The sequence below is a fragment of the Mytilus edulis genome, chromosome 8 (assembly GCF_963676685.1).
Source record: "Mytilus edulis chromosome 8, xbMytEdul2.2, whole genome shotgun sequence".
Classification (NCBI taxonomy): Eukaryota; Metazoa; Mollusca; class Bivalvia; order Mytilida; family Mytilidae; genus Mytilus; species Mytilus edulis.
The window spans coordinates 38,743,249-38,850,746 of record NC_092351.1 but is presented as its reverse complement, the minus strand read 5'-3'; the positions used below and the strand labels follow the sequence as shown (position 1 = coordinate 38,850,746).

The following is a 107,498-nucleotide window of genomic DNA, read 5'->3' as shown; positions in this document are numbered from 1 at the left end:
CTTTCGAAGACAAAATAGGACGACAAATATCATTGTGGAAACGACAATAAAACATTTCTGTTGACATCTGCGAAACAGATATTCCATGACGGTTAACCAACTCGTGACTGCGACGTAGCAAAAACAATGTGATAGTTATTGCTTTAGTTAGCGTTACAAACAACATACAAGTGACACGCGTTAATGCAATTATTCAAATGCAGTTACTGATTTGCTAAACCACGATGATTTAACGCTGAATTGTGATTGCCATACTTTAGTTGACCATGTTGACAGACTTTCAAAATACTAACACTATACATTTATTGTAAGAAAGAGGGAAAATATTCGTACTTACTTTAAAAACAGACTGAAAAGTGAGCTCGTCGATACAACAGCAGGTTAAAATGTTTTTTGATGAAATATTTGTATTTAATTAAGTTTATAATGTTTGCTTTGTCGCAGTTGCGAGTTGGTTACCGTCATGGGATATCTGTCGAGTTGTTTACCATCATGGGATATCTGTCGAGTTGGTTACCGTCATGGAATATCTGTCGAGTTGGTTACCGTCATGGGATATCTGTCGAGTTGGTTACCGTCATGGGATATCTGTCGAGTTGGTTACCGTCATGGGATATCTGTCGAGTTGGTTACCGTCATGGGATATCTGTCGAGTTGGTTACCGTCATGGGATATCTGTCGAGTTGGTTACCGTCATGGGATATCTGTCGAGTTGGTTACCGTCATGGGATATCTGTCTAGTTGGTTACCGCCATGGGATATCTGTCGAGTTGGTTACCGTCATGGGATATTTGTCGAGTTGGTTACCGTCATGGGATATCTTTCGAGTTGGTCACCGTCATGGGTTATATGTCATGGAATATCTGTCGAGTTGGTTACCGTCATGGGATATTTGTCGAGTTGGTTACCGTCATGGAATATCTGTCGAGTTGGTTACCGTCATGGGATATTTGTCGAGTTGGTTACCGTCATGGAATATCTGTCGAGTTGGTTACCGTCATGGGATATTTGTCGAGTTGGTTACCGTCATGGAATATCTGTCGAGTTGGTTACCGTCATGGGATATCTGTCGAGTTGGTTACCGTCATGGGATATCTGTCGAGTTGGTTATCGTCATGAAATATCTGTCGAGTTGGTTACCGTCATGGAATATCTGTCGAGTTGGTTACCGTCATGGGATATTTGTCGAGTTGGTTACCGTCATGGAATATCTGTCGAGTTGGTTACCGCCATGGGATATCTGTCGAGTTGGTTATCGTCATGGGATATCTGTCGAGTTGGTTACCGTCATGGGATATCTGTCGAGTTGGTTATCGTCATGGGATATCTTTCGAGTTGGTTACCGTCATGTGATATCTGTAATGGAATATCTGTCCAGTTTGTTACCGTCATGGGATATCTGTCGAGTTGGTTATCGTCATGGAATATCTTTCGAGTTGGTTACCGTCATGTGATATCTGTAATGGAATATCTGTCGAGTTTGTTACCGTCATGGGATATCTGTCGAGTTGGTTATCGTCATGAAATATCTGTCGAGTTGGTTACCGTCATGGGATATCTGTCGAGTTGGTTATCGTCATGGGATATCTGTCGAGTTGGTTACCGTCATGGGATATCTGTCGAGTTGGTTACCGTCATGGGATATCTGTCGAGTTGGTTATCGTCATGGGATATCTGTCGAGTTGGTTACCGTCATGGGATATCTGTCGAGTTGGTTACCATCATGGAATATCTGTCGAGTTGGTTACCGTCATGTGATATCTGTAATGGAATATCTGTCGAGTTTGTTACCGTCATGGGATATCTGTCGAGTTGGTTACCGTCATGGGATATCTGTCGAGTTGGTTATCGTCACGGGATATCTGTCGAGTTGGTTACCGTCATGGGATATCTGTCGAGTTGGTTACCGTCATGGGATATCTGTCGAGTTGGTTACCGTCATGGGATATCTGTCGAATTGGTTACCGTCAGTGGATATCTGTCGAGTTGGTTACCGTCATGTGATATCTGTAATGGAATATCTGTCGAGTTGGTTATCGTCATGGGATATCTGGCGAGTTGGTTACCGTCATGGGATATCTGTCGAGTTGGTTACCGTCATGGGATATCTGTCGAATTGGTTACCGTCAGTGGATATCTGTCGAGTTGGTTACCGTCATGTGATATCTGTAATGGAATATCTGTCGAGTTGGTTACCGTCATGGGATATCTGTCGAGTTGGTTATCGTCATGGGATATCTGGCGAGTTGGTTACCGTCATGGGATATCTGTCGAGTTGGTTACCGTCATGGGATATCTGTCGAGTTGGTTATCGTCACGGGATATCTGTCGAGTTGGTTACCGTCATGGGATATCTGTCGAGTTGGTTACCGTCATGGGATATCTGTCGAGTTGGTTACCGTCATGGGATATCTGTCGAATTGGTTACCGTCAGTGGATATCTGTCGAATTGGTTACCGTCATGTGATATCTGTAATGGAATATCTGTCGAGTTGGTTATCGTCATGGGATATCTGGCGAGTTGGTTACCGTCATGGGATATCTGTCGAGTTGGTTACCGTCATGGGATATCTGTCGAATTGGTTACCGTCAGTGGATATCTGTCGAGTTGGTTACCGTCATGTGATATCTGTAATGGAATATCTGTCGAGTTGGTTACCGTCATGGGATATCTGTCGAGTTGGTTATCGTCATGGGATATCTGGCGAGTTGGTTACCGTCATGGGATATCTGTCGAGTTGGTTACCGTCATGGGATATCTGTCGAATTGGTTACCGTCAGTGGATATCTGTCGAGTTGGTTACCGTCATGGGATATCTGTCGAGTTGGTTACCGTCATGGGATATCTGTCGAGTTGGTTATCGTCATGGAATATCTTTCGAGTTGGTTACCGTCATGTGATATCTGTAATGGAATATCTGTCGAGTTTGTTACCGTCATGGGATATCTGTCGAGTTGGTTATCGTCATGGGATATCTGTCGAGTTGGTTATCGTCATGGGATATCTGTCGAGTTGGTTACCGTCATGGGATATCTGTCGAGTTGGTTACCGTCATGGGATATCTGTCGAGTTGGTTATCGTCATGGGATATCTGTCGAGTTGGTTACCGTCATGGGATATCTGTCGAGTTGGTTACCATCATGGAATATCTGTCGAGTTGGTTACCGTCATGTGATATCTGTAATGGAATATCTGTCGAGTTTGTTACCGTCATGGGATATCTGTCGAGTTGGTTACCGTCATGGGATATCTGTCGAGTTGGTTATCGTCACGGGATATCTGTCGAGTTGGTTACCGTCATGGGATATTTGTCGAGTTGGTTACCGTCATGGGATATCTGTCGAGTTGGTTACCGTCATGGGATATCTGTCGAATTGGTTACCGTCAGTGGATATCTGTCGAGTTGGTTACCGTCATGTGATATCTGTAATGGAATATCTGTCGAGTTGGTTATCGTCATGGGATATCTGGCGAGTTGGTTACCGTCATGGGATATCTGTCGAGTTGGTTACCGTCATGGGATATCTGTCGAATTGGTTACCGTCAGTGGATATCTGTCGAGTTGGTTACCGTCATGTGATATCTGTAATGGAATATCTGTCGAGTTGGTTACCGTCATGGGATATCTGTCGAGTTGGTTATCGTCATGGGATATCTGGCGAGTTGGTTACCGTCATGGGATATCTGTCGAGTTGGTTACCGTCATGGGATATCTGTCGAGTTGGTTATCGTCACGGGATATCTGTCGAGTTGGTTACCGTCATGGGATATCTGTCGAGTTGGTTACCGTCATGGGATATCTGTCGAGTTGGTTACCGTCATGGAATATCTGTCGAGTTGGTTACCGTCATGGAATATCTGTCGAGTTGGTTACCGTCATGGGATATCTGTCGAGTTGGTTACCGTCATGGGATATCTGTCGAATTGGTTACCGTCAGTGGATATCTGTCGAGTTGGTTACCGTCATGTGATATCTGTAATGGAATATCTGTCGAGTTGGTTATCGTCATGGGATATCTGGTGAGTTGGTTACCGTCATGGGATATCTGTCGAGTTGGTTACCGTCATGGGATATCTGTCGAATTGGTTACCGTCAGTGGATATCTGTCGAATTGGTTACCGTCATGTGATATCTGTAATGGAATATCTGTCGAGTTGGTTACCGTCATGGGATATCTGTCGAGTTGGTTATCGTCATGGGATATCTGGCGAGTTGGTTACCGTCATGGGATATCTGTCGAGTTGGTTACCGTCATGGGATATCTGTCGAATTGGTTACCGTCAGTGGATATCTGTCGAGTTGGTTACCGTCATGGGATATCTGTCGAGTTGGTTACCGTCATGGGATATCTGTCGAGTTGGTTACCGTCATGGAATATCTGTCGAGTTGGTTACTGTCATAGGATATCTGTCGAGTTGGTTACCGTCATGGGATATCTGTCTAGTTGGTTACCGTCATGGGTTATTTGTTTCACAGAAGAAAAAAACTGACAGAAACAAAAATTTAGTATTACCTTTTACATCAGGTGGGCAACTTAGAGCTACATATTCCCGCATTGTGCAACACGACAAGTGCCACTAGTGTAAAAGATCAGATTATTGCTTTGGAGCACCGTACTTTATTGCAGTTTTTGGGGATTGTTATTTGTATTTTCAACGGTTATCTTTTGACCATGCTGTAATTATTAACTTAGACTTTTATATTGCTATCTGGGTATATCCTCTTCATTATACCAATCTAGTCACACGAACTCCTTGCGATTTAGAATTTTTTTTTATCTCGTCTGGCAGTGCAACTGTATGCTTTTTATACGACCGCAAAATTTGAAAAAATTTTCGTCGTATATTGCTATCACGTTGGCGTCGTCGTCTGCGTCGTCGTCGTCGTCGTCCGAATACTTTTAGTTTTCGCACTCTAACTTTAGTAAAAGTGAATGGAAATCTATGAAATTTTAACACAAGGTTTATGACCACAAAAGGAAGGTTGGTATTGATTTTGGGAGTTTTGGTCCCAATATTTTAGGAATTAGGGGCCAAAAAGGGCCCAAATAAGCATTTTCTTGGTTTTCGCACTATAACTTTAGTTTAAGTTAATAGAAATCTATGAAATTTTGACACAAGGTTTATGACCACAAAAGAACGGTTGGGATTGATTTTGGGAGTTTCGGTTTCAATAGTTTAGGAATTAGGGGCCAAAAAAGGGCCCAAATAAGCATTATTCTTGGTTTTCGCACAATAACTTTAGTTTAAGTCAATAGAAATCAATGAAATTTAAACACAATGTTAATGACTACAAAAGGAAGGTTGGTATTGATTTTGGGAGTTTAGGTCCCAACAGTTTAGGAATTAGGGGCCAAAAAGGGACCCAAATAAGCATTTTTCTTGGTTTTCGCACCATAACGTTAGTATAAGTAAATAGAAATCTATGAAATTTAAACACAAGGTTTATGACCATATAAGGAAGGTTGGTATCGATTTTGGGAGTTTTGGTCCCAACAGAATAAGGGGCCCAAAGGGTCCAAAATTAAACTTTGTTTGATTTCATCAAAATTGAATAATTGGGGTTCTTTGATATGCCGAATCTAACTGTCATGACTGTGTATGTAGATTCTTAACTTTTGGTCCCGTTTTCAAATTGGTCTACCTTAAGGTCCAAAGGGTCCAAAATTAAACTTAGTTTGATTTTGACAAAAAATGAATCAGTTAGGTTCTTTGATATGCTGAATCTAAAAATGTACTTAGATTCTTGATTATTGGCCCAGTTTTCAAGTTGGTCCAAATCGGGGTCCAAAATTAAAATTTGTTTGATTTCATCAAAAATTGAATAAATGGGGTTCTTTGATATACCAAATCTAACTGTGTATGTAGATTCTTCGTTTTTGGTCCTGTTTTCAAATTGGTCTACACTAAAGTCCAAAGGGTCCAAAATTAAACTTAGTCTGATTTTAACAAAAATTGAAATCTTGGGGTTCTTTGATATGCTGAATCCAAAAATGTACTTAGATTTTTGATTATGGGCCCAGTTTTCAAGTTGGTCCAAATCAGGATCTAAAATTATTATATTAAGTATTGTGCAATAGCAAGTCTTTTCAATTGCACAGTATTGCGCAATGGCAAGAAATATCTAATTGCACAATATTGTGAAATAGCAAATTTTTTTTTAATTAGAGTTATCTTTCTTTGTCCAGAATAGTAAGCAAGAAATATCTAATTGCAAAATATTGTGCAATAGCAAGATTTTTTTTAATTGGAGTTATCTTTCTTTGTCCAGAATCAACTTAAATCTTTGTTATATACAATATACAATATATATTCACTTTTTACTACCAACTGATAAATTAAAATAATCTTTACCATTCAGTGATAACAAGCAGTTTTTTTACATCTTAATATTTTATGATGTATTTAAATGAGTAGTTATTGTTGCAAACTCCATTAGAAATTTTATTGAGATTAGTTTTGGAATAAGGGAAAGGGGGATGTGATTAAAAAAATTGGGTTCAATTTTTCTCATTTGAAATTTCATAAATAAAAAAGAAAATTTCTTCAAACATTTTTTTGAGAGGATTAATATTCAACAGCATAGTGAATTGCTCTAAGAGAAAACAAAAATTTTAAGTTCATTAGAACACATTCATTCTGTGTCAGAAACCTATGCTGTGTCAACTATTTAATCACAATCTAAATTTAGAGCTGAATCCAGCTTGAATGTTGTGTCCATACTTGCCCCAACCGTTCAGGGTTCAACCTCTGCGGTCGTATAAAGCTACGCCCTGCGGAGCATCTGGTTAGTTTAATGTTTAGGGGCCAGCTGAAGCACACCTCCGGCTGCGGGATTTATTCGCTGTATTAAAGACCCATTGGTAGCGGTTGTCTTCTGTCGTTTTCTGCTCTTTTGTCGGGTTTTTGACTCTTTGGCACATTCTCTATTTCCATTTTCAATTTAATATATAGTATTATCTGAATGAAGATAGATCGGGTACACATTTGTACGTTTGTCAAAAACATACTTGAAAACTAGTATACTTTTTTGTGAAATTATAATTCTGTCTAGAGAAAGAAAATTTAGGAAATTCAACAGCAGGAACGAAAAAAATGCCCATCAAATTCCAAAATAGATTTTATATTTCTGAAACACAAAATGTATTAAACTTTTATATTTCTCGTGGATGCCAGGCCTTAAAACTTTCCCAACTTGACAGGTTAGTCTGTTTTCACGTAGATTTTGGGGTGTAAATACGGCAATTTTTGTTCATTTGTTATGATGAACCTTAATTTCTGCTTCAATGCGTGTAAAGAAATCGATCAGTTAACAAATGTGAACACGCTGAAATGTCTTGTTTGCTTTACTGACCATTGATTTTATGTTAAAAGTCTTAAAGATAAAAGTTTAACTAAAAATATCACAAAAACTCAGGTCAGATTAATGCTGTCAGACAGACATATACACTGTACAATTTGCCGATGATAATTGAAAAACAGACCCCAAAAATTTAAACATTGACCAATGAATCATGAAAATAAGGTCATGGTCAGATGATACATGCCAGACACACATATACACCTTAAAACCATTCCATGCACCAAATATAGTTGACCAATTGCTTATTGTAATTGATAAACAGACTAAAACACAAAAACGTAACATTGATCAATGAATTACGAAAATAAGGTCGGGTCAGATGATACCTGCCAGGCTGAAATATACCCATTACAGTCATTACATATACCAAATAAAGTTGATCTGTTGTTTAACGTATTTGAAACACAGACCAGACACTAAAACTCAACATTAACCAATGAACAATGAAAATGAGGTCACGGTAAAAACAAACCTGCCAGTTTGACATGTACTCATTACAGTAATTCCATACATGTGTTGCTCAATGCGGGAATAGGTAGCTCTAAGTTGCCCTACTGATGAAAAAAGTAAATACTAGTACACATTCATTTTTGTTTCTTTCAGGTTTTTTCTTTCTGTGAAACAGATATCCCATGACGGTAACCAACTCGACAGATATCCCATGACGGTAACCAACTCGACAGATATCCCATGACGGTAACCAACTCGACAGATATCCCATGACGGTAACCAACTCGACAGATATCCCATGACGGTAACCAACTCGACAGATATCCCATGATGGTAAACAACTCGACAGATATCCCATGACGGTAACCAACTCGCAACTGCGACAAAGCAAACATTATAAACTTAATTAAATACAAATATTTCATTAAAACATTTTAACCTGCTGTTGTATCGACGAGCTCATTTTTCAGTCTGTTTCTAAAGTAAATACGAATATTTTTCCTCTTTCTTTCAATAAATGTATAGTGTTAGTATTTTGAAAGTCTCTGGACATGGTCAACTTAAGTATGGTAATCACAATTCAGCGTTAAGGTAAATCATCGTGGTTTAGCAAATCAGTAACTGCATTTGAATGATTGCATTAACGCGTGTCACTTGTATGTTACGCTAACTAAAGCAATAACTATAACATTAATTTTTTTTTTGCTACGTCGCAGTCACGAGTTGGTTAACCGTCAAGGAATATCTGTTTCACAGATGTTTTCCTGTTAAGTCTGTTTGTGTGATATATATTTGACGTGACTCTGTACTTATGTATCCTGTCATACTTTGAACCACACAATTATTTTATTTATCATTATTACTTTTACTGTTAGACTGTTTTTTGTTATATCTTCTTTACTTGACTCTGTATTTATGTATGCCGTCGTACTTTGAACGACAAAATTAATGTATGCCTTTTTGTGCTTCTTCGTTACATTTGTTGTTTTTATAGTGATTAAGATGATAACACAATGTTGACTGCTGTACCCCTATTTTTGACATTTTTACCTATTGTGTCTGTTTGTTTTGTTCACGCATAGTTGACAATGTAATGGAATTTGATGCGACTGTCATACACGTGAGAGATTTAGCTAGCTATAAAACCAGTTCAATCTACCATTTTATACATAAGAAAATGCCTGAACCAAGTCAGGAATATGACAGTTGTTATCCATTCGTTTGATGTGTTTGAACTTTTGAATTTGCCATTTGATTTGGGACTTTCGTTTTTGAATTTTCCTCGGAGTTCAGTATTTTTGTGTTTTTACTTTTTTCCATACACCACACATACTAGTAGTTAACATACTGCTTATAGTATTTGAGAAATGGACCTAATCACGGAACTAAGCTAGTTTACTGATCCATTAAATGAGGTTGATGTCAAATTAAACCTGTCTGACAGACGTGTAGACGTTGCAAGGAACAAATATGATTATACCATTCCTCATTTTAAGTGAGAAATTATCATGACCAAAAAAACATCCATTTTCCAAGTAGTCGCTGAACCATGAAAATGAGGTCAAGGACATTGGATATATGACAGACGGAAAGTTCGTAAATAAGGTACCTGCATACAAGTTATGAAGCATCCAGGTATTCTGGCTTCTGTAATATGAAGCTTTAAACAAATAGTTTGCGACGCCTGATAGTAAATATCGATGTCTCGCATACAGCAACGTACATCGCAGGCGAGACAAAAATCATTATCGTCGAGTTGTAAAATTGACGATTTTTGTGTGAACGAAAATTTATCAGTCAACAATGAATAATTTTAATATTTTGTACGCAACAACAAAATATCCAGTGAAATTTAAATGCAAAATTAACACAATTAAAACTTATAGAATTTTATTTTTGTGCAATTTAACAACTAGAATACAAAAGTGTCGTTTAACAATGTACAAAACACACACACACTTGCCACACCATCGCATGATGAAAGACAATATATGACTAGAATAAAAAACATGTTGCAAATTATGCTAAATTGGAAACAGAATTGTCTTCATTGCATTTATTATTCATTTACCTTTAAATGTTTCTTTTAAATAATACAATCGCTCCCTGTCGTTACGTACGTCATGACAATTTGTTCATCAGTTCAATAAATAAAGTATGTATTTCCACTTCAATAAATAAGAAATTTTTCAAGAAAATGTTTTCACAAAGTCGAATGCTGTATTAAAACAGAACTCTGTCAAAAATATAAAAATAAAAGCAACGATGTATGTCCATCAAAGATGTCCCTCGTTACCAAGTCCCCCTTTTTGTCATTTACAGTTAATTCACATTACACTATCGATTATTTTCTTCAAAGGGCCTAAGTTTACATGCTTTCTTAACTCCACCAGACTGTGTCCACATGCATTTTTTAACATCTTCGAACAGTTCCATTTTAGCCCAAGAATGACGACCTGTTTCCATGAATGAATTTTCCAGTTTCCATGACTGGTTGACCTTGGCCTTTGAAGCCAAAGTTGGTTTTGCCACTCTCTTCAGTAAATCGTCCATTTCAGTTTCAGTCATGTTGCTGGACGTTGATCTAGCTGTCGTCACAGCCGCAACAGCCTGGCCCACTTGTTCAAACCATGGTGAATCGAGAGAAGGCATAATTTCCGTTAAAATCAGATTCAATTTAGAACACAAATGGTTTTCTTCTGAGTTTTATCTTTTTTTCTCTTCGAAATGAAAACACTACAGACGGACTGTTCTGTTATGACACAACTGTTTTGAATCGCAATCTAATCTAGAATATATCTATATATTTAACTGACAGAACGTAACATAAAGTGATTAATTCGACACAAATCCGTTATGCATGTATGATAGCATTAATAACATAATATACGTCTTTTGAAATTATAATTTCAATAGAAGTCACATGCGGGTGAACCGTGTATTGATATTTTTGAACCCTTCTTTCAAATCTAGCCGTCTGTTAATAGTATTATAAACTAACAATCAGCTTTTAAATAGAATGAAACAATAAATGAACTAAGTGTCGATTAATCCAGTTTAAATAATCGAGGGGCTCTTTGGGTTATTTTTTAAGGTAAAATGTCTCCCAGATAGATTTCTGATAAAAGGGGTAGACCTTTCTTACAAATTGTCTCTTTAATCATAGTGTTTTCTATAGGATTTAATTCTAATATCAAAGCACCTTTTAACAATAAGTTTACTCTAATGAGATGCAAGTTTACAAAAGACATCTGTATATCCCATTTAAAAAGTATAGTGAGATAAATAGCTAAATGATCAATCACTATCTCTATCGTACTGAACATGTATGAAATATTTCCCACTGGACATACATGCAGCAAACGAAAATCAATAAATTTATTAATTTGCACGAAAATACTGTTGAACAGGATGTACTGATTATTTTTCCGAAATTGAATTTTCTCATTTTTTTCTAAAATGAAATTTAAATAATTTACAAATTCAAAGTATTAACAAAAACTCGTAATCTTTGGAAATATTTGCATTATACCTTCTTTTACATAGCTATTCGGTGCTTATGAACCTCTATAAGAGCTGTGGGTCAGCGCCCAGCCTTTAAAATTTTGGAAAATGTCCCACAAAGGGTAGTTACGGTTTATAGAACAATACCTGACATATTTTTATTCATTACGAAACACTTGCACGCTATAAGTACTTTTATATACTTTGATATACATGCAAAACGTGGTTGATCAAAGGGTACCTGATACCATTATCATGAATTGCGTCATTGAAAAGAATTATCGGAGTATTTTTAAAGTTTATTTGTCGAATGAGTGTGTTTTAACCTTTTATAGACGTTTTAGGCCGTGTTTACACCAAACGCCATGTACAGTAAACTTGTTTACAATAAGTTTAACGTACTGGACATTGGTTTCACATTAAATTTGTTCACATCTATAAACCTTGTTTAATTACCTGTACATAAGATTTGTTCACACTTGTAAACTCTATGTCATTTAAATGTTCATTACGTAGAACCGAATGCAAAGTTTTCGGACAACTTTTCTAGCAGTAAGGGAACGACCATTTGACTTCAAATGGGGGTGGGGGTATCGATGGAAATATTCCGAACCCCAATGGGATAAAAAAAAGGTCCTACAGATGATACAAATATATTCTAAATCAAGAGTTTCCCCATACATTATAGTGTTAAATGTTGAAAAAAAATTGATTACCAGCATCGAAAAAAACCCGGAATAAAACGTTTGCGCGGAAAAATTTCTGGCTAAGATAAATTAACAAAATACCCCCCCCCCCTTTTTTTTTAAAGTTAAGTGGTTGCTTCTTTATGAAAGCCATTTTGATGATTTGCAGTAGTTTAAAAATAATAAAGATGTCTCGATTAAGCATTAGAAAACGTAGGCTGCAGCAGCGTGCTTACAGGCGAAGAATATATGTATTTTTATTCTCATTAGCCAATTATGCATTACATCGGTACAGAGATGGAAGGAGACGAAGGAATGATTATATTAGGGATCACTATGTTCCTATCTTTTTTGTTTGTTTCAAATGGTATATTTCTTCTCCAAGGAGTATTTGGCAAAGGGAGGGGTAATGTTTTTTTTTTAGTTTTAAGGGTAATTTAACGGATCCGAGATACATGTACTAGACAAACAATACATTTACCTCACACTTTTTAAGTAATGCATTTATGAGTGAATGGTTGTTTGAGTTAAGACCAGTGGCAAACATTTTTGTGCAAGTCAAGTCGATTCGGATAGACCTTAATTTTCAAATGAATTGTGTGTTCGGCAATGATGCTGCTTTGAGTCTTGATAAGGGCTTAATAAAGCTACGTTAAGTTTAAAAAAAACCCAAATAAATATATCAAGTTTAGACAAATATTTCTGTAAAGATCTTTATTAATAATTGTTATAAATATCAATTTTATTCAAACAATGTTTCTTTTTTAAATATACACGGTGAAACTAATGTTTTAAATGCCTAGTTTTGTGTACACTTAATCTACACAAGGCCTACATCGAGTATCGACTGCATGTAGACAAAACATGTTTTACACTACATGTACACATTGTATTTTATCAATGGGAACGTAATCTTGTTTAGTTTACGTGTGAGTTACACTTACACTACACCGAGTTTAGGTCAATGTGAACACGGCCTTATTCAAATGACAATATACAGTCCGAAATGAACCGGTTTGTAAATTAAGTAAAGATTTAATCATTTAATTTTAAAAGTCAAATATGAAATATTTTTTCAGCTCATAATCATTCAAAAGGTTCTTAAACTTAATTTAACGATTAACAAAACTATTTCGTTGATTTTATTAACAATGTGCCAATAAAATTGGCAAGGAATCATTAAAAGTCCAAAGGACGACACCGATCACGTCACAAATAGACGCAGTATGTTCAAACCTCGATATGAATTGTTCTCCGTTGATTGTTTGTGCTACACATATTATATGAATGATCCGTTTGCTTTTCTGTTGTATGAAGTTCGATATGGTTTCTGTTCCAAATATATAAATATATACCAAACTTTGAAATGCAATAAACTTATGGCAGCGGAATCTTAGCGTTTTTTGTCCTATTCTTATTTGTACGGACGACGCATAACCAAAGTATATCCGATTTCCATTATAGCTTCAATGACATCATTTCTGAAACTGACATTATTACTTCTCCTAATTTTCATATTACTATATATCAGAAGGATGCTTGATTTCTTGATTTACAACATCAATACTATTCAACGAGAAAACCTCATTTTGTTTGTGTGTCGCTTCTCTCCCTTCCACGATGAATTAATCATCATGCCTGTGTGTTCTATAGGTAACATGCATAGTCGCATTTGTCATCCATTCTTATGATAATACAGACTTTTAGTCATATATAAGACTTCCGGTTTGTAACATGCACAAGTACAACCAATCGTATGATAGATAACAAAAATGAAATATAAATAAGCCAATCAGAGCGTTTTCCATATCATGGTGTTTAGATTGCAAGAACCACAACTATTAGACCTCCTTAGAGAGGATAATTATTTGTTTGCGTTCTGGGGCGTAGCTCCATATACGCTGTCACGCCATGGCGTGCACATCGCGGGGTCTAAAAAAATCATTTACGCAGAAAAATAAAAAAAAAAATACAACGAGTAAAAAATGTAAAATTTAACTGAAACAAGAAACGTAGACAACGATACACTATAACTATTTTGATAACGTCACAATAATATTTCCGTATGTAAAATCAACCCTGACCGAAATAGTTTTTAATTTATTTGCGAGAATTTTTTTCTGGTACTCAACGTAAAAAAGCAGCGTAAACATGAGCAGTTCAAAGCGTGACAAGCCAAAAGGGCAAACTTTAGACAATTTTTTCACCAAAATGCCTACTAACAGTACCAGCGGTGATAGGCATGCAGAAACAGAACCAGCAACAAATCATGACAATATAGACTCTGAAACGTCAAAAGTTTACGACGAATCGGTATCATAAGCGCCACATCAGTGTCAATGTCAAAGCCAGTACAAAAAAATCTGGGACCATCTTATCCAGACATCATCAGTGTCAATGTCAAAGCCAGTACAAAAAAATCTTGGACCATCTTATCCAGACATTTCTTTGTTGAAAGATTAGAAATCCTTAGGAAAAAATGTGAAGTTTTGACTGACAAATGGAAAGATGACCACACCTACAAATTTCCGACAAGGTATATTCATTAAAAAAAATATATAATGCACGTCGTTGAACTAACAGGGCTGCAGGGGTTGTAAACCCACGTTTTTCTTTGGATGAGGGTTGTAAATTTCGTACATAATTTTGGCAAAAAAATGACCAATTGACGTTTGTTCCATTTTTTTATCTCTCAACTTTGGATCCAACCCTAAACAATTTAACGAATTACAATAACCTTTATATGAGTTTGACTGTCCTTTTGGTATATTTCGCCCCTCTTTTATATGTAAATTACGATAATGGTAAATACTAATCTGAATTCCCTCTTTAAATTATTGTTTTGAAAGGCTACTTCATATTCTTCTGTTTTGACACCTTCCTGTCGAAATAAGGCGTCAATGCATTAAAAATAAAATGAAATAGCCTTTCAAGACTTCATCCGATTCCACAGTACTTGTCCGTTAATACTGAAATGTTGCGTTCCGAGCGAAATGATGATAATGAGTGTTTGGAACGAGCTATACCAAATCGCTCTAGATATAGCAGAGGCTTTTGATATAGTTGAAAATGTTCCTAGGCGGTGTTGAAGCGACCTCGAGAGCTAGCCATCCAGCCGAAACACCTAGGGATTACTGGCGAATTTCTCTCTACTTCTTCCGTGTGTAGTCTGACAAATAAATAATGACCAAATTGTCACAATTCATCAGACATATACCTGAGAGATACCTGGTTGTCTTTAGAAGACTTCAAGAGAGTGGTTGAATGCTGAAGAGCACGCTGTCGAATCCTAACTACTCTGAGCCTAACTAGTGATAAAGTGCAGACAACACTGTGTCAAACGCTTGATATAGTTAACCTCGCATTGTTACAATACTGTGTGTTCTCCTAACAATGCCCGTTGAGGAATGACAGATAATCGGCTTTGGGTGTTATGCACATCCACCGTGATTTTGAGGTCAATTTAGACAAGACCATGGACGTTTTTGTTGCAGCTATTAATACGAAGGGCAGATTTTTGAAAATTATTCAGGATGTTTTTCAATAAAAAATGATCAAATATAGTCCTAATAATTTGCTATTCAAACCAATTTTAGGCCCTCAGAACGCACCATTCTGCGTCTAGCCAAAAAACAAATCGGGGGGGGGGGGGGGGGGGGCAATCCCCCCTATTTGACGTGCACTTCAAAAGGACCCAGCTACGCCCCATGCGTTTACCTACATGTAAACTACGATTATACTACTTTGATATATAGAAACTCTCTGTATTCTGTCTACTGTTTTCTTTGAAATGTTTACTATTGAAGGGTTCATACCAGTTGCATATATTAAAATAAGTAAAACATGGAAAAAAGAATGTGTCAGTACACGGATGACACATCGGGCCGCACTATATTTACTAAGTTTCGAGTTGATTGGACTTCAACTTCATCAAAAACTTATGTCTACCTCGACCAAAAACTTTAACCTGAAGCGGGACAGACGGACGGATTGACGGACGAACGAACGAACGCACGCATGCACAGACTAGAAAATATAATGCCCATAAATGGGGCATAAAAATTAATTGTTTAAAGTGAAAGTAGTGATTTAGCAAAAATGAAAGTAGGGTAGAGATTAAAGGGAGGCAGGACCTTTTTGGGGACGTCGGGATCGGATGTTTTTAAGCTCGGTGTTTGGGGATTGATCCTTACTGGGGCCGGGAATATATTTTTCGATTTCAGAACTTCGGGAAATGAATTTCTTTAAATTCTGAATCTCTGGATTTCATGGTTTCAAGCCCGGGATTTCGGGATCAGGACCCCTAGCTCCGACAACCCCTCAAATTAGTCGTAGTCAGTCTTTGTCATTTATACAAGATTCATATCCTACCATTGGCATGTTAATACAGGCTCTAAAAAGAAAAAGCACTGATGGATTGTCATAGAAGCATATTTTATTAGACTAATAATGGTCTATATAAGCAGTTACATTTATTCATGTTTGAAGCGGTGCAAATTTTTTATTTAATTTGACTTTTACCAATAGAGCTGTATATGCCCGCGATTTCGCGGGCGTGTTCTAGTATGTGTTAAGTGGGAAGAACGTATGACATTTCAATGGAAACGAACAGTTCATCTTCGTACCGGCTTGTTCTTTTAACTTCACGTTCCACTATATATATATAAATGATGTTCTCTCACTAAACAATAATTCAAAGTTTGGTGACTACGTGAAACGCTCCTATCTCATCACACTTGAAATAAAGGTTACAATAGTTAAATCTGCTTCATCTCTTGAATTACATCTAGAAAATGACAAATAAATTATGAGTTAGTTAATATCCGTTATGACCCAGAATATCTTTGTCACAGACGATGACGTATCTAAACTATAAAATGTTAAAAGCATAAAAGACTGAAAACGAATTTTAACAGAGAAGAATAATTATGGTCAAATATGCCTGAAAAACGTTTCAATTTAAGGTAGTTCAGGGGTATACCGCCATCTTGAATTGTAGAATCACAATACATAATCGGTCTAGTTCTTTGCCCAAATCTGCAAATTTGGAGACAGATTTGCAATTTATTGGTTGCACTGTTATTTATATAAAACTTAGTGATTCATTGCATTATCGGAATGTTTTAACAAATACCAAATATTTGCGTTTTTTTTTAGAATCAATTTTTCAAATAAGCCATTTAAGGGGAGATAACTCTTTTAGTACAAAATTTATACTGGACAAACTTGTAGCAAGAAAATGAGTTCGGTGACACCATTTTTCTTTCTATTTTCTTAAAATATATTATAAAACCTATCTTCTCATATTTTATTTCAAAATTCTGTCTTTTAGATTTCTTTTTATGCACAAAAATGTGTTTTTTCATGAACAATCTAAGCAAATTTTGACAATTTTGAACGACTCGTACCTTGACAAATAGCGCGGTGACCCATACTTTTTATTATGTTTTTGAAAAAAGCATAGTAAAATCTTCATTTTGGCAAAGTATGACAAATTTCTGTCATTTTTTTTTCTATACCCCTGAACTGCCTTAAGTTTTATTTTTCAAATTGTAATGTATTTAAGGAGGTATTAATAGACAGTTGGGTTAGTTTTTCTGTTTATATGTGTTCGATGAATTTGACCGATTATAAAGACAATTCTTATTACTTGTAGGAGTTTGTTTGATTATACTTAATAAACAGGTCCATTCTTTGAGAATTGGGTTTGACAGGAATACATTATATCGGTAAAGTCGAATTCACATCAAATATATGGAAAACCAGAGTACCATTTTATAAATATTGAAACTCCAAGCATCGATTGTTTTCGACCAAGTTTCCCTTTTGAACTTTGCCAAATAAAATGTTTTACTTTACATTGACAGTTGGCAGTGTTACATGATATTTTTTTTTTTTTTTTTTTTTTTTTTTTTTTTTTTTTATGTTTTTGCTTTATATCTATATATTCTGTTATATAATTTTAGTTTCACTTATTCTTACTCGTCAAGATGAAACAAAAACATAAAAACTCTGCAACATCTTTCGTCACGGTTTCCAAGACGTTACTATGACTAAATAACTCTCATATCTATAAATCCTTGAACTGGATTGGTCAGTTAGAATTTTTCTCTTGGTTTACACTTCGTTAAACCATGCTTTCGAAACTACTTTCGTAATCTATTCATGCGCGATACACATGCTTATAGGGATCCCGGGATTTTCAACAAATCGAGAAATAAAAAAAAAACAAAAAACAAATGCATCACAGTTGTTTTTATTTTAATGCATACATAATAAAAAAAAAAAAAGAAATAAAATAAATGCACTAAAGATTCGAAAATGTATAATATTAAAATTTAAAAATAAAATTCCGCGAAATTTCATGAATTATTTGGCGAATTTATGTCATGGCAAAACATAGGTTGGTCCCCTCTGTAAAATATTCGGACTTTTATTCAGTTTGTGAGTTAATCGCCCCGGTTAACACACCAATAACCTCTAGAAAAATGTGTGTAATCCTATAATGAATCACGCCATTCTGTTAATAGTATTGATAGGTAGTTGTTATTTTAATCCAGTGGCAAATAGTTCATGCATATTCAGGACGATAAAATACTCTTAACAGGTAATGTCTGCAAAGAAGGTTGACTTGGCTGAAGAGTAAGATTTCTCGACTACAACTGGAAAAAGAGGGTATGTATAATAGAGGCAGATTTCCTCCTTACAACAGTACACCAACCGGACTTTCCAAAAGTGCTGTTGGGGAGGGAAAATGGTTCGTGTATGGACTGAGAGGGCCAAGTCATCACTGCTGTCTTTATAATTTGTTTTTTGCATAATTCTATAACCCAATCAACCCTTGGGGTCACGTCTGCGTGTAGTTTATATTGGTATATTTTTAAAATTAAATAGCTTCGATGCATTCCTTATTTGAGTTAGAGCTGTCACGTCTTGTGAGACTATTTTTGATAATTTTCTGCGTGCATCTCTTCACTGAGCATCGTCGTATGAAGTCTTCCAGGAATAAAAATTAAAATTAGAGTTCGTATCAAAATCGAAATGATAAACTCGATCGTATGTCATATTTTGATATTACCGACTTTTCATATTAAGATCATTAAATCTTTAATAAATAGGAAAAGTGTAACAGACAAACGGACGTCGGACGGCAATTGACAACAAAAAAAATTAGTACCAGCTGTACTAGAAATGAACAGGGAGGAGCAGATACCCGACAATGTCTATGTACATGACGCGTACTTTTAATGACGGAAAATTTAAATTTCAAAATAACTACGTGGTGATGTACCTTATCAATTTTTAAGTGTATTTATTTGTCCTATTTATTAACCCCGGCTACTAACTTAACATATTGAACGATGACATCTCGTGCTTCTATTTTTCTATCAAGGACAGTTCCACCTGCAGGAAGGGCTCTATTGGAACCAGAATTTTCTATAAGAGAATGGACGGGGGATGGATTCATTACGAGGGAGGCGTTACTGCAGGGTGTGGTTGGTGCAAACGCTTTAATTGTTCATCCACCAGATCGTGTAGATAAGTTAGTCCTAGATGCCGCTGGTAAGAAAATAAATCAACTCTTAAGTTTTAATGCATGAACGGTAACACAAAGGCGGATTCAGTGGGGGCACAGCGGAGCCGGTCCCCCCTTTTTATTTTTTGTTGATTTAATATAAAGGGAATCACTGAAGCATGACCGGAGGGCCCCACTTATGCAGTCAGTGGACCCCTCACTTCTGAAAATTTCTTGATCCGCTACTGTAACGTGGTAGGGAATATTAAAATATTGGTATACCAAAGGGTACCATCTTATCAGATCTAACAATGGATAAGAACACTTTTACAAAGTGTGTCCCATATTTCGGACAGGCTGTGCACAACTTTCAAACAGTTTTATGTAAAATTTATATATAAAAAAGAAGATGCTGTATGCTTACTATAGATATAAGAAGATGTGGTATAATATGGTGCCAATGGGACAACTTTCCACCCAAGTGTCACAATTTATAAAAGTAAACCATTATAGGTCAAAGTACGGATTAGCTGCGGAACCGTAGCTCTTAGGTTCCGCAGCTAAGTACGGATATACTTACCAATGAGAAAACTCTTTGCAAGTGACCAAATGACACAGACATAAACAACTATGTGTCACCGTACATCCTTCGACAATGAAGAGTCCCCATACCGCACAGCAAGTTATACAATGCTCCGAAATGACAAATGTAAAACAATTATACAAACGAGAAAGCTTACCGTCTTATTTATGATCATTTATGAACAAAGAGTTGAACGAAAAACAAATACTAAGTATATGTAACAGCTAGTTGTGTATAGCAACAAACGACACCAAACTAGTACTATTGTCTCCTGACTTGAGACAGACACATACATACAAAATAATGCGGTGTTAAACATGTTGGCGGGATGTTTCTGACTGTGTGTGTCTCGCCATATTACAAGTCGTGGTTTACAAAAACACTGGGTCGATGCCACTGCATGGTAAGTACCGATTAAGACAATATTCAAAGATCTTACTTCAATGAGATATCGATACTAGTAACTTATAAAAATGAGTTTATTTTTAAGGAGCAATAAGTTTACTTGAATCGTATCTAAGTTTACAGGCTTAATATTGGTCACTGAACAAAAAAGATGAGAAATTATGTTTAATAGTTTGTGGAACATCACTGTTTTACTTGCTTTTGGAATATACCGTTGTATTGTATTTTTTTCTATTTGATATGATTCCGCTATACGTTTTGACATTACTGGTTTCCATGTGCTACAATTTAAAATCGTTTAGTAAGCTATGATAATTTTGTATCTTTTAGGAAGTCAGCTTAAGGTTATATCCACCATGTCAGTAGGCTTGGAGCATATTGATATAGCAGAATGTCGTCGCCGTGGAATAGCTGTCGGTTATACCCCGGGGGTACTGACAGAGACAACAGCAGAGTTGACACTTGCTTTGTTACTAGCTACTTCAAGAAGGATTAAAGAAGGTACACATATAATGACTTAATGTAATGAATTATTTGTTTCCAGATATTAGCCCCTTTGATATAAATATTATAAACTAATGCTTTTTAGACGGGGGGAGGGCAGATCTCTGCATTGGATAGACACTTGTTTATTGTTGAAATATTTATGTAAACCTTTTTTGTCGTTGGATTGGTGTGACATTAACCCCCTTTTATTTATATAAAAAAATACAACAGTTAGAATCGTTTGACTGATAGATAAAGTACAAGGCAATGTCATATAGTTAAGATATAGTCACATTTTCATTCAGCTTTCTATATCAATCCGTCTTTCCTGTTTCGTTTTATTTTTTAAAAAAAATGGTGTATTTGTGTTTGAACCCATCTTCTACTTACTTGGCTATTTCGTTGCGGCCTATTTTTGTTGGTAGGAGTAGTCGACCTTCGGCTGGAAAACTGATAATGCATGTCAGTTTAGTTCAGAGTCGGACACATATCGCTACGAGCAGGGTTCAAACGTAAAGTTGACAGGCTGGTGATGCATCGGAGACCCCTCAATCGTTTTGATCAAATTATTTAAATTTTGAGTGCATCTATGTCTGTCAATTTTGTTCAGTTGAAAGTGACAATTTTCCAATCTACTCCCTATTGAAATCCGTATGGTCAATGTTTAAATATAGAAATATAGAATAGTTCAATAATACATATATCTTACAACAGTACAACGCAAGAAACAATTATGTCTTATAAAGAATTCTAAGTAGTCGTCTCAAACCCTTGTCTAATACATTATTAGTAGACGATTCCTAGTCAAAAAAGTATACGAATCCTAGTCAAAACACGTTATTATAGTATACGAATCCTAGTAAAAATGGAATGTATGTTGAATGTAGCCAATACAGAAAATATGCTTCAGATCTACCCACGCTGACTACACTAAATCAATTCAGTTATATACTAGTAACTGGACATTCCCTTTAAGTATTCAAATAGCATACTTGTAGCAACAAAAAAAAGAGATATATTCATGTATGACTGAATGTGAAACATTGTAAGTCGATGTATCATCTACAGCTTTTAAACATTTAATATTTTGTTTTCATTTAGGATTTAAAGCTGTAGAAAAGGGAATGGTGGGATGGCAAAATGGTCACTGGCTTTGTGGAAAACAGATAAATGGTTGTACAGTCGGGATAGTCGGTTTAGGCAGGATTGGTTTAGCTGTTGCCAAGAGACTACAGCCATTTGGTGTTGCGAAGTTTCTTTACAGTGGCCATTCTGAAAAGCCTGGAGGAACGGAGATCGGTGCTACATTCGTTTCGTTTGATGAGCTGCTTCGAAACTCAGACTTCGTAGTAGCATGTTGTTCAATGAACGAAGAAAACAAGGGTCTTTTCAACAAAGATGCTTTTTCAAAAATGAAATCAGATGCAATATTTATAAATTCCTCGCGTGGGGTACTTGTCAATCAAGAAGATCTCTATGATGCTTTGAAATCTGGTCAGATAATGGCTGCTGGCCTCGATGTGACTTCACCAGAACCACTTCCTGTTGATCATCAATTGAAAACTTTAGATAACTGTGTTATTTTTCCACATTTAGGTAGTGCAACAACTGATACCAGAAATGTAATGGCAGTCACTGCTGCTAAAAATGCTATTGCTGGATTCAAGGGACAAACTTTGCCATCACCGGTACCGCTGTAGTTAAGTACTACATGGAAACATCATTTTCATTACAAATTGCAATAGACATATGTTGGCTTTAACAGCGTGGACACTGGTTGTTCTGTAAACGATGGGATTATCGTCAGGAAAATCAAGGGTAAAAGTGCAATTATTAATTTGTCAATTGTCATGGTATTGAATAAATTCAATCTGTGTTATATACAGGTTGTCGATTTTTTTCTTAAAAGGGTAGAACGAAAAGACAGTTCTTATTTCGAGATTCCTCTTAAAACAAATAATGATGTTAAGCGTTTTAAATCTAAAGATATTTAAACTAGTAATCCTTTAAACTGAGATGAAACAGAACTTGTTACAATTTTAATGCCTTGTCCTCCGAGATTTTTTTTAATTAAGATGGTGTTTTAGGCTAAGATTGTAATATTGAAGATTGGAGTAAATCAACAATTAAAAAATGAAGGTGTTTTCATTATTTTAAGAATTGAATGCTTCTTTTTGTAATTTTATTGGGGTGTAAAAGCGTTGACCGAGGTACATTATGTATGAAGCGCGGAGGCGCTTCATTCTAAAAATGTGCGCACGGTCAACGCTTTTACAACCCTATGAAGTTACAAGAAGCATTAAATACTTATAATTACATTTTTTAGCTAGGATTATGAAAACACGAATTTTATCATTTTCTTTTAATTAAATTTACCTGTGCACTTTATTGTGGGACCACATGTTATCATGAATGATAAGTTTTATTGTGTAATGCAATTGCTTAAGGAATAACACGTGATGTGCAGTTAGCCAATCAGAATAACGTTTTATAATGAAACATACACCTAATGTAATTATATGTATATGCAATAGTCTTGAAATTAATGTTTGAAGATATACAAGTGCTATAGTCAGAATAAAAAAAAAAGAAATCTTAATTGTTAACTTCTAAGTACTGTCTATATTTATAAAAGGCATGGTCATAAAAGAGAACAGAATACAGGAATAGAATTGAATGAAAATAAAGGGTTATTAAATCAGTTGCCACTTGTTTCGCCCATTTTTGTCTCCTGTCAGGGAAGTAAAAAAAGCGAGACTTGGGCGTTGTGTTTTCGGCGGTGGCATCAAAGGCATCAACAATATATTAGTTCGTGAATTGTTCAGTTTCACCAATGGTAAATCAATGATATTTCGTATGCAGATGTATCAGCATTGTCACATCTAACTTCCATGGAGATTATTTGGCCCTTGTCTATTTACTATGAAAATATTGCTTATATTAAAGGCATAAGTTTATTTAATTTCACCTTTCGATATATTGATGGTGTACTGTCTCTTAATAATAATAGATTCAGTGATCACTTACATTTAATATATCCAATGGAACCTGAAATTAAAGATACTACCGACAACTACCGACACAGATAAATCTGCTTCATATTTAGACCTTTTTCTCGAACTGACTACTGATGGTAGGTTGAATACCAAAATTTATGAGAAACGCGATGATTTTAATTTTCCTATAGTCAAATTTCCATTTCTGCATAGCAACATCCCAGCAGCACCAGCATATATATATATAGGAGTATATGTGTCTCAATTGATACGTTACTCTAAAGCTAGCCTAAAGTACGTTGATTTTGTTGAACGAGGAATACTGCTTTCTTAAAAGTTGCTAAGACAGGGCTATGAATCAATCAAATCATGGAAGTATTATATTGTATTATATTGTCAATATAATACTTCCATGATCAAATTAATCAAAGAAATTTTACGGTCGCCATCATGAGCTGATTGACCGTTATAACAAAAGTGTTTCAGAAATCCTATCTGATATTCTTCCTCAGTCATAATAACCTTCCATCATTACCGAACTGAACAAAGAAATAACACGACAGATGCACGGTATACGGTGCAGGAAATGCTTACCCTTCCGGAGCACCTAATTTCACTCCCGGTTTTTAATGGAGTCCGTGTTGTTTCTTATTTATTATTTATAACTGTTGATGTAGATGTCCCTTAATTGGTTTTGGGAGTCTTTGTTTGCTCCTTGGTTTTGATCGTTATTGTCTTAATGGTTGGGTCAGTTTAAGGGAAAATAATAGTGGTGGCTCATGGTATTTTGTATTCAGATGTATAAGCATTAGCACATCTCATTTCCATGAAAATTTATTGGTCATGCCCCTCAGTCATGGAATATTGACCTTGATTTATTTAATTTTTTTTTTTGCATAGTTTACATGTTGAACTTTGTGATGAATATAAGACCAGTTTAAGATGAACCACTAATATTGAGTCAATGATATTTAAAATGGTATCTCAAATCGCATGTTGGATTTCTTTTAAAGTTTAAATTTCTAGTAAAATGTCCATGCTTAAAAAATCTCCATGGTATGTGAAACATCCCATCCCTCATCATGACAACACATGGAAGCTTTTAACAACCTTTTCTGGCTATAAAGAGCCCTTGCACGCTCGGTCCCTCATCATGATTCATTGACGTTGAAATATATAATTTACAAATACTAGTGAAAGTTTGTGTTTAGGTTGTTTGAATGGAAAGACTTCTGATTATATAGTCAACAGTGTGGTGTGCAGTATAATTATAAACATTGACATTTCGTATCATTGATGTTCTTTGGTTCTGCTTCATCAGTCATGGTTCATTGACTTTGAATAATTACCATTGTCTTCATTTTCATTATACTATCGATCTAAATGACAAACCGCGCGACATATCTTTGTGTCAACAATTTATATATTTTTCAGTATTTTTATTTTTACACTTTATACATAACGTTACATGTAATGCTAGCGATAAATATAATTATGAAACTTTTTTTCATAAACAATGAAAGCCAATTCACTGGAAGCAGGTACGTATTCGTTTGTCAAACTCAAATTATAAAAAAATACTTTATCATGTTTCAAAGAAATGGTCTAGCGTGCTATTCATGAACAAAATGTATGATAGATATAGGAAAATGTGGCCGTGAGTGTCAATGAGACAAATCTCCATTCAAATAACAATTTATAAAAGTAAACCATTATAGGTCAATGTACGGCCTTCAACACGGAGCCTTGGCTCACACCAAACAAAAAGCTATAAAGGGCCCAAAAATTACTAGTGTAAAACCATTCGAACGGGAAACCCAAAGGTCTAGTCTATATAAAAAACGAGAATCGAGAAACACGTATAAATTACATAAACAAACGACAACTACTGTACATCAGATTCTTAGTCACAAGTTTGAGTTGATGTTTGATTTTTATCACGACTGTTTTCCATGTGCATTTCTCAGGTACATTCGAGGCCAAAAACACTTTATACTGATTCAAGATTCAAGCGAGATAACTCAAAAAGTTTTAAACTACGGTATGGACTTCCTCATTGAAGACCGTACTTTTACATATAAATGCTTAAATCCACACCATGTGGATGGTTGAATGGTTGTTAAACATCTATTGGTAAGCTTAATGTTATGCAGGACTATAATATTTCAACCTAATATAAATATGAGCTAAACGTGTACAAGACTGACATGTTACGTCGGGTTTTTAACATGCTACATTTTACAGTAGCCTGTAATTCAGTGGTTGTCGTTTGTTTATGTGTTACATATTTGTTTTTCGTTCTATCATATTTTTTTACATAAATAAGGCTGTTAGTTTTCTCGTTTAAATTGTTTTACATTGTTATTTCGGGGCCTTTTATAGCTGACTATGCGGTTTGGGCTTTAATCATTGTTGAAGGCCGCATGGTGATCTATAGTTGGTAATTTCTGTGTCCTTTTGGTCTCTTGTAGAGAGTGGTTTGCATATAGTGTAAAGCTTAAAAATGTATATGAAAGACAAAAATTTGAGATTATTAATGTGTGGATCTCATTTATCGAGAAAAGCGACATAACGTGTACTTTTCAGAATTGGACTTAGAATAAGAGGCCCCCTCTTATAAGACTTGTGTATTTTAAAGATTTGTATTTATCCTTGTGTATTTGTAATCCGTGATGGAATTTTATTTATATTCGAGTTATCTCCCGTTTTACCAGATTATCCGAAGTGCAAATACCTGTAATTTTAAAAACAAATAAATCTATTAACAACACCAACAAAGCGATAATGACTTTCTTACCATATATATATACTTAAAGAAGAGAGGCGAAGGATACAGAAAGGGAAATTAAAAAAATCAAGGATTTGTACAGTATCACTCTACAAATTCTTGAAAAAAAATAAACTGATCACGCTATGGCAAAAAACACGTAAAGACAAAAAATAAAGGAAGGGAAACAGCAAAATTTTAACTTATCTGATTAGTCAAAGTGATGTGATATGTTATAGGAACTTTTAAAGGAAACGGAAATGTGTTGTGATAGTTTCATTGTCTTTCGCCATGTGTGATTGTTTAATAGCAAAAAAGTTTACTGAATGAAATATGCTTTGAGAGGGGAATGTAATTCATTTGTATAAGACTCTCCATTTCAAGGAAGCAAGGTATATCTTATATCTTATTATATAGTGCTTTAAGGAGAGATAATTCAGATGCACTTATTTTTATAAAGGAATGTACAGTACATTATCATCGTTTTGCTTTGTAAAGAAAATGAGTTCAGGGACAATAGTTCTATTTATTTTTTTCTTTTCTGAAAGCACATTATAAAAGTTATATTCTCAAACTTAATACAATCAATTTAACACGATTAGTTTGAAAATGTGTTGTTTTATTATAAATATGAAAAAAGCATGATTTAAACTACATTTTGGCAAAATAACGAATGTGTTTTGAATTTAATCTCCATTTACTTTTAAAAAGGGATTTTCTACCAAACCTTTCAACATTAAAATCTTCCATGGTTCCATAGATTTTAACTTTCGAGTCTCTTTTGCTGTATGAACGCAGTAAAAATATATTCCCATATTTATAGATTTCCTTATTACATGTATTTATGTGAGGTTAAGGTTCGGACTGTTTGTTTTCGGGGGACATTGTCACATTACTTCTCTGAATTCCATTTCAGGCAGAGTTCTTAGGGACTTCGATTAAATCCCTTGCAAAATTAGTTACCGTTGTAAAATGAACTTTTCTGACAGTACCAGTTGTTGATCACAGACCATTCACATGCATAACAACATCAAATTTAAAATATTTTATAATTTAATCGTATAATAAATATTTACTCTATTTACATATTACGACACATTGTAAAAACAAATCGAATTATTGACTTTGTTCTACTTTTGATAAAAGGACAGCATTTAAATTGAATTAATCAAATACTTGATACCACATAAGCACTGAAAATAAATGTAAACTGTTTGCAAGTTTTGATAACATGTTTTAAGTAAATACAACGTTTACTTCTACTAGGTAATAGTAGAATGTCCATTACAAGTCAATTTCTCATGTACATTTTCTCGTGTCAAAAAATAAAACTAGCACCCTGAAATAAAAAATAAAAATATGTCATTACTACTACTGGTACAAAGATTGTATTGTTACTTTCTATATTTTGAAGTTTTTTATGTGAATATGTATTGATATAATCCTGTTACAAACAAACATTCGTATCACTCTAAAACGGAGGAAAACGTTAATGAAACTCTCATTGAAACGTTCGTTTCCTATATACAAACGTTTTTGGTCGTTAATATTGTCTAAGTGCCATTTTAATATTTTTCTCTGTATGAAAGGAGGTATGATACGACACCATTAATAATCTTGGACCATTTTGATTCGATAGATCTTCCTAAATTCATTAATTTTTAAAAACTTCCAACATGCGGTTTTTGAAGAAACTATATTCCAAATATCGAAGTCTTGAATTTAGGATCTGTGTATATGTGTGAAATCACAAAAACTGTATGTATAAAAAAGAAGATATTTTATGATTGCCAATGAGACAACTCTTCACAAGAGACTAAATGACATAGAAATTAACAGCTATAGGTCATCGTACGGCCTTCCACAATGAGCAAAGCAATGTGTATGTTTGTGATGTTCTTATGTTGTTGACTCTACTTCTAGTATCGGATCAACTTCATGTTCCCCTTTAACCAAAAGCTCAAATACATCAAACGAATGAATAACAACCGTCATTTGGTACAGGCTTTTTTCTTATGTAGAAAATGATTATAGCATGAAATTCAGAAAGTTAGTGAGGAATATATCTGTCCACAATGCAATAGAGTATCTTGTATTATTTTAATTTTAGTTTCTTGTGTACAATTTGGAAATTAGTATGGCGTTCATTATCACTGAACTAGTATATATTTGCAGTTTAGGGGCCAGTTGAAGGACGCCTCCGGGTGTGGGAGTTTCTCGCTGCATTGAAGACCTGTTGGTGACCTTCTGCTGTTGTTTTTTTCTATGGTCGGGTTGTTGTCTCTTTGGCACATTCCCCATTTCCATTCTCAATTTTATTTGGTGTGTTTAATTGTTACTATACTGCTACTTTTGTTCTATATATCTCACCTGTCAACAGGTAATTTTAGTTCTTCTCCCATAAATTCGGCAATGATAGCTGCACAGGAAGTTTTTGATTTTTGATCCACTTTATCTGAGTTGTGGTAGAAATTCATATTCATCATTGGCGATGAAGATCCTGCCCTCATCATCAAAATATCTGTTTGTATTTCTACTTGTATATTCTAAAATGTAAGATAATTTATGTGTGTTACTTTAGATTTAATTAAATCAAATGAACAGTCACAAATATTTGACTCAATGACATCTATAATACTAAAATTACGAGGTCCAATTTGTCAGCCGTCATCACGTAAAAACGATGAATCAAAGAATTCAACTTTATATATAACTAATATAGTACAATGGTGTTGATTAAAAATTACACCACTCTAGGCCCATTTGTTTTCCACGTAATTAATATTGCCAATAATTATGAAGTTCCGGATCGAGTCCGACACCGATACCAATAGTTACCCATTACCTTATCTGTACGTTCCGCATCAGACAGGCGCACCACCAAACAGTGTATTTAGAATTTTACTGTATACTGTTGAGTAAAAAATATTCCATTCCAGGCCCTTTTGTTTTCCAAATTATTAATATTACCAATAATTGATAGGTTCCAGGTCGACGGGTTCAAACAGAAATATTTTGAAAACAGATAAAACTGTGCACCTTATACATGTTATAATCGGCATGACTTTATCAGATGACAATACCAATACTAAAATAAGGCATACGCATAGTTATAATATATCAGTCACGGACCCGCGATATCACGGGTGTGTTCTAGTACAATGTACATTAAGAATACATGACTGTCTTGCAGGAGGCAGTAAACATGAACTTTTTTGCTATCTTTTACTTCACGTGGTTTATGGTGGCAAACTGTCTCAGAGGCAATCATACCACATCTTCTTCTTTTTATATAAACAGCAAAATGGTGCCTGATTAAAAGCGAAAAACTTACGACCATCTGTATATATATCTAGATTGTCAGCAGATGTTTTAAACGGATCATATAAAGGCAGCAGGTTAATGGAATAAACAATACTCCTTGTACAAATGAATACACTGCAATATCAAAACCCTTAGTTTACCCAAATTAAAACCTTATGGCTGCCTTAATCGTATCAAGATTCCAACAAAAAAAAATCATTATTTTCACTAAGTGACTGAAATGTTCCATGTATAGGCAAGAACTCGTAGCACCGTTTCCAAAAAATATCAATTAACAGAATCGTACAGCAGAGACGGGAGCGCCAGAGAGAGATAAATCGACTAGAGAGTGAAAAACTTTGTGGTATCTACAGATCCCTGTTGAGTTTATAGATATGTGCTTGGCATTAAGTGTTAATTCAGAGGCAAATCAATAGAAATGAGCTGAAACTTTCTAATGAAATATTGGAATTTTTGTTTGTGCCCCCCTTTTTATCCCCCAAACCAACAAGCAGTCTGTCAAAGCAAATTCATGCATATACAAACTCCAAACAAAATGAAAACATTTATACTCTGATGAAGCGAATCTTAATTTGTATATCGGTTTTTTGTGTTTCTCTCCGTACATATTCATATCTACTTTCTTCACCTTATGTAGTGGGTTTGTAATGTCATACGGCAGAGCGCACTCCAATAATAATATATACTGAGGCGTCAATAGAATATTCAACATTTAATCGAACCTCAGTGTGTATAGTTTCGCTTTTTATATAGAAAATAAAATAAATATGAAAATTTCTTATAAATTGGTTTCAATAAAATCGATCTTTTCTATAGGAACATTATGTAAAGCTACCGCCTATCTCGATGGTGTTATTGGCGACCTTTTCAATGGTTTGATTAATTTAAATGCAGATAGAATGCATTTATTTATTTAGTATTTAGGTTTAAACACCAAATCAGATGTGTTTATATATAATTTGGGAACACTGCCAAACGACTTTTTAACGTCTTTTTTTCTTTGACTGGTTATTATTCCATTATTATACAGAGAAGTAATCAAGTATACAAAGCATGTCTTCTATTTACTTTCACTTAACAATTGTATATAGTATCTATTTGAGTAATGACTTATAACAGATTTATTTTTTAATGTAGTCATTTTCAATGCAATGACGAAAATGTATGCACTTGACTCATATAATCCTGTGTTCCTACCTTGTTTACCTAAAATAAGCAATGTTCACCAGCGGACGTTCAGCAAGTGATAAATAATTCAGTATCCATATAGTTCAAGTATATCATCAAACTTTATGGAAAATTTGAATAGTAAAAGATCCCTTGCCCTCACAGATTTGTTACAGTTATGCTCCCTGCGACATGACTAAATTACCAATGTTAGAAAATTAATAGTTATCGATGTTGTTGCCGTTCCTTTGATCCTTCAGTGCAATTGAAATATATGACGCGAGTTATCGCCGCTCATCTACTGTTGAGTCTTCATCTTACATTGTCTTTCACTTAGTTTTTTTTACCCACGTTTTTACAAGTATACAGTCCCCCTTTTCGTGAAATGTGTATTTTCTAAAATCTACTACCTCCTATATGCAAAGTTCATGCAACAGAAGTAAACTAACATTGATCAATTCTTACCTTGGCTTCCGTGTTGAATTTTGTTGCTAAAAAATCGGTAAATTTACTTAAAAAATCTTTCCTTATAGACTGTTTTGGGACATTGGTCCTACAATCCACAGCTAAATGAATCCCCGGCATTTTTATCCACTCTCAGAAGAAAATTTAACACATAATACAAAGAGATAGTTAAATAGAAGCTAAATTTATGTAGTTTAAAACCCACTTGTCGATCGACACTCTAGAAATATAAATTTTATGTATATTGATTCACCTCAGGTATAGGTAAAACTCATATATCATTTTAATAAGGTATATATTTCAAAATAATAGTTCCGAAGAATGAACAGTTAGTTTCTTTTGTAAAAAAAATATTTAAAAAAATACTATTCGTTAGTTATTTTTTAATAATGAAATTATTTATCAATGAACTGGTCTGTGTAGACCTAGGCCTAGCGATTGAAAACAATATTGACTGTATACTTAATAATCAATAGAAAAACGATGTAAAATGTAACTTGATTGATAATTGAAATTCAAAGCAATACTGTGCGGACAGTGTTATTAGTAGTTAAATCTAATGTTCATCGAACTTTTACAAATCACAAAAAAAAACAGGATACTATCACTCCGAACCAAACCGAATTTTCAGGAATGCGCGTTCTGTATGCATCTTCATTAGGAACGCTCAGATGCAAACATTTTCCAGTTTGTTTCCGTGGTATTGATGCGGAGTCACGTCGCGTTGGAAAACACACGAATCTTCGTATGGAGTGTAACGTTCTTTGCACTCACAAGAACCTTCTGAGAGGTCCATCGATGTTCTTATTCAACATAACTGCATTTTTAGATTGCTGTCAAATTTTGCCTTTCTTTGCCCAGTTCGTCTAACCTGGAAATGATTGTTTTCGATCTTAAATGCATGGAATATTTGCAACTGAACGTTATTTCAATTAATCGGCAATCAAGAGTAAAACTATAGTTTTGGTAATTCATGTTATCTTTTAATGTGTATATTTATAACTTTACAATATTGCAATATCAACGAACGCGATTTGGATGTCTTATCTACAATTGAATGTTCCGTGAAAGCGGTTTCATTTTTTTCATATAATAGAACCCTACTTCTATATAATCCTGCACGAACCCTACTGTCACTGGATTCAGTTTCTGACGATCAACCATAGTAATATATAAAAATGTTTTTTTTTTTTTTTTTTGCATATTTCCCTTCTATAAGTATCGAGCAAGCAAAGAAAAAAACAGCAGTCAAATTGTATGTAATATTGCAGCATTGAAAATAGTAGCTGAGTCTTATTAGAATGATTATGTATGTAAATGTTATTTTGAGGTTTTTTTCTGTTTGACATATCCTCGTTGTGTGTTCTTATGTGTATGTATGAAATCATTTAATGTCTTAATATATATATATACAAAAACAATACGTTGTTGGTTTTTTTGGTCATGTCTGCATACAAGATCATACAAATTATTCATTCTGAAGTAAGGTCAACGGGAGATAACTCAATTTGGCGCGTTAAAATGTATTATGAAGGGGAGGTAAATGACATTTTCCCGGGGCACATGCTGCGACACAAAAAATATAAAGATCTTGCAGATAAATTCCTAAAAGGTTCTTCAGTTTATACAATAATAGTAACGTTGGTAATTCAACATAGAAATACACAATGACATTGTATATCTTATAACGCCGTATCAGAGTAATCCAGGATAATTTTCAGTTTTGTTGTGATTTTTTTCCTGAATCCTGTCAAAAAAATGTCATAAAATTAAGAATGGAAATTGGAAATGTGTCAAAGAGATATGATGAGGTAATTTTTTTGCCAATATTGACGATTAATATTCGAGAGAAGCTATCTCATTTCAATTAGAAATGTCTGAAAATAACAAACCAAAAATTTAGCATTTAATTCCAAAGTGTAAGAAGAGTTGTCTTTCTTTGTTCTCACTGAAAACATGTAATGGTGTATGTTTGCCCATCTCATTCATGACTGATTGCTTTGGTAAACAGGACAATCTTTATACATTGCATATTCCTTTTCTGTTCTTGTTTTCATAAGATTTTTAACTTTTGAGGAATTTTTAAAGTGATAAAATCTGTAAATTGAATGAATAAAAAAAACATTTTTTTTTTCTTCAAATTGTCCTCATTTTAATGTTAGATAATTGTGTTCTTTAAATCCCCCTCCCCCTAATTGTCTGTACAAAATAAGGCACTGATGTACTATTGTATATAATTAAGGTCTTTAAACTTGTGTAGTGTCAAATATTGTGTGCCATCTTTTTTCTTATGGCATAGTCTACTGATGAATTTATGGGTTTTGCTTATTGTTGAAGGCTGTACGGTGACCTATATAGTTGTTAATTTCTATGTCATTTGTTCTCTGGTGGAAAGTTGTCTCATTAGCAATCATACAACATCTTGCTTCAGGGGTTAAAAAATCCACTAGCCCCACGCCTGGGACTAGATCATTTACGCCTCGGGCAATTAAAATGTGTAACCCGATATGCCCGACGGACTAGTAACAAAAAATTCTTGACGTTTCCAAAATAGAAACTGGAAAATCCCTTCATCACTACTCTATGTTAGCCAATCCGATTCAATTAAGTCATCCGGGATTCCAAGAATTTGAACTGGTTTGTACAGGTCCTGTTGTACATATTTTAAAAATAGAACAAATAAGTCTGGGTGGCCTGGTATCATGTGTTGATTGCAATTCTCGTACTTTAAATATCGATTTCTCATACCATGGCCTGGGGTATTGTACATTACTTATGCCGATATTTTCAAATTATTAAAGATATTTGAGGGTATGATGTATTGATCGGTATTGACCCTTCTTGTCGCACAGCTCTTGAGCACGAAACCATGCAACAAAATATTTCTTAATATTTTAGTACAGGAACCCCAGGAACTTCGTCAGTTTCAAAACGAAAAACGGTAGATGAAAGGAGTTACGATCCCCCAAAAATGCTAAATACGACAGGAAAAAGCCGCAGAAAAAAAATTAATAGTGTCCAGGACAGCAGGGCTGCCAAGTCGCACTCACCCCAGGAACTTCATCAGTTTCAAAACGAAAAACGGTAGATGAAGGGGGTAACAAGGCTGAAAATTCATCCCCCAAAAATGCCAAATACGACCCGGAAAAGCGGGAAATTTTTTTATAGTGTCCAAGACAGCAAGCCTTTCATGTCTTTAGCTTGATACTCACACATTTTCAGGCTTATTTGGCGGCATTTTCCTTTGATCTATTGTTTTTTCTCTTTAATCTTTACAATTTGGCCAAAAAATCACGCATTTACTTCCCGAAAAGTTGGCAGAACTGGGACACAATGATTCCCCTGGTAAGGTAGGCTGTTGCTGATGAAAAAAACAGACGATGCTCTGTGAATATTGCCCCAAGCACGCCAATAAAACGTCTGCTTTGAATGTGGGAACACCTAAGTTAGGTTAAGCACCAACAGAATAAATAGCAGATCAACAAAAATTATTAAATACAGTGTATAATGTCTCCTTCAAAACAAAGGTCACCCACTTTGTGTTATGCAGCAAAATCTTGATTTTTAAGACATGCTAGAGCTAGCAGGTCAGTTTTGATGGACTAGCAGTTCTTCCAACAGGGCTAGTAAAATCCTGCTGCCAAAAGGTCCTGGGCTAGTCAGCTGTAACAAACATTTTTAACCCCTGTTGCTTTATATTGTGAGTCTAGCCAATCTAGAGAATAATGGACAAAAATTATATCGAGAGGAGAAAAATGGCCTGTATATAAAAGAATGAAGAAATAAAGGAATACCCTTCCCCTCATTCAATCCCCTTACAAATAGTTCTTTTTAGTACAACATAACATGTAACATGATGATGGTTGGATACAATTTTTTACTTTTTCTTGCTTTGTGTAGAAAAATAAGAAGCAGAAACAGATCATTAAAAAATTATTAGATTCCTGTACTAATGATACCAACTTTTGTGGATTTCATTGGTATAAAACTAGAATTAAAATATTCAATAGTATACATTTTCTATACTCTTGTATGTAAACTTTTGCAAATCCCTGAAATACTATATATCCACAAAATTTGATTTTTCCCAAACCCACAAAAATTGGCACCAATAAATGAAAGTGCATTAATACAAAAAAAATATTTTGAGGAAAACATAGAGTACAGTTGAAATTAATTCATCATCTTGTCAAAAAATACCAGTAAATAAGATCAGATTGTTGTCATTGTTTAAATATTTTGATAACAGTTTCCCTTTGAACATAGAATTTCAAACAATAGGTGATTTTGATCAAAGATCTTGTTGAAGAAGACATGTGTTTGAATGCCTTGACTTGTTGACTTTTGCTGTAGGCAAAGAATGGAATGTTTTTTGGTGAATTAGTCATAATATGATATGAACAGGTATTCTATGTCAATTAAACAAAAATCTAATATTAAAAAACATTTTTAAAGAAAACAAAAAAATCCATGTTTTTTAAAAGGGGGTCAGAAATTTTTAAAAAAAAGTTCACTATTCCAAGCTTCCTAATGAATAATAAGAGAGGATTTTTTTTTATAAAAAATATATATGTTAACATGGTTAAGGTTGAGAAAAAGAAGGAGACATGGAATGATTGCCAATGAGACCAATTTTCAACAAAATTTCAAATGATGTGGTCATCTAACTGCCTTCAACAATGAGAAAATCCAATTATTAAACATCAGCTGTAAAAGGCCCTGATATGACCAAATTAAAAAAAAATATTTTAAACATGTTTAACTTCTGAAACCTTGGGGAAAATAAACCACTTGTCAATATTCGTATAAGTTTCATTTTGTCCATTTTCAATGAAAATAAATTAAAAAAATCTCTATTTTTCATCAAATGTAAATTTGCCTATAAAATTGAAATTCCTTTTCATTCACTTCTTCATTAATTGTAATTTATTGCTAATTAGATAAAGTAACTTGGACATATGAAATGATTTATAAATATATAAATATTTATTTTATCAGAAAAATTAGTAGAATTGATGATAGCTATTTGATTAGTTTCCTTTCTGTGTGTCATATCAGTTGTAGAATTCTTTGATGGGTTCTTAAGATTGACAATTCCAAATACTAACCAGATACTCAGTTAATGATATTCTTAAATTTAAATGAATCTTTGACATGTAAATGTGTAGATGCAGTCAGAGCCTTATTTTGGCCAAAAATCTAGCTAATCAGCAATACAAGATCAACATAGAATAAATTTTAGTCTACAATGTTAGAGAGGGTCCATTCACTGTTGCATATATATAGATCTAGGTGAGCAACATATGCTCATTAGGGTCATTCAATTTGAAGGTTACTGGGCATGAATGCTAAATAAATCCTTACCTAACTTTAAATTATCATGCCTACCCCAATCTGTTTTATGGATGTTTTGGTTAAAGTTATAAAGTTTAGACATCTGAATGTCAGCATAGGTCAAATCCAGAACCTTTCTGTATATAATCTATGTAACATATTTTTAAAAACAAAATTATTATGTGTCTCACCTTCCTACCAAGTAGATAGGGAAACAATAGAATAAAGAATGGAAATAGGGAATGCATCAAAGAGACAATAACCTGACAATATATTTTTGTTTTGGCCTAAACATTCTATGCAAGTAACTTGTTTTCTTATACTTTCAGATTAATAGGAAACAGCAGTGCATTTCAGCTTACATATTCTACAGTAGTATTAACTTATACCTTTCAAAGACCCAGTACTAGATGCATGGAATTCTAAGAATTTAAGGAGGTAAATTTTACAAAGACAATATAACAGTTTATTTAGATAAACATACAGTTATATTTATCAAAATTCTATTCATGGAATTTCAATAGTAAATAAATTCTGTCCATAATGAGGATTATAGCTCTTTATAATAAGATAATCTCAGATGGTGATAGAATAATAAGTTTTAATCATAAGATAGTTATATGCTAGACAGGGGTGTTAGACAAGGATTGATAATATCTCCTATCATCTTTGATAAAGAGGTGGGACTTTTACAGGCTAACTTGACAAGCTTGTATAAACATCCCTCGGGGATGGAGATTAGAATCCTCAGTTCTTTGTAGGATAATGATAAAATCAGACAGGGGACTTGTACCATGATTATTTTGTATTATACTGGATAATGATATTTTGATAGAAAATATTCTCCTAGCTTAACAACCAGGAAAGATGTTATAGAAAAATAAACATTGATATAATTTTATATAATTTTCTAATTTCAGTCTCAGATTGTTTGATTTGACCCATGTCTGTATCCTGTTGAATAAATAAACTGGTCTTTGACTTCTATGCTTCATTAGTATGAGTTAATTGTAAAGTTTTCTTTACTGTTTCTTGGATTTGGTAGGTGGAAATGTACTAAATTCTAAATTAAATTATTTTTCTTGTATGAATTCCATTTCTTTATTAATCATAGACCTTACACCTCATGATCAGTACATTTCAATACATCATCTCAATTATTACATATAATAAAAATTACTAATTATATATGCTAATAACAATGTCTGGCATTAGAGGATGCTGTTTATAAGAAATATCTTTTACCAAAATCTGTTCCTGGAAGTAAAAAGATAAATGTATGAATTTTCGAAGGTTACACTTTACACTTTTTCTTATCTCGAAAAATTGATGGCATAGATCAATAACATATCTGAGCAAATCAGTATAACTGCTAGGCTAACTGCTACATAGAAGAATAAAATGAAATTCATCTTCTATCATAATTTAAATCACTAAAAAATACAATTTCTATCATTCAATACTTTATTGTGAGAGTTGCAAAATAAAATATGGCTGGGGGAAAAAACAATATTTCCCAACAATTGTAACAATGATATATTCACTAATTTGCAAGTTATAAATATAAAAAAAGAAGTGGTATGACTGCCAATGAGACAACTCTACACAAGAGACCAAATGACACAAAAATTAACAAATATAGGTCACTGTACAGCTTTCAACAGCTATACAAGGCCCCGAAATCACAAATGTAAAAAAATTCAAACAAGAAAACTAGCAGCCAAATTAATGAACAAAAAATGAATCAAAAACAAATATGCAACACACCAACAAATAACAACTGAATTACAGGCTCTTGACTTGGGACATGCACATACATACAGAATGTGGAAGGGGTTAAAGTTTATTTAAGTGAAATGTAAAATCTGTAAAGAAGGTGTCTTCATTATTGTAGAATAAGTTTTATTAAAAGCTCTTAATTCTACATGTTTAGAAGACTTGAGACTTACTTAATGTTAATCATGCAGAATTTTAGAAGTTCTGTAAGGCACATGTTTTTATTCCAATATATATTTGAATAAAGATGTCTCAGTACCAAACATTTTGGAAATGCTATCATCAGCTATATTGTTGATATTTAGAAACAATTATGTAACGATTCTTTTTTTTTACAGGTAATTTTATTCATATTATAATCTGAAATATAAGAAAAGAAGAGTAAGATAGTGAAACAGCTTCTACTAGAATGCTTGTAGATATAAGAAATTTCCCAGGTAAGAAAAATGTAAACTTCAATATAAACATAAGGAGATGTGTTATGATGGCCAATGAGACATCACATGACATTTCAAAGACCAAAAGACAAGGATGTTCATATCTATAGGGAAACATGCAACCTTCATTAATAAGCAAAACACAAACTGTATAGTAAGCTATAAACCCCACCATATCAAAATGAAAAAAAATTAAGAGTAAACTTGTGGCCTGATATGAGCTAAAAACATTTAATAAAAAAATTAAATTTACAAACCACTGAATTGAAGGTTTTATACCTTAGGAAAGGCACATACAGACTGTGGTTGGGTTAAACATGTTTATAAGCTTGAAACCAATCCCCTTACACTAGTTGGTGTGTGGGCATTAAACAACAAAACTTTTAAAAATTAGTTTGAAATGGTTTGAAAATGCATTTAGTATAGGTGGTTAAGGGGAGATAATCAGGATTTTTTAATTGGAATTCATTTCATCATTTTCAAAAGTTTAAAGAAAATATTGCATTTGGCATGTTAAACTAAGGAGGTATTTAACCCCAAGAATATACCAGACATATATTCTTTTAAAACTGGAAGAGGATAAGATATTTCCAGAGGCGGATTTAGGGGGGAAAAAAATTTGGTTGGTTATATAGGGAATGACTTAAGCGTGAAGGGAGTAGGCCCCCACTTAGGCAGCCAGCGGTCCCCCACTTATGAAAATTTCTAGATCCGCAACTGACTTCCAAAGATATCATTTACAATTTACTTGATTGTGTTATCTAGGAAAATTAGAAGTTAATTAAGCACAAAAACTTTTCTTAGCCTATGTGGCTGAATGCATTGTGAGCTCTTGATTTCATTTGGTGGCTTTTGTCTGTTATTGTATCTGTTAATTTTTGACATTTGATCATCTACTTATAAATTAGTTTATACTAATTTATTTTTTTATCAAAAACTTTGGTCTGTATGGTTACTTCCATTGGCGGATCCAGTGGGGGGTCCGGGGGTTGGAACCCCCCTTTGTTTGGCCGATCAATTCATTTGAACGGGAGCATATAGTTGGAACCCCCCTTTACTCTGGGTTGGGACCCCCCCCCCCCCTTTTAAAATTGCTGGATCCGCTCCTGACTTCTTATATTTAAACTTTGGAAATTTAAATCATAATAGAATTATGTTACTCAAATGAAAGGTCAAAATTTTTGGGAAAAAAAAGGAATACAATGTAAATAAGCATTGGTGTGGTCTGATGCACTGTAAAATATTTTTGTTTATTGCTGTTATCCATTTATACAACATCCACCTTATTTTCATAAAAATCTTTCAACAACTACTGGTTTTCTGGTTCATATTCATTTCACAATTATGGAGTAATGATTGGAAAAATTATATAATATCATGGCAATTAAGATAACTTAAACAGCAGCTAATGTGAAAATGATTGAACGTGATGCCACAAGTGTGACCAGGTTATTAAAATAAGATGGTATTGGTTTAATTTCATAATCCAGATTTATAATTATTTGGTAATTAAATGATATGATATAGATATTTGCTGGGTAAATTAATCAGAGACCTGTTTAATTAATTATCCTAGGAAAGTGGCAAGGCTCAAAATATGAATTTGATATAAGGGGGATGACCGAACCCAGGATAAAGGGAAGTTCCAACTATATGTCCCCATTCAAATGCATTGATCGTCCAAAAAAAAGGGTGATTTCCGACCCAAGAAACACACACACACACCCTGGATCCACCACTGAGTGGGATTTGTTTTAAGCTGAATTTTCAGAAATGAGCACCCCAAGTCACCCCCTTTCTCATATGTTTGATGTAAACCACCACTAAATTAAAGTCCAACACTTTGTACTGGAGTACTAGATGACCTCCCAATCTTCATATATAATTGGAACATGGTGTTAAGAAATATGATGAAACTGACCCTCTGTGTGTATAATTATTTCAAATTACTTCTAATTTGAATGATAAATCAAAATTATGTTCATATTACAGATAAATATCTCTTTATTGGATGTCATTCAGGTCAATATTAAAAGTAATAGGGTCTGTATCTTCTCCATATGACATACACTGGTGTTGCAAGTATAATAAGAAATGGTGCCCAATTCATTTATTGTGAAATATGGATTCATGTATTTTCCTTGGTACCAATTTCTGTGCTTCATTTAAAAATTATAACTCAAGATCAAAAATAACCAAAACACATCAAGTATCCATTCTTCAACAAGAGACATAACTAAAAAATTTCAAAGTCTCAACAGCCCCTGTTAAATCCAGAGAAAAACCTGTAAAAAGATCAGCAGCTAAAGGGATGCTGATTTGAAATTAAATCACTAGTTGTTAAAGCATAGATAGATGTGGCTGAACTAGTGAATCTAACGACTTTTTATTCTACACCAGTCCAACTGAAATAACATAAGCTATTTTGTTCATCTGCTAGTTTTTAGATAAAAGGTTTGCATTTAAAGGGAACAAAGGAGAATGCTCAAAAGGGCTAAAATTGGCCTTAAATTTCTGATGTTTTATTAATCAGGCAAAAACTTTCACATAAAAATAGTTGCTATATTACTGTTAACACAAAATAACTTCAATTTGGTAGTTCATTTTAAAAATGACATAATGGGTAGTACATGTATTGACTCCTTTAGTATGCCTTATTTGTTTTGTTACATTTTGTCAAATTTTCAATATTCTTTAAAAAAAGAATTGCACAATTTACTATGACCGCCACCAACGATCCAGAAAGTGTTTGTTTCTAGGGTTGCAATATCATCATTGGCAACTTTTGATTACAGAACATTAAGGATCCTAGGTTGCGACCAAGGATTTCCTCAAGCTTTTAGGTCAGAAAAATGCACAAAATAATGTATTTTGACAATATATCAATAATGTTGATTCTGAAGCTAAAATTGTACTCTAATGCAGGGAAGACGTAGGTTAAATTTAAGGCTATATTTGGCCTAAAGTGAACCTTGCTCTTTGGGGGGATGTTTTCAATCTTTTTTTTAATTACTGTTAATTAATTGTTTAACATTACTTGTGGTCAGAATAGATGATACAGAAGAACGTTGATGAAGGCATAATTACATTTTAAGTTAAATTTGAATGACCATATTGTACATTAAATATTCTATTTGGGGAACATTTAGGAATAATCCTATATTTGCCAAAGCCCTTAAAGGTTAATTGTCCGTTTAAATGTTTAATTATAATAGGAATATTAAAATACCGACAAAGATGAATGTTCACGATGAAAGGATACAACATCATTTAACATTGTCCACTTTTCAGAAATAATTTTGTTTGAAGATAGAAAGTGAGATCGTGACATGGGCATTTGGGTGATAACTGTACCCAGTGATTAATTAGGCTACTAGTGGACAGTGAAATGGACATCCTTTGTCCACCTATTTCGGATTTTAATGACCAATTTGTCTATTATAACTCTGGACATGATTCCATCTATCATCACTGCTTCTCCATTTGAGTAGATTTATTGTTCTCATCATCTAATTATAACTAGGACCATTTAAAATTGTTATCATCTCTTTGTAATCTTGAAATCTTTAAAGCCTTGTGTCGTTTATTCTTCAATAAATTGGAATTTCTATCTCTTTTTTTTTTCTTCTTTCAAAGCTCAGCCTTTTTTGGTTCTTTCCTCAATTATTTGGAATTTTTATGTCTTTTTTTTTATCAGAGCAATGTATGAATAATTAATGAAAATTCTTTTGGAAGTTAAAAATTGTGATCATATTTTAGCATTGTTTATGAGTTTAATTAATTGGATGTCCAACATAAAGGGTTTTCGTTTATTTCGGGGCAGCAGTCCTTTTGCTCCAATTACTGTTTTTCAGGGGTATCATTTGCGCCAAATTTAGTTTTCCAAATGTATCAGTTGCGCCAATATTCGGAACTCATTTGCGCCAATTTACCTGTACACATATCTATCATAAATATCAGTGATTAATGTATATTTATTCTTATTTTTGGCTTAAAAAGTATCATAAGTTCAGAGATAGTTCACCATGAAGATGAGCATCTGGAGAGAAATGACTTGAAATGCATTAGACATTCAATGTAAAGAGAGAGAATAAAACGTATTGCTTTGCTGAATATTTGATAAAGATATATCAATAGAGAGAGAAAAGAAGCTGTTGCTGATTAAGTTTGAGCCACATATAATGATGACACAGTGCTTTGTTCCCACCATGCGTATGGGCTTTATTATTGTTAGGAATTATTATGAACTGTTTTATGCATTTCAACCTTCAATGTTTGTGTTTTTGGACAATAAAGTGAAGTTACAAGCTATTACATACATTAAATTGGGAAGTACCCCTGCAGCAGCAGTAAAAAGAAGATATTCAGAAAAGGAAACATTTGCCGTGTAAACTGCCAGTTCCAAGTCCGAATAGAGGAGTATGGAAGTCATTTTTCTGCTAATTGGCGCAATCGTATGTTTTACTTTTGGCGCAAATAATACCATGTAATTTTAAAACATGTGGCGCAAACGTAGCATTGGAGAAAAAAGTTGTGGCGCAAAAGGACACATTTTTGGCGCAAACGGATACCTCCCTATTTCAGTGGGTTGCAATATAACAACAATAGTGAGAAAAAAAATTTGTTCAATATTGTGTTACTACTTAATCTAGTAATATAATGTGAAAATCATATTCCGCAATAAATACACATTAATTTTTCACATTCAAAATGTCAATCTGTACTGAACGTAGATGCGTCATGAGATAACAACGATAAATATGCATTAATTGTCCATTTTACATTTTTTTTTAAAACAATGCCAATCACGAAGGAGATGCATGTGATAGCTGAATCATTCCTATCAATGAGCTGGTTAAATCATGGGTTTGCACTACAATCATTGCTGATTTTTTATACATGGGAACGGTATGTCCTGGATTTATTGGGGAGCATTCAACATTGAAAATGTGGTGTGAATTGGGTATGTCTAGAAATAAAACAGGTGATTGTAATTTGTCACAATTTTTTAAGTTTCTCATATTTCTGCTTGACTCGCTGGCCTGAATCCCTTGATTTTAGTTTTCTTAGTTTTCCATTATTTTGAAATTTCCAAATTTTTATTATTAAAAATGAGTAAAATTGTAAAAAAAGAAATTTACTACATGTATTTAAAAACTGCACTGAGCTACTTTCATCCCTGATACCGAAGGTTAAATGAAGCTTGATGACCTATGCAGAGGTCATTTAAAAAATATCATTCATAAAAGCTTTCAATTGTAAATTTTGGTTTTAACCATAATAGCTTTATATTTCAAATTTTAATTTTTAACCGTTTGATGTTTTCAAACTTTTGAACCCATTGAGTGGAGGAAAAAAAATAGAAAACTTTTCAAAGTAGGCTAATTTATATTCATTAGAATCAGTTTCTTCTATTTGCTTATTGTAACAAAATCTGATAAAATCTAACAAGTGAACAGGGAATTGTTTGTTTTCTGAATTATTAGAAATAATATATACAATAATTCTTCCCTTGATATTGAATTAATGGCAAAAAAGCATTTCCTGAAGTACATTGTAAACATTTAAATTAGCCGATTAAACCTTATAATTTGAATTTGAGACAATTAAACTCATTTTTGATCTGATTTGAAGCCACATTGACCAGTAGTTAACACCTTTTAGCATACATGGCTGCAGGTAAACTGGCCAGGTGACCACAGGTCAGTTTTCATCTCATTACAAATCACATTAACTTCATCTACAAAATACAAGGTTACTATTTACAACTTGAGGTCAGGGTGGTGAGGTTGAGGGTCACGTCTAACAGGTTATAATTCTGTCAGCATATGTCCAGAATTTTTTTTATTTCAAATTGATATCTTTGAAAATGAGTTTTTTTACAGCTGTAATTTTAAGCTTTGATGGTTTCTCTTCTGACATGAATTGTAAAATGGGGACAACAACAATTATTTGGAAATTTATTATTAATGGGAAAAATTAAACTGGTCAATTCAAATAGCTGTGAAATCATGAATGGACAAAATTCATATTAACTAACTAGGTGTGAGATCCTTGACCAAAAGTGACCAGTGCTGACCAGCATCAGAAATGGGAGATTAAATGCAGTGAAGTTTAAAGCATGTCCATCTCTAGGAATTTTAGCAACAGATGGATTTAAAACCTTAAAAGAAATAATTTTTAATGTTTAAATAATTCACAATTAAATTTCTCGCCCCATTTCCTAAGGTCTCGGAACTTCCTATTAATAATAAATATTAATGAAAATGTTTATATGGACACCTTTAATTTTCAAAACCTCGGTCATTTGGCTCTGTGGTGAATTAAACTGAGCACTCCTAACAATATAGTAATCTGCATAAACATATTAGGATTAAAATGGTAGATAACTAAATGTCACCATTTATATGTACTTTAGTGGCAGATGGTACCAAATATTTCAATTTTTCCACTGCTGTCCGAAATTTCTTTTCAATTTTACAACCCATTAATCAGTATATTAGTATACCATTTTCCCATCCTCTGACCCCTGTGAAAGAAAAAAAAATTCCATCACTATTTTATGAAAAATAATTAATCATTGATATAATTTGAATTAAATCTTTAAAGATCTGAAATGTATAAACTTTCCCTAACCCGTACCATTGAAAAGCCGAAATTTCAGGTTTAGTTCACATGAGATAAAACATTTAGTCAAATTTAAAATCTGTCACTGTGTAAAAATGATAACTATTAAAATATGAATTATACTTATTCCAGCATTTTTGCAGAAGTATTGTCAAAGACAAGCTTGATTTGAAATTGATTTAGAAACTAACTGAGTAGAAATGCATCTCTGTGTGTTCATTGTATTAATATTTGAACATGCTTGCAAAAGATTAATTTTTGTCCACTGCCTTGCAAAATGATATTGAAATTATTAATTCAATATTTGCTCAGTGTTTAACATAGATGATTAAAAATTTGCTTGGTTGAATTACTATTCTATAAAGTTTAGTGCATTCAAACTTTGATTCCCATTCAATTAATTGATAACCTTGAGGGAAATGAATATGGTCACTTTCTGTCTGCATTGCAATTATTTCACAAATTTTGTACTTCAAAATTTTCAATATTTTGAAATAGACATATGTACATTTTACTTGCATTTTGAAGAGTATAAGTATTTGGACATACATGTACCATCAGATTTATCACTTTTAAAAAAAGTATACTCTTATTTAACTACAATATAAGTCCACATGTATTCAAAGTTACAGAATTTTCATTGACACAATTTGAATTGGTGTCATTTCCTTACCTGATTTGTTTGGTTCAATTTCAACTAAAAATACTATCCAGTAGATTGCCAAGTAGAAAACTATTTATCAGGAACAAGGGAGACAAATGCTGATCTGGTTTAACTTCTTATTTTCTACAAGAACTATAATCTACAAGTTGTCACATGCTCCCTGAAAGCCTTGCATTTTAATTTGTTTCAAAACTGATGAGAGAGTTTGATCAGTCAAAGAGGAGATGAATTTTACAGATTTTCATCCAGAAACCTGGTGACCTCCATCAATTAAAACTGACCACCACAATAAAGAGCTGAAAGTGGCGTTAAACAACAACAATTAATCTATTTCATCACAGATTTTCAGGTTCTATTGTTTTCCAGTTTTATGAATTTTTCAGCAATAGTCAATACTTCTCTTTTTTTCGTCTGTTTCAGGAACACAGCTATTGTCATTTCATTTGAACTGAGAAAGTAACATTTTGAGGATATTTTCGACAGAGAAGGATTCAAGTATATACCATATGCTTCAAGTTAAGCATTTGATAAGAAAATATGTATGTAAAAAATCCAACTAAATATAACTTTTTTTTAAATGCATATACAAAAAACACCAATTCAACTTTTAGCTACTGATATTTGATTGTTCATGTACCAGAACTCAATCCATGTGATTTACTAAATAATAATAAAAAAACAACATAAAAATGGAAGTTGTGGTATGATTGCCAATGAGACAACTCTCCACAAGAGACCAAATGACACAGAAATTAACAACTATAGGTCACTGTTCAGCCTTCAACAATAAGTAAAGCCACAACACATAGTCAGCTTTAAAGGCCATGAAAACAATGCAAACGAGAAAACTAGCACATACAGAATGAAGCAGGGAAATATGTATGTCAAACTAAAACCTATGAATACAACAAATTGGAAAATAAGTTGCAATAAACATGGTATGAAGATGCTCCTTAAAAAAAATACCAAACAGACAGATATTTATCAAATGTGGCAATTTCTCAATTCCTCAGGAGCATATCAAGTAACAACTGTAGGTAACTAGTGTGTTTAAGGAGATGATTTTATTAACACCAGGATTATACAAGTTCAAGGTCTACATTAAAAAAAAACTGAAACAAATAATGTACTGGAGTAACAATCATACATATTTTAAGCTCACCTGACCCAAGGATCAAGTGAGCTATGCTTATCACTCTCTTAAACGTCTTCATTTATCTTGAATATTTTGTAAAAATAAATGTCTTAAAAGGAAGGAGTCAATGATTTCTTAATTTCAAGACTTTTTTAGTTGAATAAGCATTATGAACAATGTACATTTTATTATATTTTCAAGACAGAAAAACAATCTATTTTAGGCAAATTGATTTTATATCATCATTTACTGATTTATCCTGTATTGATTTCTCTTCATTGGTCTTATTGAAGTTGAATTTAGAGATCTCCACCATAAAGTTTGTTTACAAAGATCAGAGAAGATGGTGATGGAATCACCACAAGACACAGTAGAGATTGGTGACTATGGTGACACAGGTATAAAGCATCTTATTTTAGATTTGTTTAATTTGGTGGATTAAGAAAAACAGGATTTTCTCTGATATTTGATTTTTTGATTTGCAAAATGTTTGTAAAACTAATATATAGTAATTTATTCTTCTTTAATATTTGTGGTTTTCCATTACCCACAAAAGCAATGAAAATTTGTGCCCCACGAATAGTATTCTATCTACAGTTTAGCCAAGAAGTTGTTTATTTATATTATTAAGTTAGGTGTAAAAGGCAGTTTTTTTTGGCTATGCTTATAGGGCTTAGAAACAGAACATGCCTGACAAGTCTTTGAAGTGTTTTTAACAAAGGTGTTCATTTGTTATTAGTTCCAAGTTAATGTTTTGCTGTTAAAAGTTTTGGAGAATAAATTGTTGTATTGGAGAAATGTTCGATAAACCCTGGAATTTAACATATCTTTAAAAAGATTAAATTTACAAAAATGGTATCCTTCTATTCCCTCCCCCTCCTTGGATCCTGCACTTTCTTATTTTCACTACTTGGCCCTTAGAAATTTGTGATACTGAAGCTTTATTCCCTTTCATCTACTATCTTTTCATCCATTTATCAAATCAATATTTGCTAAGACAATGAAATGGTTATCAACTATTTGACTAAATATTTGTAAAACACTGTCACATGTTAAGGGGTCAATTGTAAATGTGTTATAATCAGATGTTCCAAGGTGTTGGTATCTTTACTGAAGTTCGGATTTAAATCCTGATGCAATTTGATGAAATCAGAATAATTTCTTTGAACTTGACTGTCATAAGTTTGATTATCATTGATAAGACGCCAAAAACATATTCATTGTTGTGAGAAATTTGTAATAAATTGTTTTAAAATACAAATGGAAGATTTTAATGATTTGCATCAATGATACAATATATTTTATTTGAAAATTTATAAAATCTCTCGCTTTGTGTCAAAAATCAGTTATGGCATCTGTATTTTGAAAGATAATGAAAAATTGTAAAGATCAGAAGAGGAATTAAATTACCAATGTTACAATGTAGTTTAAGATTTTGAATTCTTCTTCCACATGGTTAATGAACTTTGTTAATTTTCACACCTAAGATTTAAATTTTTAAAATCAACCTAATTTAGAATGATTTGCATTAGTGATCTTCTGGTTTCAATTTCAGAATTCAAAATTTATGTTCCGCCCAATTTTTTATACAACATACATAATTGTGGAATATATTTGCAAAAATTCTATTTTTTCATTTTCTGAAATAGTAAGATTTCCATTTTGTAAAATTACTTTTTGATTTCGCATGGATAGTGCAATTGAAAACTCGCCTTCAAGCATCAAACACTTGGGAACTTTATCATGGAACCTGCTTTGATGTTCTATTTTCATAAGGTTCTATTGGGATCTCCTCATTAGTAAAGTCTGTACTGGGTTTAAATGATCCAACTCATTAGAATTCTGAAAGAAGTGATAAATGTCCTTTGATGGACCATTTGATGTGAAATGTATTTATAATTGACCTCAAGTTCTCTTGAATTAGAATCATTGAAATACAACAAAACGGCTGACATTTTTTTTTATGCTAAATAAAACAAAAATATGTTTTATAATTCTGTAAAATTACTTTTAAATATTGGAGGGTTAGTGTGAGTGAAAACTAATGCACAGTCAAGACTTATGCAGGAAATTTGTCAGGGACCCTGTTTTACATGCTATTTGCATTATATTCTTTGGGGATCTGGATTGCTCCTCATGAGTAAATTCTGCAATGATTTTGAATAATTTGGCTCATTAGAATTTAAAAGGAGTGATAAATGTTCTTTTGATGGATCTTTTGGTGAGAAATGTAGTTATAATTGACCTCAAGTTTTACTCTCAATTAGAATATTTTCAAATCAACTTTTTACAATATTTTTAGTTATATTGACTATAAAAATAAACAAAAAATAAAACAATGATCTAGCTTAGAATAAGACTTAATGGATCTGATAATTTTGTTTCTTTTAAAACTGTTAATGGTTATCATAGTACACATTTTTTGTTGGTAAACAGACAGAAAGTCACAGGACATAAAGTCACAATTATTTGAATATGTAAGAGAAATATCTCGAAATATTTACTTTTTAATACATATATTCATATTAAAGTTTAGGAAATGTGTCATCATACTTGAAAAATGAAGATTTGTTTAATTTTAATCGTGCAAAAGAAAGATTTCTTGGCACCACAAAGCCATTTAAGTGCCAAGCCACTTTAACATTTTGATTTTTTAACATTGTTTAATCGTCTTTGATATTTTTTTGATAAATTTTGTTTACAAAGTTGGTTTATATACAATAGTTCAAGAAAAATACAAAAAAAAATTTGTAGAAATAATCATTTTTTATTTAGTTTCAAAGAAAATAATCAGAAAAAATGAATTGTGACTTTTTGTCCTGTGACTTTTTGTCCTGTGACTTTTTGTCCGTGACTTTTTGTCCTGTGACTTTCTGTCCTACATTCTTTTTGTTTAGGGGACAGCTGAAGCACGCCTCCTGGTGGGGAATTTCTTGCTGTGTTGCAGACCCATTGGTGGCCTTCAGCTTTTTTCTGCTCTTTGGATGGGTTGTTGTCTTTTTTTCCCATATTCATTCTCAATTTTATTTTATACCAAAGGGGGTGTCAACGAACCTCTAGCTGTTCTCCATAACATTTATAGTATGCTAATAATGCTACTTATTCAGACCTTTAAATTGTAATTAGACCAGGAAAAATATTGTTCCTGTGGATGTGTGAAAGAAATTTACAGAATTATTCATACATTTGTGATTCCAGTTCATATTACACTAAAGCCAATTACGTGTACTCTAAATCAATAGTATTAGCTATCTTTGAATTATAACATAAAAAAGGTAACATTCAAGGGCAGCTGTGGAAATATGTTGTAAAATCTTCCAAATATTCTATTTCTAATGTCAATATCTTCATATTGATTGCGTTTAAAATATTGGCTGCATTTTAGAAGAACAATCAAAAGTTCTCTCTTCAAAAATAGAACAAATAAAAGACAGCTAGTTTGATGTAACAGATGCTGTTCAGTCTATAAAGGTACTAATTACTGTTCATCATATGACAGTTTTAGACCTCAAATATTATCCTTAAGAGACTAGTATAATAGTTAATACAATGTTGGATAATTAGCTGTGTACAAAGAACAGATTGAAGATGAATATCAGTTGCTATTTTAGTGTTCAATTGATAAAATCAGTGTTGCTGATATCTAAATATAGATTAAAGATCAGGGTGATTATTCAATTTATTATGAAATTCTTAAATAAAATAAACTTAAGATACAAAGAGTAGGAACTTTTTTTGAGTAAATAAAACAATAAAATAACTGGAATATTATATGATGGTTAAATAAGTAGACATGTTTGTGTTATTAAAGTTGTTACTATTTTAGTGTATTTATAAGAGCAAATAAATAAGTTAGAATGACTTTTAGCATAATTGAGGTCAACTATTGCAGTTATAATTTGGTGAATTTTATATTGACATGGTATTTTTATGGGTTTTATGTTGGATACATGGATAAGGGTACTCTATGTGTGAAATATCAAAAAGAAAAACAGAATGAAAATAGCTGGAATATCAATGATGGCTAAATAAGTTGGGATGACATTTTTGGGGTGTTGCATGCATGGACATGGGAACTCTATATGAAAAAATAATAAAATAGATGAGAATAAAAATAGCTGGAATATTCATGATGGCTTAAAAAGTTAGAATGACATATTTGTGATGTTGCATACATGGAAAGGGGAACTCTATGTGTGTGAAATATTGATTAAAAAAAGAACATAATGTAATAACTGAGATATCAATGATGGCTTTATAAGTTAGACTGACATTTTTGTGATGTTGCAGTTTTGACATAGTACATACACATGTAATGTCCAATACTGATCAATGTATTTCTATTGGTTTAAGATGATCTCTTTTGATGTTTCATTTTAGATGAAGGTTTGAATTACCTTCCACTGTGGGAAAGAAGTTTATAAAGTCTTGAAACAAATGTCCAGAATATCAGTGTTGTCAGGTTTAGTAGGAGTCAATTAAATTGTATTTTATATAGTTTGTTTGATATCTTTTGATCTGTGTTACAAGCTGCCTTGTCTGGTCAGGTATAATTAGTAAGCAGGAGATGCTCAGTTTAAATGTTAAAGATGAAATAAAATATCATTTCAGAAAGAAAGAAAAAAAAGATCCTTCAGTTTATTTTAATTTAAGACGGTATCATTCCCTTCATCTCTAAGCTACAAATTATGTGCACAAACTCATCAGATCATTTAAGAAAACTTTTGACGAACTATTTTATATAAAATTGCAAGGGGTGTTGGGAGGCAATTTGTTGTAATCAAATTGAAAATAATTCTACTTTTGATAAAGATATTGACCAAGTTTATGAAGTGTGCTGAAGTTGTTTAGTTAGTATATATGGGGCATAATTAAACAGAAATTTTCTCAAACAGGTGGTTGTTAGATTTTTATACAGGGTGGCTGTTTACTACCTGTTGTGCTTTTTGTGGAAGTAGTAATAGAAAAAATGAATTAGTTTATAAAGTGTGTTCATGTTGTTTTTCTGTTGTTTTTTTTTTCTTCTCTAAAATTACAGAGAGAATTATCTCTGACAGGTAGTTGTTTAATTTTCATACATTGGTACCTGTTTAATACCTGCCGTGTCAATTGTGAATGAAAATTATTGTGATAAACATTTATAAATTTGCATAATTTTATCACAGCTAGAAGAAGTTTTCAAAGGACCAAAACAATATTTTCAAATGATTTGTTGGCACTTTCTAAAAATTTTGAGTGTTTTCATCTTTGAATGGTTCTGATGTGATAATTGTACTTTTACAAAGGGAGATAATTGCTTTGATTATAACAAGTCTCTTCCCTGCTTTACAACCTGTGGTCACCAAATTATGTTTTTCCTAAATGAAACTTATGTAACTCTCAAGTCTAAGTAATAAGTGCAATCATGAGAAAATTTGAGACATTTTCTACCTTTCTGAAATGAAAAATCTGATTTTCAATTTTTACCTGTTGACTATTGTTAGTATGGGTACTATTATAAACTATAAGTCATTACTCATTCTGAACTAGAAGGGAAACCTTGAAATCATAAGAAAATTACTTTAATAAAAACTTTGTACTTTTATTATTTAATTTTCAATTTTTCATAAAACTAAAAATGTATTGACAAAATTTTTAATTTCTTAACTACTGTATGGAATATTGCATTAAAATGCCCTTTGGACAACACAGGATTAAGCCACATATCATGGACAATAGGTTTTATGACTTGGACAATGCTTGTTACAACTTTTTAATCCCACTGGAACCAGATTTGAGAATTTTATGTTCCAAATTGACATTTTGATGTGTTTTCAAATTAAAATGTTAAATTTTACATTGTAGTTTGGAAATAAAATTTTAATTTTTCTCCAAAGGAACATTATTGTTCCAACATGGCATTTTCATGGTTTTACACATGTTTTTATGGTGTACCATTTATCTTTAGATTTTACAAGATAATTTTGAGAAACAATAGAATTGAAAGTATGACATTTTCATGTGCAGTAGCCTGTCTCTTTATGGTAATTAAACAACAATGCAATTTACAATAGATGATAATGATAATTGCTGGGGATGACATTTTCATGTGATTAAACTTCCCTAATACATGAATATAAATTATGCAAAAAATAAATGGTGTAATCTTCTCAACAGTGCTGTACGTTGCTTGATCACAATATCACTATGGTTTATGAATTGGATAGATATTTCAACAGTCAAGGTAATTTTGTCAATCTGTTTTACTTATTTGGATTTTTATGCCCCACCTACGATAGTAGAGGGGCATTATGTTTTCTGGTCTGTGCGTCCGTCCGTCCGTCTGTCCCGCTTCAGGATAAAGTTTTTGGTCGAGGTAGTTTTTGATGAAGTTGAAGTCCAATCGACTTCAAACTTGGTACACATGTTCCCTATGATATGATCTTTCTAATTTTAATGCCAAATTAGAGATTTTACCCCAATTTCACGGTCCACTGAACATAGAAAATGATAGTGCGAGTGGGGCATTCGTGTACTGAGGACACATTCTTGTTGTTTTCAACTTCTATCCTGCTCAGACATGGATCCTAGATTTTGACAAAGGAGGGGGGATAGGACCTTTATCGGGACTTCGGGATCGGGCGTTTTTAAGCTCGGGATTTCGGGATTGACCCTTTCGGGATCCGGGAATCATTTGTTTCGGATTTCGGGACGTCGGGATTTACTTTATTTAAATTCGGGACCTCGGGATTTCATTTTTTTAAGTCCGGGATTTCGGGATCAGGACCCCTCCTATCCCCCCTCACAAAGGGGCTCCAAACTATGGAACATTGAGAATAGAACATGCCTAAAAGTCTAAACCATAACCTTATGCATAGACATTTGTAGTTCCATATGGGTGGGGGGGGGTTAAAAAAATAAATTCAAAGTTTGATATGAAGTTTGAAATGAATCTTAAATATTTACGGTCCAAACTTATAATAAATACTTTGGGGTCTGAAAAAAAATTTGCCTGTGTATACTTGTAAAAGATTTCACATTGGCATGACTGTTTATTGAGAATCCAGTTCTTAAGCAAAATCAGTGTAATTTTGAAGGCTTAAATACCTTGACAACCATTGTAAAGTATGATATGACATTTTTTTACAATGTCTTAACATGTAAATATAGATATAAATATAAAAAAAATATCGTTTCAGCAACTGACTGTGTTTAATGTTGGCATTCACTGTCAAAGTTCTAAACCGTCTTTTTTCCTCTTATTCTTTTTGGTAAACGGACAGAAAGTCACAGGACAAAAAGTCACAGGACATAAAGTCACAAATTTGATAGGACAAAAAGTCACAGGACAAAAAGTCACAAATAGTTTGTTGACAATTATTTGAATATATAAGAGAAATATCTTGAAATATTTACTTTTTAATACATATATTCATATTAAAGTGTAGGAAATGTGTCATTATACTTGAAAAATGAAGATTTATTTAATTTTAATCATGCAAAGGGTATATTTCTTGACACCATGAAGCCATTTAAGTGAAAAGCCACATTGACATTTTGTTTTTTTAACAATTATTTGATCATCTTTGATATTTTTTGGATAAATTTTGTTTACAATGTTGGTTTATATACAATAGTTCAAGAAAAATACATAAATATTTTTGTAGAAATAAGTGTTTTTTATTCAAAGAAAATATTCAGAAAAAAATGAATTGTGACTTTTTGTCCTGTGACTTTTTGTCCGTGACTTTTTGTCTGTGACTTTTTGTCCTGTGACTTTCTGTCCTACATTCTTTTTTTTGTAGGGGGATGGGGGACCTTCAAATTTGGTGAATATTACTACAAAAGAAGACAATTTGTGCTTTAATTTCTTATCTTCCAAAACGAAAAAAAATGTGCATGTTTATGTAAAACTCATTGTACATTAAAAAATAATTCAACACATCCATGGGTTAGATTGATATTTAAAAAACCATGTTGATTGTTTGAAACTAGTCAGAAAAAATATTAAAATTCCATCTGGTTGACTCCCACCTTTGTTTTTCTTCTATACTAATTTGATACCACATAGATATTTACAAATGAACCATAAATGAAATATGACTAGACTATTTACAGTTATAATTTGAGTTGTCCTGTCTGTCATAGCACTGTCTTTGTTCTTACTTGTCACTGTCAGGTCATATTAGATTACACATGACTTTGCATTCTAATGATGCACCTGACTATAGCCTTCATCTGCTTTTTTGTGCCGTTCTAAACATTTTAAAATGCTTCTTCTTTCTGCTAAGGTTAAGGTTGAGAATATGTGATTAATATGGACATAAAATCTTGTGCTTGCATTTCCTTACTTTTTCAAGGACCTTTAATTTGAACGTTATGCATTATAATTACATGTTCAAGTGTTTTAGACTTGACAAATGAAATGTGAAAAATAAAATAAAGTTTTTTTAACTAAAAATGCATATAGAGTTCAGTACCAAAATGGCTGTTAAATAATTGTTCTACAAAGTTAATCAATCATAGTTTAATGTTACAAGGGGCAGATGCTAAAAAAATATGACATCTCTCATGTTGTTTCGGTCATGATTTCATTATTTTTCAATGTTACTTCTTCATAATTTAAAGGAATCAGTATAGTTTTTGTAATGAAAATTTGATATGTTAAAAAAGATACTCCAGTTTCAGTGCTGGTTTCTCAATTAACTATACTTGCCTTTTTAGTCTGTATCATAAGACAAAAGATCAGCAAATTTAAACTTGTTTCCATATTTGACACTTTTCTTCTTTTTTTTTTATCTGATTAAAAATCAACAATCTGCATTTCATATCAGAAGTTTTCTATTGAGAGTTTTCAAACTGTCCAACAGTATTATTTTGCCTGTGTGACATTCAAAAATCATAAAGACATTTGTCATACAATTCAGAAATAAAAAGGTTCATTAAATTTTAAAATTTTCACCAGACTTCGAGTGGTTTCAAAAATGGTATGATTCAAACTCTGACAGATTTTTGTTTTCTTAAAAAGCAATAAAATTTATTTCATAATGGAAGTTTAAGTTGAAAATTTCAAAAAGGAGAATTTGATATCTGTATAAGAAACAACAGATGGCTTTTCAGGTATAAAAATAACTTGAAGGGGTCAGGTTGACGAACAGGTTAATTTACCTGGCCAGGTAATTCTTTGAAGATGCTATCAAAGTGTAATAAAATTAAATTCAGATCAAAGTTTTACTACCATGTAATCATACATGTAATACCTGAACAATTTTATTACCTCTGAATCTTAAACTCAGGTTTAAGGTTAAGGTAGTTTTATGGCCCCCCTCCTGAATACCAGAGTTTAGGGGACATTAAAATATCACACCTTTAAATTGCAGGTAATAATTTGCCCCTTTGTATAGAAGCAATTAGGTCTTTGATGTCTTTAAGTTTTATGACATTGCCATTAGGGGATATTTGAGTTTATTACATTCTTTAAAGAGTTATTGCCACTTGTTTTAACTTTGTTTTGTTTATTGAGATCAAGAAAAAGTAACTATGATGTAATTTTGAAACTGAAAAAGTCATTAACTTTGGATGTGTTCATTAAAATTTCTTGGTTGGAGGATATCCTTTGATAAACTTTTTGAGTATTCCCTTTTTTTTCAAAAAAAAGAAAAGTCAACATGGAATGTTTTCATTAGGTCCATATGAAAATAGTCAAAACATGTAAGCCTAGAATCTATCAATTTAAAAATAAGGAGATGTGGTTTGATTATCAATCAAAGACCATTGGATGATGATGTAAGGTGTCACTTATTTGCTTTTCTTCATTAGTCTTTGGTCTTAGCTAACAGACTAGTTACCAATTGCTTTTTTCCAATTTTGTCAGCATAATCAGTTTAAGATAGTGGATTCATTTATTCCATTCACTAAACTTAAGGTTAGACCACAAGAAAGTTATTGCATATCAAGAGTTATTTATTACCATTGAAACAAATAGGAACACTTTTCTTTCCAAATTGTCCATATACATTATGAGCTTTCTAAACTTTGACATATATGATGTATTCATTAAAAGACAATCTTTCCTGGTTTGAATTGCTAGATTGGTAAAAAAAGACGTTTCAAAGTTCTTCAAAAAGTGCATTAGATGAGAGACATGTGACACATACAAAAGATGACATTTTTGAAAAATAAATTATAGTTAGAATTCATAGAATTATAAGATGCATATAGTCAATTTTGATTGATTGATAAATGATTTTGCTCATAAATTTTCAAGCTATATTCATTTTTTTTAATTTTAACTTTAAAATCTTGTTTTCTGTTAGTCTGTGTAGATTTTAAAACTTTTTATCAAATTTATCATTTAATTACAATTAACTCCTGTAAATTAAGTGTCTAACCTAGAGGCAGAAGAACAATGTTCCACTATATTCGAAGAGCAGAACTTGTTCTTCCACAGTATTCTGGCTTTGATGTTTTTTTCACAGGTTAGAATTTACAAAAGGTGTAAAGAATAGCAACTCTACAATCTTGTTTTCATACTCTCTTTGATGTTCGTCTTCAGGTGAATGTGTTAACAAGGAGATTAAGAGAATTAACAATACACATTTATGTTAAGTTCATTCTTTTTGTATTTTTTACTAGCCTGTTTTCTTTTTTTTTCTGTTCTAAATTATCAAGTATAGATCTTTATTTGGAATTTTAAAACCAATTTTAATTCAATATGAAATACAGTTCTTTGCCTATTATTTTTTTTACTTATTCCTTCTTTTTTTTGTAAAAGGGCTATTTTCTCATTTGGGTTAAAATGTTATTTTTTTTCGCTTATGAATTTATAGGTGAAACTAGCAAAGAGGACTTGCCTTTCAATTTATAAATATAATGAAAAAGTATGTTATCATGTAAATGTTAGAATATAAATATATATCTGTCATCTACAATTGCCGAACTTTTTCTTCCTCTCAGCATCAGTGTTAGATCAGAAATTTAAAAAAAAATCTTGGATGCTTATATTTTAATATAATGATTAATTTATTATACCAAATATATATGAATAGCCAACAAATATTTAAAAATACAGAAACAAGATTTTTTTAAGATTATTTTTTTTATAAAAAGTGAAGAATAAAGAGAAATGATTATGATAAAGAGATCACTAATTATGAAAGTGTGATTTTAACAATTTCCTGGATTAGGATTTGAGAAGTTCCTGTCTAGGCTTAGCTTGTGGACCCATACCTGTCTTCACAGGTGGTATTCTTCACCCTCTTCTTTGATCTTTTACACCTGTAATTAAAACTCATTAATGTATTCAGAAGTGTGCCTGGTGTCTGTTCACAGTTTATACAGCAATAAGGAGAAGTGTGCCAGTCATAAAAAGACAGTCTAGTCGTGGCTTCTTATATGTTGAAAAAACATGGCTTCATATCGAAAGTAAACTGTAAAATTTCCATGATGAGTTATTGTTATAATAATAAAATATGTTACAAATGATAATTTGGTATTCTGATCATGGCTTCATAGACAAGTGAATTGTAAAAATAACAGTTGCGAGCTATTGTAAAAACAATATAACATGTTGCAAATGATGATCTGGCATTTGAATATTAATAGTGCTGAGTTTTTAATAAAAATGAGGAATTTGACATGTGGCTACAAAGTGTGACATTGTAAAGGCCTGTTTAGGCTTTTAGAAAAAAAATGTATTCCAAGATGCTGCTCATCCACTGAATCTTTTTATTTTGTTGGGTTGGGTGTGGGGCACCGGGATTGCAAATGATTATTTTTATTAGAAAGATCTGTCTTTACAGGGTAACTTGAAAAAAATGCTCTGTATGCTTGTTTTTAGTTCACATATAGTTTTGCCAATAGAAGTCTTTTTTTGTTCATTTTAGTTGCTATGGTCATCAAGTTTTCTTATTGCCTCCAATATCATCAAATATAAGCATCTACAACTGAATGCTAGTTTCCCACACTATTTCACTAGCTAGCTTCTGATATTTATACTATGCTAGTTCCTGATATTTATACTATGCTAGTTCCTGATTTATAATGAACTATTATGGGAAAGAATTTTGCTATTATTTTTTATTATTTATTATTTTAAGTGGATTGAAAAACGCATCATTATAGAAATGTATTTTTGTAAAGATAAGCTGATGATGAAAAATGCTGACCTTGGTCAAGACGTACAAATCTTTTCTCGTCTGTATGCTGACCTTGGTCAAGACATACAAATCTTTTCTCGTCCTTATGCAGACATTGATTCTGTAATACTTAAAACCTTCTAAATCTCTTATCTTATCATGTTTGCATGATTTAAGTTTGAATTTAGATGTATTCTTAATTTATGAATAGAAATTTCTAATGGAAACCAACCCACTAATTCAATTTGATTAAGTAAGTGAAGAAACCTATTAATTGAAGAAAACCTTAAATTATTTATCCAAGTGAAGATGATTTTGGGATATCAAAAAGGCTTTGAATGTCTTATTTTTCTTATTAAGTCTGAAAAAAAGGATTTAGATAGCTTGTACCATTGGCATCAGTATTTTCAGGTTGACTGCACCACCATTTATATTGTAAAAAGGCATATTATACAGGGGAAGTTCATCTGACTGACCATCTGAATATGAACAATAGACACATTTATTTTTTCTTATAAAAAGATAGAAAATTGTGATTGAAAACTTTGGCACCTTTAATGAATGAAAAAAATTGTTTTTGAAAATGGGGATGGCAGATGATAGGTGAAAATCAGAGCCTTTTGGGGGGAAAATCTGATACAAATAATATTGCTCTGGTTTCGAAGAAAGGAAGACTGCAGTCAGAGATGTTTTAACTAAGAATAGTGTAGCTTCTCAGGCAACTGTTTTGGCTATACACAATTCATGAATTTGGGCGGGGTAGGAGACAATATGCTGAATCTTGGATTTGTTTTATCATAGTCAGAAGAATTTCATCGTTTTTGTTAGAAACAGCAGAATTTATTTTAAAGAAGAATTAAAGATTTCAACAGAATTCTGCTGAAAAATTGGGGGTTTTGTTTTTTTATAAACACCAATACAGAACTCAATCAGAGGTTCAATAATTCTCAAGATTTTATTATAGGAAACTGTCTGATAAAACTTGGGTTTGAAATAAATAAGACTAGCAATTCAGTTTTAACAATCTGAAAATTTCCCCAAAAAATCCTTTGCTATCAGATTGTTAATGCAAACATAGATTTATCTGGATCGGGTATAATCTACTAACAAAAGTATAGGTAATCATGTTCAGATGATGAAAGTCATCCTTTGTAAATAGAAAGGATTTCATTTATTTCTTACACCTTGCAACAGGAAGAGCCAAAGGTGTAAGATAAATAAATATATTTATTTTCCTAATTAAGTGTGTTGAAATAAAATAAATAGGATATTTTTTGTATTAAGTTTTTTTAAGAGGATGTAAATATTGAATTAGTTGACAAATACATAATGTTGATTTTTTTCTTCCTGCATTAAGTTTGATATTCATTGAGCTGGTTGCTGCATGATGCTGGTCGTCTTTTTTTTTATGGTATTTGGGTCGCTGACTTTTTTATTTCTTCAATAGTTTGTTCCCATTTTGTTAAACCCCATAAAATTTTGACAAAGCTTAGGGATAGGACAGATAATATAGCAGATTTTCTGTTCTATCCATTTATAACACCCAGAGACACAATAGTTGCAGGGTTTCCATATAAAAACTATTGATAATGATTTGAAACCTTTTTTTTCTGATTGAAAATCTTTTAATAATCTGTAATGTTTGTACAAGTTGATAATTTCATGCTCTTTACTGTAAATAAAAAAAAATCGGTTTTTAATGCAAGAATTTTCCTTAGTTCTACGAGTTTTTGAAAAACAGGATTTTTATTAATGTGTTGGCACTATCTACTCTATGTGTATTACTATGATCATTGTTTTCACAACAATAATTGTGAAGCCAGGAAGATGGTCCTGGTCTAGTCAGGGCTTGTGCCTTCCTACCTGAGTATAGGTGTTTTTCTTTTGTTACCTTACCCTTTGATCTAACGGTGTCTTCCTCCTATTCCCACTTTTTAAAAATAATATTCCTTCTATTCCCACTTGCAAATAACAATAGATGTTTTGATAGATAATTTGTTTTTATAACAATCAGGGTTAATTAGAATTTCACCTAAGATTTCCCTGTATTTTTTTTTAAAGCATAACATATTTGGTACACTGTTTAGGTATAATACCTTGTTTATTTGTAATATGTTTCTTTTTTCATCAAATTGATACTTAAAAATAGAGAAAAATTATGATAAATAGATTGGAGTCAGATTTATTTTTAAATCTTTGAATTGTAACTTTAAAAAATTGTCTGCTTTACTAATAAATCATGATATAAATAATATTATAACCAAGTATAATCTTATATGTATATATATATCTTTATTCTCACAAACCAAATTACAGAAAGGTATAGAGATAATTATACATATTTCAATACAATTACATAAATAAATAATGTATGAAAGTAGATAGAGGCATTCACAATTGTTCACCCAGAAAAGTTCAATTTGTTATTGATCTCCTTAATAAGTTTACAAAGTTCGTTCAGTTCTGTACATTTTGGGGAATTCATGATCATTAAGTCATAAAACTTCAATGTGTTTGTTCTATTTCTATAATAATAATTGTAAAATGCAATACATTGTTTTCTACAATTATCGAAAGCTGAACAATTAAAAATGTAATGGTATTCATCACCAATGGCATCTGAATTACACAATACACATTTTCTGTTTTCTCTTTCTATGCTTTGCCATCTTCCAGTTTCTATTGGAGATTTCATGTTCAAAGTTCCATATTTAAGAAATAGGATATCTACCGGTCATCCAAAATAAATATTTCTCAAACTCCAAAGTAACTTTAAATAAATGATAATTTAATGCTTTTGGTGATTCCTGTTGGCTTAAGATGTGGAATAAAAGTATACTTTAAAATATAATTACTTGGACCAATTATCAAAGATATAAAATAATGGGTGAAAACTGTTAACTTTACTTCATTATTTATCTTGTTTAAAAAAAAACCAGAATTTAGTAAACAGATGCAAAAATAACTAATTACCTGTTCTAATAAAAAAAAAAACTGGTCAATTAACAGTTGATTAAAAAAATGTTTGTACAGTATAATCCTTTGTTTGCACAAGTTTTCCTTCTATTCCCACATGAAATTTTACCTTTTCTTACCAGATTTATAAAAAGTGGGAATAGAGGGAATGAACCGATCTAACACATACTTGTAATTAGCTTGATTGGTGTTTTTATTGCAATGAAAGAAGTGTGCCCATCATAAAATCATTATAGACTAACTGTAAAAGTCTGTCTGGACAAAGATTAGAAATAGATCCTTAATTTTGTAAAGCTACAATTATTTTTACTGTTTTTGTCTAATAAATTCATCATTGTCTTCCTTATAGGATTTATTTTAATGAGGTGTTAAGAATAGATAGAAAAAGTGTTAAATTTAAATAAAGACCAATCAACAGGACACCATCTCTAGTCTAGTCATAGCTTGCTATATGAAATGATATGAAATTGTATAATTTTAAAGTCCTTCGCATTTTGCAATCTTTGATGATTATTTCAGAGAATTGAAACAATTCTAATTAAGATGAGTTTTGATGCAGTTGTGACACCAATTTTTAATTTTCCCTAAACTTGAAAATGTTTGCTAAATCTGATAGTTAGGGAGGGGTTAACATAAGTTATATAGCAACATGCACATATAGTTTTCCTGTCCATATCATAAGTAAAAAAGACTTAAACCTAAGCATCATGCAATAAAACTATTTTTCACTTTTTGAAAGTGGGAAGAAAAAAAGATCTACAATCTTTCCAAGAAAATGTGAAGCAAAACAATAAAACTGAATTAACGAATGAAAAAAAGCATTCAACAACTTATTTTATTTGCTTTAAAAGACTACAATAAATCAGATGCTTATGAGGAAGAGTTTGATGATCACAGTCCAATCTGATATAAAAAAAAATGTATTGTTTGAGTTTACCCTGTGAAAAAGTTTTATTTCTTTTTTTGTACTATCTGCATGTTGGACAAATATTTACCATTTTTACGAATTTCAATTTAAATTGTATAGTTTTCATTCAATTACTAATAATAAAATTTGAAAATATATGACACTCTTTGTTTTGCTATTAAATATTAATTATGGTATAGAATAAATTCTTACAAAAATTATTTTTTTTTAAATATCATATTCAATTGTTTCAATTTCATTATAAAGATTACAGGTAAAAAAGCATGTGATTACTTGAACAGGTAAAAATCAAAGATAAAATTAATCTGTCAATCAAAATTTAACTGACCAATCAGAGAACAGAATTTATTTTTTCTGCTAAATTCAAACTTGAATGTCATGGATGAGCAATTTTAAGCACACTTCATTGTTTACATTTTTACACCTTGATGCATTTTGATGTCACATGACCTGTGAGAACAAAAGAACCCAGATTACAGTGTTTGTATATCATTTTAGCCCTGAGCTGAAACCAGCAAGCTAGAGTATATTTTGTGTAGTGAAAGTTGACTGTAATCAAAACAAGTTTTTAGTATTTGACTTTTCTATGGTCAGTTTCTAAACCTGACCCAAGCTGTGGTTTTATATATAAGGACAGTTTTCTAAACAAGGATGTAGTTTGACTTTAGCATCCTTAACGTGAACACCTTATCTTATAATATTATAACTTCAAAGAATTGACTGGTGAATTAATCCATAAGGACCTTATATCATACAAGGACATATTATACTAGAAAACAAGGACATTAGTGTTTTGTGAACTTTGAAAAAAAACATTAGCAACTGTTTGTGGTGTCAAAGGTTATCCGGCCTTATGCAGTTCAAGATATGCAACTTGTCTACTATGCATCAAACTATAGCTTGTAAGTTTTATTTTATTTATTTTATTTATTTTATTCATTTATTAATTGAATGTTTTATACTTATTCAATTTTAGCTTTTATTATTGCATTTATTTATTAATAATGATTTATATCCATATAGATCCAACATGAAAATCTTTTGAAAAAAAATAAAAAATAAAAATTATTTATTATAATATAACTCTTCAATCAATTTGAAAATTAATTTTTTATTAGATATTGTGAGAGTATTTTCAATCAAGTACATTGTATACCCTTATACATCAGTGGTATAAAAAATGTCAAGAAAGTTTGATAAATTGTCTGTTATTTTTCACAATTCAATTCAAATTAAATTCAAATAAAACTGTCATGTCAGTAACAGTATTCCAATTTGATATATCAATCTAAACAGTAGTAAATAAAGTTTGATGGATCAGATTTATGTAATGGGTGACAATTTTAATGGGTTAAAAACTTATCTCTTATGTAATCAGTAGTTCTGTCATAGCACAATATTAGAAAACTAAATTTTGAATTTTCCTGGGGGTTCTCATAAGTTACATGCACATGGACATATTTATGATACCTTATACACTTTTTACCAAAAAGATATGTCTCAAGACCTCATAAACCAAAATCTGAAGCTTTGGAGCCTCAGGTTTTGTTGATTAACATTTTTTTGCTGCTCTTCAAGTTTTCTATGCATCATTTGAAATAAGTTCGTTTAAGAAGTGGTTTGAGTTAAAAAGACGTTAAAATTAATATGAGACTTGTGGTCAAGTAATTTTAGTATTTTTGCCAATAAAAAACTGACAATGAACTTTTTATTATTTCCAGGTGAATGGGGTTGTGTTTCTGTTTCAAAAATTAGCTTGAAATGAAAGAGAAAATAACAAGACATTCACTTTATTGAAATAAATTCACAATAGAATAGCCACCCCTTTAAATTTAATATCCCAGAAAGTGAAACATTAGCCAAATCAACCTTGAAAACCATGTCATTACTTTAAAACATTTTGATGGACGACTGTCATAACTCCTCAAAATTTACCTTTTTCAACATCAGAAGTTTCAATACACCTTTCAACAGGTAAAAAATTAAGTGCAGGTAATTGATCAAAGGTCAGATAATTAGATTAAGAGGTGAAAATAGTGTTTTGGTCTTAGAAGCATTTGACATGTTGAGTGACACATGCTTGGTGACAAAATTTGTCACTTTGAGAAAAACTGTTGAAATGAGAGCACACTTTTTAAGTGTGAAAAATCTTTAATGAGGGATATTTTTATTTTGAGAGAAAGTTTTAAAGGAATGTATCTTGATATTGGTATGTAAGATACAATTAAGTTTATATCCCCCCTTTTTTCTTGATTTTTGTAGGCAACAGAAAATTTAAAATTTGAAAAACAAGGAAATGGAATTTGTTTGACAACAACATTATCTATTGAATAATGTCTCCTTTTATTAACTAATTAATTGCATGCTCAAATCTGTTATGTAGACCATAAAACAGTAGGCCATCTTTCAGAAATTCAAAAATGATACAGATACCAATTAATGACATCTGGTTTCAGCAACTGTTTCCCTGTTCACATATCAATACTAATTAATTAAAGGGAAAGAACACATCAAAAGTTAACAGTCCATGGTTTAATTCTCATATTAATGTCAGGTTGTAAAATCTCAAAATAACTGTTCCCATGCTAATTTACATGATGAGGGTGTGAAAATAAATCTGAAACAAAATGGTTCTATCAGTTAGCAATGTTTGTATACACAGCATGGTTTGGGAAAACTTAAAACAGTAGTGATATGTTATCATTAGATTAGTGTTACTACATGGCATGCTGTACCCAGCGTGATGCTTGTTTCATGGTTGATGTCACTAGGCACGGGGTGGGGGTCATCATTGAAATTGAATATTTTTCATCAATGCTGAATAAATAATGAATTAATTTACCCTTTGCAATTATTTACATATTTGCCAAAAACACTTCCAAATGTACAATTCAAGACTAGATTTTAAAAGTTTTTTGACTTGTAAATAAGCTTACAGTCTTTCAATGGCCTACTCACAACTGCTTAAATATTTAACAATAAACTGACCCTCTACATTTGTTTACATACTAATTGAAGTTACTTTGCTTAACACTTGTACATTCCCATAATGTAGCAGAATTGTTTGAAAGACCATACTTAAAAGTCCGTAAAATAAACATGAAAACAAAAACATTTTTCATGTTTAAATGAAATAGAGTAGATAGTCAGAGTTCATCATTTCCTGTTTAGAATTTTGAGTATCAAAGTAAATTTTTGCTTAAGAATTAAAATTGACTTTAGGGAAACGCCATAAATCGTTGAATCTGACAGTTTGTACAATATCAGATTTGGAAATTTCTATTAGTACAAGCCATTAGCTAAAACCATTGACAGAATAGATAAATTTGATGCTCCCAATTTGTATTTCAATTTTTAAAGATCAATTGAATTTGATTGTAATTGATTCCACGCTGTATTATTTCGTTTTCTACATGGTTAACTCTTGTGCCTTCACCTGTTTATTCTGATCTATCTTAAGGTTTATCCATGGTAAATCATTTGCATATGTAAAACAAGGACCACCTGCTGCAGGTGTGCAGTCTTGTGCATATTGATCATTTTGTTGCACTGACAGGAAATTAAATTATAATTGATCATAATGGTAAAAAAAAAAGGTAAATTTAAGTGTTGACAAAATAATACATAGAGAAGAACTAAACGAGGTCTTTATCTTTTCACTTAAAAATCTGCCATTGTCAATCCACTTATTCAATGTTAGTAGAAAGAATTTTACCTATTGACACATTCAAGCCTAACATTTTGTGTAATGCGATTGCTTCATAAAATTTGATCAATAGCAAGAGAGTCTGGCATTCAGAACATATATAAAGATGACAATTTAAACAAACATGAGGTTAGGCATTTGTTACATGATTAACAGTTCAAACATTGTCAGCAAACATTTAAACAAAAAAGACAGCTGCAGTCATATATGTGAGAAAAGAATTAAAAGCCGAAAAATTAGTTAATTTTTTTTTCTAATCAAGATTTAAAATACTTCATTGATTGACCATTAAAATTTTTCTCCAACTTATTGATGTCCTGTTTAACCCTTTTAATGGAAAGATTCACTTGAATGATGAAATAGGAAGTGCAGATGGCAAATTATTGAATCATTAAAAGGGTAACGTCCATAAACAGGTATCTAGGTGATCAGTGGTCTCGTGTCTGTCTTATATTTGTATTAGAAGACCATGGGGAGGTGGACAGATCATGGAATGAAACGGCCACTTAAATTGTCTGTAATCTTTAATTTGGGTGACAATACTAAAAGTCTGTACCTGTAAATGGAATTTCGACAATTGCATTGGTAAATTTAGCAGACAGGTGCAAATTTAGCTCATTGATTCGTAATATTTGTAAATGGACGAAATTGGCATGCTTAAGCACCCCAATAATAACAAACAAAAGTTGTATTGCACTTGGTATTGTTTGACTTCATTTTATAATGGGACATTAAATAGCTACTCGCATGTTAATTTGATATAAAAGTCAAACACTATTGATAAGGGGGTTTATTGTGTAAGTTGTAAAATCTATACTGTATTATTATGAAATTTGTAAAAGGGACTAGCAATTTGAAATCTGTAAAAGGGACTAGCAGTCTGAAAATCATTAAAAGGGACTATGCATTTGTTTGCTATTAAAACAGTATCTTTGGTTGTGGCAACTTTGGTGCAGTATATCTAGTACTTGGTTTTCATGTCAATCAATAAAGAAAGAGAATTATAATAAATCCATTTTAATGATAGAATGACTTTACCTCAAGACAGAAATTTTAGATTTTTATTAAGAAAGTTGAAGGGTGCATGGTTTTTATTCGGGTTAAAATTATAATGTTCATTTCTTGACCATTTTTTTATATCAGTGATTTTTTTGCTTACTTAGTAATCAAAAGATATAATATATATTTTCATTTATTTTTAATTAGTGTTATTACATCAATAAAAAAGCTGAAATATTTGGTGTTTCTAGTGTAGGAGTGATTGTGAACTTTAACAGTGTTTTGATTGTTACCTTTCATAGGAAGTGTTTTTACATCATGTATTTTTATTTTATTTAACAATTGAAGACCAGACTTCAAACAGATTTTTATATCAGATAAATTTAAGTTTGTTTAAATTGTTACTGTCTTTCAATGTTGAATTCTGTAAATTTTCTTTTGTTATCCTGACCCTGGGGATCTAACCATGTCATCCCATAGATTGTATCTACCTGGGGTACAATTCTTTACACCTTTATCCCAACTTTAAGATTTATCCCTGCTTTTTCTAGGAGAGAGGCACTTCAAGGGTGCATTTATATAAGAATAACTACAAAATTACACAAGACATTTCAAAATCATTGCATTATTAATTATCTTTTAATGTTGAAGAAATATTGAATTCCCAAAAAATACAAATAGATTAAAAATAGAATGAACTAGTAATGTTCCCTGTTTGTGCCTCATGTAAAAGATTTCAAAGTGTAACAGCCTTCAGCAAGAAAGTTAAGATTTCTATCTTTTTTTGAAAAATTGTGAAAACCATGTTTAGTTTGACAAGGAATACAGTTAAATGTACATGGAGAAAATATTTACTAGACAGAGTTTGGAATGGTTTGCTTTCTAGAGAGAAAATCCATAGTTAAAATGGCTATTAGAGGTAAATATTTGTTCATTTTTAAATTCCTATCCATTGTAATAATATTTTGGAAGAAAAAAATACAGTATTCAAAATGTTTATTAATTCATTATTGTTTAAAAATGGTATTTAATGAGAGTTCGTTTAAAAATTAAAAAGTGGGAAGGTCTTGCAGTTTCTCCATGATGATAACATTTCTAGATTTCATGATATGATATGTACAAGAATATGCTGGGATGCTGAATAACTTAAATTGTCTAAACGGTCAAGTGAAGTGGCTAGGAATAAAGATGTAGGATTAAGAACCATGTATGCTTTTTCTGTATATATTTTAAACATAGTGATTTAAAGTTAAATTATAATAAAAAATTCAAATAAATTGAATTAGATATCCAACCTTTACTTAAAACCTATTGAAATATACCTAACACCTGTAAAGGAATGGACCTAATATCCTTTCTGAGTGGACACGACCACCGATGTGATGGCATTCTGAAGTGGACATTGTGACAGAATCCACGAGAGTACTTATAAGAATTGTCTCATCCGTAAAAACATGTAATTCTCTATTTCATGCTAGGTTTTTATATAGGAGACTATGTGGTTTGAAATTGGAAGATTTATTATCACAGCTGGTTGTCTGTGTTATTGTATCTTTTTTTTGTTATTCAGTAAGAAGTTCTTATGATATCTATGGTAGGGGGTTTGAATACAGGTGGTGTTAAAATACTCAATATAATAGAACCCCATAGTGATATCTATTTTTCCAAAATACTAATAGAAAAAAGTGTTTTTATGAATTTTAGATCAGTAGGAGATGTGGCTATTATGTGTTTGACTTTGACCTACTGAGTAATATTTGTATAAATGTAACAGATCTACATGACGCTTGTCAAATTTTCACTCTAAACAATAATTTAGTATTTTCAAGGGGAGATAATCATACCTCTGGTCCTAAGCACATTCAAAGTCACCATGCTTAAGGGTGAAAAGTTTATATTTTGTTAATTAACTCTTTTCCATTCATAGTTTTATAGAAAATTCCAAAACTATCAGGTGGAAAGTTATTGTCTGCCTCAAAAAGATGGGAGTTTTTTTAATGATAGAAATTCAAATAGAAAATTGTAGGGTTGGGAAAAGAGGCGGCTTTTTTATGAATGAAAAATAGAGAAGATTTGTTTGTGGATTACATTTCATGGTTCTTTTTAAATAATAAAGTAAAAAAAATAAATCTGATTGTGATTTGTGAATATCATTTAGATTAAATACACTGAAAAGTAGTCTGTCTAAAGTTAATGATTTCTGTTAGCTTTCTTTCTAGTAAATATGAAACCATCTTCAATAGACTACATGTCCACAGAATTTCATTTATCCCATTATTGTCTTTTTCTTTTCTTTTTGGCAAAAAATTTATATCTTCTGTCGGAATCAGGATGAATAGGTTTTTATCTTGGAAGTTGAAAAGTGGAAAATTTTGTTGAATTGCAAGTAATTATGCATTTAACTTGTTGTTGATTAATGTTCTGATTCATTTAAAGAGAACAGTGTCTGGGGATTAGTCCTCCTAATAGTGGTTCCCTGCAGGACCGGACACAAAGCAGCATTCAAACTCTTTCATCACCTTTCTGTAAATGTTGCTGTTTTTCTATTGCATTCTTTCTTGAAATTAATTTAGTGTTGCTGTTGATAATTTAGACCATGGTTATTATCCAATTATAAATGTGATTATATAAAACTTTCCAGGCCATGTGGTCAAGTAGGTTATATAAGAATACCAAATTCTACTATATTTAATTTGTTATCTAAGAGTAATTTTTCTCACATTTACTGTGAAAGCAAATCAGCATTTAATGATAGTTTGTAAGAATGGGGTCACATTCATTTAAAGATAATTTATATCTACCTACTATTTAATTGGGGGATGAAATTTCTCCACAAGGAGTTAAATTGAATTAGGGTTCTTTATCTTGTGAAAAGATCAGAAAATTAGACAAAAATTGTTTACAGCTTAGCCTATTACTTTTCTTAAACCAAACCAACTGTGAAATCTGAACTGAAAGGTTAAATAACATCACCTCTTTGTCTTTTGTGTTAATGTAATAGTATTTGTTGTCGCCTCATTAAATGAAGTTATACTTTCTTTCGAAAAGAAAATATGTTGTAATATGTAGCCATCATATTTTTCAGGTAAATTTCGAGTGATTTTCCAATATCTTTAAATCATAGGTTAAGTGGCATTTAGGGAAAAGAAGGATAAATCCATATTGTTAAATGTTGAATAAAAAGTTGTATAATAATTCATAAAGCTTTATGAGAAACAGTTTATGAGGAGACAAGTTCAAAACAAATTCTCATTAAAGTATGGGTGTGGGTCAAAATTTAAAACCACTTTTAAATACTGGTTATGGGGGACTTTTTTTTACTTTAAATATTATCCATCAAAAAAAGAAAAAAGGTTTTACATATTTAATGTAAAGCCCATTTCCTGTACTTTGAAGTTGTATAACACCTGTCTCTTAAATCAATTAGTATTTAAATAATATCTGGATATAGACACCACTTTAAGCCCATTTGGATAAATATAAAAACTAATAAAAAACTAACACTTTAACAAATATAATAGTGTGCATACATTTAATCATTTCCTGTTTAAAAAGGGAGATAACTCAAAATTCAGAAATTTTCTTCTATATTTTAATTGATAAATAAATTCATATGTTTAAAAATATATGTATTTTTTATAAAATTTAAAGAAAAGTGAAGAATCTTATTCTAAATTGTGTTTTTTAAGATAGATTTTTTTTCTTTAATGATTTCTCTTTATTGATCAGTAAAACCATTGGTCAAAATCTCCAGGTGGTCATCAATCAATGGTCAGCATAAATCAATTTACACACAAAAATTGACACCACTTTGTTGTAATTGGACAAAAAGGGGGTCTGTAAAGGAGGAAATATTGAAAATAAATAATTTAAAGTTGATAAAATAAAGTTTAATAAATAAAAAGAAGGATAGATAGTAGGAGCAATATTTTAATAAGTTTAAATTGAAGACAATAATATTCAAACATCATTAAAATTTCTTAATCCCTCGGTTACCTCTAAGTGGCATGTGTCAAGATGCCCTTCTATTTATTGTGATTAAGAAACTAATAGCATACATGGTCTTCTTTATTTGAAAACCATATCATATTTTGTTTACATGTAAACAAAAAACAGCTACTGATTTAATGTGATATCAAAATATGGAATTATAAGGAATACTTGCATAAATTGATAACATTCTAAACATAATTGAACTGTCTAGGGAGTTTTGTTTGAGGATTTCTACTCTACAGACTTGGCAGATAAGACACACACCAATGGTCAGTGTGCTGAGTGACCACTACACTCATTAAATATTTCGAAAGACCATAACAATGTCAATATCGTTTTTGATGTGAGAGTAAAAATTCTGTAACAAAGTGAAGTGATACAAGTGTTTGCATATGTTTGTAACAGTTTTGATGTGGAAATTATGATTTTGACATTATGATTTGATATGGGATCAAACATTGCCTTCTTATGATCATTTTGGGATCATTAGTAAGAGGTTATTATGTGTGGACAACAAGAGTCTGAACAATTTAATGGTGAGTTAAAATTTTTGAAAAATTTATGTTGAAAACTTGGGGTTACTGCATTGAATCGACTTAAAATAGAAATGTATAATTGTAAAAGATAGGATCAAATTAGAATGTACATTTATTAGGTGAAATGTTTCAATTAAAACAAAGTATTTTGATTATAAAAGTATTAAGTTGGAATTTTTTTAAGGTAAAATTTGGCATAAAACATTCTTTAACAAGCCTTTGGTTATTTATGTCTTATTAAATTTGACCATGAAACACAATAAAATGTATTCTCATAAAAATCAAAAATTAGTAAACATGTTATGTTGTTTCTTTGTTTGGAGATAAAAATCTTTGTGTTTATACTTGTAAAACAAGGTATAAAACTGCTTTACTTGTCTTAGCCCTGTCATAAAATAGGGGTAATAATCTTATTGTTTTCATTGAAGATTGGTCAACAAAAGTGTCATTGGTCAAAATATTTACAGAAAAGACAGATTATAACTTTATCCTCATTAGTATTCAAGCTTTTACAACTATCATATTTCTAAAATAAAATGTCATTTTTAGTTGATTAATCAAAGAAAATTTTAATTAGGATGTTTCAATATGGAAGTTTCACAGCTTGGGAAGAGAGCTATTTCTTCAATGTCAAAAACATGACATCAGAAATATGACATGTGATGGTAACACAAATTTTAAAAAAGGTTAAAATTTAAATAAGTCTAACTTGCATTTAGATAAGTCACTGGATAAATCAGTTCTTAAGAAAAAGGGGAGATAATTTCTAAAGATTGGATATCATATGTATGATGGATTAGATATAAGTAGGTAATTTATAGATATGTAGACAAATTATAATAGTTGTTGTTGATAGATAATATTGATGTTAACTAGAAAGAAAAAAAACATAAACATACAATAATATGACAAGAAATATTAGAACTGTCAATCACTGGTAATTATAGCATGTTTATGAGTAAAACAAGTAGAAAATTACAATTTATTTGATTTAATCCAATTGTTATCAACCTTGGGGTATATTAAGTATATCAATTTACTTTTTGTATGCTAATTAATTCATTGATTTATGAAAATATACATGTATTTTAAGTAAATTAGCATTGTTACAATGTAATAGAGTGTTAAAAAGAATGTCACTTAACTGATAATTGCCTGAGATTTTTTTCTCAAAATTACTCCTCCAATGAGTAAAAATACTAGCTTATAAATAGAATGACAATCCTGTATTCAAGTTCATTGTGATTGAAAATGTTACCTGCAATTGATGAAGAAGGCTGTTTTAGTCGTGTGAAGAATTGGCTTTTATTTTATTGTGACGAGGAAGAGTGTTCAGTCTTCTATGATGAAGGAAGTTTTTTGCTTTATTGTAATGAAGAAAAGTATACAAGCGCATTGTACAATACTATGGTTTCTTGTCTCTCAAAAGGTTGGGTAGGTTTTGTTTTAAATTTTATTGACGTCATGTGATAAGGATAACAGGTTGTACTGGAAATAAGTAAGGATTAATTTTTAATGAAAGTTCTTAGCTTTTTGTGAGTTAAGAAATAAGAATTGAACATGACAATACGACAGGTTTTACCAAGGTTTTTTGTTAGTATCTAATTAACCTCCCCCTTTTTAATTTGGATTAGTCAACTCACAATTAAAAGTAAATAGGAGAATGTACAATGTAAGATAAAACTTTTGACTGGTTTTTTTTTGTGATTGATATGTTATGCCTACATATATTGACTAGTTAGTAATACCAAAAATTGTAATTAATTGTAAAGTAATAGTATTGACCTCCCCTTTTTCCCAGGACATGCCACATTTTCACAGTGACCCAAGTATTTCACACATTCTCTAATGTCAATGTCACTATTGAACATAAGAATTGACCACATCTGATTTAAATGTTTGTTTGATTTGGGCCAATCTGATTAATATGACTGGATTAAACTACTCTCTTATATTGCAATTTTCTCATAATATTTGGTATGAACAAGATTATTTGTATCTTGTTGATGAAGATCTTAATATCTCGAAATATTACAATGTAAACAGTTGTGTGAAATGTTGGTGAAGACTTTATGACCAAGGATAAAATGAGAGGGTTTTAGGGTGTAATACATGTACTTATTGTCTCATTGCTATCTTACCACATCTTATTTTAAGTTGGCTCTTTTCTTTATTTAACTTATGCCCAAAAGAGTGAACTTCAAATGTATTTCTTGAATTCTATTTTGAAAAAATTGTGTTAATACAATATATTTGAGTTGGGGTGTTTCTGTTTTCAAAGCTTCATGACCACTTCTTTGACATCTATTAAAACAGACTATATACCACTTTTGTATTTATTCAATTATTGAAATGAATTCAATAAGATAGAAAAGAAACAACTTTTAAATCAAATAATTTGAACATTTTTATTAAGTCATAAAAATGTTTTCAAAGGTTTTATAGCCACAACACACAACTATGTTTGAATTTAGAAAATTGTAATTGCTTTTGTCCAGTTTTATGACCTCAATTTTTAGCTAATCTTACACCCCACTGACCAAAGTAAAATCTTTCAAAAACAGGACATAAAAAAATCTAAAATCCCAGACAATTCAATTTGAAAATAATTGCCCCTTTTTCTTAAACTTCCTGTGTTCAGTTATTGACAAGAAATACTACTTACAATATCAGATATGAAAGGATTTATCATTTTTATTAAGTAAATCTGGTGATTATCTCTTTAAAAAAAGCTTTTTATTAAGCTTAAATCCTTAATCATCAGAATCATTATGATAATGGGATTTTCATGATTTTGGTGTTAAAATCTGGGCAAATTGTATTTTCATCTAAGGGTTACCTTAAGCAACTTGTAACATATTCGAAAGATTACAATATCTTAAGAATTAATATTGATAGCAAATCCAAAACTACAAAGGTTTTACAAGTCTGGACAATTTCCTAGTAGTTATCTCCCTTATTTACATGTTACAAGTCTGGACTATTTCCTGGTTCTAAGGCCAGTTATCTCCCTTATAAAATTGATTGGCATATTTCATATATATGTTAATTAATATCAACTGTAAGCAATTAACTTGCCAGATTTTCTCACCATTGAATATTCATGAAAAATTAATAGATTTTATGGATAAATAATTTTCTTTTGTTCTTATCAGTGGTCTGGACACACTTTGAAATAACGTAATACATTCATTCGTTATTGGCTAATTAGAAAAGTGTGGTTATCAGTATGGTCTTAATAAAACATGAAATTGCATTAGAAATTATCAATTGTGGAAGACTATCAACACTTATTGTTCAGGTACCATAAAATCCTCTTTTGTCTGTAACAAACATGAAGCTTTCTTTCCAAAATGGACCAGGATTATTAAACTTTGGATCAATTCTTTTTAATAGGATTTAAAGCGTTTACTTTGCATTCAGATGTAAATACAAATGTTTACAACCTTTTTATCTCTAATTGAAGTGGATAGAATATTGATTGATAGTGGTATTGATGTTTTGTCCTTTTTAACGAAAGATCAACAAGAAATGTTTTAATGGCTAGATAAGTTCCAATTACGGAATAAACACAATAATGGGTAAACAATTGAAAACTGTTGTTTTTCAACACCTGGAATGGATTACAATCAAAATAGAATAGATTTTTATCTACGATTTTGTTTTGATTTGGAATTAAACAGTGCTTTTTTAACAGTCCTCTATCTATCAACTTTAAGAGCTTTTTAAGTGGATTCACTTAATATAAAGTCATGTCTTGTCCTGCTTCCATAGTTAGTTTGTTAACAGTATCTTAAGGAACCATGTTACTAGATCAGTTATTGGAGAGACATACTCTCAGCTATGTCTTTGATCCTCTGTTTCTGGAAAATCAAGGTATTTGAAATAATTTTTTTAAGTGAATGAATATTTAATATTTTTTTAAATCAAATTTTTAAATAAAATTTATTAGTTTTCAGTTAAAATTATTTTAAAGCAAATTGACCATTAAAAAAAAAGAACGAATAAAAAACACTATTTTATATTTTGGTTAGTTAAGAAACCCTAGTCAAACTTAATTTATTAGTAGCAATCAGTAACTAACTGTATATTAATAAATTAACAGACTTAAAAGGCAAGTGGTTAGCAGGGGGCTGTTAAAAGTAATACCTGTGTATTACTTTATCAGTGGAATCAGTAGTCCCTGAGTTTGGAAAAAAGATAAATATTTAATAAACTAATTAAAGATGAAAGGGAAGAAATTAACATCTTTTACCTGTGCACACCTGTGGAACTTTCATTCCTGAGAAAGTTTTCAAAGGGCACACTTCTTATTCCTTGATTTGAAATTGAAATTTATATAACCAACATGCTTTACTGGAAGTCTGTTGCCACAGGTATTTATTTATCTTTTTTTTAAGTATATGTTTTATTTTAAAGCAATATCTTATTTGAAGCAAATACATGTATATGTATTATTGGAAGAGTTTTAATTTTGTGGATTGCGAACAGCAAACGTGTGCCATAAATTTGCACTCTTATAGTTTTTTTAAGGGAATATATAATTATTTCTATATAAAGTTCGAAATTGTATTAACATGCAAATATTTATGTCTGCAAAAGTGTAAACTGTCTGTTTAGAATTTAGATCAATTTCCTGCATACTGTGTGCATTTCATTTTTGTAGTGTCAGATAGTTAAGAAATCTATGGAATTGTCAAAATTTCATTCAGTATTTCAATCACCCTTAAAATATGCTGAAAAGATGCACCACCTTTGGACATCTGTCCCATACATAGCGATGAATATTTTTTACTGTCATGCCACGGGAAGTGCTCCTAGCTTTGAGCATCTAATACTATAGTGGGATTACAATGCAAATTAGTAGCTTATTTAAAATTTAAATTAGAAGTCAACCGTCAGACAAAATTCCACAACAAATTGACCTGGATTATTTTCATTGATGAATGTAGCTTTAGTTTAATGGAGTGTAAAAACTAATTTATTAGTTATCAGTTTAAAACATAAAAGGTTGAAATGTTAACAGATTGAAAACTTGTAAAAATTTTAAATTTTGACTTCTTGCATAATATTTGTTAAGAAATGTAAATGTTATTTTAAATGAATATTTATATAACATCTGTTTACCAAAAAGGTAGTTTTGGTCTAAAGACTGTTTATTCAATTTAGTCTAAGATTAAAGCAACATTTGTAAGAGGGCCATATTTTTACAATTTTGGGGCAGGACATAAGGACAAAAGACAGGAAAAATGTTTTAAAATTGATGACACGTTTTAATGAAAAGTTACCGCAAAATACAAAGAATTGTGACAACCCGGTCTAATTCCACTTATCCTCTTTTGTTGTATTATACAAATACAAAACACTGTTATGTAAATATATCTACTCTCAATGGAAAAGGTACAAAAAGACTTTAAGAAAAAAGTCCTCAGGGGCTAGACACCATTTTTTTAAAGTCGAAACCTACAATATTCAAATGAAGTCAAACACCTGCTATTGAAATGTATTTCACTCATTAGCATATTGTCAATTACTGTGCAAACACCTTTACTGTTAACTAAAAAAGAGGGTGAAAGGTTTGGGTGTGGTACCCTAATGGACCATATCACGCCTAATAGGATTAGGGGTTCACTTGTGATTGTATGATAAGTGTGGTCAATTAAAAAAATGATCAAAAGTGTAAGGTTAACTTAATGGGAAACACTTACTAGAGCGATTGTAAGGTATGAACCTCAGAGTTTAGGGTGTTACTGATACAAGCTGTTGATCTTGTGAACAGCAGATGGGGATAAAATTATTGTCAAAACGTTTTGTGGTATATAAACTCACTAGGCACTTATTTGAATCTTAATACTTTGAACTTTTGACAATAGTGCACAGGAATATGTATCTCTACGATTACTCTAGTGATTCTTTAGGATCTTCTCCAAGATTAGTTAATTATTTTGGTATGTAAATTTGAATATATTGTTATTAAATGAAAAACTCATGGTTATAAGTGTATATATTTCTTGAAAAGAAAAAAAAAATTCTAAAGACTTTAATAACTTTTAACCTTTAATTTATATGCTCAAGTTTAAGGTGTGTATTAAAATTTGACCAAAACCATTAATGTTGAATAAAACCAGTAATTTTTCTTTTCAAGATGAAAAAATATTCATGGGAAAATTGACAGCTATTGTAACGTTTAATGTAAATAAGTCCACTATTATGTTACAGGGTTATGAATAAGACTTCAGTATTCTGACTTCTGGTTTGCTTTCAATAAATACTATAATTTATTGAGTATAAAATCAAGTAATGTATACTGTAAACATTAATGTGTAAATTGTTTACTCTGAATTACTAACAGAGAGATGAAATAGAGCAGGTTTTCAGAAATTCACAAATTTGTGACTTGCAGACGTTTGTGCATTCTGCTCACTGTGCAAATCAAAGAAATTTTATGACTAGTCTGGTTTTAAGACTCTTGTAACTTAGTACTAAACCTACTGATAACAATCACTTTATGATGAACCTTTGGGTACCAGTAACTGGGTACCAGTTATCAATGTTTCATTTTTCCTTATTTCAGAATACATGACATTTTTTTAATCTGATTATTAATGTTCTGTATATTTTTAATTTCAGACTGGATGGAAACAGGCATGGAGTCCGACGTTTCTGACCATCTTGACCACGAAGAGATGTACCTCATGTTGCAAGCTGATATGGTAAGAATTTTATCTATTCTTATAAATATGGAAGTGTTGTGCACAGTAGAACCTCAATATACCATTACCTTTTGTCCAGATTTTTTGGAAGAGCAACTGCTCTTGTTTGCAAAAAGGCTATAAGTCAATCTTTGGGAGCTAGAATTACATGTAACTACTACTGCCTTTGTCATGAAATTGAAATGATATTTAGCCTCTATCATTCATGATTTTTTTTATGTGTCTACACTTTAAATTAAAATTTTTGTTTTTCAATTTCCTCAGATTTTATTTAATATTAGTTAAAATGTATCAGAAGTTTAGATGTTGGAAATTGTAAAGAGAAATTGCCATTGTATCACAAAATTTTGCAAATCTTGTTTAATTACAAATTTAAGACCATTTTGCACTTATATTTTATATTTTTTGTCACATATGAATAGATAAGGTGCTGTCCTTGAATATTATGGAATTTCTTAGTCTTTATTTTTGTTTTTTTATGCAATGAAAAATCCTATTTCTTCATTCAAATTTATTCAAATTTAGTACAAGTAAGTAGTAAGGTGCAAATATTGAGGTTTTACTGTGCATATAAAACAATGTTATGTCATGAAAATATAAGGAGATGTGGTATGATTGCCAATTAATGAGACAACTATCCACCTAAGTTCAAATGAAGTGAATGAATCAGCAATTATAGGCTATGGCCTTCAACAATGTTTTTAAATATTAAAACTTTTCAAGAAGATGCATAAAAACATATTGATTTGTTTAGCTACTTAGTTATCTAAGGAAACATATAGTGTAGATGTATATGAAACAATCCAATCTAAACATTCATGAAAGTTCAAATTACGAGAAAGATGAGTCACATGGGCAAAGGGAGATTACTCATACAATATTAAATAAATTTATCTTCTGATAGATTTGAATTTGAACACTTGATAATATATTTCATCAACTTCAAGGAGGAAAAATAATGTACATCTGTAATAGAAAGTAAAAAGAGATAGATATTCCTATGTAATTGACTGTATGCATGTAGAAAATGCATTTTATTTTAAGATCATAGCTCTGAATAATACAATTCATATGCTAAATACCTACTTATTGATTAAAGGGAGATAATACAAAACTTCAAAAAAAAAAATCGAAAAAAAGTCAATTCAATTTGTAAATGTAGAGCAATTGTAGAATTACCTTATTTAATTTTTTCTTTTTTATTACAGTTAGCCATTAAACGCCAAGAGAATGCCTTGCAGACTGACATTGATGACATCAACCAGAAGTTCAACTCACTTATAGCTGATGTTGGTTTAGAGCCTACCGAGTACCCAGTCAACAGACATCTATTGGGCAACCCACCAACACCATCATTCTTACAACGTAACACACCAACCAGGAGTCACATCACTTGTCTAGATACCACTTCCTGTGATGAAGATGTTCTACTCCAAAAGATGCTTCAGGGGCCTCTTGTATCCATCAACTCACTCAGTAGTGACAGCATCTATGATGACTCAGCCATGACATTAATCATCGACAACAACAGTAACTATATTCCATCACCTAAGCCAGTATCACCTTCCAACTTGGTTCCAAACATCGACCGACCAGAGCCATCATCATCAGACATTAGTAACGCTAGCAACGGTTCCAGTGGTTACCCAAGGTCAACAGGGTCAGACTCATCAGATGACAACCAGTGCGTCCCAGATATTGATGATCGTCAAGAAGAGCTTCTGTCCAGGCTTCACTATTATGGTGACTTCACGATAGACCGCCAGAGTAAGATTGATAACTTGACAGCCAGACTTACCAACACTCCTGTTGCTAACCTAAACAACATGACTGCCTCAGCTACTGAAGAGATCTTCACCAGAGAAGTTGTTGGCTGCGAGCAAGAGTACGTACCACCAGGTTTTGGTCCACCATCTCGTTCTACTACACGTTCTACCAGCTCTAATTCTTCAACATCATCACCACGCCGTCACAGAACCAAGCGTATAAGCAGAGCTCAACGTAACCGTACATCATCTTCCTCTGGCAGCCGTCGTAGCATTTCTATACCTCAGGCATCATCTACCATGATTGAAGACTTCTCGCCATCTTCACACAGCAGCGGTAGCAGTAAGCATCGTAGTAGTTCCATACCAAGGGCATCCTCCACCATGATTGAAGATCCAACTTCATCATCTTGTCGACCAAACTCAGTTTACTCTGATGACATGGAAAGCGTCTACTGTTGGTCCATCAAAGAGAGTTCTGATGATGTTCCTCTAGAAGAGTCCTACTACCGCAATATCAACAGGTTAAGCAGTAAACCACCACTTGCACCAAAGAAGGTCCTGCCATCCAGTTGTGGAACAAGTCTTGCAGAGTCCAATTGCAACAACGAATCTATGTCCATGATTGCCTCAACTACTCGACGACAAGATGTAGTCAGCGACAGTCTGTATGACGATGTTACCTTCTACAACAAGGCCAGAACTCTGCCACGTACAAGTACCAGAACTGACCTCAATGGGAACACCAAGTCTAGTGGTAGTTCCATTGAAGCCCGTCGTGCATCTATGCCAGACATGGTCAGTGTTATGTTATCTGAGAATGACAACGTACAGAGTGTTCCCAACTCATCAGCCAGTACTCACTCTTCATCATTAGGTGATCGTCCAGCCATCCCTGGCAAGTCTAGTTCTAGTGGGAGCAACAGTAACACAAGTCCACCAACCAGCAATGATACACGTAACACCCAGGCAATGTGTGACTCTTTACTCACAGATAGTCCTAACAGTCTCAGCAGTACAGGTGTCTTCGCTCCTAACAACTCACCTTACTCATCTAGAGCTAGCCCAGTCAGCGAGCCAGAACCACTAGGTCCACCAGCACCACCATCCTCATATAAGTCTAAGTCATCAAAAGAGGACCAAGTCTTCAAGAAGCCGAAAAGCATTGTACCCATCTGGAAGTTATTCCGTTTCCGACGCAACAAACCAAAGAGCGCAGAGAATATCACATCTACTCCACTACGTAGACCATCATCAACTCATAGTGACCCAGTCTCCAAGAAAAAGCTCTTCACAATCCAGTCACCTGAGGTTCACCTACACAACAAACGTGCAGTAGCAAAGAAATTACGTCGTTTCAGCGAAAGTTTCCGTCAGAAAGATACATCCGAGATCCACACTCTTGCCACTTTATAGAGAACACTGATCAGTGCAATAGACATTATGTGTTCAGAAAATACATTGGTTAGACATTAATTTATAATACTCATTTGTGATATGACACTTGAACTTTTTATATGAGTAACTGCATGTATTTTTTATTGATTTTTACGGGTATTATGATATTTTTTACTCTGTTTGAATGAAATAGGGCAATTCTGTGTGTTAACAGGGTAAATGATATATGCATTAAAATGACAATCCTGATTAAGTGTCAACGACAACTTGTAGAATGGAGAACTTTGTGTGTTAACAGGATAAATGAGATATATATATAATTGACAATCTTGATTATGATTAAGTGTGAAGAGACAATAGTACAATCATGATTAAGTGTGATGAGACAATTGTACATACAATCATGAGTAAGTGTGAAAGAGGCATTTGTACAATGGAGAGGTTCTAGTGCTTAAATGTTGAAAAATAATTGCAAGAGACAATACGTGTGGTGTGCAATATTTCTAGTAAGATGAATTTTCTTTCTGTTTTTCCACTTAATCTTTCTTTCTATTCTGTTTGTTATGTTGTTATGGTAACACGGAAGTTATCTGTGTGATGTTTTGTACAGTATTATTGTAAAATAACTAATTTATTGATAAATTATGATCAGTGCTATGATGTGTAAATAAATATTCAAAAATATTTTGTGATCTTGGGTTATCAATGCCAAAGAATAGAAGCTCTAACATTAAGAGATTATGAGTCAAGATTGTTTATTGTTTGCTTTTGTCCAGTTGCAAATATTTCATTCATATTCAGGACTTACAGTGGAAAGATAACCCAAAATTTGAACCAAACAACAATGAAAAAAATATTAGTTATCCATAGCATCAATGAGACAATAACAAAACAGAACAAGTTATCCAAACTATTACTGAGAATACAAGTTATTCAAAACATCAATAAGACAACAATCTAACAATACAAGTCATCCTAAAAATCAATGATACAACAATCTTAACAATACAATGTTTATTTTTTTCCCCACTTACACATTCTGTATGTGCTTGTTTCAAGTCAAGACTCTGTAATACAGTTCTTGTTTTTGGTGATCTTTTTTGTACATAAATCTGGCCATTGTTTCTATTGGGTTTTACATTCTTGGCTTCGTATAGCTTACTAAATGATATTTGTTTTCGAATCATCGTTAAAGGTTGTTTGGTTATCTGTAGTTAACTTCTATGTTCTTTGGTCTCTGGTGTAAGGTGTCTCATTGGCAATCATTTCATTCCTTATTTTATGAAGTAATCCAAAACTTCAATGAGACAGCAACCATTAATGCAAGAAATGCAAAACACTAATTAGACAGCTACTTAAAAAAAAAGTTATTCAAAACATCAACGCGACAGCAATCAAACCATGAAAGTTCTCCAAAACATATATGAGACAGCTATTGAAACTATCAAATATAGCAACGAGAAAATTAAATTAAACCATGAAAGTTCTCCAAAACATAAATGAGACAGCTATTGAAACTATCAAATAAAGCAACACGACAGCAATCAAACCATGAAAGTTCTCAAAAACATAAATGAGACAGCTATTGAAACTATCAAATATAGCAACGCGACAGCAATCAAACCATGAAAGTTCTCAAAAACATAAATGAGACAGCTATCGAAACTATAAAATATAGCAATGAGACAGCAATCAAACCATGAAAGTTCTCCAAAACATAAATGAGACAGCTATTGAAACTATCAAATATAGCAAAGCGACAGCAATCAAACCATGAAAGTTCTCCAAAACATAAATGAGACAGCTATTGAAACTATCAAATATAGCAAAGCGACAGCAATCAAACCATGAAAGTTCTCCAAATCATAAATGAGACAGCTATTGAAACTATCAAATAAAGCAACATGACAGCATTCAAACCATGAAAGTTCTCCAAAACATAAATGAGACAGCTATTGAAACTATCAAATATAGCAAAGCGACAGCAATCAAACCATGAAAGTTCTCCAAAACATAAATGAGACAGCTATTGAAACTATCAAATAAAGCAACACGACAGCAATCAAACCATGAAAGTTCTCCAAAACATAAATGAGACAGCTATTGAAACTATCAAATATAGCAAAGCGACAGCAATCAAACCATGAAAGTTCTCAAAAACATAAATGAGACAGCTATTGAAACTATCAAATAAAGCAACGCAACAGCAATCAAACCATGAAAGTTCTCCAAAACATAAATGAGACAGCTATTGAAACTATCAAATATAGCAATGCGACAGCAATCAAACCATGAAAGTTCTACAAAACATAAATGAGACAGCTATTGAAACCATCAAATATAGCAATGCTACAGCAATCAAACCATTAAAGTTCTCCAAAACATAAATGAGACAGCAATTGAAACTATCAAATATAGCAATGAGACAGCAATCAAACCATGAAAGTTCTCCAAAACATATATGAGATAGCTATTGAAACTATCAAATATAGCAATGAGACATGAAAGTTCTCCAAAACATAAATGAGACAGCTATTGAAACTATCAAATATAGCAATGAGACAGCTATCAAACCATGAAAGTTCTCCAAAACATATATGAGACAGCTATTGAAACTATCAAATATAGCAACGCGACAGCAATCAAACCATGAAAGTTCTCCAAAACATAAATGAGACAGCTATTGAAACTATAAAATATAGCAATGAGACAGCAATCAAACCATGAAAGTTCTCCAAAACATAAATGAGACAGCTATTGAAACTATCAAATATAGCAATGAGACATGAAAGTTCTCCAAAACATAAATGAGACAGCTATTGAAACTATCAAATATAGCAATGAGACAGCAATCAAACCATGAAAGTTCTCCAAAACATATATGAGACAGCTATTGAAACTATCAAATATAGCAACGCAACAGCAATCAAACCATGAAAGTTCTCCAAAACATAAATGAGACAGCTATTGAAACTATCAAATATAGCAATGAGACAGCAATCAATCAAAACAAATTATAAATAACAACAATGAGACAACCAAACAGTACAAGTAATTCAAATACAACAATGAGGCAGTAACAACCAAACAGTACAAGTAATTCAAATACAACAGTGAGGCAGTAACAACCAAAGCAAGTAATCCAAGATATCAATATGACAACAACAAATCAGTTCAAGATATCCAAATACAACAGAGAGGCAGCTTCTAAACAATACAACTTAAAAAAAAATACAAAAAATAAGACAGCTAATGTGGAATACAAGTTATCTTAGAACACAAATGAGACTGCAACCAAACAATTCAAGTTATACAAAAACATTGATGTGGCAGCAACCAAACAATTCAAGTTATACAAAAACACTGATGTGACAGCAACCAAACAAAACATCAATGAGGCAGCAACTAAATAGTACAAGTTATCCAAGACACTTATGAGACATGTCTCCAAACTACATAAGTTCTTAATATCAAAGAAAATACAAACAAACTATTCAAGCTATATAAACCATCATATAATATCACAATATAGGAAATAAACAATACAAGTTATCTGAAACATTAATAAGACAAAAATATAAACGAGACAGCAACCAAGATATTAAACTTATCCAAATTAAGGACAAGGCAGCAACGAAGCTATAAAAGTTATCCAAACAATCAACGAGACTTCAACCAAGCTATAAAACTTATCCAAATTGTCAACCAACGAGACTGCAACCAAGCTATAAAGGTCCAAAATTTTCGACGAGACACCAACCAAGCTAAACAAGTAAACGATGTTCCCACTGTCTATATCACTGGCCTGCTTAGTTCTTCATAAAATTGCATATTACGGCTTTTTGAAGACCAGGATGTTGATCATCGGCTTGATATTGTGAGTCGCAGCTGATATTTTACAATATCATTATGCAGACAACCTAATAATCGGTACTTAATTGGAACATAAATAAGACAGCAGCTAAGCTATTCAAGTTACGGGGGAAAACATCAACATGACTGCAAACAAACAATGTCAGTTATCAAAAGCTATACCGAAACAGCAACTAAGCAATACAAGTTATCTCAATATTAAAGAGCTACTTGACATAAACCAAACAGTACAAGTAAATATAAAATAAAATAATAAAAAAAATATTAAAGAGGCAACAACCAAAAATACAAGTCATCCAAAATATCAATGGGACAACAACCAAAAAATACATGTTGTACTAGCATGTACTAGCTTATACATTTGGAGAATGAAAAAAGGTCCAGTTTTGATAAGCGTTTTGAATGAATGAACATTTGACAACACAACATAATGTAGTATAGCGAACATGTTACCAAAACAACATTACAGGTACGTGTATTGCTGATCTATATCGTCTATATTCTTGTTTGCAGGTTAAAAAACATTGATCCCATACTTACATACAGGAACTTCTTAGTAGGGAAGAAGTTAACAATATCCTTGAACTTTATACGTTCCGCTATATAGATGATGTTCTCTAACTAAATAATAAAAAAAAAATCGGTGACTTTGTTAAACGAATCTATCCCATCTAACTTGAGATACAGGATAATACAGATACAGTTAACTCTGCATCATATCTTGACTTACATCTAGAAATTGACAATGGTCGGTTGAAAACAAAACTTTACGACAAAAGAGATGATTTCAGCTTCCCAATTGTGAACTTTCCATTTCTATGAAGCAACATTCCAGCAGCGCCTGCATACAGAGAATATATCTCCCAATTGATACGATATTCCCGGGGTTGTATTTCCTATCATGATTTCCTTGATAAAGGGTTGCTGCTCATAAGGAAGCTATATAACCAAGAGTTCCAAATGGTGAAGTTGAAATTATCCCTTCGTAAATTTTACGGACGCCATCACGAGTTGGTTGACCGTTGTGGAATAACCGTTTCACAGATGATATCGGTTATGTTCCTCATGTCGTAACTACAATACCCTGAAATTCCCTTTTCAGGAATGTGATCTACCGAATTAGACTATTTACCGGATTTGTAATATCATAAGAAACACGACGAGTGACACATGTGGAGCAGAATCCACTTACCCTTCCGGAGCACCTTGAAATCACCCCCGGTTTTTGGTAGGGTTCGTGTTGCTTAGTCTTTAGTTTTCTATGTTGTGTCTTGTGTACTATTATTTGTCTGTTTGTTTGTTTTTTTTATTTTTTAGCCATGACGTTGTCAGTTTATTTTCAATCTATGAGTTTGACTGTCCCTCTGGTGTCTTTCGCTCCTCTTTTACAATACATATAACGGTTCAAACACAATTATATATTGAAATTTGAAGGAAAAAATCACAAGTCTTCAGTAAAGCAAACACAGTCATGATCAAAGTATTAAATGAGGTTTTAAGAAGCAAACATAAGTCATTAAATACTCCACAAAAATACAAAAGACTGAGCAACACAAACCCTAGCAATAAACGGGATGACCTCAGCTCAGATACTCCAGAAAAAAAAACCAAAGCAGATTCTGCTACACATGTGGCACCAATTAAATGTGCTACTCATTGTATTTATAAAACCGATGATGCAAACTAGTCTATCAGAACTGGGTCAATTTAACGTTTTCAAAATATAACAAAAAAGACCATGAAAGATCCAATTCAACCAAAACAGTTGATAAAAAACAAACTGTGACAATTATCTTTTGTTTTACAATAATTATCCATTTAATAGCATACATAAAATTCCCTTTTTAGCTCACCTGGGCCAAGTGAGCTTTTCTCATCACTTTTTTTTTAAATCTCATCACAATTTTTTAAAATTGTTTTAAAATTCCTTTAAAAGGCAATAACTCCTTAATAAGATCTTGACCTGATTAACAAGTTAACCCCATGTCAGATTTGCTCTAAATGCTTTGGTGTCAGAGATATAAGCCAAAATCTACATTTTACCCCTATGTTCTATTTATAGCCATGGTGGTCAACTTGGTTGGTTGGCCTGGTCACTGGGCACATTTTTTAAACTATATACCCCAATGATAATTGTGGACAAGTTTGGTCAAATTTGGCCCAGTAGTTTCAGAGGAGAAGATTTTTGTAAAAGATTACAGAAATTACGAAAAATTGTTTAAAAAATTCCTATAAAGGACAATAACTCCTTAAGGGGTCAACTGACCATATTGGTCATGCTAACTTATTTGTAGATCTTACTTTTTTGAACATTATTGCTGCCTACAATTTATCTCTATCTACTATAATATTCAAGATAATAACCAAAAACGGCAAAACTTCCTTAAAATTACCAATTCAGGGGCAGCAACCCAACAACGGAATGTCCGATTCAGCTGAAAATTTCAGGGCAGATAGATCTTGACCTGATTAACAATTTAACCCCATGTCAGATTTGCTCTAAATGCTTTGGTTTCAGAGACATAAGCCAAAATCTACATTTTACCGCTATGTTCTATTTATAGCCATGGTGGCCATTATGGTTGGTTTGCCAGGCACCGGACACATTTTTAAAATTATATACCCCAATGATAATTGTCGACAAGTTTGGTTAAATTTGGCCCAGTAGTTTCAGAGGAGAAGATTTTTGTAAAAGATTACAAAAATTTACGAAAAATTGTTTTAAAATTCCTATAAAGGGTAATAACTCCTTAAGGGGTCATCTGATCATATTGGTCATGCTGACTTATTTGTAGATCTTAATTTGCTGAACATTATTGCTGTCTACAATTTATCTCTATCTATAATAATATTCAAGATAATAACCAAAAACGGCAAAAATTCCTCAAAATTACAAATTCAGGAGCAGCAACCCAACAACACGTTCTCCGATTTATCTGAACATTTCAGAGCAGATAGATCTTGACCTGATAAAAAAATTAACTCATGTCAGATTTGCTCTAAATGCTTTGGTTTCAGAGATATAAGCCAAAATCTACATTTTACCCCCTATGTTCTATTTATAGCCATGGTGGCCATCTTGGTTGGTTAGCCAGGTCATCGGACACATTTTAAAACTATATACCCCAATGGAAATTGTGGGCAAGTTTGGTTAAATTTGGCCCAGTAGTTTCAGAGAAGATTTTTGTAAAAGATTACAAAAATTTACGAAAAATTGTTAAAACATTCCTACAAAGGGCAATATCTCCTTAAGAGGTCAACTGACCATATTGGTAATGCTAACTTATTTGTAGATCTTGCTTTGCTGAACATTATTGCTGTTTACAATTCATCTTTGTGTATAATAATATTCATATATATGGCGAACGGAATATGGTTGATTAAGATGAATGCAAAAGTATTCAACGAATAGAGTAAATCCAATATACATGTAGTTATCAGGCCTACAACTGAAATCAAACTTGCTGAATCTTTCTGTTGTATGTGAAAATCAAACTAGTGTTGGTATTTTAAGTAGTTCTATATGTATAATCATAGTGTGAATTTACCATGCAATTTAAAACAACATTTTAAACATTTTGTACATCTGAAGAGATTTTCATCGGGAAAGCACACACATTAACAATGGAAATAAAGGATGTACAGTTATCTAGATAACTAGTACACAATTTTATATAGGGACCAGCTGAGGACCAATTCCGGGTGTGTGATTTTCTTGCTGCGTTGAATACCCATTGGTGGCCTTTGACTATTGTCTGCTCTTTGGTCGGGTTGTTGTCTCTTTGACATATCCCCCCATTTCCATTTGCAATTTTATTTACGTTTGGAGTTATATAACCCAGAGAGGAGAGCCAACTATTAAGCCTCGGTCACACCTTACCGGATAGCACGAACGGACGCCTAACGGATGAAAATAAAAGTTGTCCGTTGACAAAATTGTTATCCGTTTTGAGTCCGTTGATGTACTGAACGAATAAAACGGACGCGTAACGAATGCATAACGGACACACAACGGATATGCAACGTACGAGAAACGGAAACGTAACGGACAGAACGGGTGTTGAACGTACATTAATGGACGAGTACCGCATAAAACGGACACCTAACGGAAGCGTACCGGATAAAACGGATGAACAAGATATACGGAAAAATTAAAGGCAACAATTACAAATCGTTAAAATAAAATTTTAATTTATAGTCCTACTATAGTAATAACCGTGGCTTGCTTGTTTTGCTTGTATATATATGTGCACAAGATTTTTATTTTAAGATTGACAACTGCAATTTGTATACATTTTACGCTGCATTTAAGTATTATATATATGCCGAAGCCCCCATTTCTATAAGGGCATACGATACAGTTACACACGACTGTACAGGGGAGGTAATGACGTTGCTAACGTAAAATGTTATTTTCGCGACGTCAAACAAAGACATATCGGGAAAAGATGCATTTTTCCACTATTTTTTATCTTTCAAACTGATTTAATTTCAAAACGGGTGCATGGACCCCTATTTTTTAAAACGACATTTTGTTTCATTTTGCAGGGAGATTATGTGGACCAAATTTTATAAAACTGTAAATAGAGGAACTTTTTAATTTTGATAAATATACAGCAAAAAAATACGATTTTTTCTTAATTCATGACCGTTGATAAATATGAGTTATTTCTGAATAAAAAAATGCATATTTTTTTAGTATACTTATAAAATACAAAAATTAAAAATTATCTAACAAAATACAATTTGTGTTTATCTTTTAAAACAAAAAAGTTATGGCTTTCTTTCGAAAGAGAAAATACGGCTACAAATCCGAATTTTGAGCAAATATGCAAAATTTCTACCTCATTTAACTCAAAAAGTAGCACATGAAGGTATATTTTTTATTACATATTTGATTTAAGCAGGCAAAAACTAGCCTATATGGAAATTTTCATCAAACTGTAAATACAGGATCAAAACTGTATCGTATGCCCTTAAGTTGAATGGTCAGTTTCAAGTTTTGTTTGGCTGTAATGTCGGATTAATTCAAGGGGACTGTACGGCGACCTATAGTTGTTAATGTCTATGTCATTTTGGTCTTTTGTGGATAGTTGTCTCATTGGCAATCATACCACATCTTCTTTTTTATAGTTATCTCCTTTTTATATTCTTTCTACGTAAATGATATAGAAATAGAATTCAAAGGCGGCTTTTATTATAATATATATATAAGCAATAGGTTAATTCTGTTTTACGAAAGTAATGCTTATAAAGTTAACACGTGTTTAAGGCTGCGGGTTAAGTTGACCTTTACCTAATATGATTTCCCTTGTTTATTTGTCAGATACGCTTGTATGTTTATACGACATAGGTCAACTATATTTGATATATGGAACAATTGTACAACTAAAACTTATTGACTGGATATGAGTGGAATAGTAATTGTATTGTTCCCCGTGTCTTGAGACGTACACCTCCAGTTGCGGATGAAGAATTTTTGGGGATTGGTCTTCATGATTTTTGTAAAAAAAAAATGCTCTTATAAATATGAAATGTTATTTCAACACATTAGTTAGGTGACTACAAAATAAATGCGAAAGATTTGCTTCTAATATAATGCCATTCAAGGAATTGGCCATTTTTTGTAAGTTTAATGACAATTTTTTAATGATAAAGAATTTTAAATATGATGTACTAGAATAACTCATGACAAGAAACCAATGAATTTTTTTTGCCTTAGTAATAAATATATTTTCATGCATTTTCAGCACAAGAACAAAACTATAGTGATTCAATAGATAGGTTATGCAGAGTTAATCAATCAGGATGATAGTACGAACTTTAAGTGTAATGGAGAACATGTTAGAAAAGGGCAGAAATCTTTTGTCTTGCGGCAAAATCAATAGCAAAAACATAAATGAAAGAAAAACACACATTTGAAAGCAAAAACAATATCGCATAAAAAGGTATTTTTGACTATACATAAGCTTGAAGTTATAAAACTTCTGATAACAAAGAATGCCATCCTACATTTGATTTCGTTGCTTGTACTTATGGTGAGGCTTTGGAATTTGTGTCAGACATTCGGACTTCTCTGTGTTTTTCCATACAATATAAGGTAAAAATATTTTGCCCCATAACACCCATTTATCTTTTCATATAAGACTTAATAGTTCATAAAAAGTCATTTAACAAAATTTAAGCAGATTCTTGATTTCCTTTCTTTTGATTTGAGACCCAAATAACCCCAAAGACCCCAAATAATACCAATGCAAATATAAGGTAAAAGTCCCAGTCAGCCTTTTCCCGCCACATTTTATTAATCAAAATATATCTCGAAAAGAAGCTCCATGACCTATCAATATTTTTAGGTTATTTTGATCCTTAACTAATGCTCTTCCAAGTTATAGTATCAATCTAAAATTCTTGATTTATTTAATTTCTCCTAAGATCAACCAAGTACATCTTTAAAAAAAAGATTTGATATATCAACGTTGTATTAATTCATGCCACATCAAATATGTATATGTACTTGCTAAAGCCAAAACAGGAATACTTAGTAGATTATCTAAATAAATTTTGTTTTTATTTAAAGTCATAGTGATTTTTTAAACACGAAGAAAACAAATTCGCACCTCACAATTGCATGTTCGACACATTTTCAGTTACCATTAGTGTAAATGCTCAGTTTCTAGGTTGATATCGTTAGAAGAACTTCACAAAGTAATAGCTAAAATATAAGTCTCAAACGCTGCTCTAGCAAATGCATCTGAGCTCTTCGTGTTGGTATCTTTCATTGGTGAACGACTGACTTTTTAATTTCAAGACATTTTCGAATGATAAATGTGATATATGCTGAAGTAATTGCATGCTCAAAGTTGTCACGATAGCAATTGACGCTACAAATATAAAATAACCGTGAGTGAAAAAAACATTATGTGAATGAAGGGTAAACGGTAAAAAAAGTCACAGAAAAAAAACACATGAAAAAAAGTCACAAAATCCCTAGGAAAATAAAACAGCAACATTGAAAGATACTTATAATAGTTGTCTTAATGGCAAGCTTACCACATTACCGCATTACCTTATTTCTTTACTTTTTTTAATTGAAATGAAAAATACACCTTGTGTCAGTGTTCACAAAATTATATCGCGTTGGTCAACTCGAACCTATTCTCTTCCAAAACCGCGATAAAGTGCATGTTGGGGAATATGGTCTTTACAAGGAAAAGAAACATAGCAAAGAACACAAATAAAATACACAATAAACACATAAATTATGGAAAGAATTCTGTTTCGTTATAACTATTTGTCTAACTTTCATTCTTAAAATTTTAGTTTCACAAATGCAAAAAAAAAGTATCAAATTGTAAATCTTTCTTTCTTGATTTGTTAGTTTGTCATTTTGTGTGCATGTTTTTATACGTGAAATCTGATTTAATACTGAAAATACAATGTTTTCCTCTTTGTTACTGCGATTCTATATATATATTATTAATTAGCACACACCTCTATTCCAAGTGAAAAAAAATAAACTTACATTAAAGGATGTGAATATGTCAAAATTCACACATTAGCTATTTAGTGCGTAAAATACGGAAATACAAAATATATAACTATTATGTTCATTAGTATAACGTGACAAATTTAACAGCAATTATCATCATTATTATGATTAACAATTATTAATGAACTTTGCAATAAATTAACAATGCGGAAATTCTAATTATTTATTTACACCTTACTGAAAGATTTCTTTTGATTTGGTAATAACATGTAAAATTGTTTGAAGAACAAAGAAATTTCTTGAGGCAGTGTCTGGTACAGACCAAGTTTCAATGTATAAATACGGTATCTTTACAAATACAAGTCATATCTCATACCATCTTTTAATCAGATAAGTATCTAGTTCATTTGTGCAAAGACTTTGTTTTTAGACATAAAAGGAAAAAGTTAATCCCTTTTTCATATTTAACAAGGTAAATTTAAATACTGTAGACATAATTTCTGTTTGTTTCATTGGGAAAGAATACCTTCATTATAATATCAGGTGATTCATATTCTTATTGTTATTACCATAAGTTATTCTGATACCAAAGCTTCGTTTGGAAACACTATAGTAATTTGTTCTACAAAGTTTGTTTTATAGTTTCAGAAATGGAATTCAAAGATGCTGATCATGTGGTACCTGACTTACAGAAGGTAAGAGGCTTATTAAATTACTTCTGTTCAGTTTTTTTCTAAAACACGATTTTCTGTCGCGGGACAAGCGTTGTCGTATATCCGTGCATACTTATTGTGGTCCTCCAACTAGCTGTGGGATTTGAGGCCTCGTGCAAAAAAATATATACATTTATATTCACAAGTGATAAATGAGAAACTTTCTACAGACAGGAGTTAAAATTGATGGTAGCACCTAGTGAAAACATATTTAGTGTATCCACATTAAAAATTAAAAAAGCAACGGAGGGCGTCTCGGGAAAAACTATTTATGATATGCTATTGGTTGAGATTCAATACGCTTACCACCAGTGCAGTTATTTACTATAGTTCAAAACTAAAACTCTTAGACAAAATGGACACTTGATAAATAAGTACAATATACTATTCCGAAAAAGATAAATTTGTATACAAAGATCCTAGTTAGAATGAAAGTAACACCAATACCTTATATTTTCAGTCGTCAAAGATAAAGTCAATAAGACTTCCTCGTAGATCAAAAGCATCGTCAAAACTTAGAGACTATAACAATGATTTCTTCAATCTCTACAACGATAGTGTGTGCTCGGACTCTTATAACGTGTCAGACTCTAGTTCTTCAATTGACGAGGCACGGATGGTACCCATAGGTATTCCATCCACACATCAATGCAAAAAATATGATGATACTATCATGACTTATGATTTCTGCGCCAGTGATGGAGATTTTGATTTAGACATCAATGAACGGATTGTTGTAGGATGTGAAAGTTACACCCGAACTGAAACTGGTAAATCGAAGAGGAATAGAAAATCAGTAAGAAAATCGTCTTGCAAGAAAGTAAAGAAAGACCAACCGCAAGCATCCTCGACCATGGTCGAATCGCCGTACCAATTAAAGCACGAGATGAAACGTACATTAAACAGGAAGGATTCTGGTATTAGTGAATCCATTACTTCTCTACAAGCTTTAGAAGTTTCATATGATGCGCATGTACCTGTGAATGATCTTACTTTTGTCATTTGCAGTAATAACGATTCTATTACGGATGAGGATGATGTTTGTAATATAGCGGCAGTTTCTGACAATATACAAATAGATACAGTTTCTTCGATTAGTGCAATAACTCAAAATATATCACGTAGACACGAATTTAAAGAGAATACCTATTTGCGGAATTCTTTTTACAACAAGAACAAGGGTGTTCCAAGAACAAGCACCAAAGCAAGGTTACGACTGACACCTAAAAAGACAGAGAAGACTAGAATTTTCACACCGAACTATTCAAATGAAAGTGTGCGTCCTGTTTGTTCACTTCCTTTTACCAAATTATTACGCTTGCTTAACAAAAAGTATAAGAAGAAACAAAGTACTAACTGCAAAATTCATAAACCGATTCTAAAGACGGACATGGAAAGAGAAGAAATTATGATGAGAATGAGATATTTCAAAGAAAGTTTCAGTAATAACACGTCAGACCTTCGGATTTTGGCCAATTTGTAGACATTCTTTCCCCTGTTATCTTTAATAGTGCTACTGTATATAGTATAATAATTTAATCTGTGATTAAAAATATCAATATATATATATAACTCTTAGTATTGTATCTGTATATTCTCACTCGTATGACGAAATATGCTAGAACATCGGTATAACACAGCAGAAAATTAAATAGTAAGTCACTGATTCTGATAACTTTTTTCGAATCTGATATTTTGTCATTCCCTAATTGTGTTTTAGTAGCTTGTACCTTTATTCGAATGAAGCAGAATGATTAAAGGATGATCTTCAAGAAACAAATAATTATTTCACAATCGGCAAAATGATATATCGTGTCCTTTCGTTAAATATTTCCAAATTTCCGTTAATGTCAGTGGTCGCATCTATCCTATTGAACTTGTAATGACGGATACCACATGCAGTAAACATTGATATAAACATAAGGAGATGTGTTAGAATTGACAATGTGATAGATATAGGAAAGATGTGGTATGATTGCCAATGAGTCAACTCTCCATCCAAGTCACAATATATAAAAGTAAACCATTAAAGGTCAAGGTACGGTCTTCAAAACTGAGCCTTGAAAATCGAAAGAAGTGGCTGTAAGCAAATATAGGCAACAGTACGGCATTCGACAATAAGAAAAACCATAATCGCACACAGTAGAAAGATTTCAAAGGTCCCGAAATGACAAATGTTAAACAATTCAAACGAGAAAATTAACAGCCTGATTTATGTACATATCGTTAAAAGATCAAACGAAAAAAAAAATGTAATATACAGTTACACACGACAACCATTGAATTGGGACAGGCACCAACAGATTGTGTCGGGGTTAAACATGTTTGCTTGCGACAAACCCTCCTCCTAACCTTGTACAGTAGTGTAACGCATACAAAACAACATATGAACATCTATAAAAACAGTTGAAACAGGCTTTTAAACACTCATAAGATAGACACAAGCACAAAAAAACTTACAAAAATCAAGAAAGATAATAAGTTCAGAAAGGTAGTTCAAAGCCAATAGCATCTAAAAAATCATGTATATAAGACTTAAAAATCAATCAGTACACATCCAACATAAAATAGAATTAATGTAAAGACGTTAAAAGTTAGAAATAAGACCTGACCTTGTGCAATGCCTAAATATGGGTATCGACAGATTGTAGTACCATGAATTAGATAGAATTGAAAATGGAAACGGGAAATGTGTCGAAGAGATAACACCCCGACCAAAGAGGAGAATATGAAATAAAAAAAAATTCCTTTTGTCGTAATATATGTGTGTAGAGTTTCCAGTGTAACACTGAAATATCTAATTATAGGAAAGGACAAGTATTGTTGCTGATATTTGATTTATTTAAAATAAGCTCTTAGTTAAATTGCGGCAGTATATTGAGAGACTGACTCTTGATTATTGGCCCTGTACAAAAACATCACCAATATAACTGTAAGAGGTGTTAAATTTATCATTTAGAAGGAATATAAAGACGAGGCTTCCACTAATATTTTTGTCCATCTGATGAGTTAAGCCTTTTTCAACTGATTTTTATAGTTCGTTCTTATGTTGTACTGTTATACCTCTGTCCCAGGTTAGGGGAGGGATGGGATCCCGCTAACATGTTTAACCCCGCCACATTATTTATGTATGTGCCTGTCCCAAGTCAGGAGCCTGTAATTCAGTGGTTGTCGTTTGTTTATGTGTTACATATTTGTTTTTCGTTCATTTTTTTAAATAAATAAGACCGTTAGTTTTCTCGTTTGAATTGTTTTACATTGTCTTATCGGGGCCTTTTATAGCTGACTATGCAGTATGGGATTTGCTCGTTGTTGAAGGCCGTACGGTGACCTATAGTTGTTAATGTCTGTGTCATTTTGGTCTTTTGTGGATAGTTGTCTCATTGGCAATCATACCACATCTTCTTTTTATTTATATTAACTGCATTTGTCCATTTTCTGTGATTCTTAACATTATAAGAACAACACTATAAGAACAAGTCTGCTATTAAAGGCGCGCAATTGATGTCCATAGGCATACCTTAATCCTGTCGATAGACTTTATTGCAAAACCGTACATTAATGCTGGCAAAAAGAAAATATTCAGCTTTTATGATCTCATCACAACTACTGTTATTACATAGATATAGGAAGATGTGGTGTGAGTGCCAATGAGACAACTCTCCATCCAAATAACAATTTAAAAAAGTAAACCATTATAGGTCAATGTACGGCCTTCAACACGGAGCCTTGGCTCACACCGAACAACAAGCTATAAAGGGCCCCAAAAAATTACTAATGTAAAACTATTCAAACGGGAAAACCAACGGTCTAATCTAATTAAAAAAAAATGTATATATAAATCTAGCATAATTACTTTTCTCATCAAAGAAGAAGGAAAGCTTTATACAGCTACAGCAAATACATTTGCAGTCACATTTTTGAAACGACCATTCATCAAATAGGAAAACATTTGTTTGACAACAATGCATGGAAGTGTAGTGTCAAAATGACCATCAAAAGCACTTAATTCCACTGTTTCATATGTTACAAAAGGTACTTAATAAGTTCTTCCATAGTAGTTAATGAGCCAGTTAAAAAATCACTGCAAGACAAAATGCCCAAAATGAACCGATAGTTTATGGGTTCATACAAAAATAAGACTATATAATTACCAATAAAACAACAAGGTTTACAACTATATGTCACCGTACGGCCTTCGAAACTGTCTCAATATGTGCATGTTGACAGAATTTTTATTTTTGTTCAATTTTTCACAATATAAATTATTTAGGAACAACTGTTTGAGGGGTCCGTCAAGGCAAAATGTCTGCCCCTATCTGACATTCCCTATTGAACCAGTAACAGTCTTAATTTTCGCCTTCTTTTCTGTTAATCGGAGTTTCAAAACCTTCTGTATTCATTTTAATGTGTTCTTGATTATGTATGAAATATTTGCCACTTGACACTAAAAACATCAAAAGTCAACTAATCAATAAATCGCCAACATTTCCAGATCACAGGAACTTTTTGTCGGATGTTTAATTTTTAAGCATGCAATTCTTTTAACCAAAAGACCACAGCAATCTGTATTCACTCTACATATATACATTTTTTTTTTATCCGTGTAGTATTGGTCCGTATTAACGTTAAAAGTGTTGGTTAAGAATTAAATCTTTTTAAAACATTTTAAAGTGGGAATTATCGCTAAAGTTTCATAATGCAACTGGGTCAAGTTTCTCAATTGATTTCCCATAGGTGGTTATAATAACGTTTTCTTTTGTAGCTCAGTCAATATCGTCACCTTGGACATGCATTATGACTCGTTTTGAAGCTGAGACATATTCACATTTGTAGTTAAATTTTCGAAGTACGAAGTGAGATTCATTTTTCCGTAAATCAGCATACCCCGAGAATCCTTTCGTGTCGCAGTTTTTCCTCGCAGTAAAAAATCCCTGTTTTAACACAATACGTTCTTTGAAAATTTTATACTTTAAATACATCTAATAGCTCCATAGTTTTTACACATTTATTCTATTGCCCTTTACTTTTCAAATCAATACAAATGGTTAAGCTCTGTCACTTATTAAAAAGTAGAAACATGTCCAATATCACTACACAGACATTTCGTGTTAACCCACAACTTTTGCCAATTGGAGGTGCATTAGGGATATTGACCTAACTGTGCGAGTTCATTCTTTACGAAAAAGATGGACCAATTTGCTCGGAGTTCATTTTACAAGGACCAGTTTCAAAAAGCTTTAATCTTCACCAAACATTCCGCCCATGCACTTTAAGATTCTTACAGCATATTGTTGTGTTTCTGAACATATTGCCAATTCGTAATGTTTGTATGCTCAAAATTGCCATTAAGATTCATATTTTAAGAACTTAATTAGATAAAAGAAGATGTGGTATGAGCGCCAATGAGACAACTCTCCATCCAAGTCGCAATAAGTAAAAGGTAAACCATTATAGGTCAAAGTAAGGCCTTTAACACGGAATATTGACTCACACCGAACAGCAAGCTTTGAAGGGCCCCAAAAATGACTAGTGTAAAACAACCAACAGTTTTGTTTATATAAAAAAACGAGAAACATGGTGTAACATTACAATATAAAAAGACAAACTTTAAAATATACAAAAATTAATAACTAAATGTCCAATTTTATTTTGAAATTATTTCTCAGAAGGAAATAGAGTGTTTAACAGAAATGTGTAGCTTTTGAGAGAAATCTTTACCGTTTAATCCTTAATATGTCTGAAATAGTAATAGGATATCATTGATTTAATTTGATTCTTTTTCTCTTTATATGAAAAACTGTATATCAATATCGCTAAAATAATGCCTTCATTTTTCCGGGAATAAATAAATGCTTTGATATATAGATTGAAACTTTTACCCAGAAGAAAAAAAAAATACTTTCAATGTAGTTGGCTGTCATACTGTTTATGCTTTATTCTGATAAAACTAATACAGCAATAATATTATACAATAGTGTAGTTAAGAGGTAATCTGAATACATGGAAAATATACAGAAATATATGAACATGACAAATGAAAGTGTAAAGTTAGACAAATATGGTATTGATGTGCTATTATGTTAAATATTTGAGAGAATATCATTGTATGTGTAATACTTGATAATTTACAAATTGTCTTGAGTCCTAACAATTTTGCCAAGTTCATTAGACATTTGAATTTGAGAAGGTTATAATTTATCATATATTTCATATATTATGACACAGAAAAATCATGATTATAATAAATATTTTAATGAGTGTCAAATAATGAAAGTCATTAAAAAATTCAAAGTACCACTTAATTATGTTTAAAATACTTTAATATTAACTTCTTGTAATTACAGCATTAATTAATGGGTAATTACAAAACAACATATGTAACTATATTTGGAAAGGTGAGAAAATTGACAAACACCTGTATAGGAAGTTGACACTATTTTCAACATCAAATGAGATTAATTAACTACTCGTTAAGGTGTTAGGAGTAATATGGACTCAAGGTGTTACTATCTCTTGTTTTGATAACTAAATTTTACATATAAAATCCCGGATTGTTTCAATTTGTGGTATAGTTACATTTCCTTTCAATATAGTTGTATTCTAAAAATCACGATAAAAATTAAAGATGAAAATCACATTCAGTCCAAAAGGTAATTAGATATAATATTAATTATGATAATGGTATAATTGTTGATTTTTTTTCTGCATATAAAGTTTTGCAAGTTTTGGAAACAAGTGCTTAAAATAAATCATGTCGATGCAATCTTTAAAAAGAAAATAATTCTGGAACATGAAGTTGAAGCCCAAAATGACGTAAAGTAAATACTCTTCAAAGTAAATTTGTGTGACTTGATTGTAGATACAAGAAGAAGCGCAATGTTTTTCATACTAATTCATTTGTATTTTTCTTTTGTAGTAAAATCTGTAGAGGCACTGAAATTAAGAGAAAGACAAAGATCTACGTTATGTATTGATCAGGTAAGATCATTTTATATTGTTATGAAAAATCTGTTAAATATGTTTCATTTCTGTATTTCGATCTAGAAAATAATAAAAAGAGCAAATATGCACTTATGCTACGGTGATGGAGTCCCATTTAGAAAAACTTAAAATTCCACCAACTGGAGTCTTGTACACTGAAAAGTCTGCGTCTCACAGCTGGTCATAATCAACCCGAATTATTGTCAGGCTGTATCAAATGTTCACTTATTATGAAACTTATACTAAAATAACATGAGAAAACAGAAAAAAATGGATACTGAAAAATAGTGTTAAAAAAAATCCATATTTTTCAAGTGTATGTTATTGTTGAATTGCTGTCCCATTGACGTATCACCCAATAATTGGTTGCTCATCATACAAATTTATAATATATTCATGTTTTCGTTTTAGGTGAACATGAGCAGATCATTGTTTAGAGGATCCCTAACTAGAGTAACAAATATCAGTACATTCATGAATGACTTCAACACAAGCACCTTATCAGATCTTAGTATAACACCATCAGATCGTGAAGTCACATGCAGCAATTCCTCCATGGAGGAAAACTGGACAGAAAAGTGTAGCAGGAACAGGTACAACAAATGTTCAGTAAGGCGTATGCTTCAATTTGGAGCTTCACATCTTCAAAGGAAGACTCAAACGAACTGTTATTCCCGATTCAATACAGAACCAATAGCAAATTCTACAATGATTGATGTTTTGGACAATACAGTGGTTGCATGCAGCCTGTCTTGTAAACCGAATGAGTTTGCTCCGTCAGTCCAGTCAACCATGCTACATGAATGGCTTCCATGTGCTTCCTCAACTGTAATGAAAAAGAAAATACAACAATTTGATGAGAGCACGTGTAACTCTGCCACAGACGTTGAAACGTGGTCAATCAATGAGGGCGAAGAGACCTGTGTACTTCATGACAACTACCTTGGACGTCAACAATATGAAAAGGAATCCACGTGCTACTCAGGGAACTTTTTGTCAACCATTGCAGCCTCTACTATCTGTAGAGATGAATTTAGCCTAGATGGGTACCACCAACAAGAACAGTTCATCCTGAACGAACATCATCACTTACCACGAACAAGCACAGAAGCAAATTTAAATGATAACAAGCTTGACCATGGTCCTACTACTGAAAAACCAGTTCAAACGAAAGAAGCATTCAAAAAAGACAAGCAACACCCGAAACTTTTCAAATTGATGCAAGTCATGAAAAACGTAAGGAAAGGTTTAACCAAGAAAACGAAAAACGATCATGTCGAGAAGAAGTCTGCTGAGCAAGAACAAGACTACAAATTGCCTGTTGTACAAAGTGTTCAGATACAGAACAAACAGGCAGTAGTCAGAAATCTTCGCCGATTCAGAGAAAGTTTCCGAAGAAAAGATTCTAGACAACTTCAGACACTTGCAATGCTGTAAATATGGGAACTTACTCTGTTTGGAAGTGACAAATTAATTTATGCGTTTATGAATTTGAATTGTTATATAATTTATTAATTGTTTTGACTGTTAGACTAGTGCTATATATTAAATGTTATTAAAAAAAAGTATCCAAATATCAGCGTTTGTATATTTTCATCGTTCCTATATGGCAAGCCGTTCTCGTCAAAACTATGTTTAAACCCTTTTTTCGAGAGAAAAAAATACACACTGAGATATAACACACTGAGAAATCGAAATTACACACTGAGATTTAAAAAAATAAAAAACACACACTGAGAATTCAAAATTATACACTGAGATTTTAAAAAGACACACTGAGATGAAATAAATTGAAAAACACACACTGAGAATTGTTAATTACACACTGAGATTTCAAAAATACACACTGAGATTAATATGCAAATTACTAATGAATATTCATGAGATGAATAATTCAACAGATTAATATCTTGATCTCAAGAACTCTTGCCATTATAATGTAATGCGATTCCTTCAACCAACATTCGTAATAAATTTCAAGACTTAACATCGCTCATATTCATAAGTTTGTTGCTTATAATTCAGATCATTACTACCAGTAATTTAACATGTGTCCCTTTTCAAAAGTCTTCCAACTGTTTCCCTGATTTCGCTAGTTAATCTTTTATATTTTTGTTACGTTTATATGCTAAATAGACACTTGAGTAAAAATTTCACTGCATTCTTTTTCAGATTGTTCCAATGTTTTACTTATAATTTTAATAAAGTTTTTCACCATTTGGTTATATTTTGTAATAAGAGTAAGTGGGTATTTTTCTTGTTCTTGTATTTTTAAAGGTTTTTTATTAATAATTTGGAACCAAATCGAAGGACTAACGAGTTATGTCCCCTTGTTGTTTTAAGCTTGTAATAGATTCAGATTAAGTATGCTAATTAGATATGTGCGCATAAAAAGTGCGCACAGATCTCAGTGTGTAATTTTAAATTCTCAGTGTGTAATTTCAAATTCTCAGTGTGTGTTTTCAGTTTATTTATTCTCAGTGTGTTTTTTTGAAATCTCAGCGTGTAATTTTCAATTCTCAGTGTGTAATTTTCAATTCTCAGTGTGCGTTTTTCATTTTTGTAATCTCAGTGCGTTTTTATGAAATCTCAGTGTGTAATTTTTAATTCTCAGTGTGTAATTTTCAATTCTCAGTGTGTAATTTTCAATTCTCAGTGTGCGTTTTGAAGTTTTTAAATCTCAGTGTGTTTTGTTGTAATTCTCAGTGTGTAAATTTTTCGAAAAATGGTTTAAACATAGTTTTGACGAGAACGGCTTGCCATATTCCTTTTTCATCGTTTGTTTAGTTGTGTTATTGTTTTGTGATTTCTTTTTTGCTTTTAGGACGATGTGAGATTATATTATCACTTGACTTCCATTGACAAATAAATAATGTTAGCCTGCTCAACTTTATTGTACAGTTATGTCTTAATAATCTATCACCGCCCTTCGACGGTGACTAGGGAATAGAAATATGGTTTGACCGGCAGTAAAACGCATACCAAATTGGACGTCAAATCCGATGCCTCATGTAAAGAGAGTGCCAATTCTTTACATGTTAAGAACCCTTGCAACAACTCTTAAGAGTAGTCTGTAGGTTGTCTGTTGCAAGGCAGAATTTCCGTCCTTATCTAATATACCCACGGTGGGTATGGTTGTCCTGCGAGAGAACGTACTGTGCTGGTGATTTGGTCCTGACGGGTGCTGGTGGGTCCTGATTCTGTGCTGGTGGGTTTGTTTACATTGTATCAGAACGGCAATAAAACGACTGTTTTGTTGCTTAATTTTTCTCTGATGCGTCATAAGTACCATGCAAAGTATATTACAACAATATAAAATTGCAAGAGTCGTGCAAGTTCGTTAAACGGAATTGTCCTGACGATGTGCTGGTGATAAGAAAAACGGTCCTGGTTCTGTGCTCCTATGTCCTGGTTCTGTGCCTTTATATTTTAGTTAAAAGTGGCAAATATTCAGTCAAGATCATTGATGCTGTACTGTTATTGACTACTAGTAATTAACTGTTGTCTGCTTTCTTGAAATTGACATTGTTATGAATCTGTTTACTGTTATTATGAGAGAAAAAAAAAACCTATTTTTTATTCTTTTTATAATTAACTGTGATTTTATTTATTGGCCTGTTAATGGAACCCTTCTTGCCCCCTTTTAAGATAAGAAAATATGTTTACGATTTTCGGGATTACGATCATTTTGCAAGATCGCCAAAATACGTTGTAATTTATACAATACTTATATAAAGTAGATGATGTTGTATGTTTGTTGTCAATGGACAAATTTCCATAAGAAACCAAAGAAAGTATGCGTTAACAACCATACGTCATTGTACGACCTTCAACAATAACCCATAAAATAAAAATGTAAAAGGTTTTGTATAAAAATGGAGAGCAAAAATATAGAAGAAAGGACTTTCTGAGCGTTTGAATCATATGTCTTTAGCAGCTTAAAACACATTTGTTTGTTAAAAATTGAGTGCTGACTATAAGAATGACAATAGTATTGCGGGTTTGTTTGTTTGGTTTTTTTTGGGGGGATGGGGGATAAGTTAGAGCGAGGTTACAGTGAAAGTGTTAAGCTTGGAATAGTTTCCCGTAAGATTTAAAAGTTGTATTTTAAAAGAAAAATGTATCTTACAGCTATTAAGAATCACTTGCTGTATCTGTAAGATTTTTTCAACATATTTTTTTTGTCTGAACGGTTATCAGGTATTTTTTTTCGAAAGTTCGATAGAACACTAAAAAAAATCACTATTTTATGAAAGGGCAGACTAGAATATGTCAGAGAATATGTCAGAGAATGAAGACGAGATAACCTAGAGAACATTAACAAAACTAAGATTTCTTAGCTTTTTCATTTCAAAATTCCAAAATAAATAAATATTTTTGATAAAGAATTACAGGGGAGGAAGTGAACAATGTGTCCTACTTTTCTATATTTAAATATTTTATGAATAAAAAATCAAATGTGCCTTAATTATGATTGAAAATGAGTAAATGGAAAAACTACCAAACTAAAATACATTTTTATTTTAATATTGGTAATATCACTAAGCTTTTAAGTTTTGTGTGTCAAACTCACCATCTCTGTAGTAATGACTGCTTATTACGATATTTCACATCTCCATTTTTTTTCTGCATTTTTTTATATTGTTAATTCTTAGTATTATTATATTAAAATGTAGACTTAATTTATATTTAAAAAAACTGAATCTAAAGCCAGATAAATCAAACATTTTTGTTTCTATCTATCCGTTTTCAGGACTTTAACAATCAACGTAAACACGCCTGGAAAGTAAAATGCGTACTCGGCTGTCTGTAATCGACCATTTTTAGACACCCTCCTAAAAAACAAGCCGGGGTGGGGGTTCAAAGATGCAAATTAAGTACTTAGATCAATATTTTATATTTTCGTGTATGGTTTATCACCCCTCCTGTGGCCTGTCAATTACGAAAATGTGCAAACTGCAATAGTATCAAAACAGCACAGACAATGAATAATAGAGATATAATTTTGTACATATACATGTATCAAGGGGAAACTTCTTGCAAAGCATTATTATTTATAGTTCATTATTGTATTTAGTAGAAAAAGAGAATTTGGTGAAAATAAAATCACTATTTTTGTAGAAAATTCACAGACCTTTGTACAGAAATTTTTGTTATGTTTAGCATGGGATCAACACAAGGGTACATTATCCTTAAAAATCTATTTAAAAGTATTTGAAACTAATGTTTGCTTTGTTAATTGTGCCTTCAATTTTAAAAATTAAAATATCTCGTAACTTCATACTACCAATTGAGTATAAAACAAGTAAATAAGTTTAAAAAAGAAATTCTTAGATTAAACACCTAGATTTAACTTTAAAAAGTCATAACAGTTTAAAACAATACAAATCTACACACACAAATAACTGGCTTAATTTCAACTGATTTTCAACCCGAATCGCTATAAGATCATATATAAGCTCAACTGTGTCGAGGGATCGTGTGAGGTTCATTTATTGTCTTGGCGTCCGTATTACAATGACCAAATGTTACCAAATAATTTTTTCAAGAGTGAATCTAGGAAAAACAATATTCATCAACAAACCAGACCACTGTCTGTTAAAATGTATTAGAGTTTTTAGT

At 32.1% G+C, this 107,498-nt stretch overlaps 3 protein-coding genes across 13 annotated transcripts; 2 read left to right on the top strand and 1 right to left on the bottom strand.

The window, feature by feature from the left end:
• Positions 1-19,316: 19,316 nt before the first annotated feature.
• Positions 19,317-23,590, top strand: LOC139485501 (glyoxylate reductase/hydroxypyruvate reductase-like). The gene is made up of 3 exons (XM_071270029.1): positions 19,317-19,567; positions 20,839-21,009; positions 22,096-23,590. The coding sequence occupies exons 1-3, from the start codon at positions 19,366-19,368 to the stop codon at positions 22,692-22,694; spliced, it is 972 nt and encodes a 323-aa protein (XP_071126130.1). The 5' UTR covers positions 19,317-19,365; the 3' UTR covers positions 22,695-23,590.
• A 4,199-nt stretch (positions 23,591-27,789) lies between these two features.
• On the bottom strand, positions 27,790-31,944 carry LOC139485500 (MIF-like protein mif-2). Its single transcript, XM_071270028.1, has 3 exons — positions 31,714-31,944; positions 29,128-29,303; positions 27,790-28,096 (listed from the first exon to the last, which is right to left on the bottom strand). The coding sequence occupies exons 1-3, from the start codon at positions 31,831-31,833 to the stop codon at positions 28,057-28,059; spliced, it is 336 nt and encodes a 111-aa protein (XP_071126129.1). The 5' UTR covers positions 31,834-31,944; the 3' UTR covers positions 27,790-28,056.
• A 1,296-nt stretch (positions 31,945-33,240) lies between these two features.
• LOC139485498 (serine-rich adhesin for platelets-like) lies at positions 33,241-83,501 on the top strand. 11 transcript variants are annotated; one of them, XM_071270020.1, is made up of 8 exons: positions 33,241-33,325; positions 37,377-37,485; positions 37,968-38,088; positions 39,162-39,260; positions 46,972-47,046; positions 47,980-48,084; positions 79,571-79,653; positions 80,862-83,501. In XM_071270020.1, the coding sequence occupies exons 6-8, from the start codon at positions 48,030-48,032 to the stop codon at positions 82,833-82,835; spliced, it is 2,112 nt and encodes a 703-aa protein (XP_071126121.1). In that variant the 5' UTR covers positions 33,241-33,325; positions 37,377-37,485; positions 37,968-38,088; positions 39,162-39,260; positions 46,972-47,046; positions 47,980-48,029; the 3' UTR covers positions 82,836-83,501. The 11 variants fall into 11 exon arrangements, with proteins under 11 accessions (XP_071126121.1, XP_071126117.1, XP_071126120.1 ...); XM_071270016.1 differs by having other exon boundaries at positions 46,972-47,090; XM_071270018.1 differs by having other exon boundaries at positions 33,259-33,357; positions 46,972-47,090.
• Positions 83,502-107,498: the final 23,997 nt, after the last annotated feature.

Coding starts and splice junctions, on each gene's coding strand:
- LOC139485501 (XM_071270029.1), top strand. CDS start 19,366: ATGACATCTCGTGCTTCTATTTTTCTATCAAGGACAGTTCCACCTGCA. Junction 19,568..20,838: donor GTTAGTCCTAGATGCCGCTG/GTAAGAAAATAA, acceptor TGTATCTTTTAG/GAAGTCAGCTTAAGGTTATA. Junction 21,010..22,095: donor TTCAAGAAGGATTAAAGAAG/GTACACATATAA, acceptor GTTTTCATTTAG/GATTTAAAGCTGTAGAAAAG.
- LOC139485500 (XM_071270028.1), bottom strand. CDS start 31,833: ATGCCGGGGATTCATTTAGCTGTGGATTGTAGGACCAATGTCCCAAAA. Junction 29,304..31,713: donor AATTCAACACGGAAGCCAAG/GTAAGAATTGAT, acceptor CTTACATTTTAG/AATATACAAGTAGAAATACA. Junction 28,097..29,127: donor CTAAAATTACCTGTTGACAG/GTGAGATATATA, acceptor TTTTTATTTCAG/GGTGCTAGTTTTATTTTTTG.
- LOC139485498 (XM_071270019.1), top strand. CDS start 48,030: ATGGTGATGGAATCACCACAAGACACAGTAGAGATTGGTGACTATGGT. Junction 48,085..79,570: donor TGGTGACTATGGTGACACAG/GTATAAAGCATC, acceptor TTTTAATTTCAG/ACTGGATGGAAACAGGCATG. Junction 79,654..80,861: donor TCATGTTGCAAGCTGATATG/GTAAGAATTTTA, acceptor TTTTTATTACAG/TTAGCCATTAAACGCCAAGA.